Source organism: Glandiceps talaboti, chromosome 2 (genome assembly GCF_964340395.1).
Source record: "Glandiceps talaboti chromosome 2, keGlaTala1.1, whole genome shotgun sequence".
Lineage (NCBI taxonomy): Eukaryota > Metazoa > Hemichordata > Enteropneusta > Spengelidae > Glandiceps > Glandiceps talaboti.
The window spans coordinates 28012292-28156470 of NC_135550.1; the positions used below are offsets into that span (position 1 = coordinate 28012292).

Sequence of the window (144179 nt, forward strand, 5' to 3'; positions counted from 1 at the left end):
TGGTTTCAACAAAGTTGCACAAGTGAAGTTCGCAGTGACGCATTCAAGCATAAAGCAAGGTCGACGAATACAGTCTGACTTTCAATAACTTCCGAATAAAGACACCTGATTAAAAAAAAATTTGGCACATCAATCGAGGACGGTAAAAAAATTAATCACGTTTCCTTCATCTTGTTGGATGAAGGCCCCATGTAGTGTACTATTCAAGGGTGACAGGTACTATATAGGGGGTAGACGGTTACTTTCTATATGTACTCCAGATGTCATCCATTTCGATAATTCAGGTGCGGGAGTGTTTTGTTCCGACGGCTGGCTGATATCTTCGACTCCAGAGTCTTGCGATATTTGATCATTCTTGTCATTTTGTTTTTCTATCGGATAAAGAAAGAATGTTATATTAGGATTAACGTTGTTTCTAGTCTGACAAATATGCGTTTCTTCAACATCATTTAATTACACCGTACATTTTGAATGTTTCTTTTTTTTTAGGCACTTCGAATTATGGTTGATCTTGCATCGTCTGCCAAATGGAGATATTCAATCGGTGATCTATACAGTAGTAAATTGTCTGAACTTAGAAAGGTCGCCATGGGATTGGTCTTGGGAAGAACGGTATGACGATATTGGTCTTGGGAAGATCGGTATGACGATATTGGTCTTGGGAAGAACGGTATGACGATATTGGTCTTGGGAAGATCGCCATGGTGATATTGGTCTTGGGAAGATCGGTATGACGATATCAGTCTTAGAAAGATCGGTATGACGATATTGGTCTTGGAAAGATCGTCATGGCTATATTGGTCTTGGGAAGATCACCATTACGGTGTTGGACTAAGGGAGATTGCCATGAATATGTCGATCTTAGGAAGATCGCCACGACAATATAATATTGTATTGGTCTTGGGACGATCGCCATGACGATGCTGGTCATTAGGTAAATTGTTGTTTCTTACCATTTTCATATGGAACATCTTCTGTGGTTTGTGCGACTTGGTTCACTTTACATTTACTGGCTGGAAATCTTTTCAGACAAAGAAACGGGCACCTTTGTCGAAAGACAGGATATAATAGTTATATAAGATAATATGGGGATATTGGCATGCTCATATAAAAAATGTTACATTACGTATCATAAAAAACAACATATAATATATAAAGTATGCATATCAAATTAGCTAAAAATGGAAAAACACATATACTACTGTCATGAAGAATGGTAAAATAAGACTGATGTAAGAAGTAGAAACATAAATAGTGGTACTCAGGCTTGAGAAGAACCGCCGAGTACAAGTATCTCTTGCACATTCTTAGAGGAAACGGACTCACTTCACACAAAGAAAAAGTTCACACAACTATTGCTTGGTTTCATCATAGACCCTCCACCAACGTTGGTGGAGAGTCTATGTTTTCATTGATAAAGTCTGACGTTTATTCAGGTACTATATCAAATCTTATTTAAACTAAACTAAACTTTACATCATTCAATTCCTAGTCTTTGGTAATGATGTCATCTCCTATTCTAATACAATGACATCATAGTATTCTGTCTCTGATAACATATTGTAAACATTGGCTACGAAAGTATGCTACTCTGTGCTACGTTATATAAACGGAGTGTCAGCAGCCTAGTTTTCCATCAACAGTATCTCACATCAAGACACGTGACTATCAGATAATTAAAACAAAGTTCTTGACAGTTGGCAGTTGCCAACTATTTCGTGAGTCAGTACAATGTTTCAGGTATTACGCAGTAGCACTTTTACACTGGAACCACGGGGGGGGGGGCATGGTAAAAATGACGTAATTTTGTAGTGATTTGTGCTAACACATGGTAGCCATAATTCATGTATAAGCCAATAGTTACTGATTTTTGTTTAAACAAATAGAAAAAGATATCGTTATGGGGTAAATCATGCAAGTTGTATTGCGTTCGGTCAACAGGTCAACACAACGCGACGCCACGAAGACTTTTGACATGCTCTTAAATTAAAGTCAAGGAAATAAAAATGACGACCTACCGATTTGTGCGCCATATTACATACACAACAATAATAATAATACAGATGACAATTACTATAATCACTAAAACAACCACGATGATTATTATCACACTGATTCCATTACCTGAAATATGAAACACATTGACAAAAGCGACTTAGAAACGTGGTAGCGTAATTGTGATCTTTTACCAATTATATTAGATGTAAGTCACGACAATAAGCGGCTTGTGTAAAGACTTCAACATGTGACCATAGCAACAATGTAGATGCCATTATGTTAACACTCAGCTGTTAGCAACAAGCAAACCATGTTTTATTCTCAATCTAGAATATCGAATATACATCTAGTGTACATAGAAAAGGGGAACATTTGATGAATATTCCATTTTTTACTTTCAATGGGTACTTTGATTTTGCTCTCAAAATGTACCTGTAGTTCTATTTGTGATGTTTTGTGGTAACATATTGGCTGATAAGCAGCACCATTAGGCTGGCAATCCACATTGGCATGATAAATGTATGACAATTTCATAATGAAGTGTATAAATGTAGTAGTATGAACAAGGAAATCACCACTACAATACGTCATATTGGTAACTCTTTATTATTTGTGTAACAGGCTTACAAATAATTCAATAAATACCAGAATATGCATACACCCAAACATTTGAACTATGTCACTATACGGTACTATAGGAAACAGAGTTTTAAAAAATGTATTATATTTTATTATTTTATTTTAATTTTTTCACAACGAGAAAAGAACCAGTAGCAGTCAGGTAGTATGTCAAAACTTTCATGTAATAATGTGTCTATTGTGTTTCTATGCCAAGACTTATGTAAAACAGACAGTTGTTGAAGGTAAAATTGGTCATATTAAACTTCCACATCATGATCTTCAAAATTATTATAGAACTTTGAACTGCTACAAGACTACGAACAGAGATTAATTCCTTCTTTGTTCGCAGTAAACCTTTGCTTACCAATAATGGCTGGAGGTTCATCAAGATCAAATGTAGGAGGTGGGCCGTCGCACACGCATTGTGATATCTGCTTAAAATTAAGTCCATTCCCTGATAGGTAACACATTGATGAAGTCATGTTGTCCTTATTACTGTTGAAATGTCTAGAGGGAAAATAAAACAGAAACAAAATTATGGTCGTGTTCTGAATGTCAGTGTACGATTCGCATTGAATGAAAAATGATGTATTCTTCTTACAGTAGATAGACATCAGCTGATTTAGTGATGTTTTTGCTGACGAACGTCACATCTAAAATAATGCATACAGGTGTAACAATGAGGTAAAACAATCAAGATATACCAATGAGGTAAAACAATCAACATATACCAGTGAGGTAAAACAATCAAGATATACCAATAAGGTAAAACAATCAACATATACCAGTGAGGTAAAACAATCAAGATATACCAATGAGGTAAAACAATCAACATATACCAGTGAGGTAAAACAATCAAGATATACCAATGAGGTAAAACAATCATGATATACCAATGAGGTAAAACAATCAAGATATACCAATAAGGTAAAGCAACGAAGATATACCAACCAGGTAAAACAATCAACATAAGATAAGATAATAAGATGATTTGTAATGCGCCTCATCTCCGAAGAGCTCGAAGCGCTGTAAACCGTAATATTTTCGCTAAGGGACCGGACAGAATTTACGGCAGGGGGGGGCCTGGGGAGAAATTATCTCTGACTTGGTTTTTTTCCTGGCCCCCCCCCATCCACTGTGACCAAAATTTCGCAGCCCCCCCTTTCAAAAGTATAAAAATTTCATGCCCCCCCCCAAAAAAAAAGTGCACAATATCCTGCCCCCTACAATAACTAAAAAGAGTACAATTTGTTTTGTTACTGTAGCACAACTAATATTTCTTTTGGTACTACTATTATGTTACTATTTCAGCCCAAACAACTTAGTAGTTGTAGAGGAAGTTTTTTAGAAAACAAAACAAAATAAAACATTTTGACCATACATGTAATCATACACATGTGGTATAATCTTGTTTATTTCCCAACTAGACACCATAAGTAGTCATCACTTAATACCAAGGCATTTGATGTGGTGGTTTTAACTGTCATTCACTGATACATACACAGAAACACAGAAACACAGAAACACAGACACAGAGTAAACACACATTCACATGCGTGATTTGTGAAAAACTGTAGTGGGGACATTTGTGGGGAGTATCTAAGGACATCACATCACCTACATAGTGTATTCAAATATCTATTTATACTCATAACACAATAACTATCTAATGTCAGACATTTGTGATGTCATGAAGTGCTAGCAAACTAAGGATTTTATGCACACTGAGGTCTGACAAATATAGCTTTCACTTTCCTACACCAAATGCATTACCAATACACATGTAAATGTAAGACATTTGTGACTTCATGAAAGTGCAAAGAAATTCAGAATGTTGTGGAATACTTAGATGTAATCAATATGCTTTCAGTTCCAAAACCATACATATTTAAACCTATAGTGTCAGGCATTTGTGACTTCATGATGGGGACAGCAAATTCAGAATTGTATTCAATACACTGTACAGTGATCAGATGAGTATTACTCACAGTTTTCTAAACCATTCACATTAAGCTTGAAGTGCAGTGTCAATGATGAATAGCCTTTGCAATACAATCCCTTTATTCATAATCTTGAATTTATATAAAGGCAAGTTTCCATGATCCAGCCAGTCTACCTGATCTAGTTTGAACAATAAGGGAGCCATCCTGGTCTTTTTGATGGCTAGACTCATTTCATTTGATTCGCTGTCACTCTCATTGTCACTGTCACTAGTACTTGATGTATCGGTGTCACTATCACTACGAATTTCTTCTAAAACAATATCTCCTTCTTCACTGTCACACAGTTCCTCTTCACTTTCATCACCTGTGTTCTTTTCAATCACTGACTTCTGTTGCTCTCTTGAAGTTCTTCTTAACACATCACATGTAACAGCTTTCAACTTGTCATCCTTCCTACCATGTATGTTTAGTTGCTGATATTTCAAGTACTTGTCTAATTCAGTAACCTGAAGAGAGCTTAACTTTCCATGCACAACTAAGTCAAGCCAATTATAGTCCTGGTACGGCTTGATTTTCCAAAGTTAGTGCAAAGTCACTGATGAAAAAACACTTAACACCACGCAGACATCTAAATGCTTTACAATATTTAGTACAGATAGATGCATTTGATGATGCTGAGGAGGGAAATAGTTTAATTTCACTAGTTTTAGATACTATTAGAAAGAAAGACAAGTCTTGCCTCACATCTTCAGACTCTAGTGAGTCTGAGAGTGAAACTCAAGAATAGTGTCAAGGAAAGAAATAAAACACCTATCTAAATTAATCTGGCCAGACGTTTTTGTATTTACATTTTTCACCAAAAGGTCACTTTTTAATCACATAAATTACAGGTCCTATGCTAGTATATTACCATGTATATATATATATATATATATATATATATATATATATATATATATATATATATATATATATATATATATATATATATATATATATATATATATATATATATATATATATATATATTAATATATACATGTGTATCCTTGATGGTAATTACACACTGAACCTGTTTCCACAGTGCTAAAATGTATGTATTTATGTATGTATACATACGTATGTGTGTGTGTGTGTGTGTGTGTGTGTGTGTGTGAACAACTTGGAGTATATAAGAGTAATTCAGGGTGTATCAAATTAATCTTGAGTAGTGTTTTTATGCTTCACTAAATAGGTACATACAAACGTACACACTTTCATTTTAATACATAAATGAAAGTGTAGACATTCAATATTAAAGGCGATATCAAGTGCTATCTCGTGCAATGCTAAATTTTCTAACATATTATTTTTTTTCAATGACAAAATATTTCGCGGCCCCCCCTTTCAAACCATGAGAATTTTCATGGCCCCCCCTTCAAGCCTCCCATTTTTTTCATGGCCCCCCCAATTTCTCCCCAGCCCCCCCCCCCCTGCCGTAAATTCTGTCCGGTCCCTAAAGATAAAATTTTGCGAATTTCACGGAGGAGGGTAAACCGCGAAAAAAAGTCGTCGGCAATTATTGTTTCCCAAAGGTCGACATGACGTCGTTTCAATCGTTGGCTAATCAAATATACACAAACAGTGCACACACATACACACACAACATACACACGCAAATAAATGTTATTACTAACACGTGTTTATACTATTATGTACTGTATTTACTTCAAAATAAAACAGATAAAATACATAGTAAATCTATGTGAAAAAGGACCAGTCTCAAGTTAAAATTACACATTACAATATCGGTAACATTGCCGGCAGAAACTGTACATAGTGAACATAACATTACAAAGCACAATCATTCTACACTGCAGAAATGTCCTGGTCGGCTGTATATACTAGTAAATCAACATAATCAACATATACCAATGAGGTAAACAATCAAGATATATCAACTTGAGTCAAAATGTTTAAGGTTCCATATAATTACATAAGTTAAAAGGTCTGAGATTAGACAATTTACAGTCAGACTTGTGATTGTGAAGTAAACGTAAATTCGCCTCATTCAAGTTTTGATTCAGGAGCTCGGTAGGATTATTAAAATGGAGTTCAAACAAAATTGTGTCATTGATATTACACATGTATATGATACGAATTACCATGACAGGTTTTACACTAAGATCGGTGTTTTCCTCACAATATTGCTCGCAATACTGTTGATTGTGTTTCACTTATTATGGCGTCACCTGTAACATGATGTGACATCTAGTTATGTCCGCCTCGAATGTCCCCATGGTTACGACCATTAGTATAGGTTACATTATGATTTACACCCCCACCCGATTATTGCAGACCAATGCATATCACGGTGTTTCATCGGTACATACATATACATGTAGCCACATGACGTGGTTTGATTTTTAAACTGACCATAGAACACATATCACGACAAAAATATAGAGTAAAAATCTCATTTATCCGATTGTGTTAATACAAAGGAATATCAAGTCAATTATAAAACGTATACATGAAGAAAGATACCTGTGCTGGTTGAAGAGAATACAAAGTTTTTAACTTATTTTGTCCTCGGTCATTCTACTTTAACACAAATGTATGTTTCATGGAGATAATAGTAAGCAAGTCTGAACATAACTCACTGAACAACAATAAGGCTGCGATCAAAATTAAAGGGGAGGGGGGAAAGCACGAACAACACCTACAAAATTTAATGTAATATCTTGCTGTCAAAAAGTTCAGATGTGTCTAGATATAGTATCATTCAAAAGGTTTGTCGGTTTGTCGGTACCTGCAGCAGACCTATGTTTCATTTCGTTTTTTTTTATCTTTTATTCTGTCTATACTTGCGATTCAAACTCGAGAGATGTTTATTTTTCCTTAAAACCCACCTAGTACCTGTTTGTGTTGAAATCTGCAAATCTTACATATTTCGTGTCACATTACACCACCCAAATTTCAGCAGTATAATTAACTATTAAAAGTTGACAATCCCATTACTGAGATGGGAGAATTTTCAGGTTTTAATTTTGTCTTAGAAATCCGTCGTATTGTACTGCTTGGTTTGAGTCTAAGGACTAAGGTAGAAGACGGTGGATAAGCTTACAGACATAGATATCTAGTTTGGGATTCTCTGTTTTCTATTAGTAACGGTATTACTCACTGTATGAAAATAGACAATTTGTACTGAAAGTATTTAATATTCGGAAACACACTGAAGAAAGACCTTGTTTGGAACAGAAAAATGAAATTCCCTCCCCCTAAAATAGGGAGGGGAACATTCCCTTCCATACCCTCCCAATGACCTCCAGTGACAGGTTGTGCTTCAAGAAGCTATGTCATTGCTAGTTTTTCATTTAATTGATATTATTCTCATTTAACTTTAATAATTTTCTGGTAGTACTATGAAGAATTAGTATATCTTTTATCAATTTGAATATATCGATTTGCATGCTAATTTCCTTTAATTACGACGTTGTCACTTGAATATTTTGTTCAGGGGGCCTCGAAATCGTGGTACTTTAAATTGTTGGACAAGGGACAATTCTGAAATTTTGGGTAATCTTGGGGGAAAAATTTATTCCATATAATTTCTCCCCCCACCCCGTTGTCAATTCTGATCACACCCTAATTTGACTGTAAATCGATCGGCCTTCAAATGTTATTGTAAAGTACAGAGATTTAGTTCGTACGTACGTACGTACGTACATTGAATACTAAACTCTGATTGAGTCATACTCGTCCTATATATTAAAACGTCACAACTCTTGAATACTCGCAAATATTAAAGTTCTAGTTTACAACTCGCCATTTATAAGTATAATGAACAAGCCTTGTAGTTCATAAAGTTTATTTCCTATTCAGTCGGTATCACACAGACTCTCCTCCATGGTGGAGGGTCTATGGGTATCACAACCAAAAGGAATACAACTCCTCACTTTAAAGTTTAAAAATCGTTATACGTACACCCGTAGTTTGCTGTCGACCAAATTGAGTAAGCCAATTACGTTCTGTTTCATTTTACCGCTACAGCTATAATTTGTTGCTTGATTGTGTATGGTATAACTCATAGTGATACAGTTGTATTATCTGAGAAATCTTGTCTTCACTTAGAGTTTCCCCGCAATGCACTAACACTGAGAAAGTACGAGCATTTGTTTGCTTATTTCTCTGTGAACCAACATTACTACAGTAAACACAGATTTGATTTCCTCAAAAGTTTAATATGAACTAAGGTTTGACTTACTTGTAATGTGAAGTACGTATTAGTTGCTGTTGTGGTGATAGATAGATGAAATTCGCTATCAGATATCATTCCCGAGTGAAAAGAATTAGGCCCAGTAATCTGTGGTGGTTAAGTAGTAAACCTGACTTCGATAAGCGACAACTGCGATATCTTGAAGGAAATAGGGATATTTAAAAATTTTACTTCCGTGTCCTATTGTGTACATATACCTGTATTGATCACAGGTCACGATGCTATACATGAGTGTGTGGCATTGTTCTGTGTACACAAGCCAGGTGATACTTTCAGGCTGAGCTAATTTGTTGTTGTAACTATGAGGAACGACATAAATAGTAAACCTTTTAGCTAGGAAGCAGGTATGATGTGCAATAAATGCCAAAATTACTACATGCCTGGCTAGTACATTTGGCTATTAAGTATACAACATTCCATTTCAGGAGTTCAATTTGACAAATGGCAGCTAGGTCGCAGTCTTAACACTTGCATGTATTAATTTTGGCATTGATTGGACATCAATAATTAGGCTTAATTGTATAAATAAATTGTTCAAGTTACCTGAAATTGTCATAAAATTACAGGCCTGTTTATGGCACTCCATTACAACACAGGCTACTAGGAAAAATATTTAGCGTTGATGCCAACGTGGTATCGAATCATCTCTAGCTATGAAGATAGACTCAAATAATAGTTTGCATCAGCGGCAACTATGGCCTGGCTTGAGAGGAGTTCCTACCTTTGCTGGTTTTCAAAATGCATTACCCTAGTGTACAGTAATGCCTCTTTTTAAAGCAAATTTAAATTTACAAGTCTATTTTTCAGGTTTCGTAGGAAGCAGCGTTTCCCCTATGTAAGTCTGATCTTATACATATAATATCAGATTATATATACCATGGAGTGGGTTATACATTACTTCCATGTATATACATTATAAGCTACAGACTCGTCAGTCGATAGTGTTATTTTTAAATATAAGAAATCGTTATAATTATTGGGAAAGATTTACAAAGTTTCATTGAATTTAGATCGATCGTCAAAGGCAAATTGCTTTAGCATGAGCGCAAGACACACTAGAATCGCCGCCCTGTATTGCCTTCATGCGTCTTAGTCTAAAACTTCGCTTATACCTAAGTTATTATTTTAAAATAATTAGCACAAGCGACTGCCGACATTTTAACTATCTGGAATTGTTTCCGGATCCCCTAGTTGTTGGATCCGAGCACTCTGCAGAGACGTGCAGTGCAATCTGATTAGTGGTGGTAGTGGCTACATGTCTTTGTTTATTTACCTCTATTCCATCTCTTTGTGTTGTTTGTTTTGTTCCAGGTGACAGAATAAATGACAAGAAGTGATGGAAATAGAGGTAAATAAAGACATATATAGATTGTGTGTAATGCTACACTAAATTTGTGCCCAACTAGTCCTACAGGTAATAGTATTTAGTGATACAGTATATTCCAAAGGTCATTACTGTACATCACGAGGAGTCAATTCAGATATTAACATAAACTTATTTGATCTATTTTTTGATATCTGCTAGACGCATACAACCCTCGAGAAAATTAGTAACTCTTCGTCTTTACAAGTCATATCCTCTAGTCCTTCAATGAATACTGATGACATCTAAATTCAAGTTTCGTGAACCGACTGTATATTTGTAAAGACTCGCACTGAAGAAAGGTACTAACAACTGATACTTACTGAGCTTTCGGAACTAAATACAGGAACAATGAGACAACGTGAAATCCTTCGCTACAAAAAAAGCTATTCAGTACCGAAGAGACATTACTTTGAACGTTTTCTGATGTTGGTTTTATTAATAGAAAGAATATATTCTTTTTGGTGGAAGTTACTGCAAATGTCAAAATGTGCAATCTACTGGACAGTTACACATTGCGTAATGGTGTTGTCGCTGATATTTGCACCAGTTCTTATACCATACTTCATAGCATCACAGGTGTGGAAAATGTTCAAGTTTGCATGGCAAACTACATGTGCCTTTAGGTGAACGCTTGTCTAGCAATCTGGTATCTCTACAAGCACTTGACAGACGGAACTTTAATATGCATTTGATGTCCCAGAACCACTATTTGCCATCGGAGTATATGACAATATCCAGCTGTACCCAGTCACATGCAATACCAATCTGATTAAAATCCGATGTAGATGTCAGCTAATCATTCATTGTTATTTTACCTCGGTATTTTTGCTTTAACTGACCTTCGTGATACATGTTTTACGTTTTCGTCGATGACCGCTTCCTGACGAAAACGTCAACTGATGCAAAAATACAGAGATATAATAACAATGAACGATTAGCCGACATCTACATCGGATTTTAATCAGATTGATACAATACCAAAATCTTGAACTTGAACAACACTGTCGAATACAGTTTGAAGACACCAAGATATTCCATGCTATATGAGAATATAACATAAACTGCACCTTTAATAATGCCTATTACATGTAATGTTTAACATAATTCGCTATTAGATGTAGATAACAACAGTAATATACAGATATACTGGTTGAAGCTATTGTAAAATACTGTTGAAGTTTTTCTTGCAATTGGCTATTATTATCATCAATACCAGAGCGCCCTCATACGGAAAAAGTTCTTGCACGACATTCTAGTGGTTACTAATACTAATTTATAGTACTATATCACATCTTATTTTTTAATGTTAATCTGGTCAAAGTTTTTTGTTTTGTTTTTTGGAGGAGGGGGAATAAGAGACATTGGTTAGAAAATAAATCGTGAAAATACCGTCAGAAACGAATTCACAACCTCTCATTCCTTTTCATGTCTGGAAATGACAACAGTTATCAATTGTATGTAAATGTTCATACCTTTTTTAGTCAAGAGGCTGAAAAAGAATCACCCATTATATTTGGGTAAAGTCTCTACATCCTTACATGTCAAACAGACATTCTGTGTAAATTATTGCATCTATGGAATGTACAAATACAGTGGTTTTACATCCATATCAAAATTACCAGGTACATTACGAAGATAAACCAATCATTAGACTCAACTAATAGCAATAAGAGTTTTTATTTCTAGGATTCAAGGTGAAAATATTTTTTAAATACATAAACTAAAATATGAGTTTGGCAATGAAAAAATAAAGAGTATATTAGTGAATATCACCAAGGGAGTCAAGAGTTGCAGGTAAAAATGGCACGACTATTTATCTAAGCACAACGTATATATAAAAGACCTATCATTGTTTATTTCAAATATACAATGTCTTAAGATATAACTAAATGTAACTAACCAGATATATCACATTTCTCAAATAATAATCCAATTGGTGCATTGCCTGTCTTTACTTTGTCAATTGCATGGTGTTAAGAACAAGGTTTAAAATGAAACATAACACATGTCATGATGTCAGTGTTACTTCCTGTCTTGAGATTTCAAAGCAACTGTTACATTAATGTGACCAAGACAAATGAATAATGATATCATTTCAACTCAGACAAAGGGATTATATACATTGTTTCTAGTTATGTGGAAAAAAAGGGTTTTCAGATAAATTTCAAGATATGCTATCCCATAACTTAACCAAAACAGGATGACCAATGAATCGTTATTCCATGGTGAAAAGCTTCTTAGAGCTGTTACTGAAAAACGAAGGCAAGCATAATAAAGTTTTTATAGAGTATCTCTACCTATTGTTAGCGGTCACTATGACTACAAAGCTGCTTGTTTTCCATAGCATATATACTGTTGTCAGTGATGATGAGCTGCAAGTATTGGTGTCAAAGGTCAGACAAGACTCCACACCAAGGTGCTTTATAGTATTGTCGTCATGGATACACTAACACTTTGTGATGTCATCGACCATCAACAAACAAACACACAACATAAAAAACAAGCAACTCACAAGAAAAATTCAAGTTGAAGCAATGAAATGACAATTTAAATATCATACATACAAATTCTATAATATTTTGATATAATACAGCTCTTTTGTGACTTGTCTGCCATTATATTCTAAATGCAGAATATTAATAAATGTATCAAATATAAAAGAAATTGTGCTGAAAATATACTATACATTGATTTAAAATAGAATTACATGATTGAAAGTTGGGAAGCATTAAGACATGGTTTTTGTAGACAAATTGTGTTACTTTGAAATAGATGGTTAAGCAAAATGAAATTACATAAATCTACCCATCAATGGTAAATGTTTGTGAAGTAAATGTTTTCTATATATTTGGATGAATTGGATGACATATTGCAATGTTGAAATAAACCAAGCTTTGCTCTATGTCTAGATCTTTTTCCACGTCAAAATGCCATAAAATGTGAATGTAAAAGAATTTGATGCATTTTTATACTTCACAATACCTTATTTTGAAGATTAACATAGTTTGACTTGTATAATTTTGGTTTTATAATACTTTACTTATAAGTTTTTATACAGTAAATCTACTGAAGAGTTGGTATGAACTGTATGTCTACAAACACAACTTACTGGTAAAAACCAATTCTGATTTAAAGAAATCCATCCACAGTTATCTGACAAGAGCACTGCTCTATTATAAGACTTTAGGGTTAAACTGAAAATGATATGTATCTATTTTATGAGGAAATTCAAAGCACTATGTAAATTTAAAGATTCCTATATATGATTGTAATACTGGAACAAAAACTCTAAACAATCTACTGGTTGAATATTCCTGATTTTCATCTCCTTTGGCCATTCCACTTTAATTGTATTCTTTGGATTTTTCAATACCAGCTTTCAGGAATTCTAGGTAAACAGTTTCTAGAGGATCAGCAAAAGTTCTGAAATAAGAAATAAAAATAGAGATTTCATTTGCTTGCATGTCTCTCTTATTGAGTACATTATATTGAGTGTAAGCACATCTATAAAGTACTTCAGTTTTAGTGAATCTATCACAATTCTATTGATAAACACATCATTCACATGACATATTTTTAAAAAACATTTCATAATTGGTATCAGAAAACTCAGAAAGATGCATTTTCTTTTATTTCTTTGAATTTCATGTTCATATATATGGTACATGTATATACATACCTATAAGTGGAATCTTCATGAGTATTACCGAGTTAAAATTTGTCACAAAGAAATGCAAACAAGAAATGTGAAAAATTAGTACTTACGGCAAAACAGAGTCTGGGGGAGCTGAACTGGAATCTAACAATACGTTAGCGTTTTCATGATGTATGACACTGCCATTTGGTAGAGTTACCATCATTTCAACAGGAAAACTAAAATAGAAAATCACAAATCAGTAGATGACCATACTAAAGAAATCGGCTTATAAATCATTGTGTCAAAAAAACAATTCAAATGTGTAACTAGTGAAAGCAATTCTGTACGTTTTTCCCTACACAGAGTCTCTGTATGATTAGAAAATATACATGTCTACTTTCAGTTTATAGGAGATGATCAGACGATAGAACAATTGATGATTTCAATCTTTAACAGCATCCTATTTCCTTCATCATGCATACAAACTTGTCAGGACTGTAATGTATAGGGGTATTCTATGATAAATCTTCAAACGGCATAGTGTAATAGTTGATGCTTAGATTTCAAAATGCCTGTTTCACTATTCAAAATATTTTGCATTCAACACACATCACCACACTGTCAATATATATATATATATATATATATATATATATATATATATATATATATATATATATATATATATATATATATATATATATATATAGTATATGGAGGTAACTTTGATAAATTGTCTAGACACACAGTAGAAATGAATAATGGTATGTCTTGTGATACTTACTTATAACTATCAAGGATATTAGTAGCCATCTTGGCTGTAGTAGGATTACTCTCATTAGCTTTCAGGTCCTTCATTTCAGCTACAAGGGACCAGGAGCTAATGAAGTTTTCCTGGAGGAGTTTTACAACTGCCGGACTCTCGAGGGGACCCTCGCGCAGAGTCCGGCCTGAACCTACATGATAAATTGAAAGATGCATACAAAGTAATTTCAGTTCAAAACATTATTTTTTGGGGGGCTGAAATTACAAGAAAAGTTCTTTGAGGAAACATCTACGTCATGACTTGAAAGGTGCTAATAAATAAACAATCAACACAACATATACACATTAAATCCAGGAGTTTTAACTTCCTATTTTCATTTTGAGTTCCGTATTTATGGTTACTATTGAATATAGGCAAACATGCCATCACAACAATGTTGAAAGTTTGATTCTTGATGACCTTTGACCATTCACAGGCATGCAAATCAATACAGCCATGCACATTTTAAATTGATCTGTGTTATACTGGATAATGAGCTGAAAAGATCTACCTCAGCAGGACTGATCATCTAATGCTCCCCAAAGTAATATAAGGTGCACTAGTTTGTTTTCAACTTCTGCTGCTTTACAAGCTTCTATGTAGGATAGATAGGGGATCTGTAACATTGACAGAAACAATATCACTGATTAGAAACTGGTGTTTAAAGAGAAAAATATCTAATTCTGAAAGATTTAGATGAGTTGTACTAAATAGTAATTGAGAAATATACACTAGTTGTAATTAAATGAATTTCACTTTTTTAAAAACATGAAACATACATCTGGACTAATTACACATTATTCTACATTTCCCTTTCAATTGGTCACTTGAAGAAAATGGCCATGGATACTGTTACAAGAAGTTATTCCAGAAAGCAGAGACAATCGACAACTTACAATGGGGACAAAGAGTTAGAGTACTAGTATTCAATATATATTACACTGTACATTTCCTCTCTTCACATACATGACACATTCATCATTTCTGTATTACCCCTCAAAGTATACTAAAAGTGTCCAAACCCTTGGTCACAATTAACATACAGTTCTCACCTGTTTAAATGGATACATATGTTTCTCCAATCCTTGTACTGCTTCTTGGAAACTAATCTCTGAGTTCCATTTCATTGGCTTTTTATTCAGAGAGATTGGAGGTAATTCTATTGGCTCCATACTTTCAAGTATGTTGACTGTGTCACCAGACTCTGTTGTTATGGTTACAGGAATTGATGGCCCTGTTGCCTTGAGCTCCATCTGAGGTAGGAACCCGATATCAACCTCCATGTTTTCTGCCTCTGTTGGAGCATTTAACCACTCCATATCTGGTGACAATATGAAAATGAAAACACTTGTCTTTCAATATACCACAGGAAAATTAGAATTTTGCCCTAGGAAATACAATATGGTAACTCACACTGATTTATATAGGCTGGTTTTCCATTAAAGATAATGTCTGCTATACTTCTCAAAAGATATGATATAATTTTAAATCGTATGACAAAATATTTTCTATGAATATTTCAAATAATATTTCAAATACAAAATATTGACAAAAGTTAGTAAAAATAGCACCATGTACTGAATCACAACTGAATGTTCTTTAATTCATTCAGTTTGCACATGGTAATGTTGATTAGATCACACCCTCTTGAATAGTTCATCATCTAGACACCCCAAAGGACATCACAAACATGTAACAACTAATAAACCTATTAGCACAGTTTAAATTTATTGACGAAAAATCATATTTTTAACTAAATTCATACACCTGCTGTGGACACATTTTCATTTTTACATTGTAATGACTGCTGACATTACTACTGTTTTGACATTCAAATCTCTGATGATAATAAATACCACATGTCAGACAAAGGTACCCATAAAATGAAAGCAGGATGTATGCACTATTTTCTTTGGTGAAAATTACACTAAAAAGATTTTAGCAACAACAAATGTTTTAGAATGAAAAAGTAGATTTTTGATCAGGAATATAGATCTTAATATGGGACAATAATTTGAATTCAGTAAATACACAACTTTGAGTTGTAAAACAGACAGAAAGAAATATATACGAAGGTATTGCAACAGCAAAAACTACTTCTAAATGTAGGATGTATCAAAGTGATATCACACACATAATGATTAACAAATAACACCGGAAATATGACAGTGTAAACCATACAATGACTTGGACAACCCAGTAAGCACTAGGCTACTACTATCCAACAAGTTCTAATGTGACATTTTGCCACAGGGACCTATCTGGTGTCATGAATCATCAACAATTCCTATGTAACTGATATAGAGGTGGACAGATAACAGTGGGTAGAGTAAAAATTGTGAATCGTAAGCTGCAAATGTGAAAATGTATAATCAATTTATAAAGAAAATATTATCTTACAACTCCTTGCATATTAATAAGTTAGTTGTTTTCTTGGACTCAATTTGTAAATTTGTAAGGTGACATAAAGTCTTCTAAGCTCACACTGAATTCAAATAAATACTGAAACTGGCTAATGATTGGCTATATGACACCTAACTCCCATTACCTGAACGTTATGATGTCAAATCTTGCATCATCTGAAAGTTCTTAGCCTAAAGTTTGGTATTAGTACCCAGTATAAATTACTGGAAAATCATGTACATTTGGAAAGCATACACATTAGTCATGCATAACTGATAACTAATTGACACAAGATTTGACACATTCTCTCTTATATCATTGTAAACTAAGTTGTTAATCATGTTGAAAACAACAAAACAACCTTACTGTAGCTCATTAGACAATGATTCAAGGCTATGGAATGGTCAATGGGAGAAATGTGTTAAAACTAAGCATAACATATGATGAATTGTATATGGTCATGGGAGAAACAAAACTTTACAATAACTAACTCAAGATGATGTTTTCTACTGATTATAATATGACAGAAATAATGTCATAGAGGAACATCACTCATAAATAACCAGCATTTCACTGGAAATCTCCCTTTCAATTTACTGCATAATGCCCACTTTAACTAAAACAAGGTCTTTTTTAAATTGCATGTACCACTGTATGAGAGATGGCAAATCACATTTACATGTTGCAGTACTTACCAACATTTAAACTTTTATTTGTAGGAACAAACAGATGGAAAGATTTGATGTGGGAAGCATCTCGTCTGATGATTAATTCACCAGTAAACTGGGCTGGAGTAAACCAAAATGGATGTAGGGGTGGCTGATTCAATTGAAATTCAGCATGTATTCTACAAAACAAGCAAGAATAAAGTGTGAATTTTAGAATGAATAAATAAAACAATGTTTAATCAAACAATCCATAAATATATCATTATCACTGATAATAGTCCTACTGATGTACATGAATGTGAAAAGTGAAGTAATCTCACCAGGATAATTTTATTTATTATTAAACAGATTCTCTTATGCTGTCAAGCTGATACTCACCTAGACTGGCACAAGTTCCTTGTGAAATTTTTTTAAGTCTCATTATCTTTAATTGTTTTGAATTTGTTATTCATTTCTAACTTTGTAAAGGAAAATGTTCTCAACTTTAAGAACACCCCCACACACACTTTACTAGTAGTCTCCCAGGGCTATATGTGTTCATCAGACTGTTTTACAAGCAGTCACTCAGGTTATCATACCACAATAAAGAATACAATTATGATTTTAAAAAAATATTCATATATAATGAAAAAAGTCCCAAGACTTGAGCATGTCTATTAATACTCACCTAAACACTATACTGACATAGAATTCATTTTCAGCTCTTAAAACAGCACTACTGCCCTGTGGAGAAAACCTTGAATGTATAAATGGCCGTGGATGAAACATGTGAAGTAACTTGAAAATCAGCACTTCTTTACCAGATGCTCTTGGTGGAAAGTATCTGTTACTGGACAATGTACTGGAAAAGATATTCAAATTGGAAGAGATTATAGTATATGGTCGTCCAACAGAGAAGTCAGTGTCTGGTAAAAATGCAGCAAACTGGCCAGCACCAAATGTTCCTATATCTAGGTTAACGGTTTGCCAATCACGAAGACCATTGACAGTTGAATCTGGTTGCTGTGAATAAAGAAAGAAACAAAGTTTGTTTTATAAATTTTGAAAAAATCGGATTACAACTGTAGTTTGAAATATAAATAATAGGTATGCTCTTGGAAAAAAATATCTCGAAATACAGTTCTATGCTGACAAAATCCAAAGTAAGCAAGAGTGACAAAAAATGACAACTATACATGGTGAGTTGTGTTTTTTACCATTTAACAGATAAAAGGATTCATAAATTGACTTTCCATGAATTGTCCATGAATTTTTCAGTTACTAGTTTTAGCAAACAAACCTTGTAAATTTGTTATTTATAATTAGTACTGCATATTTTTTTTGCAAACTTGAAAGAAGAGATAAAAGAATTTACAAATACTAAATAACTTTGTAAACAATCACTCTATTGGACATGAAGCATTTACACTCATTGCTTAATATTTAAAACAATAACTTCCACTGTCCTTATCACAATTAATCTTATTCAGGAGAGACCACCTAGCCAGGTTTAACTTAAGAAATCTTGTGAATGTTTTCTACAGTACTCTATGGTATATATGTCTGTATGATTGCAAGGTACTTGTGTAATTTGTGTCATAAATGTGAAGTACTGAACAGTATATAGTGAACTGTCCATAGACAATATATATAATATTGAAATTGTGTTACATGTAGATACTTCAAATGCTTAGTGAACAGTATGATGAAATACACTTCCATGGACAAAGGAACTTGGATAGAAAATATACTTTGTAGTTTATTTCACATTACAGCAGTAATCTCATTCTTATAGATGTTAAAATTTTTCCTCATGAGAAATACTGTATTTCTTTATCAAATATTAACTGTGACTAATCTCAATATGGCTTTTTTTTCTTGAATCTTTTAACTTGATAATGCATAAATCATAAAACATGTACTGTGCCTGCTAGGCCATTTACATTCAATTTTAATAGAGTAAGGGTTGTCAAACTATATCACTACTTTTCTTTGGCATTGTAACCATCTTTTGGTATAATCCATTTTAATCTTCAAAAGCCTATGCTAGCTACAGCCTCAGAATATAAAAAATAAATGTTACTAATCATACACAAGCGATTATAAGAAAAACACCACCACTGCCTTTAGCTGTCATTTATTATATATATTATTATCCCTAGAGAATGAAGATATCACCATACTCTCAAGTTTTACATCTCACAAGATTTCAGAAATTAATATTTGAAGGATGCATATGGTATATGGCCTTGGAAGATTCTTTACAAAACTGGGGCTATTGTTTTAAAGATGCATGGTTCATATCTTACACTGTAGCTCCATCTGTCAATTTCAACAGACATTGTATCCTGCCTCAATGGTTGGAAAAGGGCTTGAACAAAGATGACTTCACCACTTGGGTCTATTTCTTCATCATATGTATAGCTCGAGTTCTAAATAGAAAGAGAATTATAAATTGCAATAATATTTTTACGTATGTGTTTCATTCAAAACAAAACAGCATATAATAGTCTTAGTGAATTGTTTATGATATATCATTCTGAAATAAAAGAGAACACGATTTTGACATGTAACCAGTTATAAAAACATCACTGATTTATGAACTGTCACAAAAAAACCCAACCCCCCCCCCCCCAAAAAAAAAAACATTCCTAGTTTGGGAAAATGACAGAAAGAGCGGATTGATTAAAGAAAAAAAAGTTTAAGTAGTGCAAATAAGTTCAATGTGTCTAAATGGAAGTTTCAGCAATAACGAGATTACTGAGTAAACAAAACCTGGCCTTATTTCCTTGTCAATCAGTGCCATGGTGTTCGCTGTTGTTTGCACGTACACCCTGATAAACTTATAAAGTATAATATTCTGGTCGACTATGGAATGGCCCCCGTCAGACTTTATACTTTTATGAACTCCACCAAAGTATTTTTATTTTCACAAAGAAAACATTTCGGCGTTGCCTTCTCTCTCGTTGGTGCACCGATAGACAGTGGAGAAGCTGTCTACGGTCACCCAAGATAGGAGCCTGTCAAAAAAAGACGAAGGACTTACTTCGGAACCAATAAGTCTGTCGACAAGTGGTTCAAACTCAGCCAAACTTAAGTAACCATCGCCATTTCTGTCGTAAGCATTAAACAATGCTACGCCTTCTTCTCCAATATCTCTCATCAACATCTCATCTCTCTCCACTGCTTCGTCTAGCATACGATGAATTAAACCATATCCCAAAACCGCAACAACTCCAGCTACCACTGACAACAACCAGTAACACGAAACTCGCTTCCAACTACGACGTGGCTGACCTGCCGATTTCTCCTCTTTCACCGATCTACCGTCAGCGGGGAGATCGGGGGGCGACTCCTTCTCAGTCTCCGTCATGGCTATGAATTCATTCTACAATGTCGCTTACATTTTTCAACAAGGAATTTGTGAAAAGGGTTACAGCAGGAAGTAAAGTTTACTTGTCACGATTGACCTTGGTTTGACCCTTCTGGTTCGTGAATACTTATTCTGATTGGCTCGAAATAATCAATTCTACTTTGCACATGCGCGTTTACATCATTGGTCAAGGTACCAGCAGCTGATGGAAAGATGTTCGGCCAAAGATGTTTAGGGTACTAACTACAGAAACGATGCTGAAGATTTGAATTATGAGTGTACGCGCTCTTTGGATTATCAAGTTACCAGTGGGTGGTGTTGCTGGAAATGTGATATTTGCCAGGTATTTCTAAGACATAGTCAATTGCCCTGGCTGACCATAGCTGTATAGTCGAGTCCTTCCGGCAGACTGATTACGGGACAATGTTCCTAACTAAACACCAGAATGAGAATTAAAGAATGAAAAAGGAGAGGGGCATGGTCAGAATCGAGCCCCGACTTACTCCGTCTGCAAGCAGGACTATGTTGACCACAGTAATTTGTGGGTTGCTTACAAATATGAACCTTTGTACAAAAAATCCATTGGGGTACCCAATTCACACACACACAGTTCACTTTGTTTTTGACATGGATGTACTAGCCTCACTAATAGTCACAGGGGCACGTATTAAAAATATCATACGAATCTTGCTGCTACAAATGTATCAATCTCTATATTACGTAGAAATATTTTCCTTACAGGTAGGAATATATAGTCAAAAGGTTGTTATATTTTGTATGTAGGCCAAAACAACAATCTAAGAAATATTACACGCCCCTATGCTAATAGTACATCAATGACCTCAACTTGAATGAATATCATTCGTGTTATTTGGTAAACGTATTTGTTGTCACAGTTTAAAATTCTGACCAAGGGATAATGTAAGTCTTGATGTACTTTTTATGCTATACCAATTATTGTCATCTCTAGAATGATTTTGTTCACCCGTTGTACATTCATTCACTCACTATTAATATGCAACCCTTTATTGATGTATTATTGATGATTATATATCTAGTTCTGATTCATCTGTGTAACACGATAGTTTTGACGTATGCGTGGTTTATCTCATTGTTTATGTATACCAAAACGTGGTGTGTCACTGGCTATCAGATTACTAGGGCTAAAAATCACAACAGCTTGTCTAATTACAGTTTCAATAGATGTGTTAAGGAAATAGCCATATGTGTGAATCCGTAAACGGTATATTTAAGTTGTAAGTTGACATAATAAACCAATCAATTTTATTGTGTGGAGAAAATCATTGGTAGTCTCACATGTATGAAATAACTCAGCTGCTCTTCTTTTCTTCATGTAATGTCCATTTGTTCAAAATAATTTATCTGCAGAGTATTAGTTATACAGTTTCATATTTTACCATTATATGGTGCATATTTCAGTCATACTGCATGTATTTCGAGGTTCACCCGAATCACTAGTCTTTAGATCAAAACTGTACATGTGAATAAATTATTCTAGTCACATAATCAATTCATAACTCAATCAATCAATAATCTTCCTATGAAGAGAGTAAAACATTTAAAATGTTAAATTGACAGAGGAGTGCATTGAATTTACAATTGCCTATGATTTGCCCAACAAATCCCATATCTCTGACATATCTCTGCGTGACTTTCCGTTTTGTATCTCTATTTAATGATTAATGTCATTCCTTTATGTTCATCATCATCATCAACAAGTATGTAAGAGAGAAATCAAAACCCAAATCATACTTTACATCAATTCTTTGTTTCTTTTTAAATACCAAAAAACGATAATCAAATTAAAGTACACAGGCTACAATACAGCATCTAGTTAGCAACTTTGTTGTCAGGTGAATCTTCAAAGGGTATCCATTTTAAGAGACAATACATATATCAATTGTATAATGGGTATCTCTTCCATGTTTGGTTTATCAGGACCTTTCCAACTGTCGAGAAGAGAGCTAAAAATTTGACAACTTCTGACAATCATGTAGCTGTACCTGAAGGCAAAGAATTCTATGATGCCATTGCAACAGAGCTAGGCCTCAACATTAAAAGCACAAAAGTATGTATCAGTGTGACTATATTAGTATGTAATCTCCTTTATCATTTATTCAAGGGATCCCATTATCAATGGATCGGTAGATTTATGTGGAGGATACGCAATTCTTATTTCTTAAAGAATTATGAAAGGAAGGAGCTAGTTATTCCACTGTGTCTTGTCTTAACAATGCAAGTATTCCAAAATGTAATTACATGTACCAAACTTTGACCCAAATACCATAAAATGAATATGTGTAATTCATCAGACATATTTTGGTGATTTAACCTGATTCAATTTTGCTTCAGTTTGTGAAATCCAGAGATACATGTCAGAAGATTCTAACTCAGCAGAAACCAGTGTATGAAGTGACAACAGATAAGGGTAAATTATGGCCTGTTGTTATTATAGAACAGGTACGGTAATCTCTCAACAACTATGTCAAACTTTGCACCATTTACAACTGTGTAAGGGGTGGAAAGTGAATTCATAATTGTGGTGTAATATGTCATAGAATTTTTGCTTTTCAATTCACCTATCATGCTGAATTTCTTTACATAACAGCAAGATTTTGACTAAATATCATTGATTTTGAAATGGCTTCGTACTTAAGAAAACAATGTGAAACAACATAGACCAAGTTTGTGTTGGTAACTCAATACATTACAAAAATCTAAAATATGTATAAGAAGTTTGTTTTACCGACAGGCACTTGGCATGTGTTGTTTCACATTGATTTCTCAAGTAGGAAGCCTTGATAAAATTGTTTTATAAATTAAAAATCCAAAATAAATACCCAATCCTCATCCATACTGCCACTTTAAATATACAGATACCAACATGTGTATACCCACTGCTATATCACCATGCAATTGTCAAAGACTAGATTCACCATGAGCTGGTATTGATGATATATCTAATTAAATCAGAGTTGCATTTTTAAAAATTGTGTGCATAAAGGTTCTGTTTGCAACTGAGTACTTATGATATATCAATCTATTATAAAACTGGCTCGGCTAATTTGAAATGAGAGTACCAATTTATTGATGTAGATGTCAATGTATTAATTACTATTAACGTCGGTGGAGAATGGTTATCGATCATTGTCATAGAGGCAAAATTATGTTGAATTGCATGATTTTATCATACTGGTGTGCATTTACATAATGTGTATAATAATCAACTCCATGGAATCAGGTGAAAGTACTAACAGGGAGTTTGACTACTCTGAATTTATGGCAGATTGAGAGTAAAAGTGTGTACAAAGAAGTATAGACATTCTTAGCCACAATTTATGTTTTTTGGCACGATATTATTGTAGCTGTAAGTGACAAGAATATCTCAATCTTTCTGCACTGTTGCTAAAACCAGTGCACTGTATTTCAAAGGAATTTTGTAATGGTAAATGTACAACCTCGATTCCTACATGTGTCACTTTTCTTTCCTCATTTATAACAAATTCAACCTCAATAGTTGGAAGAACAGTTAGATTACTTTGAAACTAAACAATAAACTACTCAGTGATAGTAGTATCACACCACATAGCAATACAGCTGTTATTTTTAGATAATAGTCAGAGAAAGAACATACAGCTTAATTATCTAACTCTGACTGTATTTTTCAGTTTGGACTCCTATTTTGTTGTCTTCCACTGGTTGAAGCTGGATCTGATAAACGACCAGCACTTGTTACATTGTAAGTTTGACATATATGGAAATAATGTTTTCCATACTTGTTGTCATGTCCGTAATTTCTCCACATCATTGTAACATTGATAGAATGTAGTTAGCCTCATTCAATTCCATGACAACATTATGGTACATGATCCCATAAATACTACAGTACCTATACTAAAATTCAAAAGTTTATGCTGTTACTAGTGGTTAAGAACCAAAAAGCGTCATAAAGGTAGACAAAAGACCATATATAACTTTTATAAGATGTATTGTTTAGAAAGAGGTGAAAAAGTATTGTATTATTTTCAAAATATTTACTGAATGCTGTTTGTGACTACAACATAATACTGTAAATCAGTATGTATTGTGACCTAATGTTCACTTCTTGTATTTCAACCATTTTTATTGTGACCCAATGTTCACTTCTTGTATTTCCACCATTTTTATTGTGACCTAATGTTCACTTCTTGTATTTCCACCATTTTTATTGTGACCTAATGTTCACTTCTTGTATTTCCACCATTTTTATTGTGACCTAATGTTCACTTCTTGTATTTCCACCATTTTCATTGTGACCTAATGTTCACTTCTTGTATTTCCACCATTTTTACAGACCAGGAGTGACAATGGGCATTTCACTATTACAACATGTAGCTGAATTTGTTGGACCACAACCACATGATGTTGACCAGGTAAAACTTACTCTCCTATTTTGAAGAAAAATAAGCACCCATTTGATATATATTTTCATTTTGTAAATAATTTCAGTGTATTGGACCAGGTATATTTATTTTTGAAGTTGTTCTAGTTGTAAACTTTATACTGACCACACCTAGTTTGCCCTACATCAGCTTTCTACCCACCCAAATTTGAACAGTTAGTGGTGTTTTTAATTAATTGACCTCACCCTGTATTGTGTTACTAAACAGGTTTATTTTACCTGTCAGTATATCTACAAATAGACCTGTCACTGGGATGTCATGGTTTACCTACTACACATCTTTATAGGGTATATAACCCTATTGTATGATAGCCTTTGACTGTGCTGCTTTCAGATGTGTGTAAATATTTGACATGGATGCCCCTTGCAATCTGTTTTGTCTGCCACTAGCAGCTCAATTTAATGCCCAACCTGACATTCACTTTATATGGTTTACTTTCGAAATGAAACACATGTTTATCATTTAGTATTATATTTCATCAACAGAAGTACAAATGTATATTGTGTTATTTGATAACTTTACACTGGCTGTATTTTTCATACATATTATTTTCCAGAATTCACCACAACTACAGAAGCTGTATAACTATTTGTGTTATGCTGTGCCATTTGGCACTCCAATAGATCTGAATATTTCCACAGTGAAAGCTTGTGTACAAAGTAAACCCTTGCAGTCAGTTCCACCAGAAAAGGTAAGCAGTGGTAAATGCTTTCATTGTTATTCAATTGACCCTGTTTGTCGAAATTGGTACAAGTAGTAAAAACAATTTACCACATGTAAATCATGATATGTGTTCTGTGTAGTACTTTCATCAAAGACTTGTATTTAATAAGTAGTCAATTACATATTCTCTTATCATAATCCACTATAGATTACATATTAAGGAAAATTATATAAAATTATCTAAAAATCTTGAAAAATACCATATTCACCATATTCAGTATAAAGAAATATGACTATAGATAAAATTAGTCTCATTTTTGTTTTCCTTTAATTTGATATGTAAGCTATTGAAAACTACAGATATAACTGGTGCTGAAAGTGTTTTCAGATGTCATCACCATGGAATCCATTTGTTTCCTTAGCAACCAGCATGGAAGCCTGTTTTAATGAAGGGAGGTAAATCTCAAGTCCAGTTTGCTATCACAGAGCATATCCGTGCAGTGTTGTATGATAGTCATACAGTCAGTGATGTGTGGGATGTTTATGGCACAGTTAGTTGTAAGGTGAGAGGAATATCATTTGTTAGTTTATGCTATAGTTACCATGTTAGTATGAAGTCAGAATTAAACAAAACAAGGAGATTATGCACAATTATATATGTTTTTATATTAGACAGGGATTCATTCATTTTCATTATTGGATGATAATTGAAATGAATAAATAAGGCAAATATTGGATTAGATCATGTTGATAGACAGCACTTCATTAAAGTTGTGGGAAGGAGTGTTAAATTTGTAAGTCATAGAATAATATGATACAAATGTGACAGATTTAAGATATTTTTGTTGTTTGATGTTTTTTTCCATTGTAGGCAGACTTGGAAGGTATTCCAGATGTAACAGTCAATTTATCTGTAGCTCCAAACCATCCTCCATTAGATAATCTGGTAGTTCACCCATGTGTACGTACTGCTGATACACAGCAAGTTACTGGTAAGTTCATCTGTGTGTATATACTACTGATACACAGCAATTACTGGTAAGTTCATCTGTTTGTACATACTGCTGATACACAGCAATTACTGGTAAGTTCATCTGTGTGTACATACTATTGATACACAGCAAGTTACTGGTAAGTTCATCTGTGTGTACACACTGCTGATACACAGCAATTACTGGTAAGTTCATCTGTGTGTACATACTGCTGATACACAGCAAGTTACTGGTAAGTTCATCTGTGTGTACACACTGCTGATGCACAGCAAGTTACTGGTAAGTTCATCTGTGTATACATACTGCTGTTACACAGCAAGTTACTGGTAAGTTCACCATTATGACTGAATTGATGAATGATGTTTGATAGGTATACAAATTATTACTGAAAAATATGATAAATATCATCATGAGTGTGAATTATCTTGAAGATTTTTAGTCAACTTAAACACAGAATGATTGACTTTCACTGACATTGATAGTTAGCCATGTGGTACTACATGTATCATATTACTAATACTTTGCCATAGTTGTTTGTCATGATAGGCATGAAGTGAAGTGATATGTAGGTGGCAATCATCAAGTTGTAATAAAATTGGTAATTCTAAAAGCACAGTACTTCAAAGTTCTTGTAATGTGTACCAAAGCATATACATAATATGAATAGTAAAATAGTATGAAACTTACATGTAAAGGGTAGATGATAAACATGGGAACTTGCATTCATAGATGTGAAATGTACAAACTTAAAAGTACCTAGCAAACTGACAGATTCTTTTTTGCCTCATGCAAGCCAAGCACAACACATATAGTTTTAAAATATTATCGTAACAATTATGTGTGCAAAAAGTACACAAACCTGTCAAAGGCATTTTCTTCATCCAAGGCTTTCTATTTCACAGGAAGTGTTCCAGTACAGGGCAGTACACCGGGGCCAAGGAGATTGAGGTTTACTCCGCCATTGGAAAACTTTACTCTGTGTCACTATTCATCGTCTCATATACCACAATTACCTATTAGAGGGTTCTTTCAAATGAAAGGAGACCAAAAATCTGTCAAGTTACTAGTACAACTAAAATTACAAGAAAATATCAAGAATTCATTTGATTACTGTGAATTACAAGTACCATTTTACAACAGGTAATTTGATATCTTGATAACATAATTAATGCATGCCAGAGATATATTATAATACACCTAGAGTTGTATGGCTATGTAATGCTTTGAAAAAGTTGCAGCTATTCTCCGTTTTATGTTCAAATATGAGATATGGCAGGTTCAGAAATATTGTTCCATGTTTCCTTTCACATAAGCCTTCATTTGGTTGAAAAACTACAAGGTGTATTGGTAGAAATTTTACATTTGGTACAAGTCCGTTATCTGAGTGACAAGCTTTCTTGAGATCAGGTATACTCGGAGGGTAAACTGAAATTATAGGTACCTTTTCTAAGAACTTTAATGTGCATGTTTTATGAGATTTGTCTCCTGTAGGTGCAATTTACTACTACAACAATAAATATCTACTACTCTAATGATTAAGTCATCTGCCATATAGTGTCTGACATTCTAATCCTTAAATAAATAAGTGCAGCATTGAAAACAATATATTACTCTTGTTGAACTGAATGACTATTGATGATTGCTGTACAGAAGTACAACTAGTATATATAGTAGTAGTATGATATAACATATTGTACAAATCTGTTTGACTGAAAATTATTTAATAATACCAAGTTCATCTAGCAAACAATTTTCAATAAAATTGGTGTTTTCCAGAGGACACATTGTAAATATTGATACAGCAACAACAACAGGCAATGTGATTGTTGGACCAGATCAGCGTCGCATTGCCTGGAATATTGGACAGAAATTTCCAAGTAGAAGTCTGGAAGTGGAACTGAATGGTATTGTATACTTCAAAGACTACAATCCACCAGAAAAAAGCGAGAATACTGACGATCCATTCTGTGTAGGATTAAATGCATATGCCCAGGTAATAACATTTTATTGTCTATATTATTTATAACACTAATAATTTATTGGGCAGATGAGATTACATGGGATACTATCTGTTTGTTGTTAACAGTGTTTCCTTTAAGGTGTTTTTGACTCTTAGCAGTGAAGGAAATTAATGTTTTGTTATATGAAAGGCTAGCATTACAATTAATTACTTATGTGTTGTTGGAGGGAGATGAATATTAGAAGGTATTTTTAATGTTGTTTAGAAGCACTTGGGTTTCCCAAATAAGATAGAGTTTACTGTTCCTATCTATTGATTTATCTCAAGCTGTAAATATTCTTTTGTTTGTATGTAAATATTGCCTGAACTTCCAAAAGTCCAGAATTGTATTCGGTAAATTAAAGGGAAGCGATACCCTGTGAATTTACTATGTCTATTACAAACTGTGATGTTAAAGGGAAGCGATACCTTGTGAATTTACTATGTCTATTACAAACTATGATGTTAAAGGGAAGGGATACCTTGTTAATTCACTATGTCTTTTACAAACTGTGATGTTAAAGGGAAGGGATACCTTGTGAATTTACTATGTCTAATACAAACTGTGATGTTAAAGGGAAGCGATACCTTGTAATTCATTATGTCTATTACAAACTGTGATGTTAAAGGGAAGCGATACCTTGTGAATTCACTATGTCTATTACAAACTGTGATGTTAAAGGGAAGCGATACCTTGTAATTCACTATGTCTATTACAAACTGTGATGTTAAAGGGAAGCGATACCTTGTGAAATCACTATGTCTATTACAAACTGTGATGTTAAAGGGAAGCAATACCTTGTGAATTCACTATGTCTATTACAAACTGTGATGTTAAAGGGAAGCGATACCTTGTGAATTCACTATGTCTATTACAAACTGTGATGTTAAAGGGAAGCAATACCTTGTTAATTCACTATGTCTTTTACAAACTGTGATATTAAAGGGAAGCAATACCTTGTGAATTCACTATGTCTTTTACAAACTGTGATGTTAAAGGGAAGCAATACCTTGTGAATTCACTATGTCTATTACAAACTGTGATGTTAAAGGGAAGGGATACCTTGTTAATTCACTATGTCTTTTACAAACTGTGATGTTAAAGGGAAGGGATACCTTGTTAATTCACTATGTCTTTTACAAACTGTGATATTAAAGGGAAGCAATACCTTGTGAATTCACTATGTCTAATACAAACTGTGATGTTAAAGGGAAGCGATACCTTGTTAATTCACTATGTCTATTACAAACTGTGATGTTAAAGGGAAGCAATACCTTGTGAAATCACTATGTCTATTACAAACTGTGATGTTAAAGGGAAGCGATACCTTGTGAATTTACTATGTCTAATACAAACTGTGATGTTAAAGGGAAGCGATACCTTGTAATTCACTATGTCTATTACAAACTGTGATGTTAAAGGGAAGCGATACCTTGTGAATTCACTATGTCTATTACAAACTGTGATGTTAAAGGGAAGTTCTTACTAAAATAACAAAGTGTAATTATTTGTCCATTTTGTTGTAATCATACTGATACTCTAATCATTTCAGCTGTTCTTCAAGATTTCTGACTACACTTTAAGTGGTTGCTTTGTGGACCAGAAATCAGTCCAAGTTTATCCTAGTACAAAAACTAAGCTTACAGCAGGTATGTCATCATATATCAAATCCCTGACTGCATACATTTTGCTATGTAGACATGTTATAAAAGACTTCAGAATAATAATCAATAATAGTTGGTGACAACTTCTTTTTTGTACCGATAGTATTAGCTATTAAAGTGTGTTAGTTATTAATTCAAAAATTGCTTTTGCTCAGAATTTTATACCCTTTGTGTAGTATACATGTAACATGAAATATATGTTTTCATCCCAATATGTCAGAATTCAAGTTTTATCAATTTCTTATTTCAAATAAAAAAAATGCCATCACTATTTTATTTTGAATATATGTAAATGATTGATATTAAAAAAGTTACTATTTTTGATAAGTTAAATGGCCCCCTGGCACACACTCAATTAAATTTTAAATTCTTGGTACCTGCAGTAACATTTTACCTCGTGTTAGAATTGCTCTCTTGTAAGTAATATATGAATATACATATTGCTACCAATACATTACATATTTGATACTTTTTCTGTTCTCTGTTTTTTCCACAGTGAGAGAACTCATTGCAGCTGATTACAAAATCTGGAATATCCATGGTGATTCACAGGTGGCATTTCCTCCACCAAAGTCCATGTTGTCATAGAACAATCGTTGAGATAGATTATTGCAAAGCAAAACAGAAACTACATGTATTTCCCTAGAAACCAATGTGGGAAAAAATCACAATGAAAGCAAGAATTCATTTGATTCATCAACAACTGTTATTACATCCAAATTTGATTTCCTAACCTAAGTTGAAAATGTTATTATACATCAAGATTATTACAAAAACAGTTATTGATAAGATTCCAATCATGAGACAATTGCCCACAAGATGATATAACCAGCATATTTTGAAATTGTTGACTATGCTAACCCAAATACTTGGATATCTGGTTTGAAAACATTGTTGGCCAGTATGTTGTGTCAGATAGCCAAGTGTCTGGGGTATGACCATGCATGAAGAAGAGACTGTTGCCTGCTGGAGTCATGTTAACCACTAAGTGCCCATTTTGTGTCTTTTTATGGCCTTGCGCACTTGTGAAGGCAAGGCCACTGTGGGAGATACATATGGAAGTTGACGAAAAACAATGACAAACACTGAAGTTACTTTTAATAATGTCATGTATTCAAAAGCTACTATATTCTAAAGTTGAAATTTGGTTATTAAATACTAAAAAACCTTGAATTTGGAAATGTATGAACATTTTTGCAGCAATGTTACTTGACACATTTTCATTGATGCATTCTTTGACTACTTGTATAAGTTGTTTCACATGTGAACAGTTGTGTAATAACAGTGTATCAAATAAAAAGGAAGAAAAATTGAATTCGTGAAACCGTTGTCAATTTCATTAATGCTAGAAGATGTTGAGTATTCAAATTTCATCTTTTTGTAAAGTTGAGTGCAATGTAGTGTATAAAATATGAAATGGTGACAAATGGTATGGATTGTCTTTCTGTCAATAACAGAGTATAAAGACAAGCCTTCATTTGGTACTTTCTGTTTTCTTTATTATGAGTGAAATAAAGAAAGAAATATAATAAGACCCTGAAGAATACCAAAATTGACAGATGAAGTGATAAGTGATATTTGCTCTGCCGCCTCCCCCCCCCCCCTCCATTGGTATGGGTAATAGACAACTTTATATAATTTTCTGTAAAAAGGAATAGTGAGGATAAAATGTTGGATAATTTCTCATAATATTTAGCTTTTTACTAAAGGATATCAATATCGGTTTCCAGTTGTTAGCTGACTTTGGGTCTCTATATAGAGACAAGGGTACAGGGCATTGTGTTTACTTTGATTCTGGGAATAAAGCATCTCTCTCTGTTATGGCATGTCTGTTGACATTATAATTAGAAAGTACGCCCTCTATCGAGTCTACAAGCCAGAAGGCAACAACTACCGTGAATGAGGGGGAGGAAAACTCCTATCTGGGATTCTTGTAGAACAGCATTTACTTGTAAGGAAACATTAATAGAGACAGTCAATTCTTGGCATCCAATTCAGAGAAAAATCTTACATTTTCTTGTAATTTTGAATCATTTTTCCGCGAAGATGTTAGAATTTGCCATACATATACTCGTATTGGTACTATATGAACACCCCCAATGGTGAATGGACGAACCGTCAAGCCATTACATACGCGCAGGAACTTTGCGCAGTTCAGCGGTCAATTTGAAATCTCCTATTTTGATTTCCGACGAATTCGAGCAGAAGTATCTGATCTTTGGTTTGCATAGATGCAATGATGTATTCGAAAAGCAAAGCACTGCCGACATTACAGACAGTCACCACACGATCCAGACGGCTTCCTTCGGATAGTTCGAACACTAAGACATCGACCATAAAATCTGGTTCACATCTTCCGATTTCAAACCCACAAAAACGACAACATGGATCCTTATCAAGTTCAAGCTCCACTACTAGCACTGCCAGGAAAATCGTCAAGCACGGGGTCAAGGCACAAGTCGAACCTCTGCCGGAAAAGATTTTACAAGACCAATGTAACAATGATTCTAGCTCGAAGGCAGCGAGTAATCCAAGGCCAAAATTCGAAAAGAAAATCGACACCACATTCAGAGGAAAACTCCAGAGAGGATCGAAAGAGAGCGTTATACAGTTCAAACATAAGGGTGCAGTAGCAACCATGAAGCAAAGGTAAGCTTATGCATTTTCATGAAAGTGATAGCACTTTTGTAGACTGAAAGATGCGCCGTTGCGTTGTTTGTGCTTTAATATGTAACCACAATCATTGGAGTATCACATGCCCAGTGGGCCCCACAATCATCAAGAAATCGTCCGTACCCCCTGAAACAGTCACAGTTATTAGTCTTGCCTTTTTAGTGGTCTGAGTCTTGCCGAAGGGCTCTCCGGCCGTCCGTGCGTCCATCCATCCGTCAGTCATATATCATTTCTCAGACATGTAATATCCAATTTCTTTCAAACCCGGCACAAAGGTGACATGTCATGATATGGAACATATGCACGTCATTTTGTTTGGCGATATAATATGCACATACGACCAACATGACTGCTATAAAAAACAAACAAACAAATAATCAAACAAACAAACAATAAAAACCCAAAAGATAAATATTTACAATTGTAACTCAAAAACTATCATTCAACTGCCCCCCCCCCCCCCCATTCTCAGGTATAAATAGCTAGCCATGCATATCACAGACACTTTGTTGTATTTAATTGTTGCCAATTTATTTTCAATGTGTCCACGGGTAATTTGGGAGAAGAAAAATGTATACAAGTATACTATTACTGTTTGTGCTCATATCATGTTTTACTAATTGGCGACCATATTTAGTGTAACAAATCAAAGTATTTCTGCATAACTCAAAAACTTCAATACATAAAGCGTCCATTCAAGTGTCTAACCCCATATAATTGCATAAAGGTTCTTGTAAGAAAGTCACCCTTGACCTCGACCCTCTGGGTCAATTATCAAAATCAAGCTATTTCTTGCCTATTGCAGACAGTCTAGCATTTATGTGAGGCCAATCAAGTCTACAGGTAGGCTACAGTGGGAGTGTAATTGGTAACAGAGTGTCCGGCTCTTGTTTATGTTTAGAGAGACAGACAGACAGTGAATAATTTATGACAAGCTGTTTCAAGAACAAGCATATTTTTAAAAGCAATTTGTTTACAGATTAACTCCTATGGAAATGAAAGCAGAACTTGAAATATTGAAAGAAAAGCTGACACAAAGGGGAGAGGAACTTGTACAGGTGAAGGTATGTGTGTTTGTATTCCATATGTCAAACGTAATGTGTTATGATTATGAGACATTTCAAGACATATTAGAATTAATGTCATTTGTTTTCTTCCAAATCAAACATTATTAATTTTCTGTTGAATGACACAGCTCCCATCAATATAATTTATATAAACAACTATTCATCTGAATTCATACATAGTACACATATGTAATCTTGTTTGTTATTCTCTATTCTAAAGATGACAATTGTAACTTTGTAGTATAATTATGGTTAAGTTACTCAAGCATAATTAAGGTTTGTTTTTGTATAAAAAGTGTAACACTATCGACAACCCCATGATGCTTGAGTGCAAATGTGACATACTTTGGGGTATTTGCATGAGTGTCCAAGGTGTCTCTGAGGCTGGCCTTACTTTCATGAATGTGAAAGAACAGCAGAAAACAAATACAGCTAAACACACAGTGTCTGTCACAGGACTGTACATAACATATACATTTAATGATCAAAGCTGATCATTTGGCATGTTGAGTTTGTTGTTTTACTTGCTAGATAAGAGCACTTTTACAGCTGAAGTCATCATTTGCATACACATAAATGTTTTAGTATTGCACAGCCAGTAAATACCACCAGTATGTGCATGCACTGGTGCAAATAATCACTGGTACATCTGTAATAATATGACGAAACTCCATGATGCCCAAGTGCAAGTGTGGCATTCTTGGGTATTTGCATGAGTGCTTCTTGTGTTCTCTGCAGCTAAAAGTGCATCAGAAAACACCACAAGTATGAGTTGAAATACCCATGATTACCCACACTGGCACTCAATCGTCATGGGGTTCTGTCATTATACATGTACATGTTGATCCAAAACAATAATATGTTCTTCAACAATCTGTATACCGTGTGATCACGATCATGTACTTATTTGTACACATTTGGATACAGGTATGAAATAATGTTTTTGGTATTGCACTGCAGTGCAAATACCACCAGTATGCACTATCACTGGTTTGATTAAGTAATAACTGTTACATATGTAATAATAAAGGTACCTTTACAATGTAATATGCAGCAAATCCCCTCCTTAGTGATCTAAATCTTTCTCTTTAGGCTGCACACCATCAGGAAATCGTGGAAATAAAGACCAAGATGGATGTGTTACAAAAGGAATCAAGTATGTACAAAAAAATAATTTTGATCAACTTTACAGTTAGTAATTCTTGTACATACCCCATACATACATACACAACAGAAATATCATTTTCATATCGGTTGAACTGTTTGTAATTCATTCTTGTCTGTGCAGAAATACATCATTTTCATGGTCAGCTAGTTTTATCATAAAATTAAAAGAATGACATAAAAATGTAAATACTGTAAATGGAATTATTGACAATAACATGATATTATACATGCAGATAACAAGTTTGAATTTCCACATATATAGTTTTCGTAATTTTTTGTGTGCAAAGTCTGATGAAAACAATGCATTTCCATCTATTTTAGTTTCTGTCCAAGACGAATTGGATGGAAAAAGAAGAACAGAAGACACAATGGATAGACAAATGTAATTAATATTCATTTTTAAGTTATACATTGTTTGCAATGTTTTAAAAATTAAACAGTTACAGTCATTTAACTCCCCATAAAGTAAGTCATTATAGTTTCCCAAATATCATCCATGTCAGCCTGTAAAATACACCTTGCTGTAGTGGCCACACTCAATTCACCATCACATGCAGGCTAATAATATGTGGCAGCCATTACAGCATACCTTAGTCTACCTGGTAGACCCTTGGTTGGGCAATTCTGCTAACTTTAAAACTTCAACCCATTATCTTTGATTTGAAAGTATGTTGACATATTTTTGTTTTATCTTCCAGCAATATGTACCGAATAAAACTGAAGTCCCTGCACTTTGATCCAGGTACTGTTTTGAAAAATATGTACAGCAAGTGTACTGTATACAAAACTCTTTATGTAGAAATTAGTCAGTTAATAATTCAATCTATACATGAATAATTCAAAACTGGATTGTTCAAAAATCTACTGTGAATACTTGCAGACACTACAGTAGAATATTAAGAATATTAAATTGAATTTTTACATGTGGGTGTTTACGGTAGGATAAACAAACATATATATAATTTTATGTTGATCACAATTGTAGATACCTTAGAAGTAATGTACTCAAAGGAAGAAGAAGAGGAACTTGAGAGAAAGAAACTAGCTGCTCAGGTACAAAATAATATTGGTTTTCTGTTATTATCGATTTATCATGCATCAAAAGATAGCATATGATTGCAATGTGTTTGAAAGTGAATATTATCTGTAATGATCTGTAGAATAGTGCTCTAATCAGCAGTTGTAAGACATACTTTCACATGGTTTTATAAATGTTGTCCACTTTATAAAACAAAATATAGTACCAATAGTAATAACCATGAAATGATTGGGTTTTACTTTTATCAGTCATGAAGGAAGTGTTTCTCTTGGAAATGGTAGCGTTGTATTAACAGTGTATGTATTTGCATTATGGGATACATTTGTATTTGCATGATATAATAGTGTATTGTTCAGCTAGAATGATATTGTTCTCAATGATCCTCACATTCATCATGCTCTGGATGTCCAGAGTTGACTTTGATAAATAAACAATGGCCATCTAGTAGTAGTTTTCTTTGCAAATGCCAATCATAACTGCCACTATGCTACTTGTCAGCAGAGTTATTGGATATTGGTCAGAAAACTTTGTGTTGTGTGCAGTCAGTTTAACAACGACATTCTACTGCTTACTGAATTATAATTTAAAACCTTTTCTCTTTTTATGTCATAGGAGCACTGTAAATCTAATATAAATTTACTCAAAAAATTGCATCATGACTTGGAAACAGATGAAGAAAATAATGTGAGTGAAAATTTTCATGTTATTTTCTCTTGATGACAAATACTACAGGATGTCTTTATTAAATGCTTCCATAATGACAGCTTCTGAACATATCACTGTCTAAAATTTACCTTACTCATATTTGATGAATCTTTTAATCAATGAAAATGAATATCTATTGTGCCAGATGCAAAATTTAAAATATAATTTCTGTTCAATGGTGCTGAAAGTGTCAGATGATCATTCCAAAATTGATTCAGTTGTTATTAATTACAATGGTTGTCCTGAAGGAAAACAGTCTTGTTGGAAGGTTCAGTTGGCATCCATAATATATTATCAATTGTTGTGAACCCCAAAAATCTTTGCATTTTGAATATTTCAAACAAATTACAGTTTTTCTTGGTCATCTTCCATTACAGGATATAGTGAAATGGTGTCAAGATGTCCTGAATAGTTAACTCTTTGACAAAGCTGCTAAAGTTCAGAGTATAAAGCCATAAACCTGCAGATATATTGAATAACCCCTTATATATATTTTTTCTTTTTATTACTTATTCATTAGTTAAAGTGTATATAAATAATGATGATCTGTGATCCATAGTTATGATCTTGTGTTCTTTTCTGTACAATAATGCAAGAAGTCAATGTTGACAGGCTGGTAATAAAACAATCAATGGTATCATCTTACATGTGTGTGTTTCAGCTTACATTGTATAATAGAATCAAGTAGATGTATGTGACAAGTTTAACATGATATGTCCGCTTCCTTTTTATTTCCTTGCATCTTAAGTTAGATAATTAAATTGCTCTATTTCATTGAAATAGTCATTTAAATCTTATGTTAATCATTTATTTGATACGTGTGTTTGTTCAGTGTGTGTGCAATCTGCTGTCAAAGATGGCAAACACTGAAGGGAAGGACCAGTATTGTTGCCATTTATTTTTGAAGTAACAACTCTATTTAAAAGCTGACTACGAGTATACAAAAAGAGAGATGCCATTCAAGTTGGAAGGGGGGGGGGGGGCGACAAGAGGCAAAAGTATCACCAAGACAGAAGGCTTTGGTGGAAATATTAACAATATACAATACAATATTGAGCATTTATATGTCTGATGCAATTGTATTTTTATGTACAACAAGTAGGAGTTACATGTCTGAGTTTTTATTAAAAACAATTATAAACAGTAACTTTGGTCACCACAGCCCACTAATTTCTTAAAAATTGAACTGATTTTATTGATAAATTGTGTTTACAATTACTTGCTTTGGAACCAAACTAAGCCCTTTAGTGAAATATAAATCAAAAGCCAACACGTTATGGTAATGCACAAATTGGTGATATAAAATCTGTACATAACTTTCTCATGGCAATAACATATTGAAAAATATAATGACATTTAATTACTCCTGGACAATACAATAGTCCTCAATATTCACCCCTATGCCAGTTTACGGTCACATCAATAAAAATCCTGTACTCATGCTGCAGTGGAAACATATTAAGTCAGGCAATGCCATTTTTCTCAGGCTCTGGTGGAATATTTACACGAACAAACATACATTTGGGTCATAGGAACAAAGGTCACATTATTAGTGCCGCATATAAATATGAGGTCACTGCCAGTATATGGTCACTACGTCGGGAAACCGGTCACTCACTGTAGCACGTGTTTTGATTCTTGCAAAGTTAATTTTTTTTATCAGTTTGTCAACCATGCATAATATTGTGTCCAAATTTATACTTTACAACTGTAATGTTAGGAAAACATCATTGAAAACTGGTGTAGGGTGCATTTGTCTTTATATGTTCAGCTGAGGAAAATGTGAGTGACCACAAAAAATGACAAACCCCTTTGGTCATGAGTATTTTCCAGAAAAGTATTGGGGATAGTATAAGTGTGTAAGTGTAATTTATGAAAAATCAGGAAGAGAAATGGCAACCAGGAATTGACTCATATTTTGAGCAGCACAGAATGCATGACACAGACATATTGTCTTGATGTAGAATGACTAAGGTGTAAATTCCATGTTTTGATCAAACGTATTGAGCTTGCTTTGTGACTAGTATACCAGCATGTACGTCCACTACCAGTATAGGATGCAGTCTAAAAATAGCACACAATACTTCCTGTCTACATTTAGCTTTGGGTGTCAAGCAAATGTGTCAAGCAGAGTTCATCACAGAATGTAATTAAAAATCTTTTGAAATCACTAAATGGCTCAAAGTAGTACCAATCAATGTCAGAAGCATAAACATGAACTTTAAGAACTACCATACATATACTGCTAAGTGTAAAACTATTCTCAAACTTCCTGAAAAATAATGTTTTCAGTGGTGTATGATATGGCAGTATGGGATATGATTTTTAACAAGTAATACCGTAACATGAAAAAAGTAAATTGTAACAGTCAGTTACAAAAGCATGTATTTTGAACTCTTCCAAAGATTTATTCCTTCAAACCAACCATAGTGACACTCATATCCCATAGTTTTTGTGCCGTTTCATCATCTTGAGCCTGTGGTGAAGCATCTTTTATTGCACAATCACTGCAAAGGAAAATGTAAAACAGATCAACACTTTGATAATGATGTGATACTGTGTTCTACCTGTAAGACAATTCAGAGAAAACCATCAAATAAAACAAGATGAACACTCACATCTCTACCCGGACCATTAGATAATTTATTTTTTTATGAGACTAATGGATTTGAAAAAAATATTTTGACTGAGGTCAAGGTTAAATGTAAGATAATAACATACAAGACTTCAAGTTTAATTTTTTAGGCAAAAAAAAGAATTGTTTCTGGTCAGGACATTTTGTCTAAAGGGATGTGACATTGTGATTTAAATTTTAAAAAAAAATTTTCTTTATTCTCAATAAACCTGTCACTCAATCTACTATTTATGGCAGTTACTGTTCTTTTTATTTAGTACTTTAGAGCAAGTGTGTATGTGTGGCAGATGTCATTTGCTTGCTCATGATTGGCTTGCCGTTGTCTTCACAGAAGAAGGGAGGGTTATTTTTGTGTTTCCCCTGGATCTACAGACTGCACTGGCTGGACAAACATGAAAAAAAGAGACGACACAAGGGTATTTAAGTGATGCACACGCTGACCACACAGAATTCTTTTTTTTCCCCTTAAGTGTCGATACCTTTTTCGCTCCACAGCTACTGTACAAATGGTGCATTATCAGTTTTGACTGTGCCTAGAAAAGGGTGTGTATGCGCATGCATTAAAATATTAGAACTTGTCCTCAAGAGATATTTTAACTGCCAGTAGCCCAACATTTTCTGTTGAAATGATTCTAAATAGGGCCATCTTGGTGTGGCAGAGTAATAGCCTTACCTAAAATACAGTCCACTGGTATTGGCTAGATCCTTGTCGACAGCTAGGCATATTGTGGTCTGAGCTCCTTGTTCAGGGGTTTTACTAACAACTCCTTGGATTGCAGTAACTGTTGTTTTTTTCCAAGCAGGCATTGAAAGAATGAAATAACGGAGCAATTCTGTGTGTATAACACCAGGATGTAATGAATTGGCTGTCACACCAGTACCTATTGGATGAACAACATATAATGTAATGGTTGTCACACTAATATGAATTGTTGATTGGCAGATATGAATCATTCTCCCATCAACATTTCTGTATAAGAGTAAAGGAAGTTTAGAGATGTCAGCTACTTGCATGTTGTCATTGTTATTTTCATAAAACATTTTAGAATTGCCGAGATCTGTTGCTGGGACAATGCATATTTTGGGTTTTGTCAATCAAACAATTATGTTAATTCAATTTCAATTCCCTGCTTTACAAGTAACATTAAAAATTGACTGAGTTTCCAATGTAATGAAGATGGTGTGTTTCATAGATACTATTAGAATACCAGCACACAAGCATACATTATATAATTGATGCAAGAGACAATGTATGGTGAGCACAGTGGACATGGAGTTCAATAATGTCAGATAAGGACCACACCATATCATACCATCTAATCGTTTGCTGAGTTCCAGAGTGAACAAAACATTTGCTAGTTTACTCTGGCTGTAAGCTTCCCAAGGTTCATAGTGTTTTTGTGAATTAATGTCATCAAATTTGATTTCACCATCCTCATGAAGCTTTGATGACACATTTATGATGCGAGATGGAGCTGATTTCTTCAGCAAATCCAGCAACAAATTGGTTAAGAGAAAGTGGCCAAGGTGGTTTACTCCAAACTGCATTTCAAAGCCATCATCAGTGGTCCAATGTGGACAAGCCATTATACCTATATGGGAAAATGAAACAAAACAATAGTAAAGATTAAATCATTACAAGGAACAATTGATAATTTCTACATTGAATGTGTGCTGTTGATTAAGAGTGCTAAATCCATGATCTATTTACATAAAATATATGTTGTATTACTTTATTTTGAATTCAAATTTTCAATGTTCATTGATTTGATGCTAATTCTGCTCTACTTTCATACCAACTCGTGTACACTGTCTTTAGGCTTTTCTCACTCCTTATTTGAATAAATATTTTAAAAAACACAGAGTGTAAGCTGAATAATTAAATCATTGCATGAGCTATTTCATTAGTGTCTTTTTTACAAATTAATTCATAATTACCTGCATTGTTTATGAGAATTTCAAGATGGTCTTCCTTATCATTGATGATTTTGGCAAACTTTCTGACTGACATAAGATTTGCCAAGTCAAGCTGTTTAACAACAACTTGCTCATTTCCAGTTTCCTTAATAATTTCACTTGCTGCTCTCTCTCCTTTTAAGATATCTCTACAAGCAAGAATAACTCTGGCACCTGTAAATAATTATGTTGATTTTGAAAAAATGATGACTGGTTTAGTGTAGTAATAATTAAACTAGAAATATTTGATACCAAAGAATTGAATAGATCAAACATTGGATAAACATGACTGTTTTGTTGCTTTTGTTGCAGCATACAATTCACAGAATAAATAAAATCAACTATATGGATGTGTGTCATGGGCCACTGATTGAAATGTCTTATAAACAACCGCTTGTTATACGCACATCCATATGTAGGAAATAACTTTCTTGTTATTAATGTTGCTTATGATGTCGTAGCTGATAGATTGGCATGAACATTACATCTACAGACTAAGCTGTTTTCTGAAATTACTGAATACTCCCAATACCACCTCATGTGGAGTTTGCCAAAATGTCTTCTCCCTCCCAGATAAAAGTGACTGGTCCCATATATTTGTACAGCTTACCTCTTCTGGCTAGATCTCTGGCTGTTTCTTTACCAATACCAGTGTTGGCTCCTGTAATGATGACTGTTTTACCAGTAAGTTTAGCTTCACTTGTACACACACCTCCTCCAATCCACCTCCTCAACAAGATGCAACCAACTCCTTTAAAAAACAACACAACTTTTAATCAACAATGATATTAAAGATAAAATTTCATCCCTGCCCTTAAAGCTGCTTTAGCTGTAACTGCATTGAGTATTATTTTTTTCGATCAGACAACCAACAATTTATTTACTGAAAATAGTTACAAATGAAAACAAAATGAAAAATACAAGGCTTACAACTGAAGTTCATAACAAAAGTATACAAACAACTTTCATCTGGTGCATGGAGCTACTGGAGTGTACAACACATAGCAGACTGTTTCTTAAAAATTATAACTGCAAGAGCTAGATAATTGTATTCCATTATCGTTTTTACGACTTTTTCCTTTATGTGAGATAGTGGAAAAAGTGGAAGTACTTAAAACAAATTAATAATATTAATATAATTTATGTCATATTTGTGCTACTTATAGTCCTGCTTGCATACGGAGGAATTCGGGACTCGATTCTGACAATTGTCCCTCCCCCTCCGTCCTGCGAAGAGCCAGCGGTGTTTAGAGTCAAGTCAGTAATACAGACTCGTGCACCGTCATGTAAGCAGGACTATGCTACTTAATACATAAAAATAACATGTGACACTCATCATATATTTCATTATTATTGCATCTGTGACAAATTCTTGGTTTAATTTTTTCTTCCTATTTCTAGAATTTCTATCCCCAGACTATGATCACTTAGCCTAAATTGTGACAAATTTCTACATAGTGTACACTCTAATACATTACTTCAAATAGTCCTCAAACTTAAAATTAAATTTATCCTTGAACGCGATTTACTACCACTTCCCATCTTTCCTTGTACTAGTTCTAGCGTAAATTCATTCTCCAATCAATGAGACAATGTCAGTCTTATTATCTTTAACTGATGATAAACTTATATACCGGTAAATTGCGATCTTTACACTTACCCAACAATAGCGGAACAACAATATGCAATTTCATGACGCCAAAGTACACTTTAGAAGGTCTTACTGGGCCCAAAGTTCAATGCGCGCATACATGTTTTTGCATGGATGTATTTATTTACTATTTTAGGGTTACAATGGGTATGGTGGTGGCGCTGTATTCGTCAGTCAAGCTGATTCTCACATTGGAATTTCAAATGGCATACCTGCTGTCAGCAAGGTTCCAACGATAACAGAATGTCTCTTGACAAAATCAACGATATCTTGAACGTCCACTCGAGATGATGAAGCCATAGTACTGGCAACTTGGTGACCCTTGACCTTTCAATGACATGTGCGTACAACTTGGTACAGCAGTTTTCGATCCTTCTCAAAATGTGAAGACTTCACTTTTGGTGAAAACTTCACTTTTGTTATCTAACCTTTGCAGGCACCGCTTGTCAGGAAAACCGAGCGTGAACAGGCAACTCTAATTCGCGAACTTATTAAAATTGGAGTGCCTAGGGAGTCTTCTCCAGCTGTTATTAGTGTTAACCAGGAAGTGGTCCTCTTCAGCATCACCATCATGTCCTCTGATGAAGAAGATTACATGTCCGATGCTTTCCTTCTCGGCTGGTAAGTCAAAATTTCAAAAGGAGGTATTGGAAGTTTACTTTGATCAGTGATGTTCGTAATGTAAGATGATAAAAATGGTGTTGGTTATGCTGATATTATAATTATTAGTTATTCATGTGTTACTAGCATTTCTTACATTTGTAAGAATTGTGCAGACTTAGATGCCGGCATTTTGACAAAGGCATATAGAACTGTGAAATTCCATGATCAAAAAAGTATACGTAGAAGGTGATTATTTTCAGTAACAACAATTAGATAGTGCAATACATTTGTATGTGATGTGTGCATCATTATTATTATCCTCTTGTCTTTGTATTCAATTTGAACAGTTTACTCTTGACATTGTGAAGAGAGACTGTTAGTGTTATGAATGAAAGTTGAGGTAGTTGAAGGTACAGAAAACTGATACATGTATGGTTCACAACTTTATCCTTCAATTTTTACAGTGAAACAGTACGTCCAGGTTTGGTCCCAGATAGAATAGCTAAACAATATAAAAAAGAGGAAGAACACAGATTAAAGAATTTGAAAAGTAAAACAAAGCCATTACAAGAACAGGAAAAAGAGCATCGAGATGAAGGCTTGAACAAGGAATTATCTAGTAGTAACAAAGGTTTTGCCCTTCTACAAAAGATGGGTTATAAGAAAGGAATGGGACTTGGTAAAGCAGGTAAAACTATATATTGACTTATATAGTTAAAAATTCCATATTAATTGAGAATTGTTCTTCCATATGGCATTCAATCAAAGGCATAACTACAAATGAAGAAATCTCAACACAAAGTGAAACTCTCACCATAACTCATAACTTGATTCAAACTAGATATGATAATGTAGGAGGTTTGACTTATTCAAATGCATAGATGTATGGTATTCCTGCACTACTGTCACTGTTTTAGTCAGATGTCATCTCTTTCAATTATGTCACTTTCACTTTTCAGAATCGGGAAGATCTGAACCAGTACCCGTTGAAATCAAAACAGGTATTTCTTGTCAAATTGTTTCTTAGGAATAAGGAGTTGTTTCTTTCTCATTCATGTCATCTTTAAACATTTTTGTGACAGTACTAAACAGGGATGTAGCTAATTGTAAGAGTAGTAGGCAAAATTGAAAAAGGTAGGCAGTAATATGTATAAGGGAAATCTATGAATCTGCAGAAGAATAACAATGTTAGCTAGTTGTTGCAACAATGAATTTTTCAACATAAATTCCTCAAAAAGTAGCTGCAAAAAATTGTGGAGTAACCAGTTATTGCTTATTGTCGGCTACCAGTCCTTCTCTATATCCCTGCTAAAAGTAAAAAGTGACTCAACTGTTTGCATAATTTGCAGTTTACCAAATATGATGTCAAAACTTGTGACCATAAGACCAATGGAATTTATGAAAATTATGCTAGGTTTGCAGAATTTTGTTGCGTTCTAACTCTGAGGTCAGTTTCTACATTTGTTTTGAAGTTAAATCGAAGTGGTCAACATTAAAGGACATTGAAGTCAGGCATATTTATGCATTTGCCTTTAGTACACTTGTATTGATTACTTCTATCAATTTACGTATGATTTTGATACTCTTTGACTTTGTATTTGTCAAGATAAAGAGATGAAGGTATTTGTGATATCATCACAACAGCTTTTCCCAAAATCCTAGGGAGGAAATTCCCAAAATGGCTGAAAACATGGGGCTTCTTTACAGAATGTCAAAGTTGAGTTAGTTACCAAGGTAATAGCTGTAATCTATTCAAGTGTACTAAAGGCAGAAATAAGCCTGACTGGACTTATCCCGTAAACTAATTATGAAGGATGATTTAGAGTTGTAAAAATTAGTTTACAGTGAACCACACGCGGGGACTCAAAGAGACTAAATTAAGTGATGTATGAAAAGGTAATATGACAAACCAAACTGAAGCATAGATTACAGTTAGGACAACCTATCAATTACATGTTTGTCTTACCTGTGTTCTTGACCAGAGGATGTAGAGATGTGCAATGTACTTATAAACTTGCAAGTAAATGACTAATAGATTGTAAATATCTTCTTTTTTTTTCTGTTGACTAGAAATCAAATTCACTTGCCTTATTAATGATGAATGACTATTTTACAGGTAGAGGTGGTCTTGGAAGAGATACAGCATTGAAAAGACAACAGGAATTCTTAGCAAAACATAGAGAAGATTATCAGAGGAAAAGGATTAAACAAGAAGAAGAAGACAGGGGTGATTTCAGACAGAGGATGAGAAACAAGTTTGCTGAGAGGGAAACTGAGAGCGATTTGCATAAAAGTCGGAAAGCATGTGAACAGTTAGACAAGACTAAGGTTAGGTATAGTTAGTTAAAATCTGAAATGTGTATAAATGCAAAAATAAATCTGTTATCTGTCTTTGAAATCCAATATTCAGGGGTGGGATAGAGACGGGAGTCAAATTTTTTAATAATGAAATCATAAAAACAAAGACCAGAAATTATCCCTTAAAACCCCACAAGTCACAAACCAGTTTCTCACAACTTTCCAAAATGGTGGCATCCATCGAAGGGAAGTGTTGTTACTTTTCTTCTAATAAACAGCATTCAGTTTGAGATTTTGATTATATCTTAAACGTGTCCTATCCAGTGTCAAAATACATGGAGAGTATCAATAACAAAAATCATTACTAGTTTCAAACCTGTTTTGAAGAAAAACTAAATAGAAATTGTAGAACCATACTGGAGCGTACATGGTCATTAATGTGCATAGTACATGTAGTACTAGGAGAATGCACTTTGTGACAGTTTCCATATTTGACCAATATCTCAAATGAAAATGAAATATCACCAAGGGCATTCCTACTTGTAGTACTGCTACTATGTATACATGTACACTCCAGGACAGTACATGTTGGGCTTACATTATTTTTTTAGAATTCATCTTTCTTCAAAATAAGTTTGAACTTTGCAATGATTTTTGTTGTGGACTCTCTCCATGTATTTTGACATTGGACAGGACATGTTTAAGACATCAAATCTAAAACTGAATGCCATTTTCAAAAGAAAACTAACACTCACTAGCAAAGGACCTCCCCTTCGCTTGCGCCCCCATATGGTGAATCAGAGAAAACTGGTGTGTGACTTACAGGTGTTTAGGAGATGATTCCTGGTTTTAGTATCTGATTTCATTGTTTCAGTATTTGACTGCCATCTCTATCCTACCCCTGATATTGGTGGCAGGAATGAAGCATTGTTGTACCTCATAAGAGATCGTTTGTACTTTCATTACTTCTTTAGGGAGTAGAAGAGCCCATTGAAATTTGGTATTGGCCAATCTATAAGACTGCACAGGACAGTGATGAGGATGACGAAAGTAGTGATGATGATGATGATGATGATGATGATAATGATGACGATGACGATGACGAAAAGGATAAGGAAGAAGTGGAAGAACCCGGAAGTGATTTGACAGTGAGGATAAGTTTTGAAATAATTATCTATTAATCCGAAGCACTTTAACCAGTACATTCCTGATAATAGATAAATGCAACCTGGAAATATCCCACTATCTTTGAAATAAAGTTTTTTAATGCACAATATTAATTTCAATTATCAGTACTTAGTATTGTTCTGTTTGCACACTATAAAAAGCTGACACTGTAAATCAATTGTCTAGAATCATAGTTTCAATTGTGGACTTTCTGATGACAGTGCTAGTATTAATCTTGATATTTTCATCATAGCCAAGTGTCTTCACACTACTGTATTCACCATGAACCTGATCTCGGCCATGTCATGAAGACAGCAATTGTAATGTTCAGGGTATCAAGTTCTCAATGTCGATGTGATTGATTTATTGGGAACATAAGTAGTACTGTACACTTGTCACAATATCATATTCAGTGTCACAAGAAGAATAACAGCCTTTTGAATTTCCATCATATCTCATGGCTAAGAATAAAAAGATTAGATAAAATTATCATGAGGCAATTCTAGTTATTTAGATACATGTTCTTCACATAAAATTGTCTACTTTTCTTTACTGTTTCCAAAGGCTGCAGAAAAGTTAGAAGAGTTAACAGCCTACTTAAGGAAGAATTATTTCTATTGTATATGGTGTGGTACAGCATATGATGGTAAGGTTAATTTTTTTCTTGTTATACTTTCACTTTTTCAGTAAATGCGTTAGTTTATGGATGAACATATTCTTGGTTAATAATGCAATGTAAAGAAAACAATATACTCAATGGTATGGAATGTGAATGTTGATTTTTGTTGTTAAAAAATGAATAAAACAGGAACGTACTCAGAAGTAAACTTGCATCATATAAATAATGAAGAAAACTCTGACTCATGACTTCTGGATTTATAAATTCTATTTACCTCAACCATGTTTAGTATCACTATGAATGTAACTCGTTTATTAAATCATTATTTTCTACTTCTTGCAGATGAAGGTGACTTGCATGATAATTGTCCAGGTGATGACGCAGAAGTCCATAGGTAGTACAAGTGATGTTTGGAATACATGGTAGAATTGTACGCTTTAGATTTAATGTTGTTATTCTCTGTTACAGTTTTGACATATTTCCCGTTCATACAAGAATGGAACTGGTATTATATGAACTTTTTTATTGTATTTATTAAACAGAAATTTTGAGGAAAAAAACACAAGGTTTCATGTTTTGATTATCATGGTATAGTAGAGTGGCTATGCATTCCTCTGTGATTCTAAAAGTTGGGAGTATAAAGGTGAAAGAAAAAGGTGAAAGAAAAAGGTGAAAGAAAAATGTGTAAAAAGAATGTTACAAGGTTTGGTTGTAATAGATTCTTCATACTGACTAGTGAATGGTGATGGGGTTAACTTTGATTTACTCAATAGCCAAAGAAAAAAATGTTACAAGGTATGGTTGTAATAAATTCTTCTTACTGACTGGTGAATGGCGATGAGGTTAACTTTGATTTACTCAATAGCCAAAGAAAAGAATGTTCAGTAACAAATATCTAATTATTACATAGATGAGCCATGCAAAGAAACAACAGTTCAAAAGATACATGCAAGACACAATTCTCCTTTGAAATATTTATTTAATAGACCATCAAAATAAATAAGTAACTCTTCCTTGAATGGTAATTTGGGTAAGCACTAATCTACATGGTAATTTTGACTCAAGATCATGAGGTATGCTACAATGATTTGCCTTGGTTTACCTAGAATGTAAACCATCAAGTCTGATGAATGAATTTACACTAGAATAACAATAACACCATTTCAAATTCCTGGATACACCAGTCCCATCAAATAAAAGTCATCACTGTTATTCACTACACACAGGTTCAGAACAATTCCTATTGATTATAATTATCACGTTGATATGGGTTTGTTGTCCATATTTTCAGGTAATGTTGACACAGTTGCATTCACTTTTTCTAGTTTCATGTATCCAAAGCTTTCTTTGATTTTCTTTTGAGCTTGTCTTTTCTTTGCTCTATCATATCTACAATACAACCTGTGAATATAAAACAAGAACATTCTCATCACTTGTTCAGTATTTAGATTGGCACTTGTCCCCCCAAGGCCTTTTTCTAAATTCATTATGTCTCTGGGATAACACAATAATACTAGGCAGTTGGCTATCTCACTAAGGACATATGAAAGCACACACATTTACTAAAATAATTCAATCAATGTCAATGAAATAAAATGAAAGTTGTATGAACTTGCATTAGTATTTTCATTATGCAAATTTTGCATATTTCTTGCAAAAAATAGGGAATGGATATATACATGTAGAGATTTAATAGAAGAAACTGGTGGTTTCTGACAGTTATGTTTATGTACAATTAAGAATATATTCTTTCCAAGAAATTATCTGCGGTACGACTAAATTATTAAGAATCTGTTAGCTAACATGTATGAATTGGAATTTAAGTGACATCATGAAAGTTAAGTTCAAAATTCATGTCGATCACAACTGTGTAAAAATACAATACTTTTCTCATACCACTTTTAGTGAACCCTTACCATGATCCTAGTGTGAAAGCTGTAAATGAAATCATTCCAACATCAGCTGATCTCTTGACCCTACCTATAATAAAATAGAAAATAAATGATCAAATGTTCTGTAAACATCTGCAGAATACTTCCAGCATACAAAGACAACTTTTAATACTTTCTGGTAAATATAGTACTATTAAAAAGTCCTGTATGAAGTATTGAAAGTGACAAACTGATGAAAAGTACTGCCTTAGATTTTGGCAGTCAGTTGCCAAAGCGGAAGGAAATTATACATATGCTCATGAATCATGGAAAATTTAAGCAGAATATACTCATTCTCAGATGAGTATGTACTCTATTTCAGGATGGCAATTGGTTACACTGTGAGTACTTCAGATGAGTATGTACTATTTCAGGATGGCAATGGGGTTCACACTGTGAAAACCTTCCCACGAGTATGTACTCTATTTCAGGCAATGGGTTTCACTGTGAAAACCTTCAGATGAGTATGTACTCTATTTCATGTTGCAATGGGGTTCAATGAAAACCTTCATGCTTCATATCAATGGTTTATACATGCTGATACGATTGGTGTGACACTCTTCTGATGTTGAAGTTAAAAGTATATTTCTACTGTTACTAGTCTTTATTGGTGTAATAAATCTGGTACATGTAATTAAATGGAATAAAGTATACTAGAACTGAAGACTTAGACATGAAGTGCTGCAACCCTAAAAGATGTCATTTGTTATCTGCAATACTGTGCATATTCTTAAAAAAAAAACATACTTGTAAACATGAAGTGTGCAAATCCTCCAATCAAACCACCTCCAATCCCAGATAAGAATGCTGTTCTTGAACATGGTACCTTGAAAATAAAAAATCTCTGAAAAAGAAGGTATGAACAAAATGTTGAATAGCGATACATCATATTCATAGTGAACAACAAATCTAGCTGAATTACAAAGTTCATAACACACAAGCAGTAAATAACACTGAGTTTTCAATCTGCCTTTGTCAATGATCCTCAGCTGAATGAACTCATTAGACCTAGGATAAACGTCAAACTTCTCATACACCTAATATAATTGTATTGAAGTCGACACAAGCCCAACATGAAAAACAACGCGGAACAGACATCGAATCTAAATCTCGAATTTAATACAAAACGAACAGCTTAGAGGGTCTAGTTGTGTATGACACGCTTAAGGGGTAAAATCATATAACAAGATTTTTGTTGTTACACAAAATCAAGGACGACAGACATTTCACTGCCATGTGCTCTAGATCTTTTAGCATTTAAAACATAGATGAAGTTATTTTCAACACGAAAATGATACACAAGCTGAACGTCGGTGCATTGAATTGTGGTTATTTTGTATAAGATTAAACACAGCAAAATTTGACGCTTTATTGAGCATCTCACTTGTGTCTTTTTTTTCGACAGGCTCAACTTTAATTGCCTGTCCAATTTAATATTAGTTGCTGCAACTAGCTGCAATACACATTGAATTTGTCATGTACCTAATCTAATAATTAGATTCGGCACATGAGAAGTTCAACGTTTATCCCACGCCTCAGTTACAGCTGATCACTAGGTGGTGGTATAGTCTGCTGATTAAAGATGTTCAAGGTAGTCTCAGTTACCCAGACTCTTGCTGTTGTGGCTCCATCTGCCTACGAGACCTCCCCAAGCGAGTCTGGGGAAACCTGATTTCAACTACCCTGTGCCAAAAGTCACTGTATTTCCTCCAAGTCATAAAGATTGGGCTTATGAGGCCTGTTCATTGTAAGTAAGATGTATCAGTCACTTGTGATAAGTGATAATTCCTGTGTCAAAGGTGTATGTACCTACATAGTTCAGCCTACAATGTTGGATGTGAGGAATTCCCCCGGATATTCCCCAGCATCCACTGGTCTAGGAGCTAGGCACACTTCATGACAAAAAGATTTACACTGTACTAAATTATAAGAAGTCCAAAGCTTATATTCTGCAAATACTGCCTAATACCAAACATTTTATTTATGCAAATACATCATAAATACATGTATAATGTATTCATAGCCACAGGTACTCGAATCAATATGTAGAAAAAAAATGTATTGTATATAAATAAGACTTATTTACAAACATATTTTTTTTAAAAAATCATACACATTGATTCGAGTGCCTGTGTTCATAGCCATAGCCTAGTCCCACAGGCATTTGTTTCCCGAGTTATGGCTCAGAATGTTTCTATCAGAATACAATAAAATTACGATAATATCGTTAATATTGACGTATTAAACCAACACTATATGAAAGGGGTAAAATTACAAATGTTTCTGTGATCGCGCAGTTTCACTAAATGCGAAGGAAGACACATACGTCAATATTAACGATATTATCGTAATTTTATTGTATTCTGATAGAAACATTCTGAGCCATAACTCGGGAAACAAATGCCTGTGCCTAGTCCATATACCCTCCACCCTCGTCTTTAACAAAACCTAGAATAAGTTCTCCACATCATGCATCAGCACAGAATGATGACAATCTATACAAATTTCGAATCTCATCTCAAAGCAACCAGGGGCACATTGATATAGACGGACGTCAGACAAACAGCCAGGTGTGCCATTTATAGCTCTAGCGGATAACAGTTACGATAATAATCAAGTGCGCCCGCTATATTCAAACACATGACATAACATTCATTACGTACGTACACATTTGTTCATCACTTTGATTTTTACGTAAAGCGTCATGGATGGAAAATAATGCCATACCTCCTTTGTCCCTCCATCTATTTCTTCCTCCGACATGTTTGTTCTTTGGTGATTTTTCCCTATGGACGCTATAAGTATGAATATGTGTACAGCATTCACATGTTAAATACTTCGCTGCATGCTGCAGATGTGTGATCTTACCAAATTAATACAAGGTCAGAGAGTCTGGCCGTATCACACAGCTTTATTTAACCGCGAGTGTAGAAATAGTTTTGGTAACTACAGTTTTACAAAATATGGAACATTTTAACATTTCTCCAAGTATTAATTAATCGACAGAATAATATAGAATATCTAGAGATGTGTTACAGATATTTTACAATGTACGTTGTATTTTTTTGTGTGGTAAGTGCGTAATGATTTCTTATTCTCTAACCCAGTGCTCGGTCTCTGGCGGAACTTTCTCCGGGGTCATACAAAAGGCAGACGACGCTACACGTTCGCTATCAACTAAGTATCTACCGAATTTCAACTTTGAGACTGCAAATATGGTGAGAATCGTGTTATTCCTTCATAATATGAAAATGTCACATCTTACGGTTATGTTCACACATTCTGCACTCATACTGTCGTGCAAAAATGAAACACCGTGGCAGTTACTACATTATGGTTACGTGCAACTGATTCGAATAGGAATAGTTCTGTCTCTGTCACATCATGCGGTTCGTTCATAGTCTACCGGCATTTTACAGGGACATGCTTTTGTGCAAGCGTGTGGGCTTGTACATGTTCAATGTAGTCTCATGTGGTGACATGCGTGTTTAGCAAGGATGGACGACCGAAATCACCTTATAATTACATAAAAGTCGAAAGTAAAATGAAATAATAGTGGTACTGATATGTGGTGGTACGTGGTATCCATGCAGCCAGCGGTCAAAGAACTTTACAACCTTTGACCTTGGATTAATTTGGTACACAATGACTGTAGTAGTACGAAGTGGGAATGAAACGTCCCAAGAAACTATTTGACATTGCTATTGACATTGTATTCTTGATTTACTTTTGAATGATACCTGTGTATACTATCATGATAGTCCCTGTGTCCAGTTACACAAGAACAAAGAACCCTCTTAGTCTTAGTCTTATATTGACCCTCTCATATCCAGAGAATTAGAATGCCATCATCCCTAACACCACCTGATTTCTGATTTCTGATACCACTTATATATTCATAAACAAAGTAATGAATTTTTTAGTCCACTTTCACTGACAAATTTATATAAGTTCATGTACAATACGAACATGTATGGACACAGTCATATTATATAACATGTCTATTGATTAGCATGATTTGATGTTAAATGCCTGTTAGTGAATAAGAACATGCCATTTGAGAAATGAAAATAACCAAGTTACAAACCAGAAGTTTTGTTTTTGTGACAGAATTTTATTTTATCCATGCTAGATGGTCAAAATAGAACAAGACAGTAAACTTATTGTCCCGCACACTGTAATAATGTATGTGTAGCACATATGGCTTGTCAGTCAATGTGTTGACCAAGAAATCAAATGTTCCAACTCAAACAGCATCAGAATTGATGGATTTTATGACCTTCAGACTGAGACTAGTAATACTTTGCAATAACCAAATATAAGCGATTCCAGAGTTGCCCCAGTCATGATTGTTTAGTGTGACTATATCTTTCAAGCCTTCTAACATAGGATACCAAAGAACTCGTAATATCTGAAGTAGGATGCATACATGTAAACAGGGCTTATGATTTGCAGTTTGCTATAATTCAATGAATTCTGAAAACATGAGACATATTTCTTATCATACTTGGTGAATAGGAGCTTATATGATTTTGATGATTATTTTTCCACCCAGGCTGAGCCTCTGCGTGTATGTGTCACTGGTGCTGCAGGACAGATTGCTTACTCACTGTTGTATTCCATAGGGAAAGGTGATGTATTTGGTCCAAATCAGGTAGGTACTGCCACTTTTTCTTCAGTGAATTATGTATATTCTTAAGCTTGGAAAGGTGAAATTTAAAAGATTAGCTTTGTTTTCTATCATAGATGTCAAATTATAAATTGATTGGAACCAGGTTAAAAGTATTTTGAACCGAAGTTAATTTACCTGCTTACTGTCTTTCACAAAACACTGATCTCATGTCCTTGGAAGGCTTCTACTGCAAATAGTTCTTGTGTTGTAAAATTGTTTCTACAAAATTCTGTGCCATCAACCAATAGGTGATTAAAGGGAGTGCCACTCCAGGAAATGAAGTCATATTCATAGACTATGGGTTTTGGAGAATCATTTCATGATGTTCCATTGCCTACAATTACTTGATTTCAGAAAATCACCAAGTTGATTTTGTGCCTTTATAGGTGTCTTTGCTGTGGGCTATTGCAACTTTGATGCATTATTTCTGCTGACTCTCATGATGCAATAGCCCATAGCAAAGATATCCTATAAAGGCACAAGATCATTGTTAACTTGATGCTTCTCTGAAATTGTAAGTAAATGTAGGTGATGTAACATCATAAAATGACTTTCCAGAACCCAGAGTTTATGAAAATGTGTCTTTCCAGGAGAGTTTTCCTTTAATTTTTGTGATGATTCACATGTCAAGCCACAATAAATTTCAAAGTGCAGTTTGAAGAAGTAGCTTGTTAATTTCACAACAAAATTGGGAATCATTTTCTCTGAATATTTTTTACTTAGTAGTAGATTATTTTTGGTGTTTCTCTACACATCATAGTAACCTTTATTATATGATTGTTTTGCATTCTATTACTACACAGCCCATGATTCTGACTCTGTTGGATATTCCACCAATGCTTTCCGTGTTGGAAGGTGTGGTTATGGAGATGTTGGACAGTGCTTTACCTCTGGTACAGGAAACCATTGCAACAGCAGAACCTGACGTAGCATTTAAAGACCTCGATGTTGCTATTTTGGTTGGTGCAATGCCACGAAGGGAAGGTATGGAAAGGAAGGATCTGTTGAAAGCTAATGCGAAAATCTTTGATGTACAGGGCAAAGCTCTGGATAAAGTAGCAAAGAAGAATGTCAAGGTAATGCTATTATGAATCATTAATATGCTGTTTTGAATGAAATCATTAACATGTATGATGTGATATACAGTGTTTTTGCTAAGGTCTGGAACATGGTAACAGACGAAGGAAATCTGGTAAAATTTGCATAGTTTTCAACCATGTACATTGTACTGTAATTTTGGTTGGAAAATCTGGTAAAATGCCTGGGGAACTCAGATAAATTTTACCTGCTTACTGCCCTCAACAAAAACGCTCTATATAACATTTTATTATTTCCATCTTCAATACAAAATAATATGGAGGGTGATGACTGACAAACATTTCCCATATTTTTTATTTATGGTATGTAAATTAAATACTTTGATTACTTATTAACAGGTTCTTGTGGTTGGTAACCCAGCTAATACAAATGCAATGATCACTCAGAAATGTGCACCATCCATTCCCAAGGAAAACTTTACTGCAATGACAAGACTTGATCAGAACAGAGCCCAGTCTCAGGTAAGTGTATAATAATATCAGTTTTGTTTTCAGGTTATTGTTCTGAGATTCTGAATAACAAACTAATCATGAGACAGATGGGACCATAGACTTAAAGAATGCAGAATACTTATTGCTACATGATCATACTGTTTAAGTCCTGCACTTCACTTGTTGTTATGATAATTTTCTGAGTAGTTGTCTTTTATATTGTTGAGTTTGATACCAGTGCATCAAGCAAACCTATTGGGAGCTTTGGTTAAACCAATTTTCCTATCAATGTAAAGTTTTTTTATTTTTGATAACTGAAATATATGGTATTGTAACTAAGTTATGTTTGTACCACTGTGCTGGGTTTCCCTATAAATAACCCCATTTTGCCCAATTCACACACCTATGATTTTGTAATCCATTTGTATGCCTTGGGACTTCAGGGGAGGGTACACTCTGTGCTAGCTACTAGTACTACCAGACAAACAGCACAGGGCCCCATATGTACATCAACATTGACTAAGGCACAATGATGGTTCATATCTTGCTAAGGATTCTGGTCAGTTAGAAATAGGTGAAATGGTTACCGAGTGAATCAAACCAAAATTGGAGCTACTGCCTGTAAGTATTTGACAATCATCACTTCACTCTATATTCATGTGTCTTTTTGTCTTCAGATTGCTGCACGCTTAAATGTGCCATGTGATAACGTTAAAAACGTAATCATCTGGGGTAATCATTCATCCACTCAGTTCCCTGATGTTCGTCATGGTTGTGTTGTGTCTAAAGGCAAGAGTACACCAATCTATGAAGCTGTCAAAGATGATGCTTGGTTGAAGGGGGATTTCATTACAGTATGCAAATTGTTATTTTTTATTATCTGCATACTCTCCCAAAATTAGAGGGATCAATGATTTCACTGATATATCTAAGATCTTCCATAAATGCTAATAGTATGATTTCACATGTTCAATTCTAATGACCAGTTTTTCAATAATATGAAAGCATTTTTTGAGGTGGGTTGAAATTTTAATACTGGTACTATTCCATTTCTACAAGTGTTCATCTTCCTACAACAAATTATGTGATGTCAATAACTGGTTCAGTGTGTGAAAGTTGAATATATAAAGAAGGGTATTTGAGATGGATTTAGATTGATACCAGTAAAATGCAGGTACAGAGTCACTGAAATCACTAATCTGATAAAATACAATGCAAAACTGGTAAATCTAATATTTTTTTGCCCCTCCCCCCTCCTCGGGGGGGGGGGGGGGGGGGGAGGTTACTACTACAGTGGGCTCCATCCATCCATGTGTTCATCCGTCCGTAGTATGTCATTTCTCAGACCTGCAAAATCCGGTTTCTTTCAAACCTGACATAAAGGTGACATCATATGGAACATGTGCATGTCAATTTGCTTTTTTGATATCGGCAAATTTGGCCGCAGGTGGTCATATTTGTAGATAAAAGTCAATATTTACTGCATAACTGAAAAACTGTAATATGCAGACACTCCATTCAAGTGTCTACCCCCATATTATCAGTTGCAAGCTATCTTTTGAGACCGTGACCTGTGATCTTCATCAAAATCAAGCCAACATTTCTGCCTATCACAGACACGTTGTAGTATTTCCATATTGCCTATTTCTTTTAAATCATGTTTACAAGTTATAGTGAAGAAAATTATTTTTGGTGCTCATGTCACTTTTACTGAATAGCAGCTATATTTGTTGTTTAAAAATCATTATTTTCTGCATAACTCAAAAAATGCAATACATAGAGACTCCATTCAAGTGTCTACCCCCATATAATCACATGCAAGCATATGTGTGACCATTGACCTTTACCTTGACCTACAGAGTAGAGCATCAAAATACATAGTGCTTTGTAGCAATGATGTGTGGCTATTGCCTTTCAGATCATGTATAATATAGATAATGCAGAACCACATAAACATACACATTCATTATTTTTGGTGCTCATTACTTTTTTACTGAATGGCAGCCATATTTACAGTGAACAATCATGATTTACCACATAACTCAAAAACATTAATACAGAGACTACATTCAAGTGTTTACCCCCATATTGCTTTCTTTTGAAACATTGACCTTTGGCCTTGACTCTGATCTTCATGTTCAGTTATTGAAATTCGGCAATTTCCTGCATTATCAGACACTTTGTAGAATATATTTGTAGTATTTATTTGTTGCCCAGCTTCTTTTAAATCATGTCTCCATTCATTCACATAGAAGTAGAGTATTTCAAGGGAGCTGTATCTTCAATGAAGACTTGTTTTTTTCAATCTACAGACTGTACAGAAACGAGGTGCAGCTGTCATTGCTGCTCGTAAATTGTCCAGCGCCATGTCTGCAGCAAAGGGCATTGTTGACCACGTGAAAGACTGGTGGGAAGGAACAAAGGAGGTATGATGTGATAATGTCAAATTGTGAAATCTCCACTGTCTATGATTTAAAGGGGGAAAAACTATTAGAATGGTGCTTACACAATTAACTAGGTGAAGTCTTTATGTCAGCCAAACTGTCCATTGAATTCTGTGTGAGTGGTAAAGTATAGTCTCATAAAGCAAGATACATATTTAATCACTTAATTCTTCAACTGTAATACCACATGTATTCAAATCATCATATTTTTACTAAGGTTTGAAAGGCCTTGTAATTGAGATGAGGAATTTGGTAAAGTTTTTACAGAGTTCTGTATCATATACCATAACTTGATGGGAAACTGGTAAAATTCCTGAGGAACTCTCATAGATTTTACCAACTTACTGCTTTATACAATAACATGGAATGTATTTTAAAATGTAGTTTTGGGTGTTTGGCACATCTAATTAATTTTGTTGTCCTCTGTGGTATCACATCGATGGACCCATTCAAATTTCTACTCAGGCAGAAATGATTGCAATTTGCAACTTTTATTGTGCAGTACAAACCAATGCTTGTTGTTTTTATTGTCTTGTAGACTAACAGACTTGTCATTTGTAGGGACGTTAAAATCTTGGCTGTTTTTGTTACTATTGTTTTAAATTTGAATCTCTGAGATGTTGAACTATCTATCAATGTTACTGTTTGTACTTTCAATGTTCTTCCAACATTTTCACTATAAGGAGTTTCATTGCTGCAAGAAGAAGAATTGATGGTTGTGCTAAAACTATTAAATTTTACAGTGATGAATTGTCATGAGATAACTAAGAAGTTTCTCAATTTCTCTCCTAGGGTGAATATGTGTCCATGGGTGTCATGTCTGATGGTAGCTATGGTGTCCCTGAAGGAATAATTTACAGCTTCCCATGCTGTATTGCAAAGGACCATTCATACAAAATTGTGCAAGGTCTCGAGATCGACACCTTTTCTCGTGAGAAGATGGATCTGACAGCCAAGGAGCTTATGGAAGAAAAAGATATGGCTGTAACCTTTCTGAGTTCTGAGGCAAATCTGTAATTTGTCACATCTGAATATAGGTTGACAGACCAATATTTTGTATAAACAAAATATAATGTTATTAGTTCTGGTAGTCATTGTTACTGACAATGTGTGATTGCTCCTGCTGCTTGATTTATGTATATGTAAACTATTGTAACACCCCTGAACTAGTAAAAATTGATTGTATGAATATTGGAAAAATGAATCATAGAAGGTTTTTCACTGTAAAAATGACTACCATTTCATCATTAGGCACATACTAGGTTTTTGTATGGATTGTTATGTGAATGTGTATCAGTTATAGCTTTGGAAGCAACAGCAAGATAATAAGACATAGCAGCAACATCTGAAATATAAAAGTTAACTCAAATTTCTCTTGTGAATTATGTGTATACTTAGTAGCATGGTTCTTATTCTTGCCTTTGTCAAACAACCGATAAGTAACTATTAAAAGTATTTACCAGTACCATGTTATCCAAAATTGCACAGGCATTCAAGTTTCATGATGAGTGGTGAAGGTTTGTACTGATAGCATTATGATACATACAGATTGTCAGTTTACCATGACAAGTATAACAGGGTCAATCATTTTGCTGCTACTTGGGACATTTTGTTGTGGTAAGCAGAGGCTGTATACTCTAAAACACCATAGAAATGTGTGGGCAATAAATTCATAAAGGCTAAATCATGTTGTTTGCTACTGTGTATCTTTCTTATTTGTCTGGTGATGAATCGTTATGGGGATGCTATTAAAGTACATCAATCGAACCTTGCTGGTGAAAAATAATTCATTATTCAGTCAGAATTGTTTGAAGCTGCACTCACTTTAACTGATGTGTTTCTTTTTCAATCAGACAATCCAAAAATTAGTCTGAAAGATTCGTCATTGTTCTGCTTGTGTAATCACTCGCTATATTCATTGAAAATTGTTATAATGAGACAGTGTACTTGTTCATTAGAAATCATTTTTTGTCCTTAAGTAGTACAGAAACAGGTTATAACTGTGATCACGTTTGGCTGCTGATTTCAGGGTGTGGACCCAAAAAGTTTAATTGGATTTATTGTACCTGGTTATGTGTACATCTGCACAAATAAATTTACCTACAGGTGATTCAGTACTGTTCAGGGTGTACCATATAATATGTGTAAGATGTCAATATATCTAACAGAACCATTTCAAAAGCCATGTCAGGTGCAGCTATAGAAGAGGGAGTCAATCAAAAGTTGTCAAATATGGGCAAATTAGGAGATATGTCAGCTCCACTTCAGCCAATTCAGACCAATGATTGAAGTGGCCATATGGATGAGGATTGGATATCTATTATTGATTTTTAAAACAATTTCATCATGGTATCCTACTTGAAAAATCAATGTGAAACAACAGAGACCAAATCTGTGTTTGTAACTCAATACATTGCAAATTACTAATAAATGTGTAAAGTGGTTGTTGTTGTACACAAACTTTTTACACAATATTTGACTTTTTGCAATATATTGAGTTGCAAATACAGATTGGGTCTATGTTGTTTCACATTAATTTGTCGAGAAGGAAACCTTGATAAAATTGTTTTATAAATTAGAAATCCAAACTAAATACCCCAATCCTCATCCATATGGCCACTCTAAAATTAATCATGGAGACATTGTCAATATTAGCCTGTATGTATCAAAACACTACCTGAAGGAGATGCAGAATGGTTGTGAAAATTACAAATGTAAAATGGAAATCGGTATTCTTTCTAATGGGTGATTTATGATAATGTGGTGTCCTTCAAACAAATCTTTGGTGGTAACTGTAAAACCCAAGTCATTATCAATTATGCAAGTATATGGACACAAATGGTCACAGATTTTTATCAGATATAATAGTAATACAATGGTCACAGATTTTTATTTTAGCAAGGTACAGCAAATAGATTGGATAAAATGGAGCCGAGACAGCCTGAAAGGTTCAGCCGTTGGGTCCGCTTATGTAATCAAACTCGCAGCATTATATAAGTGGAAGAAATGCCTGGATCTCTCAGGCTAAATGGGACAACATCGAATAACATTTTATAGAAACGTGCAGGCTATGTATACACGCACTGTAAAGTGATACAAAGACACCACATGCGCACAACATGTATTTCTGCAGACGTCGCGAGAAGCAAGAGCAGTGCACGTCATACCACGTAGCCGTATGGGGGCGCTGTTTAAATTAGTTCAAGGTGACCTTATCGCACGTTTTCTTTCCTTGCGACGTGTTCTTTTGAAGTGTGGAATTTGGCGAACAGTGAGCTTGTTATAAGTGACATTTCTTCAATTGTCTTTTGTCGGGGGATTAAGTTACCAAGGCCTAATTTTATTTGACTGATACTGACTAGACGTTTGTTGCGTGACCCGAAGAAGTTTCAAGATGGCGGACGCAGAGCAGACTAAAGCCGAAGTAAGTATAATATAGCAGACAAATGCATATCATGAACACGAGTGTAATATCCGTCTGTCAATGTGTATGGGCAGTGACAATCTGAGAGCAAGTCCAAATTTCGCGCCCTTTTAACATGTCCAAGATTATGAAGATATAAATCAAATCTGAGTGGTAATCTTGATAAGTTTCATAATCAACATTCTACGTCAATATTTAAAAGTCCACCCAGAACAAATACCTATCGGGTGATCCATAAACGAGCTTATATATACGTGCTATCGACAGATAGTGATCAATTGTTACATTCAGGCGTTGATAGCAGGTTTCGCCACAAGGCCGTACATTCGGTTGTATGCAGTCTTGGCTGCAAAGAATTTACCAGTAAAGGCCGAGTCAAGAGTGTGTATATACTATAGTCAACATATCTACAGTACAGGAAAGAAGTACATAATTTTCACACGAAACCCATGTCAATGGAAAAACTTATCTTCTGGACCCCATTCATGGTGTGTTATCAGTTTATTATTTTTAGTTTGTGTGTGTGTGTGTGTTTTGGCTATTTGATGCTAATATTCCATTCTGGCAAAAGTGTGCTGTTTTCTCTCGGAAGTACTAGTATCTGCTCCTCCAGCTTGACTGACTGTCAACACACTGTGGTAGGGCATATTCAAATTAAAAACAATATAGTGACAAGTTGACTATTTGCTTTAAAATAAGAAAATTGTCCAAATCAAACTAAGAAATCATTGAGTCCAGGGTTGTGATATCCACAGGCACTCAAATCAATGTGTAGAAAAAAAAATGTATTGTATGTAAATAAGACGTCTTATTTACATACATATTTTTTTTTTTTAAATCATACACATTGATTTGAGTGCCTGTGGTGATATCAGTGCCATTTTGATGTCTGTGGTCATCTACATTTGTGTATATAATATTAGCTATAGTTTATCTTTGCCTGGTGACGTGACTTGACCTCTGTGCTCCATAATTTCCCTACAAAGGCAATAGTCTAATCATGATTTATGAAGAGTAAGGTTGTCTTCTGACAGTCATGTATTCATGTTATGATAAATGTTGACACATTGAAAGCCTATTGTTAAAGAAAGCTGATTCAAACTCTGACAAGACTGCTTCTGAAATATGTAGTTTTCAGAGAAAATAATAAAGAAAAGAAATTCTAGTCCTGTATGCAGACAGTGTATGAGATGCGATACTATGTCTCTCAACATCACCCTGTTAAAACCAGTGTAAGGCCAAAAGAAAAGAATTGTTTCTAGTCAGCGTGCATCACTTAAATTCCCTTGCGCCAGTCTTTTTTTTTCGTGTTTGTCAAGCCCATGCAGTCTGCAGGGTGCACGTCCAACTCGGCCCATTTCCAACTCGGCCTGCCAACTCGGCCCACTCTCTGTCAACTCGGCCCACTCTCTGCCAACTTGACTATAGATATTTAGTCCGCTATTCGTCAATTCGTAAATAGTCAAGATGTACAACTCGACGTGATTGTAACTTCAAAACCGAAACACTTTGAAATAAATGATTGCGTTTATTACTAACGTATCGCCCACTTCGACACGACATGCACTCTAAAATGGGTTGATCTTTTTTTATTAATCGTTGGGAAGACGACTGTTGAAATTAAAGTATTTCGTGAAACTTGGCCTGTCCATGGAAGTACAAGGCGCTTTTGCTTCCATGGTTTGTTGGAACTATTAAAACTTAGCAACGATCTACATGCGTAGGCTGTTATAGCATTGTCACCAATGTGTGTCCGTATAAAACTTTGAAGCTTCTTTATAGTTCATCTAATTTGTTGTAAGCAAACAATAATAATTTATTCCCCAATCAAATTAAACGAAAGTGACACGTGACAGTAGAAAACATATAAATAATCACCGCAAGGTGTTGGCTCTGCCATATCTGCCGCATGAACATATAGCGGAGATGTTCACTCGTCAATTTCGTGTGTGGGCCAAGTTGGCATGTAAATGGGCTGAGTTGGCATGTGAATGAGCCGAGTTGGCAATCACGCGGGCCGAGTTGGCAATGGGCCGAGTTGGTCCTACCCCGTCTGCAGATCCGTGGGGAAACACAAAAATAACCCTCCCTACTTCAGTGAAGACAACTGCAGAGCAAATCATGAAGCAAAATGAAATGAGAACGGCCCCACATGCACAGCCTATTTTGAGAGCACTTGTGCTTGTGCACCAATTACAAAAGAATTACATACCCAGCAATCAAATATTAGCAATCGCTTGAATATGAACTCATTTTACATCTCTGTCATGATAGCAATTGCTGCTAAGATCACAAAAAGTGACGGAATCGGTACTTTTCCAGTTCGAACTTCAAACGTCCCACCACACAAATGCTGCTATATTTCATCGTGACATCCTATATGGCATCGTTCGTAAGGAGGAAGCCCTGAAATTATTGTTGAATTCGTGATTTTTAGGTTTTTGGTCATCCAAACTAGGACTTTTGTAGGTCACAGCAAAGTAAAATTACTAAATAGTCCATCTATTGCTAATATTTGACCACCAGGCATGTTAATTCTTTAGTTACCAGCATTTCTGGGAAGCCCAGGTTTCTTGCAAGACGGAAAAGGGGGGATCAGTTGTCAGAATTGAGTCCCAAATTACTTCATTTGGAAGCAGGACTAAAGAAATTCAAGTTTATCCAAAGCTATGTTTACATCAATGATAATTTAAATTGTAAAAAAATGAAAAACATTAACAAAATTATGTACATGTGTCCTGTAAATAAGATGGCATGTACTGTACTAGCTTTGAGTCAAGTTATTGGGGATTTTTGACAATGAAAATCCCCTACTTGACCTTTGGCTAGCACTGAACTGTCATTACTGTCTCACAGTCCTCTGAGCTTTACATCACCAAAAGGGTTGTTTTGTATATATCGATATCTACTGCATAATTGTATGCAAATATCCTTGTACTGTGCGCCCTCATCAACCACATAGGACTAACTATTTGTTGACTACAAAGCCTTGGGGCGTTGCGATAACACTGAGCATCGCAGTTACAAATCAATGAATGGTTAGCCCTGTGTGGTCGATGAGGACGCACAGTACAGAGGTCACATTAACGCGTTATTCGTGTGTATTTGATGCCATATTTGACACTTGGGATGCATTTTTTTGGATGTATGCTTCACTTGGGACGCGTCATAAATGGAAAAAATGGGGCTTGCTGTTAGTAAATGTGCAGTTGTCATCTTTGCTTCGAAGTTGTAGAACAAGACATCATGCATTTAGGCAGTTCTGATTGTAACTACCTTCATGTTCTAAATCTCTATGTGCAGTGTGACCTGTGAAATTTGAATATGACCCATTGTATGCAAAACGTTTCAACAGTTTCATGTGCCTCATGACCATTTCACTGTACAACATTTTACCCACAACTCTCTCTGATTTGTAGTGTTGGACATCATCTCCTTGAAGTCAGACAAATCTCACCAGTGTATAGGGTTTTGTAAAAACATTTTTTCCATTTGGCAAGCGTAGAATTGCCACTGATGAATTTCTGAATACCCATTTTCATCGGTTATGGTATCAGTGATTTATTGTAGAAGGAGTAGCAATTTTAGGAATTTGTCAGCAGATTTTCTTGAAAGATATGCAGAATATTTGCGACGGAACTAAGGAAAATATATGCACCTGTTATGACTTTGCCAAAGATATAGATTTATTTGAATAGGTATGACAAAAGAAATTTACATATTAAAATTCATCATACACACTGACTACCCAAGTTATTGACACTTTGACAGTGAAAATTGTTTTATTCACAGCACATGCTTAATTTAGTTGTTAGTTCATTTTTGTACAAAATTTAGAACTTTATTTTTGATTCCTAAGCGTACTTTTGCTACATATTAATTAAACTTAATTTCTATGCTTAAAATGTTGAAAAGTATGGATTATTGAAAAAGTTATAAAATAAGGAACCTCCAAGCATACCAGTCAGAGAGAGTTGTGGGTAAGATATTGTACAGTGCATTTCCTGACATGGAGAGCACATTTTGAGTAGTTTAGAAACTACGTGATATTATCATTACTTTTCCACGCGATTGGTTACTTATTGACAGACATGATAGTGTGCAAGCAAATTTGGAAAATACGTCATGGGATTTTGATGCTACTTTTGGAGGGAATGCGTCCCAGGGACAAATCAGAAAAAAACTACCGAGACCTCTGCAGTTCAAGGATATTTGCATACAGTTATGCATTGGATATAGGTACATACAAAGCAACCCTTTTAGTGATGTGAAGCTCCGAGGACTGTGTGAAAGTCTAGTATATTGTCAATCGGTTCTTCAGTCTTCAAGATGTTCTAGTCAATCGAGAATTGTGCATGGAATGCCAATCCAGGACATGTACATCACCAGCAACTTGCATATAGGAAATTGTATGAAATAGGAAGCACTGAAAATAGTTATTTATGCAAATACCTATTAATGTTCAATGAATGTCTTCCGAAATCTAATCAGTTCTAGCCATTACCTTAAAGAAGGTTTGTATCATATTTTGTTTTAATTGAGCCAGCTAATTTGAAGGAAACAGTGAGACACAGACAGACAGACAGACAGACATTACTGTACTATAGCACTCCCTTATTTCCCATATATAGAAGGTAAAAAGGGAAAGAAGAAGAAAGTAAGCTTTCGTACTGATTGCTACCTGAAAAAAAGACAGTCAAAAAGGATCAAGAATATGTCAGTGAACTTGTTTGGATACATAAAAGTAAAAGCTGAAAAGTTGCAGGTCACAGGTCAGGCCCACACTGTTGATAAGCCAAGTTATGAAAGACAAATATTCAACAATTAACATATGACATATGCTACTGTTAGTACATTTTCGTAATAATAAGATACTAGTACTACAGTTAAATATCCTCTAAAGCCAACATTGAATTTGAATAAACAAAAGTTTTCAAACTTTCTTAATAAGTGCGTAGAGGGCGTTGTTTTATTTTCATCCAATGTACTTGCTTGAATCAGTGCATTAGTTGTTGTTATTCACATGCCTTTCTGATATAAACAAAATATAACCTACACACAGTATGTTTTCCCATTTTGATCTTCAGTCAAACTGGTGACCTTATCTAATCAGAATGAACTGCCATACATCATGTTGGTTGTCAAGTAAAAGAGTGGCTTGACAAATACAAATAATTGGCCACAAATGTAATAATGATCAGATCATTACAATTGCTGAAAACAAAGTAAGACATAAATTACTCTTTGTCTGAAACGTGTAGTTTATACACTATTATAACTTGAGGTAAGATGTTGATGTTGACTCCGTACAGAATTTGTACATCTATATACTGGTAGTAGCAGTACTATTCTAAATGTTTGATATGGTATTTGTTGTCACCATACTTGGAAAGGAATGAAAATCAGAGTAGTAAAGAAAAGCTGACTTACTTGTAAGAAAAATCAGAAAAATAATTTCAATGTGTATCCTTACTTTGTCCACATCAGAGCTGTTATATTGACAAGACAGTTGCTACTTACCTGTATATACATTATGCTGGGATGTATACAACCTTTCAAACATACAGCAGCAGTAGAGAAGAGGTACATGTGTTGTAAACAGTATAATAGAATGGTAAAAAGGAGTCCCAACTGTTATCTATTTAATGATTGCTTTTGAAACATTGTTGCTGAGTAGATTTGTCTATGTAGTACTACTGTATCAGTTCAGCTGTATTGTCCTTAAGTCAGGTATCTGTTTAGCAGCTGTTGTGCAGCCACCATCAGTCTGCTGATATCATATCCAACAATGATTTATGGGAGTATTTTGAGATGGTCATTTGTAGGAGGAGAGTCCTGAAGAGTAACTTGAGTCTTGAACTTACAGCAGTGTGTGGTCTGGTATTGTATGCACACTGTGAAGGTTTGTAACTTTTATATTGGTTGTTGAAAACAATGATTGAATATTACAAGAAGCAGTGATTTCCTTAAAACTGTTGTATCAGCTTGTCCAAATGATGCTATTACTAGAAAATATTCATGTACCTTACATTAGCCGCCTATGCCACATCATCATTGGACATGAGTGATAACAATCTGGTACAGCAACAGATATGTTATGCAGGATCAAACACCTACCAATAATTTTATACCATAGAAGGAAACACCCAACGTACATGAGCATTCTTGAATCTGTTTCCATGGTGACATATTTAAATCATTGTCCATTTTTGCTGCTTGTTTGCTTTGTTAGATTTTGCCAACTTTTACACACTGTACAACAAAGATGACGCACAGCTGATACCATACCACATAGTGAAGGGATTAAAACTAGTTGTCAGATGTGAACAGATTAAAAGCATTGTGATAGGTTCACAATATGTTTTTTTATGTTGGTCATTGAAGTCTTGCCATCATTGTGGTGTGTGATTCTGTCAATTCTGTCAGAGTTGCCACAACTGTCAACATTTCACACTCGGTGTTGTGACTACATAGTCCAAGATGAGTTCTTCGTACTTGGTAGACATTATTACTCAACAGGTATGTTTGAAATTACTCGCAGTGTGTATGTATCTGTTCATTTTGTAGTGTTTGGCTAATGATATCAATGTATTCAACTCCATGCAGGAAATATGCTGTGATTTCAGATTTGTACCAGTCATGTTTCGGTCATAAAGCTGGTGTCAGTCTTCAGTTCCCAGATTTGATTTTTGTTATCATTCATGATTATGAAATGAATTATTAGATAGCTTAGATTAAATAGAAAAAGAAACAAAATATCATAAAATATAATTTGTAGATGTGATAAACAACAAACCTTCAATAGATGATATGGTCAAAGGGGACATCAGTTCACTGTTGTAGTAAATTACATTCATGTGTCATCTATGAAATAAAGAATGATAGAAGTCAAGGAAGGCATTAGGTCATGTGACAGTCACATGACACTGGAAGCTTCCTTCCTGTTACATATTAGGTACATATTTGCACAGGCATTTATAGAATTATAGATTTGAAGTGGTCACCCAGTCCATATTTGATCCGAATCTATCCGAATTAAACTGATCGAGATTACTTTATACACTTTCCGTCCATACATGTACTAAAACAATTAAAAGATGGATTCGATTCAAATTACATTAGCGTACGTGTCCACTTATGTACCAGCTTTGATTTAATGACTTATTATCAAAGTAATTCACTCGTGTATGCACCTGTCCACACCAGGCCTAACTGACCATGATCTGATTTGAACTACTTTGATCCAGATCAAAACCACCACCCAGAGTAGGCTTTGATCCGATGAACAGTGTAAGGCCAAAAGAAAAGAATTGTTTCTAGTCAGCGTGCATCACTTACATGTTGCGACAGTAATTTTACAGGTAGTTTGTGTCAATCTTAGTAAACAAGATCAGATATATATTCAACCTTTAGCTGCTTTTGATCACCTGCAGCTAGATATCAGTTTCTTGAGTATAGTATATAGCAATAAAATCTTAGAACCTCAGCTTCATTCATCAGACTGTTAAATTATCACAATATCACACTGAAAGCAGATAATCTGTCAGACTATAATATGAATGGTAGCATCCTAGGTTATACTAATTCAGTTGAAGACTTGGCAGTTAACATTTCTTCCACTTTATCATGGAGATCATATCAAGAGAATCGTTGAAATTCTGTTAGGTACACATTAGGTTACAATGTTCCCCTAAATGTGAGTAACTCCCAGAACATTCAGATTGTGGAAGGCGTACAGAGAAGTGTCATTCTACATTATTATCCCAACCTAAATTACACAGAAAAGTTTTTTTCAACTCAATTTGTTGCCCCCCACATAGAAGGGAAATGGCAGACTTGACATTTCTGTACAGATGCATTCTTGGTCATTTTTACGTTGATTGTAGTAACGATTTCAATAGTGTTGACCTTAATACATGTAGTAATACATGCACAAGATTTTCTAGTGATCATCACAAAACCATCCACAATTTTGCCAAACAGTCTTTAAGTTGTTAACTCACTTCTGTTTTACGTGTAACTGAATGAATTACTTTAAAACCAGCTATATCTTGACATTTGGTTGGCATGTGGTCAATCTTTTAAGCTCTTATCAATTTATTTTGGATACTTTTATATGGTTTTCATTTTGTCATTGCAGAAATTGTAAGATAATAGAAGTATGTGTCTGGTTTGATTTTTGTATACTGTAATTGTCTGCATTTTTACTTATTTTTCTTGTGTAACTTTTTAATTATTGATAATTAATGTTTTGATGTTGATAGGACACTAGTAGAGGTGCATTCCACCTGTTTGTCCATGCCATTCTTTGGCAGTGATTTGAATTATTTGTATTTTTATCATTTGTCACTTAATACTCTCTGGTTTTCTAAAGATATTCTAAAACTGTAACCTGTGTATAGCCAGTGATGAAACTTTTAAGTAAAAATAAAAATAAATAAAAATATGATCTGAATTAGGATTATCAGACCACAAACAAGAGACTTCTCAGCATTTCATTTGCAAAGCAGAGCCTACAGCATTTAGAGATCCTGTTCATGCAAGTTGAGAGGCATCCTTATGTAACACAAAGCACTTCACTCACTTTGAAAAGGCCCTCTGAGTTGTGTCATTTTGAAATACTACTATCCAAAAAGGGTAGTAAAGAAGGGTATTTGTTGAATCTTATTAAACCAACAATATGTGTACTGCACTTTTTTCATAAAATGTTACATTTTACATGTAAACTGTCTAATATACATGCTGATATGTGTACCTGTATGTGTGTGATCATTCCAATTTCCATACACTACACTGTGCACTGTCCTGTTATGGACAGTAGGACAATTTACTAGTAAAAAGGGTTCATCTGTTCAATCTTACTGATACATATTCATGAGTCAACAATTGATGTCTGGATGGCTCATGCATAATCAGAAATATTTACATATGACCTGACTAATTTGAATACAAAGTCCTGTGTACTATGTATCAGTGTAGTATAGTACATGCTGTAGGCCATTCATTCAGTGGATGTGACTGATCTCTGGTTTCACTATACACACATACACTGTTTAATAGGCATGAGTATTAATATGTGGACTAAAGTCGATGCCTTTTCTTTTGTACAGGCTGATGCCACAATGAGGTCAAACAAGAGTGTCATGGAATTTCAGGCCTTGGCCAAACGGGATGCCGAGAGGGCTATGAGAGCAGAGTTAGGGAAACTCCAAGAAACAGCTACACCTCAAAACCAAGAGGTAAGTACAGTTATGAATTGTTATACCTGTTTGATACTGGTTGATAATAGAGCCATCAGTTAAAAAATTATTCACTGTAAACAAGACACAACAAAAACACAGGTACTGTAAAAGGGGTGTGTCTTAAAGGAAGGAAATTACAGAGTGATCATGACCTTTCTATTGAGAAGGACTGCAGTAGTCTCAGATATAGTACTAATTATTAGGATGACACTTTCATTGAATTTAGGATGCTGACATCATGGATTTATCATACCAAGTGATACTTCCATGCCTGAAATGTAGCTTGATGAGAGAGTAAGAACTGACACTTGTTGATTTAGCTACTACTACAAGTACTGGTCAAGTCACACAAGTGACTGGCTTGCAATATAATAAATCATAGTACTTGTAAGTTTGAAAAACTTAACAATGCAATAATACAATTGGATTGAGAACAAACCATCCAATCTAAAAGTCTAAATCTAGTGAAGTGAAATCACCAACTTAATCCAACGTTTTCTTTTCCAGTGATCATGCCACCATATTGAGTTTGAATGAAACCACTAAAGCATTGTTACAGTGTTTACACTGCTATTACTAGAAGAATACACTCAATGTCTTACTACATGTTGCATGTAATCAGCTTTATAGTGGAATGCCTATTGACTGGTATCCATTGTTCATTACTTTCTTGAGACACTTCAGACATGCCAATACAATGTATTGATAGTATGCATCTAATATGTGCAACACCAGAGTAGAGATGATTATTATGTTTTTATCCTGTTACTGTTAGTAGTACCAGCAGAAATCATACATGTATATGTACCATGACTAGGAGGAAAGACATTAACATAGAGTTAAGCCTATCATGTGCTACATGTACAAAAGCACTTGTAGTTATTTTCAATATTTATTTCCGCCAATCATTCAACAATTTCGGAGCTCAAGTTTAGCGTGAACTAACCTAGTTTTGTAGCAGGCATAGAGTAAAATTAAAACATACGATACATGGCCATTATTTGAATTTCCTACATGAGTCTATGATATATATATATATGTACCAGTAATAGTTTTCTATTTTATTCATTACTGTGGTCTTACTATTGAATACAGAATGACTTGTCATTAATTACAAATAATAAATAGAGTGACAAGTGCCTACATCATGGTTAGTACCAAAAATGGACAATTGCAATTTGAATTTGATATTTTAATAACTTTGCAAGAACAAAATTTGCAAAAAAAAAATGTGCAAGTCTTTCTCAGTCACTATCAATGTCATATTGATAAAAGGGACCAATATCTACAACTTAAAAAATGATTTCTTTCTACATTTTGAAATAATTAGTGAATTTTTAAATTGTGATCATCAGTTTTATGACTTTTCTGTTTATACTTTTAAATGATTAGTGAATGTGAAAATTTGATTATCAAAGACAATATACTTTATAGTGTTTTATAGTGATAATTATGTCAAGGTCAGTAATAAAGCAAATGTTGACTGTGTACTTTGTGGTAATATACTGGTATGTCATTACTAGTAGAACAGCCAGCCATATCCTGCCATAAGGTGTCTATTAAAAATGACAATAGTAGTGTACATACTGTTTCTGTTTATATTAATTGGAAAGTATACTAGAGTTAGGTGTATCCTATATGAAAAGACTGCTGTTTTTGATGATGATGATGATGATGATGATGATGTGTGTGTGTGTGTGTGTGTGTGTGTGTGTGTGTGTGTGTGTGTGTGTGTGTGTGTGTGTGTGTGTGTGTGTGTGTGTGTGTGTGTGTGTGTGTGTGAAGGATAGTTGTCCTAAAAGAAGAAGAAGGGATGGATGGGTGGTTGGTTTGATGGGATGTGTGTGTCTCTGTGTGTCTCTGTCTGCATTTTGCCAGAGAAAAGTATAAACAGGATCTCGTCCATTAATACAATGAACTGCTAATAGAACTGATTATAATGTATCAATTACTGATACGACCCATAGAACAAGTAAACAAAGTTAAAGTATTGAATATATGATTAAAGTAAATTATATCAAAAGTGTCAAGGATCTAATAAAATTTAGAAACAAATGTCAAATAAATATTACTACTAGTACTAGTCAGGTTTCATTCATCTCTTGTTTTGCTGTTAGTACATAAATATGAGATCACGCCCATAATAAATGGAAATCGATCACTATACTGTTCTAACATTGAACATTACAGACACAAAACACAGCTTCAAACAGGTTCCCCTACCAGGGTATACTCCCCTTCATTCAGTAATATGGTCTCCTCTAGACATTTCTAATCTACCCCACTGCAGGTTAGGATAGTCAAACATCCCTACAACCCAGATTCCTTTCAACTGTATATAAGATTCATCCTAATTATAGGTTGTTTTCTTTCCAGGAAGTAAAGAAGAATTTTGAAGGGTTTGACAGCTTGTTTTGTCGATTTCTCCAAGAGAAAGGTCCATCACTAGAGTGGGAAAACATTAGACCTCTACCATCTGGTGCTGTGAGTATGCATTATGTCTTTCAATACTAGACTGAAGAGTTGTATAATGTTATTGTTTAAATCTCACCCCATTTACTGTTATATGACTGCTATAACAGTAGCTAAGCATTTAAATGAAATGCTAAATGTAGCATCAAGATTTTTCTAGGAGTGTAAATACGTGTATAATTTGAAACCATAGATAACTCTAGCCAAGAGGCTTGGCTGTCTAAACCAGCATACTGTCTTTTCATGTCAAACTGTAAAGTCAAGTCTCTGGGCTAATGTAGGGTAACTGTAACAAATGCTTGGTTCATTAAGTCTCTTGTTCCAGTTTTAGTTTATACATGTCTTTCTATGTGCACTTGGAGATACCAAGTAACACCCTGCTTTGACAGGTATTAATTCTTGTACTCCTGACACCAATACCACCATAACATCTAGCTTCCTTCAGGAAGGTGAAAATTGACAAAAGGTAATAGCTTGCACAGTGCACAGAATATAGAAATGATACCTACATGTACGACCACAGTCCCTCAATGAGATGGGAACTGTGCTACCTCCAAAGTTACACAAAATGCTGATAACAGGAACTTGAGGAAGTGACTTCATCAGCTGCCTAAGAGACCATTTCTGGATTATCTTGCCACAGATACATCACACAAAATCCTATGCGAGCTACTTGAGCACATATCAAGTAGGTGATAGGGATCAAGCTCAGGCTATAAATGTTTAGCTGCACATTATTCTGTATGTCCATCGATGCTCTATTACTAGTAAATGGTCAGACTTACATTAAATGACAGTCGGAATGATTGGTGTTGCAGGATAGAACTTTTCATCACAAATGTGATGATGGATAAAACACTAGTAAAATGGACTATTACCAAATGAAAGACATATTGTGCCCATTCTCTTCATTATATGCAATTAGGGCCAGTGTTGGAAGTGAAAATGAAAGTCCCAGTTTGAGGTTTGAGCTACCCTTATAAGTTATATACATCCATAAAGTTACCAGTTGTGTTGAAGCATAGACATTGTCTATGGTTGAAGATATATATTCAAGCCAGACACTTAATTTTATACATGAGCAAAGTGGCACAATTTGACACATTCATCATAACCATTTAGACATTGTCTTTTAAGATTAACCCCAACTTGCTTGAGAGACAATGGCACAGTCCTGTAGTATAATTATGAAGAGGATTAGTGCATGATGTAACACCTATGAATGGATTGTGGCTGTAAGTGTACTCCAGGACAAATTACCTGCCTGATATTTACTTTGCAAAACAAGAATTAAATTACACCAGTCAAGAGTATTTTTGAATGATTGCAATCTGGATCCTGGGATTCTATGAGTCTCTTCATAACAAAATTGGGACAGACTAGGTCATCTTTGCATGTAATACCTGTAGAATTCCTAAATGTTCTAAATATGTATACAGAGTGCACTGTATAACCCTGGAGCTTACTGCAAGATTTATGTTTTGAATAATGAAAATACCTACAACAGTACTATGATTATGAACATTCTTGTTACATAAGGCTGATCTCCCTCGGAAACATAGCATTAAAAAACACCACAATATTCTACCATCTTAGTATGGAAACCTGTACCTGTAATGCAATACTACATGAGCTGTGAACAGTCAAGTGTCTTTTTTAGCACTGGAAAATTAGTTTACAAAAATGAACCAAGATTCATGGAAAAAGGCAATTGGATTATAAATTTAAATATTTAAACAATAATGTACGCCCTCCCAACCCATAATGGACGAAAGCAAACTTTGAACGACATAATGGGCGAGGCGACAGCCGAGCCCATTATGGAGTGCAAAGTTTGCTTGAGTGTATTTTATAGTTTTGCCAATTCCAGTGAATTTGTAGACCGAGAAACGCAAAACAACGTATAATATACACAGCGCTGAACATCGTCTGTCATGTTCGGCCTGGAAGCTGAATACTAATCATAGTGACACACGTACGTACACGTACACACACATATACACTTCCCTGTACACTTCAATGAACTGCTGTGAACACAAATTTGTTTCATGAATGCGTTGTATTTTTAAACAGTGGAAATGACAATCATAAGTAACAAGTTCAACATACATTTCGAAAAAATACCTAGTCGTATGAAGAAACAACAAATAAGCTTGTATTGTTATGCTCGTTCCGGGGCCGCAATGCCCAATAACGGAGTACATTATCAGTAATAATGTACAGTGATGACGTCACAAAATTCACTGGAATTGGTAATGCTATAATATAATACACAACAATATTGAAAAATACTAAAATGTAATGCACAGGGTGAGTTGAGTCATGAGAAGCTGAGAAATAAATAGAACCACCCTAAAGTGCATGTAGGCAAACCTCCAAATCAGGATATTTGAAATGGTTGCAATGAATATATACATGTGAATAATTGACAGACTTTGAAAGTGTTACTATGTTACAATTTATTATTGGTGAGTGCTTGGGGATTACAGTTGGTCACATCTGCCTTTATGATTTGTGTGGACATCATTTGCAACTGTTGTCAAACAAGAAAGTGGTCTCATCACCTACGTCATGTCACCGGATGTATTAACATTATTTATGCTGTGACAGGTTTGACTTGTCAAAAATATTCAAACAACAATAACACAGATGTAGTCATTTATTTCGGTATGGCACTGTGGCATACAACCAACAGATTTATGAAATAAGCCCTGGCTAATTTGTAAAGAAGTTAAAATGATTTCCTTTATAAATGAATTAATTCTGATATGTTTCAAATTTCAGTAGATGTCTACCATAGCATATAGTGGAATGGCTCTTTATTTTGAATCCATGTAGACCTAATATAACTTGGTTAAATACTAACTACAATAGTTGTATATTATTAGGAAATGATGTCTGATGGCAAACCTTCATACATACACATAATAGTAATGATGAATAATTTGAATTCTACAGTTGTGCTTGTAGTTGTCATTTTGTGTCGATAGGCTCAGCAGCAGTAAAGCTGTATTTTTGAGTTTATATTTTTAGTGACCAATACTATAGAACATTGTTCTATGTTATGGTTAATAAAAATACCTAACATTATTAATGTCTACAGAATAAGTGGTCACAGAAGTATTTATCATTTGTGCTTGTACTCAAGGAATGATACTGCAACCTGTGCCACAGATACACAGTGTATATATATATATAGTACATGAATCCAGCTTTTCTGCACACGACAGTACTACTGTATTACAGCTACTAGACTGCTATTTGATGAATCATACCTCTGCTACCACAGGTCATAGCATATGAAGAGCTGCAGCAGCATGATTCTGATTATATCCGTGAAATGTTGGATAAACTGGTAGTCATAAAACTAAATGGTGGTCTGGGGACAAGTATGGGTTGTAAAGGTCCTAAGAGTGTTATAAGTGTACGCAGTGATCTTACCTTTCTAGATCTTACTGTTCAACAGATTGAGGTAAGTATTGGCATTTTTTTGCTGATTCTCATTTTCACAAAACTGTCATCAAATGTCAAAATATGCAGGTTATGTCAATTTTCAGATGAAATGGGAAACTCTTTGTGTGATTGAATATATTATTTAAATTTTGTAAATTTGGCTGGTATGGGAGTATTTCTGTATAAAGGTGGAAATTGTAATATGTTTATTTTAAAAATTACACTGCATTTACAGGGCAAAGTTTTCAAATAATGAATGCTAATATGGTTTCTAATGCATTTTCATGTGTTTACACAATAGGCCATCAAGCATTTTTTGACCTACCAAAGACGAAAGTTTGAAAATGATGCTGTTGTACATGTGCAAACAAAAACAACATTGTTTAAACGTGTAACGCCGTCAAACTGGGGGTCATTCTTTAGGTCTAATTTTTTTTTTTTTTAATTGTTGCATTTTTGGTTGTTTATCTGGCTTTCTTTTTGAATCTTTCCATTTTCGCTTGTTTACACAGACTCCATTTTCAAAAAGTTCCTCTTTCAGTAGCATTTACAAATTGCGTTTTCATGTGCATGTTTGTCACATCCATGCAGACAGTAGGTACAAATGCAACAAAATAGTTGCGTTTTCACCTTTGAAACTTGGATCAAGTAAATGGGGCCTTAGAATGTTGAATTCATTGTTTTTACAGCATTTAAACAAAGAGTATGGCTGTGATGTTCCACTGGTGTTAATGAACTCATTTAACACAGATGAAGACACAAAAAAAATCCTCCGAAAATATGGTTCTGTAGAAGTAAATATATTTACCTTCAACCAAAGCAGGTACGTCTCAAAGATTTGAATAAAATATTTGATAATCAACCTCCAATTAATACATTTCCTATAACCAAATATATAACCAAGTGGCATCTCATATGGTATCATATCTTATCTTTGAAATCTAGCTATTGAATTGAATTTTAACTGAACCGAGTTGAATTGCATTGCATTGAAATTTATTACACCAGAAAGTGAAAACAAAATATACAATCTTTGAGAGCAGCAGAACAAACATTTTGGTGAGGGCCATGGAAATAATACCCTAGGAATAATCAGAGTCCATGGTCCAGACATACATGTAAATTAAGACAAATTTGGGATACAAGCTATGACAACAAAAATACATATAGTGTAGATAATTAGATGGATATATGTTGGTGGCAACATTCTATAAATGTTTAGATATACATTTATACTAGTTTTCTACACCTTTGTCATCATATAAATATCTTCCTTCAATAGTAGTATTGTTACTTCTACTTGTCAACCATTGGCTGCAAATCCTCTATTTTTTTATATTATAAGTTGATATTATAGATTGATTGATGTTATTCTCTCCAAATATGATGTTTGTTACATGTTGTTAAAGTTAAAATAGGAGTGAAAGGATAAAAATATTCAATTGATTCCAAATGTTGAAAGAGTTTGTTGCTACTTGTACATTTATGAATACAATAGGCAACAATACATGCATTAGTGGACTGGCAAGAATTCCTGTAATTACCAAGGTATGCTAATATTGCCCAGGGAAACATAGTTATTAGATACATACAAATCCTATTAATTCATAATTTCATTATGTGCTTATTTTACAGGTATCCAAGAATGAATAAAGAGTCTTTACTTCCCATTGCTAAAACTGTCAATAATAACGACCTTGAAGCGTAAGTAAACTACCATACATATTGTGGATGTTAATTAGTTTTATTTTTGATATGATACTCAAATTTGGTCAATATGCAATGATTATTTATCAAATATTAGAGACTACAATATTATGTTATTATTCATCTTGATCTGTATACATGTGTGTGATTGGGCCAGGAAAGATGAAGAAAGATGCCATGGTCATGCCATGGAAAGTACTACTGGTACCTGACTACTGTCAGTGACATCTTCTATATACAGAGTACATTGTACGTGTCATTTGAGTGTGTTAGTATAACAAATGTAGAAGGTTTGAGTATACGATGTTTCCTTGGTTAGATGACATGATAGGATGAGAAGGTGTGTTTTTATTAGACTCAAACAATTATTGCAGACAATTCATGCCAGTGTTAGACTTAACAATTGTTGTTTGACATACTATAAATATTTAAAACATTGAATACCCACATATTATACAGAACAAATGAATTCGATACAACATCTGTTTTTGAAATTACACACCTTGTGATCACTTTCAGTAGATTTATTCTGAACAATACCAATCCTAATTTAAATGACCTTTCAGCATGCCTACTTTGTGTGGTTTTCTTGTAACATATCTTTTACCTGTGAAACTACAACAATTTCCATTGTAAGCTTTTGCATTTATATTTGGTAATTAGAGTTATTATTATTATTATTATTATTATTATTACATATGAATTTATTGTATTTGTAGGTGGTATCCTCCTGGTCATGGTGACATTTATGAAGCGTTCCACAATTCAGGATTGTTAGATGCATTTCTTCGACAAGGCAAAGAATATGTGTTTATCTCCAACATAGACAACCTTGGTGCTACAGTTGATCTTGGTATCCTTACATTATGCAAGTAGTAATACAAAATAAAATGTCAAAGGTTGGAATGATGAATAACAGTTTTGAATGCAAGTAATGACGTAAGTAAAGATATTTGAAATGTTTGCCATTTCCAAGTTGTGTGTTGCACCAAATCACTGCAGACTTCCATATTAATGTCATGATCATGCAAGATGATAAAATATATCTTGCTGTACATAGTAGTTGGGACATTGGAGGGAAATATCATGAATTGGAGAGAGATATTTGGAATGGATACAAAACTTTAAAGGCTTTGCCCCTATGAAAGGCATTCACTTCACATCTGGTACATAGGTACCGTAAGCAGTAGCAGTAATGGATCAGCACACAAAGTCCTTAAAACACAGAATGGTGCTTGAAGTATTTTGTCCTCTTATAAATGTCATAAATCAAAGTTATTCATGTACCAAATACATGTACTTAACAATGAACTTTTCATTTAAGAGTAAAATATTTCTAATTAATGTATCCACTCCACTCAAAATGTTTCCCCCTCTAATTCATAATGTCTCCCTTCAATTCATGTCTCCCCTCCAAACCATGATGTACTCCTATAAATCACAATGTCTCCCTCTAAATACTATGTTTCCCCTCTAAATCAAAATTGTTCCTACACACATTGTCAAGATTGAAAAAATCTGAGATATTTAACAATCATACATGATGTATCCTTAATTGCCAGATTAATTGTACCAAACTGTATGGAATTTGAAGCTTGCATATTTATGATATTGTCTAATTACAGAAAAATGATTAATTATGCAAATCAATCATTAAGCTACATCAACAAGGTTTATAGGAGATTGTTATCAATGTGTGCACCAAATTATTTCAAGTTTGAAGTTTGCCTAATTATGACTAATCATAAATTATACAAATTAGCAATTACAATTAAAACCTACATCAACAACAAACCATATCAAACGTGTGCTTTGTTATTATCAATGCAGGTACCAAATTACATGAAATTTGAAGCTTGCATTCATATGTTTACCAAAGCCTATTCAGTTCTTACAACTAGCATAAGGAAGATGTGTAGCAAAGTTCATTACAATTGATGCGGTAGTTTTTGAAATATTATGTTCACAGTCAGACAGATGGATAGACAAACAGACAGACAACAGCATAACATAACCTTCCCTTACGGAAAGTAAAAATGATGAAATATCTACTACAAGTGATTTCCTTTCAGTCACTATGGAATTTAATTTGTCAGAATATTCAGTACAAAAATTGTTTACCCCCAAATGAAAGATATATATTTTGTTTTATTTAGCTGTTCAAACTCCTCACATGCATTGTCACATTTACTTTTTATTTGTTTTTAATATCTTTTTTTTTTTTGTCATTTGATAAATTGGGGTTAAAAATAAAAATCATGGGAAATTTTCAAAAGGAAAGACATGGTCTTTCAAAAATGTAAATATTATCATAGTGCATGTGTTTATTGAATATCAATCAAAATTGAAATGGGGAGAGATTGTCATCATGAGATGTAGTTTATTCAACTTTTTTGAGTTTTAAATTTAATTTCTGATATATTGAAACATACTTTATTCAAATGTGAAAAAAAACCATATGGAGTCAGCCCACTCATCAGTATTAACTATGTATTGTTGTATTGTTATTACCAACCAGTAAAATATGGTCTATTGTGAGTGTTGACGTACTTCATTCAGAGTGGGTAAAGTCGTATGAATTTTATGTGATGAAATGTGTGGCAGGTCATTTAACAGAAATAACCTCAACATGCTGTGCCCACATGAATCTACACCTTATGGATATGAATTATTACAAATGATATGAAACGTAATGAGTAGAATTTGAAATCTGTGTAGAAAGGGTACTTCAGTTCATCATATTACTTCCATTGTTAGTTATTGCCTTGATATTCATATATAGTTTGTCACCTTGGAAGAAGTTCATTTCAGTCTAGATTTAAAACGTTTCATAATTTCTGTATTTTTTTGAGTAAAAATATTGTAGTTATAAGGTCAAATGGCTTTGATTTATCATGATAATGTAGTGAAGTGTTTTCAAGAGTTGGTTTTCCTCAACTATGTTGTTCAGATATTTTAAATTTCCTAGTCAATCCCATTGGCCCTGGATGTGAGTTTATGATGGAAGTCACTGACAAAACCAGAGCTGATGTAAAGGTGGGTAACTGGTAAAGGTGAAGGGTAAATGCAAAATGAAACAGAATCTATGCTGCTAGTCATGACATTTGTCCCACGTTGATAAAACCCTACCAGATGTTACCAAAGTACGTTGTGATAATGAACTTGTGAATTGCTTTGTTTTACAAAGTCAAAGTGACTAGAGGATTTAGCGCTAATACATCATTGGTGTGAATATGAGTCCATCCATTGTGTGTTATTGATGAATTCATCCATAATACTAGTCTTAGTGTAGTTATCCAGACTCTTCACCCCCAGCAGAGTCTGGGCGTAACATCAATGCTTGTTATATTACAAGATGGTTGCACAGAGAGACTGACCCACAACATGACCTCTGGAGTAAAATCACATGGTAGCAACTCTTGCTAAGAGTATTTTGATTTATATATAATATAATTGATGACAATTTAGAATAAATTTCGTCCAATGATTGACTGTCATAGATCTCGACAGCAGCCATGTTGCTCCTTACAATAGGTGGCAATGTAATGCATCAGACTCTCCCTAAGCGGGTGTTGACCTCAATGATGAGAGTCTGAGACTAGCATAATACATGTACCAGTATAAAAATCATATGAGTTATTACATTTATGTATGGTAATTTAAAAAAATATTATTTCTATAGCAGGGTGTGTGTGGAGTAACTCAAGTGACTCAATTGAAATTAAATAATGTTACCATGAAATAAAAGTCTGGATTCCTTAAAAACCTGCAAATAAATGGTGAGAAATAGTCTCAAAAATACAAAAATTACAGCCAGAAAAGGAACACTATTTTTAGCCTGAGTAATGACTTGCCATACATAGGTTATACATTATATCACCTTTCCTACTCAATTCATCTCTTTTTTTCTTACACCAGGGTGGAACTCTCATTCAGTACGATAACAAACTTAGACTCCTAGAGATTGCACAGGTTCCTAAAGATAATGTAAGTCTGAAGATTTCTCATATTGACTTTTTGTTCACTGTTGTCAGTAATCAAGAACAGAAAGCAAAGTGATCTTCGTTATAAAGAAGAACAAGAAAACAACCCAGTGTGATACTTATTGGTATTACCAAGTCAACAGAAACAGAAACAAACTTACAAACTTAAAATAGTGAGACACTTGATCCATAGTAGCCTGTAGTGCCTGTCTGAGCCAAAAATGACAAGTCTGATCAACACGCACACGCAAGTGCACACGCACATGCACACACACACACATGCACACACACACACATGCACATGCACGTGCACACACACACATACATACACAACTCAATGAATTGATTTTTAACTTGGATTTCTTTTATTTCAAAGGTTGATGAATTCAAGTCTGTAACCAAATTCAAGTAAGTTTATGACCACTGATCATTACATTACATGAAATTTTACATCTGCATAAATTGATTGACAAATGTATTACCAGGTAACAATGTGATTTGGAAATGACAAATTGCCACAGTGAGGGATGGTATAGTCAGAAGGAAAAGTGGCAAAAATGAATAACACTAGCCAATGTATATAATGTTGTGCACCTTCAAGTTTAAATCCAAATCTGCCCAAATTCAATACAGTCTCGCATAAATCAGTAGACCACGTGATACTATGCGATATTTTGATAGGAAAGTTTGCTATCCTACTTACAGAATCATAAATGTAATAGATGATTTGCAATATCGGCACTTGAACTCTCATGTGAACTTGAAGCCAACTCAGATCAAATATCGTTGACATGTAAACACATACCATCTTGTGTTGTCGACCGACACTATATACATGTGTTTGGCATGATGCAGGTAATTTTCCAGGTCACAGTAGACACAACACTATTGCAACAAACGTTAGTGTTGTGTCTTTTTACGTTGATTGCGACAGGGGTACATGCATGTTATGAATCAAAATAAAAACAATCGACTCTCAGTATCATGCTGGAAAGCAAAACATACAATAAGACGACGCATTGTTTTCCATGAAAAATTACAATCATACTGAAGATATTTTATGATGTGAAGCTAGCTTGCCTTCTTAGTTAAAACATCATTTTCAAAGCATTTTGTATGCTTTCCGTTGTACAGTTTCACTTTGATCATGGCCACACTTGTACCGCTGTGGGGTCGGTGGTAACTCTGCTGCGGTAAATTGATCGGGGAACACGTTAACAGCTTGTGTGTTCAGTTTGGCATGGGTGATGAATGCATAGACCCTCATGTAAACGTTGGAAATGTTACGACTATTGAATAAAGTATGCACTTTTCTGACAAAAATCCCAGTGGGTAGGATGAAAATCCCAGAGTGTAACTTACTGTAGAGTCATAGAAAAGAATTTGCCCTATCGTCAGAATTTGTCATACAGTGTGTAACAAATTCCATATTTCTGCATTTTTAAATCAAATATGTTCATTATATATTCATAATTTTGACCGTCCCAAACAAGCAAGTTTTACAAGGCAATAACTCAGCTAAATCTCACTCGATTTTCAAGCTGTTTCCGCATAAATTGTCGGCTTCCGGTTGAAAATAATGCTATTGGACCTTTGACCCTTAGCGATGATGCGGTGCTGTTTAAACAACAAAACACCGATAGTACCCGAAGAGGGACTTCGGTAGCTTTCGGTGTAACGTTGAAAGTGCTAGGGACCCTTATAGCGTACCCTAGGCAAGGATCGAGCTGTTAATCCCCAGATTAACACCTCAAACAATAGCCATTACCAATCTGTCTTCTCACTTGTCTGTGATATCAGCTGTGTGATACCAAGAGACTTGTATATTCAGTAGAATGAAATCATTGAGTTACTGCAAGACAGTGGGTCTTTGCATGACATTAAAAGGCCCAATTCATATTAGGATTAAAATCTAGGTGTGAAAATGGGTTGTTTAGCAGAGCTGTAGAAAAACTTAGTTCAGCCTTTTAAGTTCTCAAAAAACATCCCTCTAGAGTATGCGTAATGTCTGACTTTGAATTTTTTGTAACCTCCTTGCAAATGGGCCGGAGGCCTGGAAATGCAATAAAACTATGATCTGATCTTGTAATGTCTGTACCATCCTCACTGAACAGTCAATTTCCACATGACATCTGTGTTTTTACCGACATTTGTGCTAAACATCCCTCCAAAGCATCACCTGTTTTCTTTTGGTATAAATTTGTGTGAAGTATGATCTGTTGTAGACTGGTTTTTACTTTTTCATTTTTCAGAGTCTTCAACACCAATAATCTATGGATCAACTTGGCAGCCATCAAAAGAAATGTTCAACAGAAGAAGTTAGATATGGAAATTATTGTTAACAACAAGGTGGGTGCACTGACAATGATTTATCATTGCCTTTAATAATAGGATTGATAGAAAATGACTAATAGATTATTTATCGAATATTTAATGGTACCTAAGGAGCAATTACAAATACGTCGAAGTACAGGTCGCAGTGACATTGTGCGACCGAGTGCAGACAGGTAGTATGAGTGGTCGTACGACCGTGTCGCAGATATCATTTTTGAGTTTGTACGAGTCGCACATCCAAGTCACAGATACCCCTGATAGACATGATTAAATAAATGATTTATCAGTGAATGTCTTCAAATTACACACTGTCAGAACTTAAAGGGGCACAGTTGAAAATAGTTACTGAGATAGACAGACACTTTGTGTGATAGTGCTGCTTTGTACATTGAGGTAGCAATATTAAGATCATATCTATTGGCTAAGTTTGACCAAATTGAAATGTTGGAACATCTCAATACTAGCCTAGACATGTTGAACAAACTAACCAAATAATTTTTCTGCTTGTTTTTGCATTTGCTATCATATTGTTAAAATTTCAAAAAGTACAGCCAGTGGTCCACACAACAAGGCATGATTATCATGTTATCAAGAGGGCATTCAGAATTGACAACAGGGCCTTATACTCATTGTTCATCATCAAGATTTACATGACTCTGAAATGATGATATCATATGTGATCAAGTCCCAATTGATGTACATATTAGGAACAAGTTAGTCACTTTAGGGCATAGATACAGCTCCCCCCCCACACACACACACACACAAACACACACACACACACACACACACACACACACACACACACTCACACACTTTATTAATGCATTTTCAATGCATATGAATCTGAATGTCACTTATGTCATATTATATATATAGTAAAAGTACAAAATACCAATCTTTCATTACCTTTCTTACAGACACTGGACAATGGAATTAATGTGATTCAACTTGAAACAGCTGTTGGTGCTGCCATAAAGAATTTTGAAGGTGCTCACGGTATGTACCACTTATACTTTATAAAGTAATTGTACACAGACAAACTAGATGAATCCTTTGTTGAAACTCATACTTTCAAAGTTCTTAATATGATGGGAGAGCTACTTTATGCAGTGACACTTGTGTATCCAAAACCATTGTGATATTCAAGCAGGAAACAGGGTGGAAATAATGAAATAGAAAGTTAATTATACAGAATAAGTCAATGGTATGTTTGTACATACAGTAGGCTATAGGGGTTCAGAAATGAAAATTTTGTCCCAAATATTATCTTGCTATTGCTATTTTCAATGTTTGTATTTTCATTTGTAGGCATTAATGTTCCAAGAAGCCGTTTCTTGCCAGTGAAAAAGACATCAGACTTGCTACTTGTCATGTCTAACTTGTACGCTATGAAGGCTGGATCGTTAACTATGAACCCACATAGACAGTTCCGTACAACACCCTTGGTCAAATTAGGTACTCATTTTGACAAGGTAAATAAAAGGTTTTTGACTTTCTAGTATCAAATTCAGGTGATAAGAATTCTCTTTTCTCATGTCGTACTCATAGATACAGTGTAGACATTTGACTTTGCCCCTAGTATATGCATGTATATGTGTGTGTGTGTGTGTGTGTGTGTGTGTGTGTGTGTGTGTGTGTGTGTGTGTGTGTGTGTGTGTGTGTGGTTGTGTCTTCCTGCCTGTCTGATAAGAGAGATGATTGTGAAAGTTCATGCACATGTTATAGTACATTGTGACCTACCTAGTAATAAAGGCCTCTAACTTTCCTGTGGTTCATGTTGTCCTTCACTTATTTTTTTTTTTTGCATTAACAGGTCCAAGTGTTTCTCAGAAGGTTTGGTAGTATTCCCAACATGTTAGAATTGGATCATCTTACAGTGTCAGGAGATGTGACATTTGGTAAAGGAGTTGTTCTCAAAGTAAGTGTACACTTTTATTGTGTTGGACTCCTAGCCATTTCCTCCCTGGTTTGAGTGTAAAAATATACAATTGATCATGATTGCATAGAATTGATTGTGAATTGTTCATAGTTGAAAGTGGTAGAGCATGCAGGATTTTCATGATGTGCTCAGTGCCAACATCATTGTACAGTGGTGTATATACAAAATTATGTGTCTATGTGTACAGTGTGTGTGTGTGTGTGTGTGTGTGTGTGTGTGTGTGTGTGCGTGTGTGCGTGTGTGTGCGTGCGTGCATGTGCATGTGTACAAGTATCCATGTACATGTGTACATCACCATCATATTGTCATCAGCCTTTGAATAATATCTTTATGAATAGCTGCACTTTCACATGATTCTGATTAATCTCTGCAATTTATGGAAAAATGTAAATTACATCTGAAACCTTTGAGGAGATAAAATCAATGACCCGATCAGCCATAAACTGTTGACATTTTCTATCAATAACATAGTAACAAGTAAACCGTCCATCATATCAAGTCCAGTAGATAGAGTCTGTTTGTGAAATGTGGTCTACTAAATGCTTAGCAGTTGACCACAAAAACTCTTTGAAAATGACTAAATAATTCCCTGAAAACCAGTCAACTTTGAGTGTGTGCATGAACCCTGTGTACTAATTGTTTGGCCTGACTCATCAGATGTCTATATGCATTCTTGATTTCAGGGGACAGTAATCATCATAGCTAATCATGGTGACAGAATTGACATACCTCCTGGTGCTGTACTGGAAAACAAGATTGTATCTGGTAACCTGAGAATTCTGGATCATTAACATATGGTTCTCATCTATTAATCAAGAAACTTTACCAGGAATACAGCTTTAATACCAGCCTTACTTCAGAATATAACATACCCTCTCAATCATAAAAGCTACAAAATATAAACAAATTGCTGGTGTTTTCATCCCAAACCTTAAACTTTGATGACAAATCCACTGTCCATGGACAAATTGCATCTTACAACTGTATTTTGTTTGAAGGATTTTTTGTGAAACTATATAGTGTTACTGTTGTTTGACATGAAATAACAACAGTCATACATCAAGAACACATGGAGAGTTTACCATCTGATTTACAGATAGAAATATGGCCAAATTATTGCTGTGTGTGGAAGATGTGTGCTACATCCACAAATGTGTTGAAAGTCTTTTGCTGTGTAATGAGAGCACATATGATATAGATTGAAGCATTAATATTGCAAAATGTGCGATATTTACCAGACACTGTGACTGATGTACAAATGTAGGTTGTTAGAATTTGAAACTTATGAAATAAGATTTACAACCATGTGTCAATTGTAATGAAATTTTATTCTATCAGAAGAAATATAATAGTAGTTATATGAATACATAAGTTAATTGCATATGAGTGTAAAATTGGCAAATTCAGATAATAACCTGTTCTACTGGGATTACTAGACTCACAGTCTATTAATTTACCATTTCCTTTTATCTTAATGTACTGAAATTGTCAAGAAACATACTCCTTTTCCCTTTTTAATGCTGTTCACTTATTTTTACTGGTTGGAGGAAAATATTGGAGTTATAGCATCAATGTCTGCAGCGATCACAAATAGCGCCCCCTAGAGTCATGCTTTAATTTCACATTCACCATGAGTTAAACATAGCAGCATTTTAATTAAGTTCCTCTGAGTGTATAAATTGCAATTAATAGAATGACTTTTATAAATGTAAACTTACATCTCTGCTAAGCAAAACATACTTTCTATTATTGCAGTGAACATTTTATGATTCAACACAAAAATAACAAATGTGTTTACCAGGCTTATTTCGTATCATAACACGCAAAAAGTTTTAATGATGAAGTTATGTAACATGATATGTGGCTATGTGATAATGAACTTGGCAGGTGGAGTCATGATGATCAAGTGGCCAGCTTAGAGTCTGCCAGATGCTGGTCTGAGCCTTGCCACTGCCATTTGTTTCTGAATGGCTAAAGCCAGGTTTGAATTATGATCATTGTGTCCCTATCAACCCAGCTGTATAAATGGTTGGATAGAGGTTATTATGTGAATGTGTTAATCATATGCACTTACAGAGGCTGCAGTGGATTGTATGCTCCTCGGGGAGTTGAGGACATTTAAAGGGCCATTGTGCTGTTATAAGTCTGTACCATGGATAATAATTTTTTATATCCTTATGTTAGGAATTATTACTAAGTACAACAAACGTTTCACTCTGAAAGACTAATGTCAGGTATTCTGGAGATTTTTGTATGGTCAGTATATACATAGCAAAGTTTAGAGGAGGTAGCCTGTAGTCTTTGATAACAGTGAGGCTATCACAGATTTATACAAATACTGGGTTGAATGGGTGTCAGTTGTAACTAATGCCACCATTATCATGAACTTGCCATTAGAAGCAGCTTGTCAATAGCAGCTGTCTTCTGCCTTTTTACATTGCTATTCATACCTAATACTTGATACCTTTGCCTTTACTGTACATGTTGTGAATCTAACATGAGAATTCTAAATAAAGTTAGCTGTGCATTTATCTTAAATCTGCATCTCTTAGAGCTACTTTATATCATGTATGTGTGTGTGTATTGTGTCTGCGTTTGATAGTTATGAGTGTTATCCCTGCATGATGTGTTCTTCAGAGTGTTTATATTCATATTTACATCTAAGTGCAACATGTCACTCCAACCTCACCAACCTGCCCTGTGTGAAAGGGGTTGACTAATGTGTGAGAGCACCCCATCATGGCATACCCTACAGATTAATCTACTAAGCTGCATCATGTCACTCCAACCTCACCAACCTGCCCTGTGTGAAAGGGGTTGACTAATGTGTGAGAGCACCCTTTCATGGCATACCCTACAGACTAATCTACTATTAAGGTGCATCATGTCACTCCAACCTCACCAACCTGCCCTGTGTGAAAGGGTTTGACTAATGTGTGAGAGCACCCCACCATGGCATACCCTACAGACAAATCTACTAAGCTGCATCCTGTCACTCCAACCTCACCAACCTGCCCTGTGTGAAAGGGTTTGACTAATGTGTGAGAGCACCCCATCATGGAATACCCTACAGACAAATCTAAATCCAAAGTGCATAATGAAATATATTGACAAAATGTAGGTGTACTATGACAAAGTAAGAAGCTCTACCTGTTGTGAAATTTCACATTTGAAAGTGGACTTCATGTTAAATCTTTCAAACTACATTTTACTATAGCTTTCTGTGAAAGAAATGCTGAAGTATAGTTCCCCTGTGCTACATGAGATGTGAAAGAGTTGAAGCAAATGGAGGCTAGGTAAACACAATGGCGACATTCATCCTCTTTAACCAACAAACATTCAAAACTTCACTTTCATAGATTTACAACTGATGAACAAAATTGGAAAGTTGATGATGCCCACATATGTTGATTGATTGATTTAATGAGTAAAAAACTAAATTACATACGTTGGATTGTTCTATTGTATGAAATATAGAGATATGATTCACTAGGATTTATTACAGATACGGATTATCCAGGGTTTTCATCATAGATGAATATTTATGTGTATTGAATTCAATCAGCGTTCATGAACATTTCAATGGAGTGTTTTTTTGAGCAATAAACTTGATAAAGTAATACTTTGTCTTCCATTATTTATTAGCTTCCGAGTGGGTACAGCCGAAATGGAGGCATTAGGAAATGACTCACTCACTCTCCATATGCAGCACCTCCTTGGGGTCATTTCTTCCCTCCACTTTCAACCAAACCTGGCATACATGTCAAACACTGTAGAGTACGTGTGCTTATTTGTGATCTTGACTTTTATGGCTGGCAAAAGGGTGGCCATATTTGAGGTAAAAATGCATATTTTCCCTATACCCCAGAAAGTTAGTTCATACAGACACCATTTAAATGTCTATCTCAACATTATCAATGGTGAGCTTTCTAACAAGACCTTGATTTCAACCATAATGCAAGAATTTGAATGCACAGAGATTCTATTAAAGTGTCTACACCCTTACTTTCAAAGGTAAGCTTTCTTTTTATACCTTCATGTTTGACCTTAGCCACCACGTCTGTACCATATTTATAGAAGTTGTCAAGTCAAACACAAAACTTACCTTGACCTTCATTGTTAAATCAAATAGCAAATGGCTCAATCACTTTTTATACCTAGGGACATTCATTAAGTGTGTACAGCCTCATTGTTAGAGGTAAACTTTCTATTCAGACACTGTTGACCTTGGCCTTCATCTTCAAGGTAAAATTGAAATTTGTACATTTACCTTTGTAGTTTTGTTGATGGGGTTATCATTCAATTGTCTACACCAATATTATCAGATGTAAACTTTTCAATAAGATACTAACACAACACATCTCCCATCAATTTCTTCATTCTATGAGTGGTAAAAATTGTTCACTACTGTAATTGTTGATCATTGTGGTAGAATTGATTTACCAGTCAATGGGATATACCTGATAACAAATTACCCCAAAACCTGCAAAAAGCAGAAAATTACCCAGATCAACTTGGCATGAACACATCTGAATAAACTTTGCCAAAGCCACATGCATATCAAATATCAAAGCGATCTGACCACTTGTTTCAGAGAAGTCGAAAAGCCTTTTTGACCGAAACTACCCCAACAATTTGTTTAAAATAGAAAACAAGCTTTCAGTCAAAGATAGTGAAATTTTGAAGTTGTTTTTTATGTGGTTTCCTTTTGCCACTATACATTGCCTGATAAAAGACAAACAAACTGCATTGCTAACAATTCATTACCATGAAATTGGAATACCAGAACAAAATTCATCAATACATTATACAATTTAATACATATTTGTGCACATGAGGCTATTAATCAAAATCAATGGTCACATAACATAAGGCACAATGCGAGACTATATTTACAGTGACAGAACTCTGACATTTACATTGACAGACTTCAAGACGACTCTCCTACATACAACCCAGCGCATGGCTAATCTATGATTTGTCAAACTCAAGATCAATCCAGATAAATCTATGAATTTATCCATTAATTTACTAGTACAATCTAGGAGTTTACCTAACACAAGATCAATGTCGTTATCATTGTGGTATTAAAGTCAAAGGTGTTGCGATAGGAAAAGTAAGAACTCTTCTATATAATGTGATATTGATTGTGAACTTGACAATACACTGTCACTAAGATTGTATTTCATGTTGAGTACCAGGTCCAATAAGTGAGAGTTGTCAAACTGTATGACAAGGCAGCTTATCATGATATCCAAGAAAAAGTAAAAGACTGCATTTACCTGATTGCAGCAAAAGATTCTACAATATCATTTCAATTGTACACTGCCAGACATATGACATCAACATCAATGTCTGGCCATAGCAAATGTGGTGATCAGTCAATTTGTAGTCACAAGTTTCTCTGACAAATGACTACATATAAAGAACTATATAAAGAACTATATATTACAAATATGCCAAGAACTTATTGGCACTTGTTCTGAAGTACATACTTGGATACACATTGTATATCAATAGCAATCCACATTTGAATCTGGTGCCAAGTTCACATATACAAATGCATTACAGTCTGGACATTGGTCTGTGCATGTTTAAGTACACTTGGTCAACATTTTGTTGAAATCCTACGTCAGTCTAGATATTCATAGAATTTGATGGAGTATTTTTGAGTTTGAATCTTTGAATACAATGTGACAGACATTATTATGTATAAGGCTTTGAGAGAAGTGTAAATTCATGTAAATTTTCAGAAAGAATAACAATAATATTGTCAATTTATCATAAGTGGATTGTGACTTGTCCAAATGACAAATTTTTGATGCAAAGAAATATACGTAATGTTCTTTGATGAAAAACCTGTTCACAACAAAGCAATCAAATACGAAAATTAAAGGGGATACAGTACTAAAACTGAATAATCAAAATTAAAAATTGCCTTGAAATTTTGAGTCACTTAACTTTATCAGCGAAAATTAAATTTTTGGAAAAATTTCGTTAATTTTCAGTTGTCAACTATGAGATGATTTTTAGCATGATGTGCTGTGATCACATTTTAGATGCATACGGACAGAAAACGAGCCAATAAAACCTGCAATAGTTGACAGTATGTTGGCACTAAATTTCTAAACACAAAGTTACATGTTCAATGATATAGTTGAATATCATTGCATGGACAGATTTTATGTTGCAAGTCTTCAGCGGTGTAGAATTTAATAAATTGAATGATGTACGTGACACATACTTAGCTACAAAACATGCAAGTGCCAAGTGAAGTGGGTCAGTTGTTGATTGTGCAGTGACTTTAGAACATTGTACATGGAGCGTTCTAAAAATAACACTGCATTCATTGTTAAGTAGACAGATTCTTAAAGAAAGACATGACATAGTACATCATTTGATGTAGTTCAACTCTGACCGTATGCATATGAGATCGAATGTCCAGACTGTAAAATGTATATGTTTATGTCTTTATGCTGAGTCATCAATGAATGCGAAGTTAGCATCGTATTCACATTTATATTAATGATCACAATGTGACATGATCAAATGTAATGACAAATTCACACTTTCATCTCCATATTCAAATTGATTCAGATAGTAAGCGAGCATTGTTTGACAAAATCCTGAAATCCTGAAACAGTTCAAAATTACAGAACTGCAAGTACTTTCAACAGACTGCAATATGCTGCACTTTTCACATATGTTTGTATAGCTCAAGAATACTTTAAACTGAGGGATGAAAGTGCAAAGCCATCATCATATCATATCCATATCCACATTGATGCTTCAAGGTGACTATTGAATATGGTATAGCTAAAATGATGTTGGTTTGGTGTTTAACTCATGGGACATTATGTTTTTGATACAGTACAAAGATAGACATATATCAACTCTAACAATAACAATGACAGAGACAAAACAAACCCAATCACATTAAACACCGAAAAGCATTGGTATTCTTTCAAAGTGCAGTACAAACAGGCTTCTAATGAAAACATTACACATGGACTTCATGATTTTAATGGCTGCAAATTCAGTGCAATCGTTTATTTTCTAACATATCAACATTTCAACTTGACTATTAAATTCTACATCCCCACTGTACACGGCACCTATGTAATTGTTTCTTTTGCATTAGAAGTTATCTGATGGTGTGTATTAAATGTCATGTCACATGAGTGAAACACCAAGCCTAAATAATTTCAGCTGTAACTTCATGTCCTGTTTCCTATATTGTGTATATGCATGTTTACATGTGAAAGCTCTCCTCAAAGACCCCAAGTATCAGCCGCAGTAGTTGAGTCTGACTACATGTAGTTTCACTTCATCTTGTTCTTAGTTCATGAAGTGTTGCAGTTGACTTTCAGATAGTTTAAGACACAAATTGTCAATCATACATGCAATTTTCAAAAAGTAAACATGCTGTCATAGGAAATCTGATGTTATCACCCCACAGGTCTTTGGAAATTTGTAATGTCATTGTGTTAGCTTTTAACAATGATAGAATTGTTAGCTGGTGGAGTTCATACATTCATACATGTACCAAGTGACTGTGATAATCATACAGATTGAGATACACAGTCAGCTGTTTACTTGACTGCACACAAGAATGGCATCATTAGCTGTGGAAGTGATGTACATGGTTCCCATCTTTTATCGTCCATCTTGAATTTGTACCATGCTGCAAGGTATTCATCAAAACTGGCTTCACATGTTGCATACAGAGTACTTGTAGCTGATGAAAACACAGAAATCATCTCATTTCCTCCTGGGCAGTCAGTGAAGAAGATAGGCAGAGAGTCAGCCAATTCTACTTCGTGTGAAAAAGATGACCAATTGTCTAGTAATTCATTATAGACATCAGGATCACGGCATTCATAGTCTGATACCAAAATGTCTCCATCAGGCATCAAGAAGCATACATTCATGCTATGTCTGGCCAGTTGCATGTCAGCTTTTAGTGTCCACATTTCATTTGTTGTATTGAAGCATTCCATTTCTGCTGTGCTATCTCCACATGGGACTTTTCCACCAATGATATAGATATTTACATCTTTGCACACAGTGGAAAAATACAGCCTCTGGATCTTCATTGTGGCAAGAACTTTCCACTTGTTATACTGGGTGTTATAGCACAGGGCAGATGTACTGATTCTCTCCTCTTGAGATCGTAGAGCACTCACAAACATATACAATTTCACTCCACATTTGACAAGCTGAACCCAGGTGTCTTGACTAGGGTAAGTGCTGCGGATGACATGGTTGGCCTTGCTGACTGATGCACACTGAGACCATGTATTCGATTCAATGTTGTACTTGTACAGATCAAGATTTTCATTGTCACTCTTGAAACATACAGCATAAAGGTATCCATTGCAAAATGCCAGCCCTCTTAATGCACTCGCATTCAGTGATGCTAATGAAAACCAATTATTCAGACGTGGCACAAAGCATTTTGTGAGTAACCAGTCTGGAGTCTCATCCCCTTCTGTTCCAGTTACACCAACAGCAAAGATGACTTCATCAAGATTACCATATCTTGGTCTTGTGCGAGGACTCTGGTGTTCACCATGTTTATCTGGAAGAAGCTGGTAGCTCATGGCTTCTTGAATCAGCTCCAGACACCACTCTGAGTGACGCACCATTGGGTTCTTTTGAACATCACCAATGAGATCTGGAGCTGGCATGAGAGGCAATCTGATATATGACATCAATTCATCAAGGTACTCCTTTCGCTCATCTTCACAGTGATTGACCCATTTCATGAGAGCTTTGAACACTTCAATTTCTTCTACTTCAACCAAATCACTCTTTATCATCACTATCACCACTTCTTTGGGGAAATTCACAAACTCATTGCTTTCTACTATGCACGAGAAATGTTTGCTTAGAAAGGATTCTGCTTCTTTGCGGAGTTGGTCTAAATTGTACGTGTCTGCATTTCTGTATGCGCTGAGAACGTTGTCAACACACAAGGTCTGCGTCCAGTATTGGGCACAATATTCACGAACTTTCTGAAGTAAGAACAGATCTGAAGCAGCTATTATACCCTCAGCATTACTGTCAGATATGGTTATTTTGTCGGTGTACACGTAATTTAGAAGACTCTCAACGGCTTGTGAACTCAGTGACATCAACTTCACTTCTTTCTGTCTGCTCTCGATAAAGCGACTGCCTTCAAACATACTTTTGAAGTACGGACTGCAGGCTGACAAGACATTTCTATGGACGGGAAACTTTCGGTTTTCCACAATCAGAACAACATCGCAAAGTTGCCCCGTTACCCGCTGTAAATGAAGCTCTTGTAGTAAATCATTGGCGTGGTCACCATTACTTGAGAATTCGATGGCACTTTCGTCGGTTTTAGCTCTCCGGCGTCGACCTCCACCGCGACGAGCTTTGCTCGACCTTTCCGCCATTTTAACACTTCTCTGCAATGTGAATATGTCCGTTTTACGACTGTATGATAATTAAAGAAAAACATGTTGTAAACGTTGGCTGTGGTAAAATTAACATGACCTTTCTTTGTTTTTAGTCAAATCTTTACCTCTGAAAAGAGTAACGACAAGTAAACACAGGAAGAAATTCTTAAAACATAAAATAATTTCATGTCGCAAAAAAAACTTTACCACTTTACGTCATCAATGGCCGAAGCGCAGCAAAAAGTAAACATTGTATTATTATAACGTAAATGCATGTTCTCTAGTTATGTTATCTCAATTGTTTATATTGTCATCTCGTGGCGACACATTAGTTGACAAAGACTGTATCCTTTGATCGATGTTATTGATATCTCTATACGTGTCGTATGCCCTTGGACTTGTCACTGCCCCTCTATCACGCACACTTCACAGAATCCTTGGGGTGGGGTGTTAAATGACAGTGTTTATGCTGCTACTCTTGTTGGGTTGAAGCATGGATCTATTATTGAGATCAATAACAGATCCATGGTTGAGGCACAGACAAGTGACAAGCTTACTTGTCTGGTTGAAGTCAGAGTAGCCTATACAAAATGGACATGTACACTGGCACTTATTGGCACAAGTTAATTAAGAAGTGGCTCAGTTTATTGTTGTATTGGTATGACTTCCTTTGTACCCTCTCATCAGCTTAAAAATGGAGGGTGTATTTACGAATTAGAGTGGAATTGGTAAAGATAAATATAAAGGGAGATTCAGGTCAGGGGTTACCACAGGAATTTCACAAGTATTTCCCTGATGAGCTTGCAACCCTTAGATTAATGGTGATAATAGCACCATAGAAGTGGTTTGATACATCCATACTAATACTCATTGTCTTTGACTACTATATCTCAACTCGGACCAATATACAAGCCTTAAATTGTATATTTTGGTCCCAAATCTAATATAGAGATGGAAACTGGGTTGAAATTCAAAGCCCAGTGAAAACATCTACTGTAATATTATGCTACAGAATAGAGGGATGTTTAGAATCCAATTAGGATTACTAGTCCCATGAATTGAACTGAATTGAATTGAACTGAACTGTAAACAGGACAGTATCATGGATGAATTCATGAGCATGGATTCCAAGATAATGAAAACAGTGATGAAATATGGACATGAAACAATAATAATAATGTTGGGTTCTTATATAGCGCTTTCCCACTACGTGCTCAAAGCGCTTTACAATTATTACCCCTGGCTCGGATCAGAACAGCACAACGGCCCTTTAGTCTTCCTCAACTCCCCGGGGAGCATACAATCCATTGCAGCCATTTAAGCGCATAGGATTAAAGCCTTCACATTGCAACCTACATCCTACCAGGTCCCCAGTTATACAGCTGGGTTAACTGAGGCACAGTCGTGGTTCAAATCTTGCCCAAGGACTTTAGCCACTCAGAAACAAACAGCAGGCAGCGACGGGGCTCGAACCTGCAACCTGTAGATTCCAAGCCGGTCACGCTAACCATTCACCCATCATGACAACACCTGGGCATTTGAATTACTAGTATTACAGTCTCAGTAGAACTGTGCTGCACTCAGATCACATATATACATGTATGGAGATGCTGGAATTTCTTGATGAAACAATGTGATTTTGTGATTATTGAAAGTAACTGTAGCAGGACATATAGCTAGATAGAACAGAACAGAAAGAAGTCAAGTCTGTTGAATAGATATTTCTTGACTTGAATCATAAATGACAGATAGATGTGATGGAGTAAAAGGAGCAGCTGATACATTCTTAGAGAAGTTACAGCAACATAAAGGTGAACAGGCACCTCCTGTACTGGTAAGTAAGAATTGTGAAAGATGTAATGTTTCTATAAGAACAAAGCCATGTGAAGTGACATTGAATAGAAAAATGCTAGTTCAGGAAGATACTATTTGCTAAATTCTAAATGAGTTGTATGAGTCGATAATCATGCAAATCAGCATAGGTTCTGTATGATACTATTTCAATAGTTTAGACTGTCAAAAGTCACTTTTGATTGTACTGTTTTTGGTTAAATCTACTGATAAAGAATTAATAAATGAGTCTAATTTTTTTTAGATATATTTATATATTTCCATGGAATTTTTAGTGCTAAAGCATTTTTTAAGTAAAAGAGAGTGTATATAAGCACTTCATGTGCTAGGACTCAAATGCTTTGTCTTTCAACACTCCTTTCACTTATAAGAAAATCACATTAAAATTTTAATGCTATTTATGATGACACTAGTACATGTATATCGTATGAAACTTTGACAATAACCATTGTATTGTACCTTATCATTCCAACCCAGGAAGTTGATGGCTCATTCTTTGTCCATATAAAGTGCAATGATCTCTACTTTGTGTGTATTGTCAAACCAGATGTATCACCATTTACAGTTCTGGAATTTCTTCTGAGGTAAGTCTTTTTAAGGTCAAAACTTACAGCTGCCATTACTATTGTTATTATTGGAGTAGGTGTTACACATATGTCAAAATCCAATGTCATTTCTCAGCCATGGACAGGCTGTTTTTCTTTGAATATGCCACATGGTGCAAAGATGAAGTACCTAATTACTATTATTATATGCCTCCTTATATTCAAACATCACCTGCTCCATTATTCTGAGTCTCAGTCATGATGACATGGCATCTGTATATTTTGGTACTGCATATCAAAATTTTGTATTAGTAATTTCCATGTTTTACTCAAATTTGCTGTCCATATCTGAGACAATGCATGCATAATTTATCAATCAGAGATATTCCTCATTCCAAAATTAGAAAAAGAGTAATAATGACATAGAAAAAATATGAATAAAGTTTGGTTTCTTGTACAAAAATTTGAATGTGACAGTGAAAGATTTGTTTATTCATGTTGGACCTCAGTGTAGATTTGTTTAGTCTTTTCTAGCCATCACATTTACAGAAGCCAAACACCAAAAGAAACTATTTTGACTCCTGTGAGTAGAAATCTCATTACTATTAAAATAGATGCACTTGTTGTTTTATCGTTTACCATTTTTAGGGTCAGTAATCTATGTAAAGATTATTGTGGTGTTCTCAATGAAGAGGCCATTCGGCTCAACTTTGCATTGGTCTATGAACTTCTTGATGAAGTTATGGTAAGTACTTCCTGGAATAAAGTAGATTAGAATTCAAATATATTACCTTAAGTTGTAATTTCTGCTTCAAAGTTTTTTTAAATACAGCCTCAGCCCAGGGTTTCAAATGTATTTTATAATGAGAACTGAAGTCAGTTTGGAGTATCATTTGGAAATATCAATATTCTCTTGAGTTCTTTTTTAAAAACTATATAATATATACAGATGTACAGTGTCTGTACACATTGAAAAAATAGAATTTTATCGATTCTCACTACAGATGACTAAACAATTTTTTTTAATGTTTTGTAGGATTTTGGTTGTCCTCAGAACACATCTACAGAAGCTCTCAAAGCATACATCCAGAATGATCCTGTTCTAGTTAAACCAGACAGACAAGCTGGTAGCGTTTCATCAGGACTGGTAAGAAAGCAAAATATCAGTCAAAGTCTAATTAAATATCTGTATGTTCCTGGTGTATTATATTGTCAAAACCTGTAATATTCTTAAATTCGTAATATGTTGTAACATAATTGGACCATGCCTGTTTATATATATTATATAAACCCTTGCCCTAATGACAAGCCGATTTTAAACAAGTTTATCATCTGTTTATAGGCCCATTCTCAGGGAATGAGGTAAAATGATGATACAAAATGTTTGACCATCTTTTACCAAAAGATAATGACCTTCCTTTGAAGTTTTAGACAGGCAGCCCATGGTCACAACAGAACAGTCATTTTTCTATGGCTATTTTCAGAAGATTCGTAGAAATCACTTTAACAATGGACCAGAGAAGACATTCCTTTCTTAAGGGTTTGTACATACCCATACTGTAAATTGTGCTCAAATTTTAGATTTGACTGGGTTGTAAATCTTGACTTGAATGTGATTTTGTAATTTTGTGTTCCTTTTTCCAGTTTGGTGCTGATCATCGCATTGCACCAAGTACTGCAGCCAACAAACCAATATCAGCATCTAGGCAAGAACAGGTATGTATAATATATCATACCTGTAGAGTCACTTTGAGGGGGGTGAAATATAAATGGACATACCTCAATGTCATACCTGTAGAGTTACATTCAGAGAGTGAAACGTGAGTTAGCTATTTATTATTATGCAACATATTGTTTTCATTATTATCATAACATGCCATTACTAGTTAGATGCTATGAGTTTATGGATATCAGTTGTTCTGCTCACAAGCCCTATTAAAGTCGGCCCCTTTCACTTTACAACAACAACAACAACAACAACAACAACAACAACAACAACAACAACAACAATGAATGAATGTAACCATTTCCATTTGTCTTTTGTAGTTGACACGTAAAAATGAAATATTTGTTGACGTTATTGAGAGACTAACAGTGCTAATTGCAGCCAATGTAAGTAATATTGATTGTTCCTGTCATTTACACTCTGCTCAGTATGTTTTTTTTGTGATTATGATGGGAAATGATTCAGAGTTATTTCTCAGTCTATAAATCCTTATGTCATCCATATTCAGTTTTGTAAGATCTGTGTATACAGTGTTATTGATGTGTGTGTTTAAGGTGTAATTTTTACTATTGATAATAACGATATTAACCTTAGATTGTGTCATAAGATGGTTGCGTGATACACACAACAAGGGATGGAATGCAGTATTGTATAAATGAGATGACAGAACTACATATCAATTGAGAATACTGTATTTTACCAAAAGTAATAGTACATAAAATGAAACAGAACTTGCAACAATAAAGCCACTGATACACTCGTCAGATTTATACAAAACAACAAAAATAAAGCTTGTATACGTAACTATGGTGATGACAGGCCCTACTCCTAATTATCTAATGAATTTATAGTCCATGTGGTAGCAAATAGTCATAGACGCGAAATTTGGAGTTCAAGATGTTTTCAAACAATATATTGTGTATCAGTTGTCCACGAGATAAGAGCTCACCCATTTAATCAATACCACATAATCCAATTAACCATTGGAAAATTAAGTGTCCCATCGTTGTAGGTTGAGTTCCTATTATGTGTTGAAAGCAATACCAGTCCAGGCAGTACACAGTAGCCAGCAAGCCAACATCAACAAGTAGTAGCATCTAAATTCACCCTTCAGGCCGTGATGTTATAAGAAGCACATGTCCACTGGTTTTGAGAGTATTTATAGGTGTCTGCGTAATGATGATTGGATGTACACAAACCCAAGCAGAATTTTAGCTGTTGACATGTAAATTAATTTAAGTACACTGTCATCACCAAAAGGTCCCTGACCTATACCTGTCATCACCATTGATCAAAAGGTCACTCGTACAGTAAACTTAGAATCTATTTATTCAAAATCACAACCTCTTGACACATTGTCATTGACTCAAAGAGGAACTTTGCCATCATCTAGGTGTTATGTACTTATAAATACATTGACAACTTCAATCATTGTGATGGTATATTCACTGTATATACTGTTGTTGTGTCTATCCTGTATACAGGGGAATGTTGTACGCAGTGAAATTGATGGTAGTATGCAAATGAAAAGTTTTCTAGTTGGATCACCAAGTAAGTGTATTTTGACAAATGACATCTGACCTGATGATGGTCTGTTAAAAGGAAAGTTAGTCAGAACTTTTGGAAACACTTTGAATTGATTTTTGTTGACATCATCCAGTTTTCATTCGTGTTGTTGGACAAATGAACTCTTTATTATGATACTAAAACTACATAGACATGGAATAAGGTAACTATTATAGTCCATTATTATGATCTAATTATTATCATTACAGCCTGTAAATAAACGAATCAATCTGAATCCTTTAGGGTGATTTTAGTCAATGCTAGAATTGATAGAAGTTTACTTATATGAAATAACTTAATCCCATTTTACACCAAGTTCAATCATTTTCACCTCACATTTTAGACTAAACAGTTAGTCTTTCATGAAAGTAGTCAAGTTTATGTCATCTATGCATACAAACTACTGACAATTCTTTTCTCTATTGTGGATAGAAATAAAACTAGGTTTAAATGAAGAGGTCTCAATTGGTAAAAGTAGTCATGTTGGCTATGGTACCCAAGTCAGACTAGACTCCATTAATTTTCACCAGAGTGTCAATCTAGAGGAGTTTGATAACAGTAAAATCATCACTGTTCATCCACCTGAAGGAGAGGTATGTTTTCCTGCATTCGTGTTGTTTGTAAGGAAAAGTATGTTTCCCAGAGATTACTAGTTTCATTTCGTTTGTAAGGAGAGGTATGTGTCCCAGAGATTACTGTATCCATTTCATTGGTAAGGAGAGGTATGTTTCCCAGAGATTACTGTTTCCCAGAGATTACTGTTTCCTAGAGATTACTGTATCCATTTCGTTTGTAAGGAGAGATATGTTTCCCAGAGATTACTGTTTCCCAGAGATTATTGTATCCACTTCAGTTGTAAGGAGAGGTATGATTTCCAGAGATTACTAATTTAATTTTGTTGGTAAGGAGAGGTATGTTTCCCAGAGATTACTGCTTTCATTTTGTTGTTTGTCACATCTTAAATGCTAGCATATGAGATATGTGAGCCAATTATTACATACCTTGATATACACATGTAGTCTTGCAATAATTCTTTCACTGAGATAGGAACATCTTGGGTCAAAAAAAGTAGTAACTCATCAAAAATTATGATGTTACAAGATACTCTAATATTTTGACATTGGAAATCATGATTTTAAAAATCAATATTTATTTCTCACCATGTAAATGTTTACCTGACACGTATTAAAAGTATAACAGAATAAATATGGAGATTTTCATCTGTGAATCAGGATATTATCTACTGTCCTTCACACCAGGCAGATTGCCACCTGATTCTTTATGTGCTAACACACATACTGGAGCAGTAATATATATGGCATGAGATAGACAGTCTATCGACGTAACAACTTGCCTGTAAAATATCACAATCAATACAGTTCTTCTTCAGAATTTGTATAAACTTGTGATGAACAAGGGCAGAAGATGACTTTACTTTGAAGTGTATATTTTTATCTCAATCCATGCTTTATATCAACTAGTTGTACACATTTTTATGACAATTCAGTCAAAATAATCAACCATTCACTGTTTTTCCAGTTCACAGTACTTAAATACCATATATCTGGAGATTTACCAAGCCCACTGCCATTCCAAGTTTTCACATTTGTTGAAGAAATTCAAGAAAAAGGGTAAATTTTCTCCATTATTTGAGTACAAACATTGTTGTTTTAATGATCATGTTTCAGTTAGTGTCAAATTAGTGATTTAAGAGGGCAGAGCAGAAGAAACATTTCAAGCAACGCCTAGTTTGTACTGGTACATGTAGTTCAAACTAACTATAGTATATACAATACCAATAGAATGTGTAATCAAAAGTAATTTTGTAAAATAACATTTCTTGCATACTTTGCTTCTACATACAGTGCCAATTTGATATATGCTATATTCTTTTGAATGCAAATATAAGGCCTTTTTTTTGAATTAATAAAATAAGTTTGTTTATTAAATTTTTCTAAAAGCCGTATGGTGTGACTACTTTTGTTTTTATAATTTTAGACAACTGATAGTGCAATTAAAAATCCAGTGTGACATTCCAGTGAAGGATTATGCTGTCAATATTGTAGTAAGACTACCTGTACCCAAATCTACAACTGAGTAAGTAAACTAGTCATCTTGTGTAGGTGTACAGGTGTTCAATGTAACGGCTGTCACAATTTATTCATTGCATTGAACCTTATTGTTTATGTGATACAAAAGCAAAGATAAGTGTTAGTTTTGTCTTGTGCAAAATTTGTGTACAGGAAATATTTGTGTATTAGAAAATATGTGGGTTACTATACTAGCTTTTCCTTGGCTGTACTTCTAACCCCCACCCTAGCATACTGAATACTTCATGACTGATGACTTGCAATGAACATTTGTGCTTAGAAACTGTAATTATATTTAACAATGGTTTATACAAGTGTGAGAAAATGTCAGAATTTACATCTGAAAGTATCATTATTTTGAATTGATTTACAGTGTAATTACTAGTATCAGTGGACCTGGTGAGACAGCAGAATATAAACAGAGTGATAAAATTGTGTATTGGAAAATTAAAAAAATTCAAGGTAGTTCTGAAGTTGGGACTAAATTTATGGTAAGTCTAATTTCATGTTGTGTTCTCTGATATGATAGTACAAACCATAAAGATGTCAAACATAAGTTTCCCAGTTGAAAAAATAATTGTTGGTATACATCAGAAGTAACAAGAAGTAGAGTAACAAGAAAATAATGAATGAACTGGTTCACTTGAAGTTACCCAGTACATGTACAGCTGTGATGAGCACATATCTAGCGCCCTCTGTAGGTGACTATAGAAGATTGATGTCACACGTTTACAGACACAACATTTCAGATTGAACATATCTTGATTAAGAGCAAAGTTTGCATTAGACAGGGTCAAATTAAATTTGGATTATTTGAAAATATACCAAATCTGAATACTCAACAAGAGTTTGGAGAGATGACAGAGTGTAATACAAATAAAAGTCAAATTATACCTCTCATTCACCAGTAATAATACTGCAGACTTTGTGTTTGTCTTTTGCAGGTCACAGTTGGTAGCTGTGGAAGGCAGAGCAGAATGGAGTTAGGACCAATCAGTGTAGATTTTGAAATACCTATGTATGTACTGTCACACCTACAGTTACGTTTCCTGAGAGTTTTTGATAGAGACCATTCCTATGTTCCATTACGATGGGTTAGATATGTCACACATTCTGATTCATATGTGGCAAGACTTTGAAAAACACAGTTGGTTTTCTTAAAATGCACAGAAGAACTCAAGAGCAAGCAAGCTCAATTGTTTTTTTCCATTATTTCTTTGGTCAGTGAACTGTGTTAGGTCGGTTGTATGCATGTAATTTTTTAGACCGATATAAAACCTAATAGGTTCTCATATCACACTTGTTAAGATAATACAGGAGTCAAAAACATCAAATTTTCGATAACTTCTCCCATAATCTGATAAGTATTGACAGCATTCACATTTATAAAAGTAACATGTCTGTGATGTAATAACTGCTCAACATTCCATGTTTGATGTTAGATGTCAAATATGCTGATATATACTGCACCATGATGTATAGAAATTGACCAGAATAGGATAATAAAAAGATATTATGTATGTGCTTTCAGGAAGATGATTGAAAACAACTAAGTTTATATATTATGTTGTGTCACAACACTTATTAAGGTGCAATCTAAATTGTTTTATCGCTGATGTTTATATTTCCTTTTAAAGGAAAGTTACTATTTGTCTGTAATAATTTCAGTATGGACACATTTTTTTCAAATAAAATTATATGTGTTAATGTCAACGTCTAATATTGTCATGTGAACATTCATCTAAAGGAGCCCCTCCAACTATTTACCTGGATCTAGTTCAGATATGCTGAAAGGTATATATGTAACTGACATTTGGTTGAAATTTATAAAAAGCATCAAAGCAAAAACATGGCATCCCATGCTGTAACCTTAGTTTGTACAAGATGGATGAAAGGTTCGTTTTGAAATATGTCATCAGCACATCCCCATCCTGCCATATTCTTCTCATCAGCATACACCTCCACCATGCCATCTAGCCATCAGTATACACCCCCACCATGCCATCTACATACACCCCCACCATGCCATCTAGCCATCAGCATACACCCCATCTTCTACTCATCAACACCTTGCCATCTTCTATTCATCAGCAGACCCTCCCCAACCCACCTTCTTCTACTCATCAGCACCTCCATCTTCTATCTGCTACTCATCTGCATACAACCCCAGTCTGCCATCTTTCACTACACACTACAGTCTGCCATCTTTTACTAAACACTACAGTCTGCCATATTCTATTCATCAGCAGATGCCTCCCCATCCCACCATATTATACTCATCAGCACCTCCATCTTCTACTTCTATTCATAGCATACACCTCACCCTGCCATCTTCTACTCATAGCATACACCACACCCTGCCATCTTGTACTCATAGCATACATCCCACTCTCATCTTCTACTCATCAGCTTACACACTTGCTATCTGCCATTGACTATCTTCTGATCAGCATAAATTACCAGAATTTTGTAATTACCCAAAACAATTAACAAACTATATATTGTTTGAGTAATCCTAACCCTGAAAGTCTTGTTTATTTTTCATTTTTTTTCCAAACAAATAGACCATGTTTGATCAGATTATATCTAAGGTAAAGGCTTGAAGGAGAAAAAGAATATGTCTGACAAACACTTGAATTAAGTCTTCACATCTTGTGATTACTGAGCTATTGTGCCCCAATTTTGTTCAAAAATATTGCCACCATTCAGTAAAATAATTCATACAATATTCTTTATCACTTTTGCTGATTATTGTTGGAAATCAAGTACACCTAAATATTTCAAGGTGTCTGTCATATGCAAGAAATAGTTTGATTTTGACTTTGACGGCTGAGGTTTGTAATGATACACATAGAAAGATTGTATCTGATAATATATGGTATAGAGACACTTGGATTATACAGTCTGTATGTCTTATGGTTCCTAAGTTTTTTGTAGCAATGGACAAAAATGTAAAATAAGTCATGTATAAAATGGATGATGTTCCAAATTCTGCATCACCTTTGGAGTTGATTTCAAGTTCAAGCACTTATACTTGTTTGAGCGTCCTCCGTTTGTTCCAGATATTAGAAAAATATTCAATAAATAGTGGTAATATGATAATTTTGATTTTACATGCAGATAAGTCATTTAATTTTCTGGTATGAATTTAAGAAAAATGAGAATCACACACAATACTCTGACAGAATTTCAAGAAATTTATTGAGTTATGATACCATGTACATTGTTCCTATGTACATGCAGCTCCCTTGTCAAAAGTAAGACTACAGAAAAAAAATTTGTCAATCACAAAACTTATGCAAATCTACAGAAAATGAATATTAATCTCTTTTGTAATATGAGATACAAAATACTACAATAACTGTAAAGTTGATTTGAACATATCCTATGATTAGAAGTGATTTGTATTAATCAATGTGACAGTGTTCTGGACACAAACTACATCTAAACAGGGCAACATGCAAAATTGTAAAAAGCTGGGTTCTTCTAGTAGCAATTGAAGGTTCCGCCTGCTGCACTAGTTTTTTTTTGTCAAATACACTGAATGGAAATTTACATATGAAACTGCACATGGAATACTGTAAGAATTGAAACAGTGAAATTCTTCTCACTCCATACAATCATTTCTCAGTCTCCCCAATTAAATATTCAAATTATGTACATGAATAAGTTACTGGATACTATCTTTTTTATTTTACAATAAAAGACTATAGTTCTAGTTCTTAAGTTACCTATATACACACAGTCTTGTTATTTCAAATTTTCCCATCCCGTCCTTGTGAAAAGAAAAGCCTACATCTGGTTTTAATCTTTGAAAAAACAGAGTTAATTTGTTCAAAGAATTTGTCTGTAACTATGTACCATAGTGATGTTTTGTTTACATGCAAGAAAAAAACAAAAACAAAATCAAGACAATATTTGTGTTTTTTAAAAAAAACAAGCATGACCTCTGAACTCCAAGTTACTGATGGAGGACTTCCTGAGAATTGTATTCCAGCAATTTTGACAACAAAATATGAGACATGTAGCTCTCTTTTACAACAAAGTCTAAGTGATGACTTGTATTGGTTCATAACTTTTGATAATCAGAAGAGAATTAGATGTACATTGTATCTTGACAAGATTATTCCAATTTCCAAATGAAATCTTAATTTTACTGAAGGGAAAGAAGAGTTTCACAGAAAAAAGAGAAATCTGAATGACAATGAATGATTTTGGTATGTAAACTATATCATCTGAGTGTGTATTCTAGATATACATATGGCAGTGCCCTTGATACATGGAAGTATTTTGACATACAAGTTACAAGTCTCTTTTTCATTGGCATTATATACTATTTGAAAATAAATAGTAATAAGTGACATTTGATAGTTAATGCTGTGGCATAGATGTGTGATAGCTATGTACATTTTTGGACACATCTTTTTCAATTTTTGTACTCCCCCCATAAATGAAAAAAACAAGAAGAGAGAAATACTTGAAGGGATTGTCATCACATTATCTTGCATCCTGAACACACACCCTACTAAGAATTCATGAACTCAGTCTTCAATTCACAGCTCCTTGTCAGTTCCTCTTCCCGTTAACTCCTTTCACATAATTTGTCTGTCTGTTTGCTGGTTGGGATATGATGAGTTGTCACCATGCACTTCAGACATCAGTACCATCCTTGGAAAACTGAAAATTCCCCCGTACCATGTTTTTTGCAATGATATTTAGGCTTTCAAGTATCAGGAATATGTTGAGAAAATTTATCTAAAAATACTTCTTGATTAACTGCATTTTCAATATTATTCAACATTAGAAGGCAGCTCTTTATTAAGCAATATCTCTTGATTCGAATAGACTTAAATCTTATTTTAACTTTTTTTTGGTTAAGTTTTACTAACATTTACTATTTTCATTAAGCATTTACATATTTTCTGCCTTTATTTACTTGAAATTATGCTGACGATAAAAACTCTTTCATATTTATATTATAACAAATTGTTCACACATCTGTACTACATTTTGCTATATAAAATTGAATTTGTAAGTGCTTCCACAAAACACACACACAAAATAGTTTCCACTAGACTAGGCTCATCAATGTTGAAAATAAACATTGAAGTCTGAAGTCTTATCAAACTCATGATAATTGAACCACACAATTGTTTTTTTTTTAAATAGTAAATGAATTGACAATATGTTTTTCCAAGAAGCAAATGATACTCTATTACATTTTCCATTGCTTTTTAAGTGATTCCTTACAGTTGACAATTAGTTGTTGCTGCTAGTAAGTAGCAGGTGATTTCTTTAAAGACTAATAAAAACTTTTCTGTACATTCCTATTATTAAAGAAAGCACCAAGATGAAAGTGGTCTACAGCAAACTTCAAGTAACCAGGAGATATAGAATAAGGAAAGTATCACACTTGGCAGGTCTTGAAAAGAGAACAAAATAAACCACTGTTGTTGTGAAACTGTCTACTATCACATCCTGCATAATGTGTTGATATAATGAACAGTACAGGATTAAGTCTTCTTATCTACTTAGTAATTACGAGGTGGCCTCTTGTTACCCTGTGATAAATTGATGCCCTCTACCTCTAGAGGGCGCCAAACCACACCGACCTTACCTAGTCTATATAAATACACATAAGAAATTTACAATAATTCAAGTACTGATGCTTGAAAGTATTTCTTTTTCGATTATTTTGGTTAGCAATGAGTTCAAAATTTGTAAATTATGTGATCCAATCTAGTTGAACACTGAGCGAACTTGAAGTCATATTATCTACATTTGATTTTACACATTTGGTGAAAGTGAATTTCTAAACACTGCATGTATTTAGTTTGCTCTCTGTTTCTTTCTGTATGGACAATATCCTTAATTATCACAGCCCAATACTTATGTGTGTCCAAGAAACTGTATACAGAGTATAAAAGGGAAATGTCCCTACCTGGATCAGGTACATGCCATGCTTTGAAATTACTTGATACTTTATTGAAAAATCCTAGATTGTGAGCATTGGTGGAGATTAATCTTGCTGGGAATTTACTTTCCACTCCACAAGTTTAAGAAACTGTGACAAGACAGAAAACATGAACCCCCTGCTATGAAATAAAGACATTCCAACTGTATCTCCAAGCCTGTTATTCAGGGAGGAAGGTACGTGTGGACTACTATGTAGCATTCAAAAGGGGATTGGATTCATGACTAGCCTGTATTCTCTGAACCTCCGAATACATATCTTGATCTGCTACTCAAACAATTGTATGCAGAGGACCACAATGGAAATACGTTTTATAAACTTCTGTGTTTCCCAATTCATTATAGTATTATTTTCAGTTTTATGTTTTCCATCATTGTTCTTCCTATATGTACTGAATATCAAGTGAATTAGCAGACATCAGTTACTGTGTTGTCTTTTCAACACAAATGTTAATTTCAGGACAATGATGCTGATGTTCCTCATAGATTTCCTCTGTTATGTTGATGAAAAGTTATAACTGAGTGATAGAAACAAAATTTGTCTAATTCTACCTGAAACTGGTAACACCCTTAATTTGATGTAAAATCACTTTTGAATCACCAATAATGCTTCTATAAACAATATAATTCATAGGTTTTTATATAGAATTGGGTAAATATTTCTACAATATCATCAATTTGTTTTTGCTAAAATCATCGTTATGCATTTTACTGGCTGAATGCTACAAGACATTCATACATCTATACAATATTAATATCTGTGTTGGTACTTAGCAGTTGACAAGATATTAACCTTATTGCTGAAAATTATTAATTTTGCGAATAATTCTTTATTATCAAATTTATCAACTAAAAATTCAATTCTTGTCAATCTTTACCTTGAATGAATACCATATTTTTGAGCATTAGGGCTTGACTCACTGAGATGATTGTTTTTGGACACAACAACAGCTATACCACAATGTGTGCACTCAAGTGCAGAGTCAGACAGACAGCAAGTCAGCCTGATGGACACACATCACTCTGTCACAGTATACAGTGTCTATTACTTACAGGACAATTAATCTGTTACCATATTTATAGAATTTGTTGAGAATTGTAGTACCATTAAACAAATTGTTGATTGTTATGCTCCCTTAATTTGATAAATGTCTTTCAAAAATTTAATTTCTCGTACGACATTAACTAAAGTGGAACTCTTTCACTTTCATAGTGTATTTAAGCACAAGCACAGCACCTGACCAGGTAAGGACCAGACCCAGTGGTTTCACATATTGGATCACTGCAGACAGCATTAATCAAAATTCCTTTGCATCACCTGAAATTAACTTCAGCATGCACACTTTAACTGAAAGTTTGCATTTGGATCAAACGCATTCTAAAATATATCACTAAAACATACATGTAGATGTATTATCATTCTACATTGTTAATGAAAAACACACCACAAGAAAGGAAATTTAAGTTCAATAGTGCTTATGCACTGAAATAAAAGTTAATACTGAAAGATCAACATACAGTAATAATGACAATGGTTGGGGATCTTGGGCAAAGACTGAACCCCGCTGTGGCTACTTAGCCCATTTATACACATGATTAAAATTATACATTATTTATAGTCCAAGTTTTTGATGAGTCTCAAAATAGATCAGGCAATTACTACTGTACAGTACTGATGAAGGCAGAATGAAACCCCATCTCCAGATGAAAATATTTCACCAGGGACTGTTTACAAATCATGTCTACAAAATACCATGGTGTGAATATATTATTTTGTACTTGACCTTCTAATAGTGGTTATCATTCTGGCTGTGTTCAGTCTTTATTTATCACTATGATGGCAGTATACATACTCCATAAAAATAATGTAAACAAAATGGCTGACTTTGGTGTGTGGAAAGTATACGAGAATGCAAAACTCTAGTAAAACAGACAATGGTTTCAAATAAGTTCAATGTATATATAATATGAGCTTATCCATGTAACATATTGTTTGAATTTTCATTTGTCAAAGTTCTGTATTATTTATGATAGGTCAATAACAAATAAGTGTATCTTGATAGCAGTCAAATGTTACATGAATATTTACAGAGAAATAAACTCTGCTTCCCCAAGTAGTATTCTGATATGATCACTGGTTACATATTCCAAATTTATTGCAAGCTGTGGCTACAATATGACATATCCACTTACAGTATATTATTAAATGATGCCATCAATATATTTTGAAACTTTTTGAAATATCTGTTACTATAGTGTCTTGTGATCTTGAATACTTGCCACATACATGGGAATTAGGCAACATTCTCCATCTTGAATTATCAAGTGTTTTTAACCATATGTACTTTAATTGGCAGCTACTTTCATGAATCAATAACTCCTTTTTGTATTTGTAGTATGCTGCCACCTGGCTAATATTGGCAGCAGTTAATGTCATATTGCCCAATAGAGTGGTGTAGCTTGCACCCATCTGGCTAAAAGTGGTGGCAATTGACACCACATACTGCCCAATAGAGTGATGTACTAGCATGCACCTATCTGGCTAATAGTGGTGACAGTTGACACCCCATACTGCCCAATAGATTGGTGTACTAGCATGCACCTATCTGGCTAATAGTGGTGACAGTTGACACCCCACCCCATACTGCTCAATAGAGTGATGTAGCATGCACTTACCTGGTAAATATACATATACATGAACAAATTTGATTCTAGAGTTTGCCAAATTAGAGATTATGTTATCACAAACCCCTTGATAAGTTAAGCTGAAATCACTGAACCATGTCAATAAAGCTGTATTTTGTTCAGTTTATACAATGCTCATACTAAATTCTTTGGTGCATAATGACTTTAAGATTGCCTGTCTGCAAGCCTCATAGTAAATGTAAAACATACAGTGTGATATTAGAAGTAACTTGATGTGGAAGGTGTCCAAGACAGACTTTTTAACTTTAGTTTGTAAGTTGTCTGGATATTGTAAAAGTGATTCAATTTTAAATTGGAACAAAGTATTTGAAAGTTGGGAACTTTGGACACTGTCAGCATTTTTTGTTCATTGACTCATGATTGAAATAAGAATAATTTGAGAGGAAGTACTCAATGTTTTAAATGTGATCAAAATTAAAATTCAAACCAATATATCAAATATTTACTTCATAGCACACAAGTAGCAAGATTTCTAATGCTTTTCACACATACCTGTATGCTACATCCCACCTTGGATTAACTAGGCAGACATTGTATAAACTACAACACACTGAAAATGAATCTATTTGAAATATTCAAAGTTTTTATGTTTTTACATATTTGTTTATTTATTTTTTTAATTCAATTTTTCACCATTATGATGAGACATATGACTGAAAAGTCTGTGTAAGTCCACTACAATGAAGTAAAACTACAATTTTGGAGACATGTCTAAAACTTAAAATGTGAATTCTGTGGCATTAAAACAGTAACAAACTAGGTCCCAAATCTCTTGTACCAGAATTGTATGATGACTATACAAACATTGGACATCACATTCCACCAATACTTGGAAGTTTTCTTAACATGAATCTCGCCTGTCAAGTTAAGCAGAAAAATGACTTTGTTAGTGAAACATCTCAGTATTTGCAGATTTCATAAAGATTATAAATTCAGTTCAACGACCTGTCAGGATGTAAATAAATTAAAGCAAAAGAACCTTGGAAGTTTGAAGTTTTTTTCACAACAGAAACACACTAAAAGACTGAGCAATTTATTCAAAATTTGAACTACTATAATTGCAAATTGTAAGAAGTTGAAACTGTTTGAATTAAAATGAAATTGACCTTGCATCCTTAACAATTATTGCTAACATGCAACTTCTATTTGCAGAAGACTTTAATAGTCCCTATGTGATTTGGGTAAAATTCAGTCTACAAACTTACATCATGTACCTGTGTCAGGAAACTCAAACTAAATAATGATTGACACTAACATTAAAGGCATGACTGCCTGTGCCTGGCACCCTATTTTGCATATGACTGACTGTATGTTTGGAGGTGGAGAACTTGTGATGATTCACTGGCAAGTATTGATGATGACGAATTGCTTTGAACAATTCCTGACAACCACCACAAGTAATATTTGCAAATTAGCTATGCAATTCACGAATATAAGCTTTTGATCAAATATTGCATCTCTTAGACTTAATTTGCATATCAAGGATGGTATTGTCAATTCTCCTTCCACTGGGTAGATACCACTAGGCCCCGAGGCATACCCTAATCCAATACCAAAACTAATCAGCCAAGTAGTTCTTGAGGTAAGTCCACTGACCAAAAATAACATTTATAATAATTTGCATATCAGCAATCCACTCACTTTCCCTTGAACAATGCAACAACTAGACACCAGAAGTAGCATCCAAATCAAATAGCAGTCCATTTTGTTTAGCTATAAGTTGTTTATACACATCTGCACAGACCCACACAGATATAAACTGACAAAAAGACACTTTATTTTTTTTATTCCTGTTTTCTATATATTTGGCCTAATAAAAAAAATTGTGTGGTTGTGATTACGCTCAATAGAATAGAATAGGTGGGGTAGGTAGATTTTTTATTTTATTTTATTAATTTTTTTCCTGTGTGAGTGTCTAGTTCAGGTTTTCCATTGTTTTCCAAATGGTCTCTGTGTTGTTTACTTCTTCCTATCAGATGTACAGCCATTACATTTATTTCTTGTGAGACTTCACAGTTTTTGTAATTTCATTATTTTTCTCTCGAATACATAAACAAGTGACCTATCGGTCAGAATAGCTATGCTGTTTTTTTCAGAAGTGTCTAGAAGTGGTTCTGCTGCTCAGCTCTTCCACCATGAAGTTTTGTTTTAGTAAAGTAACAAAGTGGTTAGTGGTTTCATATGATGACTCACACACACTATAGAACACATTTCACACTGAAAGTTGGTAAAATATTGTACTTTTATATTATAGTCACCATTTTACAAAAATTCTATTTTTACAAATAATTTTGCACATTAATAACCCAATCAATTTTTCTTGAACAAACTTATATCTGTTCATCCCAAGACACCTACACAACAAATATCGACTCAATTAGCTCAGTAGTTTTGGAGAAGAGAAGATTTTAAAGCATTTTTACCAACAATTCTATTTTTAGACCTAATTTGCATAGCAATGACCCAATCAACCTGTCTTGAACAAACTTACATCTGCTCATCAAATGAGGCCTACACAACAAATTTCAACTCAATTGGCCCTGTAGATTTGGAGAAGATTTATGAAGCATTGTTACCAAAATTTCTATTTTTAGAGCTAATTTGCATATTAATGACCCTGTCAATTTGTCTTGAACAAACTTATATCTGCTCATCCCTAGACACCCACACAACAAATTTCAACTCAATTGGCTCTGTAGTTTTGGAGAAGAAGATTTTTGAAACATTTTTACCAAACATTTCTATTTTAGACCTAATTTGCATATTTATGACCCGGCCAAATTCTCTTGAATGAAATCAGATCTTGGTATTTCAAGACACTTTGACACTAAATTTCAGCTCAATAGGCCCATTAGTTTTGGAGAAGGAGATTGAAATACAAAATATCAACATATCCCTAAAGCTCCGCTGACTATATTTGACAGCGGAGCTAAAAAAAAGTTTAGGGTCAGCAGTGAAAAGCTGGGTGGGGTTGGGTAACTAGAACCAAAAAATTATTTTTTTAGGCCTAATGAGTTTTGAATTTTAATACTACTTTTTCTAAAATCTCTGATAATAATTTCTTTTATCAGTCTCAGTTCAATGAACTCCAAGAAATGGCATTTGCATATCTCCTAGTTCTGTACATCAACATCTGCGCTGCATGTCTCTTCATGTGTTGTATACATAGCAAATTATTCACATGCATTGCTGGCTAAAGCAATTAATTGGCAATTAGGCATGCAATGTGGGCTACAAAGAATAAGAACAGATATAGCACATTGTGGGCATCAATTAGCATTTCTAAACTTGTACTCCTACCCATCACTCTCTATCACGCATCCACACTACTATAATAATAAGATCAGAGATGTGATGCTTTTGACTTTATCACACATTCTCTCATTTTAGCATATAGTCATTAGGAGCAATGTCAAGATACTACAGTAACTTTGGTTGATAAGTCTATATCAAACAGTAACTTATCCTGCTCAATTGCCAATATATGAACACTTGGCTTAAAAAAATATAATACCAGGTACATATTGCAGGGAAAGAATGTGCCGAAATAGGAAGACATTTCTTAGATATCTGCCACACTTGAAAATTATGTACTTCTTAAGTTTTCTGAGAAAAAATAGCACTTTAAATGATGCTTTTGTCAAATGGAACCAAATTTGGATCGGTGTCATTTGTCACTCAAATGCATTTTTTGTCGTCATGAATATCTGATGAAATAAAAAAAATTATGTCATACATAAAAAATTAAGACATAAATGTCACTAAGGTAATAAAGTGTAGCTCAATTCTAATCATGTCTAATGTACTGTACTGCACTGTACAGAAATTAATAAAGTTGCACACTGTTTCAGCAAGAAATTATGTATTTATTTACATATCTAATTACAGTTTGAATGTTAAATGACTACTCTGATCGACATGCCGGGGTTATCAATCAAATCTATGTTCTAGTAAAGTTAAAACTGTCTCTGTTGTTGGCAAAGTATATTAATACACTGCAGTTATTCATTACTGTATCTCTTTTCCAAATAAGCCATCTGCAAATTTTCATGCAAATGACAAATGAATGAATGTTAAAGGCTAAGATAAGGCTGTTTGTTGGTAGTGGATGGATGACTACCTTTATTACATGTAATAGATGTCAATGGATAAATTTACTACCTTTTTCTGTGATAGTGCCTTATAATATAATTAATATACTACACGACTCTATTAGGACAAATTGTGGCATCAGCAGTCTTTTAGGCCCTAGATGGCACCAGAAAGTGAAACCTTGACAATAACTGGGCACATTAAACCATATTTGTGTGTTATATATAAGTTTCAATGAAATGTAAAAAAGACCACAATTTTGATATACACTTTAGAGTGAGTGGGAAAGTAATTGCCAATTAAGATTAATTAGGGGACCACCTTGACATGTCAAAATGGTCACCTCTGCTGCATTAAGGTGAGATATCGAGATGACCGTCATAAAGAATGCCCAGGTAATTATTATGTGACAAAACAAGTATAGTGCAATAGCACACTAACAACACAAAGTTGTGTTATTTTTAATTCTTAGCTTGATTAGGATATTACACTTGAGTAGTCAAGTTAATTGACAGGCCAGCAGTGGCACTAGAATAAGTCTTACTATAGGATGGCTTCTAAGAAATGGTACACAATTTAGTTTCATCTCGTTGTGAAACAAAGTTATCAATATGCAAATGACTTTTGGGGATATCTCATTAAATTTAATAGGATTTAATTGACTTTGCAAGTAATGTTTACATATATGTATTCATATGGTATGTTGTAATGTTGTACAGACATGTACAGATGACATTTGATCTAAACTCTTTCCTTCAGTCAGAAACAAACTTTCAATGCAATAGTTCACAATACCCTTCTTTTATATGTAATAATGGATTGTTGGTATTATATATTTCATGAGAATCAATGCATGTCTTGCTTTGAATCTATGGAGAAAATCTCTTTACATAGACATTACCATCATGGTGGAGTAGTAAGTGCTAATAATGACATAATATGCAAATGACATCATTGTTATGCACTCAATTAAATCAATACTTCAACTAATTTTAAACTTAATAATGTATTTTAATTCAAACTTAATGTAGCAAAAGAGTTTTGAATAAAAATTTCAATCATTTTTATGGGCACTTACACTCACTCTAGACAGCGCATGACGACAAAGCACACAGGAATAAACATACACACAGAGTATACATATAGCTACTACCATGGGAATGACATGTTTGCCAATCTTGTATGGCAACAGATTATACAACATGTTCAACTATATACACCGGGGATACTTACTGAGTACAACTCTTTTTAACAATCTAGCCAAATTTGAATCTTAGTAGTTTTGGTAAAAAACTAATCTTCTTATACTGTAGAATAGTGAATAAACAAATTCTTGACAAAATATATTTCCTCCATTTTATTGTAGCATTCATATTAATCAAATTATCAATAATATTGGATTAGCTAACAGCCTATACATTAATTTTTACATAACACTACAAGAGCCTACATAAAGCTAATTAAACAAGTTTAGTATCAGTGAAATCACGACATAAACACATAATATTTATTTGAAAGTTATCTGTGGTAACTGTCTGGACATCTTACAGCAATATTGATGACAAGTCACCAGCTTTATACACTAGTTTGTATACCTGTATTTTTAATGGAAACAAATATCATTATATGATGTCGTTTCTGAAAAAAAAGAATGATTTTCAGTTAACACCATTAAGTTTCCTTAAAGAGGAAGTTTTAGTTATCTGTGTATTCATTTATTTTAGTAGTGTTGCATCTACAGTTTATTTAGTTTTAATAGTATGATGCGGTGGCAGTGTCAACAAACAAAGGAAAAAGACAACTATGTACCAGGCTTTAACTCTGGCTGAATGTTTCCATCTTGTTTGCCAGGCTTGGTAGTTTGGGAATGAGAGATTTGGTCTGGAGAACAAACAGCACGTACAGCACATGTTGAAAGAAAGAATAAAAAAGACAACGAGGGAGAATGTTAGTGTCCACCAAACAGATGCATCACACATAGGACAACATTAAGCAACATAGAACATAGATGATCAACAATAGATGCAAGGACTAGATAAAGAAAAGACACCTAACTACTCATCACAGATATAGAGAGAACAACTACATAGAACAGTATATCAGAATGTGTAACACTACAACTAACAGTCACAGCTGCAGACATTGGATTCTTGTCTTAAAACACTGCATTTTAATAGTCATGCCTACTCAACATGCAACACTTTATACAAAACACTAAACTTACAATAATATGTGTTACATGTGTCATGCAAGCTATGAATTTATCCATTATTATTTGAAATTGTGGGAAATATGAACTTAGTAGCTATGAATCAAATATTAATAAATGTAATTGAAATGCAAATAATTTTTTTGTTCATGGCAGTAACTGAAGGTTACAGGTCAAAGTGCAAAAGTGATGATGAAAGGGGATGGAAGAGAAAAAAGAAATAAAAGCTTCTAGTACATATCTTTGAGTGCATATTGGAGAAACAGAATAGTACCTTTCTCAACAGAATCTACGAAAAAAGCAAGGACAGAAAAGGAAACAATGTCACTAATCTTACACTGCTAGGAGAGCTTTCTACAGTTAGAACGAAAAAACTCAAGTTCAAATTAAATCTTATAAAGTTTAGGTTAGTCAAATATGGTCAGCCACATAACTGGGCATACTATATATAAATGCAGCTTAGTTTATGTTGTGATGTTATCATACAAACTTGCAGATTAGATTACATTAGTACGATTGTTACTACAATATTTGTTCACTTTCTGACAACTTTGAACTAATCTAGCATGATCAGAAAGTCTTACTACAATATAAATTCAAACTATGCACTACATACTTCACACACGTACACTCATATACATACTTCCTATACACACATGCATACACAAATATTCACTACTTTTACTCTTTAAAAGGTATAATAAACAGCATTGAACATACGCATGCATTTGGATTGTTATACACTTTTAACCAGCTCACCACTTAGCTATAGGTATTTAGCATAGTGTCTACCAGCAGCCCTGCAACAAAGCCATGCTTTCCCTATAACTACATTTTCAAATCTACTGAAATAAACAGCTGCTTAACAAAATCTCTTCATCTTGTATAGTCACAGAAAAAAAGAGTCTTTCCTCCAGAGAGAACATCTGGTTATTAAATGTCTAATTTGATATTAAAACACGCACCAATCTAATGACATATCATATGCTGTTGTCAATGGATTACATGTTATATACAACACGATATACTGAATAAATGATATAACCATAATAATCTATCTTGGGATGGTTGCAACAGTGCTTGACGTACATACTTTCTTCAATCTCTTCCTCTATAGATGGTTAGAGGAAAAAATGAGGGCTAGAGAAGCTACCACTTTTAAGATTCATAAACTTTAAGTTTAAATTAATTCCAAGTTTCAATCCTGTGTCATTATGATGACCACCAAATAAAACGTAATAGTGAGAACTAATTTTGGATATCTGTTTGTTTTCATCACGGTTTGAAAAAGATGATCAGCCTGGAGGAACATTACTGATACTATTCACCAAGATTTGAAATTTTGTCAATTCATCATCGTCATGTATCTGTGCATGTGCACTTAATTGGCATTGTTTCCTATCATTTCGTCTACAAACATTTTTACTTCTTGTTGTGAACTTTGACATATACTTTACAGTTGACAGACTGTTTCAACACCTAATTAGAAATTCAAAGCACCTCTCTACTAATAAAGACAGACATATCCATTTAGGTAATCATGCTTAATTGACGGACAGACTCTACCTAGCATACAACATTAACTTTAAAAAAAGGGATTTCTAGAGAGTGGAATGCAAAGAATGTCTGACATCAGCATTGCAATATCATCTTCATGGATTTAAACCCAACCACTTAGTCTGACCTTAGATTACCTACAAGTATGTATGCAGACATCCTTGCCATTACAAGTAGACTGATCAACATTAAAAATGCAGGTTGTAAAAAAGAAAGCCAGACTTTGAAGAACATATGCATGATCTATACAATAAAATATTTAAATTGTAGTGATTTGCAGTGTACCAATTAATGATGCATGGGAACAGCACCAATGTACAGTGGATGTAGTGTGGATTAGTACTTGGATGAACCTTTTAATTGCCTTTTAATATTGGTAAAGGATCACACTACGATTTGAATGCATAACTGATAGGCTAACTGTAGAATGTCAGCCACCCACACAGAAGATCCACACAAATTACATACACTCCTCCCACACACTCTAACTTTAATATGATATTCTGAATTACATCCAGTGCATTTCTCTGGATATAATAGCAAGGTCATACTCTGACATATATACATGCAGATAATCAGAAGCCAGCTTAGCGTTTTCTATTTTTCCAAAATTTGAAAAACCTGCAAGCTGTGACGCCATACATACCTTCTTCTTAGGGTTTAGTAGTTCTTTGTATTGGTCAGATCTTAAGTAGCGGTAATAACTATCACTCTTCATTAACTGAAAGATATGTTCCATTGCAGGATCGAATGTATACCTCCCTGGATCTTGCATATTTTCTTTTATGCTCTCAAGAACTTTGCAATCAATGTTAATGGGGCTGTGGGCTCCTGGCGAAAGATATTCACTACAATAGAAAATATAAAACATGCATTTTTAATGGACTATATGAGAAAGTTGTGAGAATTCACAATGCATAAATTATGTGATGACACGACAATTGTATAAGTAGCATGACTTTGCGATAATCTGAAGGTTAACGCACATCTCTTTATGTTTGGCGGACACTATTTTATCACTTCACATTTCCAAGAATTGTCACTATTAGTCCAGATACGATGAATTTTGGTCAAGGCATACATTCTGTGACTTGATTTTCTTGCATACACAAATATAAGTAACAGGTGATACATGGTCTCTGTCATTTTTGTTGATCTATACTATATGTTGACTTAAAAGATTTAAAATCAGAACAATCATAGTACATATCTTTCATTGAATATTGTCTCCTTAATATAGAGACATCTCTATCAGACACTGAAGGAATCTCCATGGTATTATTTGAGTTTAAGTCTTTTGACACTAATCTTATTTATTATTCATATTCACATACCTATGACATAATTTGTTTCACACTTTTCCAAATACCCCAAAAATAACATTTAATTTTGTGACAATTGCTATTAAAGGCAGTCAGTTTCTTTTTTCCAAAATCTCAATTTACACACGTATATTTTATCAGGCCTGAAGCAGTACTAAATCTGATGTTCCATTGTGCTAGGAATTGAAAAATTATACATCAGGACTTGATTTTTCATTTCTTTTTTTTTTAACTATGCATAACATTACATAGTTTGGGCAAAACATGTGAAATGTATACTGTTAGAGGTCTTTCTTTCATGCCAGTCTTGTCATATGAATTTCTAACAGTACAAACACTGTAATACTATATTTTAAAAGTCCAATACATGATACATATGCTCAGAACACTGCATCATGAAATTGGACCAAATCACACCAATTCTCATAGAACTATAAAACTGGTTACCAAATCAATACAGAGTATACTATAAAGTACTATTAAGCACATATAAGGCACTTATTAAGGGACACAAGTTGAGTTTAGTAAGTATTTGGGCATAGTTTTTGCGCCATATTTAAAAGGAACTTACAATATTGTACTAACTTTAATACTGAAGCATACTTAATCATCACTTACAATTCACTGAACTAAAACCTGGTATTTAGATATAACTAATAAATGATGCAATGACGTAATTTCTCATATGTATCAAAAAATGTTCAGGTAATCTCTACTATGCAATCAACTGTTCTAACAATGCCAGAAGTCAATTGTAATGTTAAAGAAGACATGCATTGATGTTAACATTACACTGGAATGTAGTTTTATTATTTTAAGTCTTGTCACTTGAGTATAAAAGCTTATAAACTCAGCTAGTGCTACTTTGTGCTTGGTTATACATTGCATCTGATTTGCACTAAACCAGCGACCAGCAATGATAAAAGATTACTGCACATCCCTCAGTGTAAACTGAAATTGTATAGTGAATGCACATTTTCAGGGGCCGCCCTGCAGTTATGGAACAGTCTACCAGTTAGAACTTTGTCACCCTTCCACTCTTGATAAATTTAGGAAAAAACATTATAAAGACAGGGGCATTTTAGACAACCCTACTTGGTTACTTGTTCTGCACCTTTGAACACTTGTAAAGGAGTCAGACTAACTGTTTTTGACTGACTGGCTGATTGATTGATAATTGGCATACAAATGTTTGCGTCATTAATATTGGCAGCACACAGCATAGATTATATGATATTGTGACACTAAAAACACATGATGGAAGGAATAATCAAAATCTAGTTTTCACTCACTCATATATCTCTTGCACTTTATCTGGCACCTGACTAAGGGAAGTGCTTCGAAGTTCTCCACCAGCTACCCAAAATCTGAAGAAAGAAAATTTCATAACATTAAAGTCTTGTTTCAATCTAGAAATATAGTTTTCAAAATTTAAAAAAAACCCTTGTTTTAGAATTCAATGAACACTTCTTAAAAAGGCCTGCTAAGGTGTGAAACTAGTCAAAGATTCCATCTGTTTTAATTTGTTTTAATTTATACCTCTGATTGCAAAAAATAATGAATGTATTATGCTCCTCAGTTTCGACCAGTGACTCACCCAGTAATAATTTCCAGTATGTACAGATATGATAATTTAAGATAGTGGCTTAATCCAAGGAAGCACTATAGTAGCATCTTGTAAGACAACAGTTAACGGAAAGTATCATACATAAATCTTTGTCATCACAAATCAGGGTCAAGAGTACACATATTAAAACTGTTGTATTTTTCAATTCTTTTCTTGTACCAAGACATCTACAAATGATCTAATTGCTGCATGGCATACTAACATTGCTGCATTTGTTGTGTCACTACTAGTAATCTAACCTAGGAGCAATATGGTGAAATACATTATCGTTAATGATCCCCATCATGTCCTGATTACCATCAAATAGAAAAACAAGATGATTAACTCTTCAATTAAAATCATTCAAAATGTAGGCTTATCAATCTTTTCTTCACCATACAAAGAAAACAACCATTTCAAAGTAAACAAAGCAGGAGAGATCTCAACCAAATCAGTGGATAACTGAGTAATTATTTATCAGCAGTAAGACAATAACTGGAAGAGCAGTCTACAATATTTATTTAATAGTTTGATTTAAAATATCAATAAACAGACGATGGATTTGATTAATGGCAATCCTTGGTTTCTATGAAGTTTATTTTGTCAGTAGTATATTGCTTTATCTTTTTTTTTTTTTTTACGTTTTGAGAGGGGGGGGGGGGGGCATTTAAATTACTGGGCATTTGTAGTTATTTTATAACAATGTGTAAAATTACCTGAGATTCTCATCACTGAATTCCTTGGCTAAAAATTTGCCAAACTGTTCTCTACCAAGACCATCCATCAAGAGTTCATCCAGAGAGAATCCCCACCTTTTTACTCTCCAGATAGGAACATCCCTCAAACTCCTAGTATGCATGAAAATATACAAACAAACAAACTCTTAGTCTTTGTTTCTTTGATGTTTATTCACCAAGTCTTCTAGTCATATGATGAAATCTATCATGCATGTTCAATTATTGATGACACACGTCACTGCATATTATCATGAACATACATTTTATCTTATGTGAGCCACAATATTATCTTTCTGAAAGATATTTATCTTTTTCACAAGTTTCATATACAGTTGAAACATTCTCACAAGCCTGAGTACATATTTCTGCTGAAGCAACGAAATAAGTGACGGTGCCATAAAGAGGCCAGTGGTTTACAACGTTGAGTTGAAACAAATAACTATCAAATCATAAATACCAACATTTTCTTCTTAAAAGGGATCAAAAATATATTGATATATGATATGGATATATGATATATATCTATATAATGATATGATAATATAAGATATATATGATATGATATGATATGAGATATGATGATACAATATGATATGATATGATATGATGATGATATATGATATGTGAAATATGACATATGATGTGATATGAGGTATGATATGATATATGATATGGTATGGTATAGTATGGTATGGTATGGTATGGTATGGCATGGTATGGTATGGCATGGTATGGTATGACATGACATGACATATGATAGGAGCTCGTACGCGTCTGTCCTGGTGACATTCTAAAGTTTGTTATCCCATCTATGCAATAAGATAACAAGGCCAATCAAATAATACATATGATAATGAAACTGTGTACCTAAGGTCTCTTAACTTTGTTGGTACTTAAAAAATGAAGCAACTGCCAATCATTACAGAGGATCTAATTGTGTTAGGGTCTCCTCAAAACATTCAGATGCAATCATCATAAAATATTTCTACAATTTAACTCAATTCAAAATGGCTTCTGAGCTGTGAGTTTGCTGAGCTTTGGAAATATTCTAGAAAACTGAAAAGGTGGTGGCTATTTCAATTTCATTTAGCAAAATTTATCAGTGATTGAAAGTTATTATATCAAAGTCACCAAAAAGTAGTGTAACATTGTTCATAAACTTACATTGTTTTTGATAAGTCCCATAGAGTGGTATCATCTGATATCCATGGATTGGACGGCTCTGGAGCCGTTATAATAGCATCATACTCTGCATACTGTTGACATGATGTTATTAACCTACAAATCAAATACATCCAAGTCATCAAGTTACATATTTGCCATCAAAATAATGACAAGCATCTTTGCTGAAAATTACAATTCTCAATCATTTATATCTGTTGGGACTAAAAATTAACATGATTGATACTGACTTGGATTTTGGAACAAATATGATAAACAATCAATTCCTTCTCCCAAAAATAACTGTTGGGAATCATTATATTTAAAACTTTAAAAATGTAAACCTCTCAGATCTTTGTCAGCAGACTCTTTCTACAAACTACAGTATCACAAAACCTCCAGAAGTTTGACCATATCAAAATACCATCATTTCTTTTGAAGTTGAATATTACAATCACAACCATGATCTCATGTGAAGCAAAAAAAAAAATGTAAATAGAGTCGTCCTGCTTCACATTAAGTTTCTTTCATCATTATCACTGTAACCTCTAAAATGACTGATATTGTCATATGGACTTTAACAGATACTATTCCTATAGCAATATCTGTACTTGTATTCTGAGGATATGTGGAAAGTACTTACATAACAAAGAGGCACTCTATATGAGATAAAAATATTGAATGTTTGACATGACTACAAAGTATTCTACTCACAGATCAGCAATTTTTGATAGTTTATATTTCCTTCTGTCCAGTCTTCTCTTATAACTTTCAATCTGGAAGAAACATAAAAAATGATTAAATTTAATTTTTACATTCTATTTCAATGTCTTCCTTTGTTTTACAAATTTGCAAAGCTTCTTGTCTACGGTTCACTTGGCCTGAAAACCATATAATTTGTACGAGAGAAATTGTTCCACGTTTCCACTTATATATTCAGAATTTATCTTTTTGTAATTTTGAGAGATTATGAAAGTCACAACAACTTACAGTTGTAAAATTGGTAAAAGTTATAGTGCCCCCTTTTAATATAACCCATAATCCTTAGTAAGGATAATACACATGTAGACGTTGCACCATTCAGTATAATACAATGAATTTTACAAACCTACATACTGTTCATAAATACTTTCAATAAAGCTGTGATACATTAGAGAACTAGAAGGGCAAATAAACAGTAAAGTCCATATAAATCCATCTTGAAGAGTGATTCTAGATACATGTAGTATACCTGTGACTGTAGTTCCTCTATTGGTGTGCGTAGATCTGATTCTGACACGCTTGGACTTATTCTTCCTCCAGGTACATTATATGCCATTTGCTTTTTAGGAAAGAAAACATATTCTTTTAGGTTATGGAATCATGGCAGCCTCTCCAAGGTTTGTCATCTATTGTCAATATCTACAGTATAGTACATGTATTTATTACATTGTATACATTTTCATAAGGTATACAGCCATAGACCCATGCAGCATGTATCAGTATTGAGATCTGAAATCTCTTTTCTGTCTTTGACTTTGTTTCTAAGAACTAAGTGACAAAGTTGAAAGTACAGCAAAAATCAATGAACTAATTACACCCTGGAGTAGAATGTCACTTGAATGTCTTCCAGGCTTGCCATCTTATCTTGTGAAAAGATTACCAGGGGAGAAATTACAATTTCAGCAGAGCTGCACCAGCTTGCTGCTTAGACAAGGCTATACTCATTTAGGGCCCCTGGAGTATAGTTTATGAAGGATATGCACATTGTAAAGTATGTAATGTTCTAGGATGATACCTGGATACCTGGACATTGAAGGGAATACCAAAGACTATGGATGAAATCTTTAATGTTCAAAAACTGGTAATGTGTCATTATAAGTTATAATTGTAAACAAAAAAATACCAACTTGAAGTACACAACTCACATGACTGAACAATGTGTGGGTACAAATATTCCCCTACAAACACCAAGTACAACACAACATTTGGTGTAATAGCATACTTTATAAAACAAGCTGTATTCATGTCTGGATTAATTCCTTATATGTACCTAAATCTTTAATATGATCATTTGAATATAAGTAAAACAATGATTCAGAATGGAGACCCAAAAAGACTTACAATTTTCTGCCAGATATCTAAAATTGATCATGGTACAATTTGAAAGATAAGCTAATATTACTTAGAATAGTGATCATGACCAATGCTGTTCCATCCTAGTAGGTGTGTGCTACAGCTAGATGTCTTTGTTAATGTCATGATTTGCTAGATAATAACTTCACAGAACAAGATAGAGCTGACACCTAAATGTATGGATTTGTCTAGATACAACAATTTGCTTCAGGGTGTTCTTGTATCACTTAAGACATTGAAAGAAATTTTGAAAAGCTGCAAGATTATGTGATACTTCAACATGATGGATTGGAAACAACCTAGATACATACGACTTTCAAATTGCTAAAGGCTACTTAATTTTTAATATTCATAATACTGATAATATCATATCCAAAAAGTGGACCCTGGCTGAGATTTCCTGGTCAACTATAAATGATAAATATATCAACACACACTATTGGAAAATGAAAACAAAAGTAAATTTTGAATTTTTGAAGCAATATATATGATACACTTTTTGAAATTTTCATTGCAATTTTTTGTTTTGTCAATTGAGTTTATTTTTTTATGAATTTCAACATTACTAAGCTGACATATAAATTTATGAAATCACTTCTACTTCATATGAAAAATAGATGAATTTCTTGAATCCAACAAATGATGTATACTCTTACTATTACTTTGGACAATTGAGCAGAGATCAATAGAAACAGGCAGGTGAGCTCTATTTCTTTTGATTGAATCACATTCAACTTTTAGATAACTATTCTACATTTTATTTCATTGCTGAATTGAATTCAGGTCAATAGCTCAGTCATTTGAATCTAACTATTCATCTTTATGAAAGAATTCTGATGATTCACATTGATTTCTGTTGTAATATTTTCTATTCTCATAATTGCTCTCAAAAAATGAGAAAATAATAAGCCACTTCCAGTGCCAGAGTAACACTGGGGTAAAGGAGAGCCAGAGTGACACTGGGGTAAGGGAGAGCAACAGTGAGAATGAAAGAGAACAAGGGTAAGTGCAAGAGAGTCTTTTGACAGTAACTTCTACTTACTTTCTTTGTTTTCAGTGGTTTATTAAGTCGACAGGCTTTCTTAATGTCCATTTCTGTTGTGTTGACACACCCTGGTACTGGTCTATGTACATCCCAAAATGCTCTCTCTTGACTGTCTAATACTTTCCTCTCCATCTTGTCCCTCTTCTTATCAACTCTAGTAGAGTAAATATTCCATGATCACTTATTAAGTCTATCATTTTATGGAGACCAGCATTTTAACTTTATGTCGATTCATATGACAGTGTGATGCTATAGGAAAGAAGGCATCCAGAGTGCAGTGAGGTAATACTTCACATTCCATGTACTTGCCATAGCATAGCTTGTCATAGTCTGGGATATTGATTTTATTATTCAGAAATATCAATTTAAATTTAACAATTTGCTTTTTTGTTATTGTTTCAAAGATACACTTTTAAGTCTAATAAATCCAATATAAGATCATTGTTTTCCTTCTTATCTGCATGTCACACAAAGACAGGTGTAAATAAATGTCAGTTTGTGGAACAATCATACAGTTCACATACCCTGAATGTGACTTTTGTGGACCAGCAATCCTAAATTCGCATACCTTTTCAAGCCCAACAGTTAAATACAACCCACCTTCACAAAATCCATATTCAGGCCATAGGGATTAGTACAATACAGTCATATAATTTCAGAGTTGCATCCTACTCACCTAGGGTATCAGAATTACCTCCACCCACATAGTCAAATTAAGCAACAAAGACTTATTTGACATACCGTATACATATATAACTTTACACACACCCACCATATGGTCACCTTAGGCCTGTCACATGATGTATATAGCTTTTCAATGCAATGATAATTATGAAAACGACTACCGTACAAGTTAAAGTAACCTTTGTCATTTACAAATGGGTTCAAGTGAAAAGCTTAATGTCATGACATCTTGTGACAGTTGATCTGCAGACTATAAAATATACTTACTTGGCCTGAGCTTCTGCTTGCATAAAGATGAATTCCCATTTCCTTGAAAACATTCTTTGAAGTCTTGCAAGATTTTCCTGCATTTAAAAAATAAATGGGGTGATTTTACTAAGGCGGAAATGTACAAGGTTATCACATAAAAACTTCAATAGTCATATAGCAGTACCTGAAATAAGACTCAAAACATGTTTTGAAAACCAAAAATTGACAGGAAAGACATGTTGTAATTAATAATGATGGGACAAAGTGAACAGTACATTGTACATCATTGGTAAAAAAAAACACTGCAATTACATGGGAGAAGATAAATAAAGTGTGTATGTGAATAACTGAAAAATCATTCTAAATAAACATTTTACATTCAGAAAGGAAAGTGGTACTGTTACAAACAATATACACCATGGGTGTAGTGAGAAAGAGCACTACAAAAACCACAACACTTTGTCTACAACATAGACATAAAAAAAACATATCATGCATTCCTAAACTATTGGTTGAATATGTAATTATGAAAGTTGTAGATTTAATTTAATACAATATAGTCACCAATCTGATTTTTACTCCATTATAATCTGGCAAACTTTTATATCAAACTATCATAGAAAAATATTAAATCAGATGTGAAGTACATATGGGGTAATAATTTGGTAAAAACACTCTTGCCTTCCATCTTTATATTGTAAACAGACCTATGGAAACTACCTCTTTATATAACACCACTATGACAGGCATTTCTTTTGAGTTTTTAATTTTTTTCACTGAACTATCATATTTTAGACTCAAAAGGCAAAAGTGATCATGGAGCACAGTATCTTGGTTTGAATAATTTCTTATTCATGAATATCCCATTATACATGGGACAAATCTATGAAGAAATTTTTGAGTTACAATTCGTGACAAAATATCACTGTTTACAGCCATAATGTATGCTATTACCTTGCTATTAATATTTTCTTTTAGACCTTATATTGATAAATAAAAAATACCAAATAAATATACTCAGCAGATTTGGGCCGAAGTACATTTTCCACCCAAACTGCGCATCATAGATTACATCAAGACATCTTTCCTTGGCCCAGCAGCTTAGCCTAAGCTTCTTGATTAAATATCCCAGTGTCTTTTTAGTGAGTTTTTTTTAAAACAAAAGTTGTATATAAAAATGTACCCATGGTATGATTACTTTGTTTTGTTTTGAAAGGTGTCCTAACTACATGATATTATTGTGACTAGAGATAGCATAGACATTATTCTGTTTCATAACTGATTCAATTTTAATATCTTAATATTTTCCCTATCAAGACCTCTTTATTATTTAGTTATACAACGACTAACACATGTATGTACAATTGATGTACAATTATTACAGTATGGTATTTCATACATCTTAGTAAAAAATATATAACAAATGGGTATAGGCCATATGAGAAGGAAAACAACAATTTGCCAGATTCTTGATGAATTTACAAAGAACTGACTGATAATCCTAAATTTTTTTTTAAATATGATTTTTTTCAGACATAACATTATCTCAATCCAGTAAGAGTACATAGTAGGAGGTTTGGCTAGAACTGAAATAAATCACTGCTTAAATTTTTAAGTCCAATTTCATATAAAAATTCAATTTGAGCAATTTTACACTCTACTCAAAGAACCCTTTTATTCCATTGGTTGTACAGCTTTTATAAAAAATTGAATACATGTTTATAGGAGTGTTAAGTTTTGTTATCAACTATTAATTAGTGCTGTTCCAAAACATTGTCTCTTTTTTATGTTGTGTAGATACTTTGCTTAATTGAATTTCCCATTTCAGATAAATAAAGTTATTGAATGGATGAATAAACTTAGTGCAAGTCACAAGGCACGTGTTAATAATAATATTGGTCATGTGTGAGACTGCAAAATTGTTATTTATGCCATTATGGCAATATAAGCTTCCTTTTGCCATCACTTACTTTAACTGGGAACCTCAAGAGCTTTAAATTAATACATGTTCATCATGCAAGTGAACTACAAGTTAAAGTAAGCTAATTCAGCAATGCTTTCAGACCATTGTAACTACAGCAAGTGCTCTGCTTTGCATGTTTGCATAAAAGCACAAACAATGTGGATGCCAATGAAATGAGACATTATGTTATGTGCACACAAAGAGTGACTTACTGCTTCATAATCTGCAAGTTCCAATCTGGATTTATTTTGCATAGTTCTTTTACAAAGATAGACAGCTGTTGTCATGGTGATAGAAGAAAATGACAATGATATAGAGACAAGTAAGAAGTACTGTTAGTTTTCAACCACAATTTGTGGCTGTACAAATTATATCAAAGAAAAAGATAAATCAAAGACATGATATAGAATACACAGTGGAAATAAGAGACATAGATATAGGCCAAACATGCAAAAATAGTTTCAATTTCATGAATATGTGTAAATACTGAAAACTTTTTTCAAATTTCATTGAATAATATATTCAAATTTCAATAATATGTACAAAGTAAATAAAAGGTAATATTCCTGATTATTCCTGAATGCCCTTCTTTTAAAAGTACATGTAATGTTTGTCTTATGCAAGGTTCTATTGGCACTGGGTCAAAATGTCAGTTCTCAAATATGATCGATGAATGAATTAATAGGTTTGCATTGGACAGTTGTGTATGTGCAAAATACTCAGGGGCTAACTGCCATGTAAGAAACTTTAGATATGGGGTTGTTGGTAGTTTCAGCCACATAAAAGGCAAAGTGTCAATGTATACTTCCTATCAGTCCCTATACATAGCAGAGCATGATGTATAATATATTTTGGCAGTATAATATGGTTGTGTAGTATCAAAATTACAAGACTGTTCAAAATGTGATCATTGAAGATATTATCACATTGTGCCCATGGTAGCAGGAAATTGACTGTTTGGACCAATTACTCGGAACATTGGTGTTAAAAATATACTAGTAATACTATATGTATTCAGGTACATGATACTCAAATCAATATCTTCATTCCTCCTAATATTGGAAGTATTCATTGATAAAAAAAAAAACACATGCCACAAAGTCTGTTTGATAAATCTTAAAATAGACAAGAAGAAAGAAAAGTCATGTAAGAAAGCACTGATGCGGTCAATCTTGGGTAAATTTCTGAATAATGTATTGTATCATACTGCTAGAGGAAAGAAAATATGAAATAGTCACTCACAACAGCATGGATTAGACTTACCATAGTCTGTGTTTTCTGGTTCCCAATGATTTGAAGGCCAGAAATAAGGTGTCTGAAATCTATAGAACGTATTGTCATCTTTCAATGTTAGGACATGGTCAGTTATTGGAAAAAAATACCCATGTGCTGAGACTAGTGATCCTAGATGGAGTGCTTCAGCTGTAGAAAATGAAACAAACAAACAATCAAAGCATCACTGAATGACATAAATTTAAACAGTATACTTTGACAGACGCATATCACATATTTATAGCTAACTATACCAACTACCTCTCTATGACTTTGTTATGTTCCCAATCAATAATTTTTCATTCAAGTATAATTTATTGATTTTAATTTGACTAGCATGTTATCTTGCAAGGAATTTCATTTCAATAGTTCTCATAATTTCAAAAAAAAATTACATCCTTGTCTGACCTCTTGCTGCATATTTGGAATAACCCATAATTTAACATATTACTTTTGATGAATCTATTTGAATACACGTTGAGAATGCAACAAGCACTTTACAAAAGGGTGAAAGACCTCTGGAGTTGAAGCAATGAAATGACTGACTGACGTCACACAATAAAATATCTCCTGTAGGTCTGGAAATGGAGAATGCCATTGATACCTTCGCTGACAATTTACCATTAATTACCAGGCAGAAATTTGTACAAACTATAAATAACATTGTTGAAATTCAATATCCACACATTCATCATTCCCTTAAACAGTAATTCCAACAAACCTTATCGTTAATCAACAAACTGTATATTTAGCAGCTTTTTCCTATTTATATTGAATGTTGGTTATTTCTAAACACAGCCTCAAAATAGTACAGTCAATTTTAATGGAGATTTTTCATTATGGTGAGATCTCATTATACCAATTACTCAAAGAAATAATTGTGAACTGTGTAATGACTATGTAGGGATGTAGAAATGGATAGACCATTACTTAGAAGTGTATGAAAGTCCCCTGTATCAATCTATCTGTATGATTTCACATTGTCTAATGGTCTGGACAGGGATGTACAAATGGATAGACCATTACTTGGAAGTGTGTGAAACCCCCCTGTATCAATTTCTCAGTAAGATTTCACATGGTTGAACGGTCTGGACAGGGTTGTAGAAAATGGTAGGAAATTATTTGGAAGATGTTACATGATCTAATGGTCTGGACAGGGATATAGAAAAGGGCAGATAATTAACGGTCTGGACAGCGATGTAGAAAAGGGTAGATCACTGACGGTCTTGACAGGGATGTAGAAAAGGGTAGATCACTGACGGTCTTGACAGGGATGTAGAAAAGGGCAGATCATTAATGGTCTGGACAGGGATGTAGAAAAAGGTAGATCATTAACGGTCTGGACAGGGATGTAGAAAAAGGTAGATCATTAACGGTCTGGACAGGGATGTAGAAAAGGGTAGATCTTTGATGGTCTGGACAGGGATGTAGAAAAGGGCAGATCATTAATGGTCTGGACAGGGATGTAGAAAAGGGTAGATCTTTGATGATCTGGGCAGGGATGTAGAAAAGGGCAGATCATTAACGGTCTGGACAGGGATGTAGAAAAGGGCAGATCATTAATGGTCCGTTATTTTTAACTTTTCATAAATATTTTATACTTTACTGTTTAATGCAGATAACACAACTTGGAGATATTGTAGCTGTTCTAACCCTCCCAACATCAATTGCTGAGGGTCAGTGAAGACAAGTGTGGAACCAATTGCAAACAAGGCAATGACATCTCTCCCACATACATACATAAACACTCACTCTAAAGTACTAAACAAAAAGAACATATGTGTTTACTGTATGGTTACTTACTTTGTTCAATGTCTAAATTCTTTATAAACCACTGCACTAAATCTGCACCTGTAAGACAACAGATATACACACATAGTTAGTACTATGTGCATATTACAACATTTATATTGCACATTATATACATAGACAGACAGAATTACACTACACCATGCCTCTAGCACTACTGAACTTTATACTTCAGTTATTAAAAGAATGAATGCATATCGTCCTGAAAAAGCTCACTTTAGTGTGAAACTTAAATACAAGCCATTTCTGTATATTCAATTACTACAGATGAATAAATCCATCACAACTTTTTTTTGTCATGAATGTTAAGCTATTAACCTCCTCCACTGCGTCACAGTGCAGACAGTAGACAAATGGTTTCAGAGTTCAGCTTATGTATATAGAAAAGGGTGAATGGCATTAATATACAATGCTCTTGTGCAAAATGTTTAATCACAGTACTGTCATTCAAAGCTACTTCACATATATTAATATACTCTCTCTTTTTAATTAGAAACAGTACAAATGACAGAATTCATCAAATGAAAATTATTAAGTTTTATGTAAATTTTCCAGATTAGTGGTCAATTACCTAGAGTTGGTCTCAAACAGATCAATGCTGCATTTATAAGGGTAATTTTGTCTCTTATCGCCAGAAAGTAGCTTGTACAAATGTTGTATATAGTAGTGTGTAAATGGAGCTGGTTTGATAAACAATGGTGTAATCACACTACAGTTGGCACCAAATCACTTAATACTTAAGATTTATGGCTAATTGTTATCATAAGTTACAATATAATGTATGTACTGCCTTCTGCAACAATTCTAAATTACATAAATATGATGGCAGTGGGTGGAGGGGGGGGGAGTCAGTTCAGCAAAGTTATAATCACAATCAATATAAGTGTCATCTTCTATTCCAACATGCCGTATATAGTGGGTTAGGGTGAAAAACATTGTAATATACGTAGTAGAATAAATAAGAATAATGGTTCCCCTCAAAAAACTAATTAGCCACATAAGTTATCATCAAATTCATGTACCTATATGTATGACTGACTAACTGTAAGTAAGAATATGTAAATTTCATTTCATTTTCATTTTTAATGGAAACATCCTAAACTTTGTAGATTTCTAAGGTATGGAAAGCAACTTTATATAATATATAATATATAACACTCCAAATACAGTACAGTTTCTACAGCATCCTCAATCATAGTTAGATACTGACATCCAGATATAATATATACATCACTCAATATGGGAATTTTTAAAAGCTAACAGACTATGTCATTCAATATATTCAATATATATTTATATACTACAGTGTATATTATGTTAACTAGTATTTCAGTACAAACAAAGTCTAATGAGCTTTTCATATACATGCACTTCCACAAAAATAGTGCCATGTACATGTATCCCTAGTCTTGTCCCTTTATGGAATCATTACGATTTACACCTCCACTCACAGTATAGTCAAAGTCGTTTCTTTAGAAGTCCTGAGATGCATGAGATACAATTGGAAATTCATCAACAGCCATCCACACAGTCATTAACATCATGTCTTTCTTTATAATAATCAAACACAAAATTCTAACCAATAACAAAGTCCCTCATATTAAAGTTTGTGTTTATTGGGGCAACAGATACATTTGTCCAAGTATATGGTATATTTGTCAGCTCAGGGTATTACTTATACGCTGTTTACATCACTATAACAGTTGGGGTTCACTGATTGGATGAACAACATTTAGTGCTGATTGAAGGACTTTGACCAGACGCGGATTAGAGATCTTTAGAGACCACGTTGGCATCCAGAATAGTGTATCCCAAATATATATATATACATGTACATTGTATTGCTAACTTATACCTATAACATGGCGGCATAACCAAGTGATAATTGAAGTGATAAAAGTGATAAGTAACAATTTGATTCACACATTATCTGTCAAATAATAATATATTTTATTTTTATTGTGATAAATGTCACATATTATCCTCAACTGCTCAACAGTGCAGGATCTATAAAGTACACAGAAGAGGGAGCTACATTTATGAGATCAAGTCAAACAATCTGTTAACAACTATTTGCAAATTATTAGTATGTTATGTTTCCTACTTTTCATTGTTCAAACACTGCAATATCCATTTACAACATAGAGACTCTTGGTACATGTGAATCCCTAAAAATAGATTTTTGAATTGTTACAATGCCGTCAAAGGTATAGTTTGACCACATGATGTCCATTTCACATTACACACTTTATGATAAAGTTTAATGAGCCTTGAAACACACAGCAAGCTATCAATATTTCTTGCCAACTTTAACCAAATTAAAGGTAAATATACATTATTTTCTCTTCACTTAATTGCTTGTGCGAGATAGACAGTAAATGATTTTTTTTTCAAAATGGGAATCTGGTACACTTTTTAAAATTTGTTTCATCACTTTATCAATCGTAATCCATGATTTTGATTAACAAAATTCTCAATTGGATTTTGAAGCCCTAGCAGTGTATTACACAAATTTCCTGATATTAGAATTCAACCTAAATTTTATAAATTTGTATACAAAGTATCTATTAGTAATATCCCTTGCTATACACATTGTCAAGTACATTTATATATATACCACTACAAATCCCTGAGGAAAATCTCTATCAAAAATCGCATCAATCAATCAGTTTTTGAGTGAAAGTTATTTTTTTATCAAAGTATTCAACAGTTTTCCATACAATGGAATCTATGGTCTTCCCTCACTTTGTCTCTTGACACCTACCATACATCCTTACCAAATACAAGATCTATCAAGTTGAAGTAATTCGACCAAAAGTTGTTGTTTTACATATTGTTTAAATACAGAAACACCATCGAGCATCGCAATGTAATGTAATACCAATCAGATCAACAGTTTAGCTTCATGTATTTTGAACGCAAAGATTATTTATCGACCCAATTTCTACAGCCTATATCAAGGATCCAATCACTTGGCCTAGACTATATTTCAGACACATTCAAAGTAACATCCCCATGGAGTACCATGGCAAACAGCCATGTGTTTTTTAAAACTCATTTACACTTCAAAACAAACGGAAAGTGAGACACATTTTACCTAAAAGTACTATACTGAATCTTCAATTAGTTCAAGTGTTACAAATAAGATTATCATAATGGTATTGTACCTATATTGACTATATTCTATTTATGAACAAAATTAACTCAGAATTGCACATGATGAAATTATAATCATATCATGTCTTGATACCACAAGGAGCATTATTTAACCCAATTTGCCAACTTTGAAGTTTTTTTGAAGATTTAAATCTTCCTACCGAAAATATCTTTTTAAAGCTAATTTGTATGTTTTTGGTCAGCTGAACCAAAGGAACATATCCCACACACATTTACAAACAAATTTTCCTAGTACTTCCAAATTTGTGATTTTTGAAAACTTAATTTCCATGTCATGTCAGCTTGTATTTAACCATTTACCATGTGGACATTAATAGGAAGATCCCCTTTACACATCACTCCAATCTGCCAACTACTTTTCAAGCCTAAGATTCTTGACTGAAAACGACATTTTTAAAGACCAAATTTGTATATCATCACATGAGTGTATGAACAATGCTTCATCTACACATCTTCAGAACCATCCCCACTGCATTTCTGACCAGTCTGCCTTGTACCAACATACACATTCAATTTGTATATAAACAATGGGATCATTAATCTTGGAAAAGTCTTGATCTATAGGCCTCCCAAAGAACATTCACATCAAATTATACACTACAGTCAATAGTTTTTTTTTGTTTAAGTTTTTTACCCAAAATACAAAATGTAGCATTTTCTGACATCGTTGGTGATGAATCAAGTAGCATTCAAACTAGTCTCGCTGCCAGATTCATGACTACCGTCCCTAAGCTTAGTATGCCAAGCGGCACAGCTGCAGGAAGAGAGGGACTAGTCCCTTTCTTCTCACAGCTAAGCTGCTCGGCATACATAACAATATTAGGGACGATAGTCACGGGTCTGGCAGCAAGACTACATCCCAACCTAATACAGCAGCAACAATGCTGCCCAGCTGTTTTAATTTGACTTTAAAGTCATAATCACACAGGCAGAGACACACAGTCACATTTTCACACAATCAGACAGACATTTCACAATGCCTATAGCACTTCAGTTCAGTTATATAGTGCTAAAGAACAGGTAACCTTTGACGTTACTGTTCAACCTTCTTCCTGATTAAGAAGGGTATTACAGTGGAATCTGTGCTACATATATATTACTGCCATCATACAACAGGGTAGTGTATTACTGCTACTAAGGCTGAATTCAACATCTCATCTGCATTATGTTCATGGCCAGAAACACGTACAGGTCTGATGAAAACATACATAATTCACAATTCAGACTTATACATGTCTCAGAACAACATATAGGTTGAGTTCGAGTGTTCCCTTGAGAATAGCACAGAGTGCAGTTACCTCCTGAAGATGTTATTTTGCATGATAATACTGAATACTAATTTCAAATTAACACATTGTCAAGTTTTGACATCCAGTGTTTTTCACATTTGATACAATAATTATATTACAGGCTAACAGTACATATAAATAAATATCTACCAGTAGTTACTACAATAATGATGTTTAGTATTGAGACTTTGCATTTTAGTAAAAATTCTATTGAAGTTATTGTTGTTAACGTGCTTATAGCATTCTAATAAGACTAAGTTCTCTGAATAACTAATATATCCAACCCCGACATGATACAAAGCAAAGCCATATGGCTAGGAAGAAACTTTCCAATGTTTGATCAACAATTCCATGTCCTGCATTTTAAATTTTATGAAAAAATACACCTTGGAGTTAGAAGTACCGCGGGGTATTCCAGAGTCAAAGACGTGCACTCATCAGAGAAACTGCTAGTCTTTATCTATAGACTTGAAATGAATACACTTGTATACAGAAACATAAAAATACAAACCATATACATTGTATACATGTACATTTGAAATTGATTACACCTAGAGCTGTTAACATTTAAAATCTTTACGCTATCACAATTTTGATTCTACAAGCTGTACTCATATTTTGGTCAGTATGACCTGCCTACCAATATGGTACAAATAGGAGCACCGTATACATATACAGAAACATGCACCAATGATGTCATCTGTCTGTCTGTCTGTCTATCTGTCTTTCTCTGTCTGTCTGTCTGTCTGTCTGTCTGTCTGTCTGTCTGTCTGTCTGTCTCTGTCTCTGTCTCTGTCTCTCGCTCTCTCTCTCTCTCTCTCTGTCTCTCTGTCTCTCTCTCTGTCTCTCTGTCTCTCTCTCTCTCTCTGTCTCTCTCTCTCTCTCTCTCTGTCTCTCTGTCTGTCTGTCTGTCTGTCTCTCTCTCTCTCTCTCTCTCTCTCTCTCTCTCTCTCTCTCTCTCTCTCTCTCTCTCTCTCTCTCTCTCTCTCTCTCTCTCTCTCTCTCTCTCTCTCTCTCTCTCTCTCTCTCTCTCTCTCTCTCTCAAATTTAGATCCCTTTATTGTCCTGATTTGCATGCAGTCTTTGGAGAGCTGTTCATCTTATTCTAGCATTCCTTTTACAGTGTTCACAATTCCATCAATAAATTCTATCTTGCTTTCACTGCTATAGATCTTATCACAGGAAAGTACTTTGCAGCTTTAGGCCATTTCTATAGGTGGGAATTTACTTATTGACAAAATGTGACAATCTCATGAGAAATTCCTTTACTTGAGAGAGGCTACATGAGCTAGGATCTCTTTGGAGTAGTGGCTTCATGCTTGTCAAGTCTATTATTTTATTAGGGACAATATTCACTGCAAAGAAAGCTGAGAAAAGGAGTATATCTTAAAGTTGTAGGAAAACAAACATCAACATCTACATACAGAACATGTTTAATAGTTGTCAAAGTCTGTCATCAAATATTGAGCATCAACCAGGTACATACTGAAACAATGTATACCCAAGTAGCAAAGTGATGTTTACAAAAATCATATTACCTGCATGACTACAAGAACAGGAATGAAAAAAAGTTGACAAACTCTCCTGAAATGGCACTTTTTATATGAAGTTATAATTTCATAATTTCAAGCATTTTTGATACACACATCAGAGTACCCCTTGCCTTTGTCAATTAAAACTATTTTTGGGTTTGAAAAAACACCCCAAGCCACTAAAATCTATATGCATATTAAACTAAGTGAGAATGCTAGAAATTTTAACTACATACATAGTTTTCAAAATCTTTATTACATTATTTTGTCTTAAAATTCTATATTTAGACTTAATACTCAATGGAATTAAGTGTGAAAAAAACCATATAACTTTAAATACACACTAAAATATGACTTTGGCATTATCTAAATTAGGTTTTTCTTCTTTGTGTTTTATTTGTCTATATTTTACTGAAAGCTTGGACAAACATTCCCAAATTATTCCATGAATACTAGCTATTATACCTAAATTCATTTGAAGTCCTCAAATGAGGAGGACAGGGAAAGAGAGATAATACTTGAGCTTGAAAGATAATCAAATAAAATACCATTTGAAGTTCTCATGCTCCACGAATTAAATAATTAATATCTGAGTGTTAAATATTTGCCAGGGATTGTTTCATCTTCAATGCAACACCAACAGAGCTGCCTGGCCTGTCAATTTGAAGAGTCCCTGATTTTATGTCAATGTCTTAAGAAATTCGACTGAAGAGCTATCAATTGATGTTTTCAATAGCTTCTTCAATTCCTATATCTCATTCCATCAGTCACTGCTGCAAGGGATGCATTAATCTAAATTGCATTCGCATCGTAGCCATGGAATACAAGACATCATTTGTATGCAGCCAACCATTGATATAGCTGAATAACTATACCTATGCATCAAGCAGGTTCATACTTTGAAGTAAAATAAGTTTCAAAGATACACAACCAAAATACTGATCAGTTTACCAGAGAAAACTATATGGAAACAATGCACACTTTCTGATAAGTCTGTTCATGACTGAATCATATATTCCTGTGAGAAAAGGTTGCAAGAATGAGTACTCATCTTCAGGGAAAGGATTTCGTGAGAACATTCATTGACACAAAATTGCTTAGGTTTGAATTTCAATGTGTATTCATTGAAATGTCCACCAAAATCTAAACTTGCCTCTAATGATTTTGTAAGTTGTAAAACATCAAAATAAGACTTGTACTGGTGTCAAACTCCTACTAGTAAAAGCTAGTACACAAGGAAAGCTTTATCTTAGATAACCACACCATTTAGTTTATTTTTACAGGATCATCCCAGCATGTCTAAGACTGTTTAGACAGACTGGGGTCAGGTAAATGTGCTGATCTGCCCTGCTTTCTGTCTTTTTGTTTATTTTTACAGGAACATCTCAGCATGTCATATCTACTGATTAAACAGAGACTGCATTCAAGTAAATATGCTCAGTCTGGTTTGTCCTACTTTCTGAGTAAAAGAAAATCCATGTACCACCTCAGCCAGACAGAAACATGTCACCTTAGCATGACATAAGGTGACGTCCTTAAATAAACTCTATCTCTGTGATTGCTCTTCACAAACTTGGAACAAGCTTTTCCTATTAGGCTTTGATCTTATCATGTTGTAACAGTGGTAGCAATGACAGTCTTTATCAGTTATACAATTCAATAGGATTTGTTTTTTATTTTTCTTTGCATTTCTTGTACTTTATTTCCAGTATCAAAATATGGTACATGGGAGTGTTATAACTAGCTATTATATATCATTTAATTATTACAATTATTCATTAATATTAATATCAGATAAGCATTTTATGAATGTTGTGGTTGTTATGGCGATTATCTTTGTTGCTAGGGATATTAAAAAAGACTGTGATGTTGTCTGTGACATCAATTATTAATTGTTTTTTTGTTCAGTCATGCAGTCACTGCGTTTGTGTCGTTAAGGTTGATAGGACTCACATTATGATTTCAGAGTCATTCCTGGCTATTAGTCCACTGCTGTTTCTTCATGCTCTTTTATGGCACCGTCCAAGACACACAGACAAGAATTTTTGTTATTTTTCAATGAATCACACAAGAAGCATGAGCTTTCTTGCAAGAATGGTCCAAGTCATGATATATTCATTTCATTTCCTACCTTGATTCTAGTATTAACCGAGTCAGACATGAATGTATTTAACTGTTATGGGTATAGTTATCATAAAAACGTTTTGGGCCCATAATATGCAAACATTATATATCATTAGATAATTATTATACCTTTCACAATGTCTTTCAGCATTGTAACTCTATGACAACTATCAGACCCAATACGCTCAGCACTTCATTTTGACTTAATAAGACACTTTTGTCAGAACTTGTATATTGAGGATAAGATCACCCATATTGCAAAAGTCACATTAATTCATTTTGTTTTATAGCAACATAAATGTAAAAGTACATGTAAATGAACATTTGTTTTAATACCATCTCTATTAATCTTGCTTGCTCTAAGTTTTTTGGAGGACACAAAATTAAAATCACCCTTCATTCAAGCAATATTTTAAATTTCACCAATTGACATGTACATAACATGATCTCGATCTGCTAATACACTACTTCCACTCCAATGAATTTTGCAATTTCGGATTATTGTAGAAAATCTTCTCTACAGATTACTTCAGCTGTACATGCTACCATATATTATCTTATCAACAGCATATATCAAGAAAGTACATGTACATTGTAATCCCCTTTTTTTTCTATAAAACATTACTGATGTTTTCCATTTGTTTCATTTTCCTCTAGTTTGTTGAATTTTAACTCTTATCAATAAAGAAGGAGTCAAAGAACTTTCAAGGTACATTAAGTAATTACTGAGTATAATACACCTTACAAATGGTGATATATTAATGAAACCCAAAACTACAGGCCTTGGTATGAACTGAACTTTATGTAT

At 34.2% G+C, this 144179-nt stretch overlaps 11 protein-coding genes and 2 long non-coding RNA genes across 17 annotated transcripts in view; 7 read left to right on the top strand and 6 right to left on the bottom strand.

Annotated features, from left to right (window-relative positions):
• Window positions 1-219: 219 nt before the first annotated feature.
• Window positions 220-8946, bottom strand: LOC144446315 (uncharacterized). The gene is made up of 5 exons (XM_078136066.1): window positions 8809-8946; window positions 2984-3114; window positions 2019-2124; window positions 954-1045; window positions 220-371 (listed from the first exon to the last, which is right to left on the bottom strand). The coding sequence occupies exons 2-5, from the start codon at window positions 3099-3101 to the stop codon at window positions 220-222; spliced, it is 468 nt and encodes a 155-aa protein (XP_077992192.1). The 5' UTR covers window positions 3102-3114; window positions 8809-8946.
• A 2927-nt stretch (window positions 8947-11873) lies between these two features.
• Window positions 11874-21133, bottom strand: LOC144449769 (selenoprotein N-like). Its single transcript, XM_078140347.1, has 9 exons — window positions 20725-21133; window positions 19988-20110; window positions 18367-18701; window positions 17727-17878; window positions 15681-15949; window positions 15140-15245; window positions 14608-14779; window positions 13952-14059; window positions 11874-13609 (listed from the first exon to the last, which is right to left on the bottom strand). The coding sequence occupies exons 1-9, from the start codon at window positions 21049-21051 to the stop codon at window positions 13531-13533; spliced, it is 1671 nt and encodes a 556-aa protein (XP_077996473.1). The 5' UTR covers window positions 21052-21133; the 3' UTR covers window positions 11874-13530.
• A 115-nt stretch (window positions 21134-21248) lies between these two features.
• LOC144453326 (AP-5 complex subunit mu-1-like) lies at window positions 21249-32128 on the top strand. Its single transcript, XM_078144588.1, has 12 exons — window positions 21249-21394; window positions 23011-23140; window positions 23425-23532; window positions 24741-24811; window positions 25406-25484; window positions 26071-26205; window positions 26600-26740; window positions 27049-27169; window positions 28072-28309; window positions 28946-29162; window positions 30722-30818; window positions 31330-32128. The coding sequence occupies exons 1-12, from the start codon at window positions 21324-21326 to the stop codon at window positions 31419-31421; spliced, it is 1500 nt and encodes a 499-aa protein (XP_078000714.1). The 5' UTR covers window positions 21249-21323; the 3' UTR covers window positions 31422-32128.
• Window positions 32129-33414: 1286 nt separating this feature from the next.
• LOC144452233 (uncharacterized) lies at window positions 33415-35701 on the top strand. The gene is made up of 3 exons (XR_013482339.1): window positions 33415-33482; window positions 34486-34570; window positions 35666-35701. It is a non-coding gene; the product is annotated as an uncharacterized LOC144452233 (long non-coding RNA).
• Window positions 35702-36067: 366 nt separating this feature from the next.
• Window positions 36068-37938, top strand: LOC144447635 (uncharacterized). The gene is made up of 5 exons (XR_013482041.1): window positions 36068-36122; window positions 36439-36482; window positions 36726-36793; window positions 37392-37463; window positions 37862-37938. It is a non-coding gene; the product is annotated as an uncharacterized LOC144447635 (long non-coding RNA).
• Window positions 37939-38683: 745 nt separating this feature from the next.
• Window positions 38684-43793, bottom strand: LOC144452222 (retinol dehydrogenase 13-like). Its single transcript, XM_078143277.1, has 6 exons — window positions 43736-43793; window positions 42686-42826; window positions 42058-42249; window positions 41433-41711; window positions 40793-41000; window positions 38684-39991 (listed from the first exon to the last, which is right to left on the bottom strand). Exons 1-6 carry the CDS (start codon window positions 43767-43769, stop codon window positions 39892-39894), a joined length of 954 nt encoding a protein of 317 aa, XP_077999403.1. The 5' UTR covers window positions 43770-43793; the 3' UTR covers window positions 38684-39891.
• A 472-nt stretch (window positions 43794-44265) lies between these two features.
• Window positions 44266-48955, top strand: LOC144453321 (G patch domain-containing protein 11-like). The gene is made up of 7 exons (XM_078144580.1): window positions 44266-44347; window positions 44794-45017; window positions 45289-45330; window positions 46446-46657; window positions 47602-47775; window positions 48359-48440; window positions 48756-48955. The coding sequence occupies exons 1-7, from the start codon at window positions 44298-44300 to the stop codon at window positions 48809-48811; spliced, it is 840 nt and encodes a 279-aa protein (XP_078000706.1). The 5' UTR covers window positions 44266-44297; the 3' UTR covers window positions 48812-48955.
• Window positions 48683-68543, bottom strand: LOC144453322 (cytochrome c oxidase assembly protein COX20, mitochondrial-like). 2 transcript variants are annotated; one of them, XM_078144583.1, is made up of 5 exons: window positions 68438-68543; window positions 67934-67965; window positions 51092-51188; window positions 50330-50393; window positions 48683-49814 (listed from the first exon to the last, which is right to left on the bottom strand). In XM_078144583.1, exons 2-5 carry the CDS (start codon window positions 67943-67945, stop codon window positions 49670-49672), a joined length of 318 nt encoding a protein of 105 aa, XP_078000709.1. In that variant the 5' UTR covers window positions 67946-67965; window positions 68438-68543; the 3' UTR covers window positions 48683-49669. The 2 variants fall into 2 exon arrangements, with proteins under 2 accessions (XP_078000709.1, XP_078000708.1); XM_078144582.1 differs by lacking the exons at window positions 67934-67965; window positions 68438-68543 and adding an exon at window positions 53072-53226.
• Window positions 53452-60721, top strand: LOC144453320 (malate dehydrogenase, cytoplasmic-like). Its single transcript, XM_078144579.1, has 7 exons — window positions 53452-53562; window positions 54900-54998; window positions 55820-56092; window positions 56453-56575; window positions 57223-57399; window positions 58858-58971; window positions 59782-60721. Exons 1-7 carry the CDS (start codon window positions 53560-53562, stop codon window positions 60004-60006), a joined length of 1014 nt encoding a protein of 337 aa, XP_078000705.1. The 5' UTR covers window positions 53452-53559; the 3' UTR covers window positions 60007-60721.
• Window positions 62211-91138, top strand: LOC144453318 (UTP--glucose-1-phosphate uridylyltransferase-like). 2 transcript variants are annotated; one of them, XM_078144578.1, is made up of 15 exons: window positions 62211-62413; window positions 71524-71652; window positions 74032-74139; window positions 77417-77599; window positions 78270-78403; window positions 79216-79284; window positions 80007-80140; window positions 82238-82323; window positions 83206-83274; window positions 83647-83678; window positions 85523-85619; window positions 86525-86603; window positions 86916-87079; window positions 87421-87525; window positions 88230-91138. In XM_078144578.1, the coding sequence occupies exons 1-15, from the start codon at window positions 62384-62386 to the stop codon at window positions 88335-88337; spliced, it is 1527 nt and encodes a 508-aa protein (XP_078000704.1). In that variant the 5' UTR covers window positions 62211-62383; the 3' UTR covers window positions 88338-91138. The 2 variants fall into 2 exon arrangements, with proteins under 2 accessions (XP_078000704.1, XP_078000703.1); XM_078144577.1 differs by lacking the exon at window positions 62211-62413 and adding an exon at window positions 68805-68932.
• Window positions 91139-93540: 2402 nt separating this feature from the next.
• Window positions 93541-96968, bottom strand: LOC144446327 (kelch-like protein 24). The gene has a single exon (XM_078136077.1). It carries the CDS (start codon window positions 96966-96968, stop codon window positions 95139-95141), a length of 1830 nt encoding a protein of 609 aa, XP_077992203.1. The 3' UTR covers window positions 93541-95138.
• A 232-nt stretch (window positions 96969-97200) lies between these two features.
• Window positions 97201-106040, top strand: LOC144446338 (AP-4 complex subunit mu-1-like). The gene is made up of 13 exons (XM_078136088.1): window positions 97201-97315; window positions 98720-98805; window positions 99300-99406; window positions 100016-100112; window positions 100404-100514; window positions 101012-101083; window positions 101414-101479; window positions 102578-102644; window positions 103092-103252; window positions 104199-104290; window positions 104658-104756; window positions 105123-105240; window positions 105694-106040. The coding sequence occupies exons 1-13, from the start codon at window positions 97258-97260 to the stop codon at window positions 105886-105888; spliced, it is 1329 nt and encodes a 442-aa protein (XP_077992214.1). The 5' UTR covers window positions 97201-97257; the 3' UTR covers window positions 105889-106040.
• Window positions 106041-114077: 8037 nt separating this feature from the next.
• The window catches only part of LOC144453780 (regulator of G-protein signaling 7-like), a 115573-nt gene continuing 85471 nt past the window's right edge, over window positions 114078-144179 (bottom strand). The window contains exons 3-16 of one of the 3 annotated variants that reach the window (XM_078145134.1): window positions 135244-135291; window positions 133432-133590; window positions 132381-132445; window positions 130224-130300; window positions 129270-129426; window positions 127344-127433; window positions 126827-126888; window positions 126116-126229; window positions 124931-125062; window positions 123901-123975; window positions 121933-122134; window positions 120004-120018; window positions 119330-119401; window positions 114078-114285 (exon numbers count right to left, since the gene is read on the bottom strand). In XM_078145134.1, the coding sequence (XP_078001260.1) occupies window positions 119336-119401; window positions 120004-120018; window positions 121933-122134; window positions 123901-123975; window positions 124931-125062; window positions 126116-126229; window positions 126827-126888; window positions 127344-127433; window positions 129270-129426; window positions 130224-130300; window positions 132381-132445; window positions 133432-133590; window positions 135244-135291 (1262 nt within the window). In that variant the 3' untranslated portion in view covers window positions 114078-114285; window positions 119330-119335. The remainder of the gene's footprint in view (window positions 114286-119329; window positions 119402-120003; window positions 120019-121932; window positions 122135-123900; window positions 123976-124930; window positions 125063-126115; window positions 126230-126826; window positions 126889-127343; window positions 127434-129269; window positions 129427-130223; window positions 130301-132380; window positions 132446-133431; window positions 133591-135243; window positions 135292-144179) is intronic. The other 2 variants (XM_078145135.1, XM_078145136.1) reach the window with 2 other exon arrangements.

What these genes read in the sequence shown, in the direction of transcription:
- LOC144446315 (XM_078136066.1), bottom strand. Translation starts at nt 3,101, where the DNA reads ATGACTTCATCAATGTGTTACCTATCAGGGAATGGACTTAATTTTAAG. An exon ending in TGAACCTCCAGCCATTATTG is followed by an intron (nt 2,125 to 2,983) that starts GTAAGCAAAGGT and finishes TTCATATTTCAG; the next exon opens with GTAATGGAATCAGTGTGATA. An exon ending in GTAATATGGCGCACAAATCG is followed by an intron (nt 1,046 to 2,018) that starts GTAGGTCGTCAT and finishes CTTTCGACAAAG; the next exon opens with GTGCCCGTTTCTTTGTCTGA.
- LOC144453326 (XM_078144588.1), top strand. Translation starts at nt 21,324, where the DNA reads ATGAGTGTACGCGCTCTTTGGATTATCAAGTTACCAGTGGGTGGTGTT. An exon ending in GGAAATGTGATATTTGCCAG is followed by an intron (nt 21,395 to 23,010) that starts GTATTTCTAAGA and finishes TTGGTTTATCAG; the next exon opens with GACCTTTCCAACTGTCGAGA. An exon ending in AGTCAGTTCCACCAGAAAAG is followed by an intron (nt 26,206 to 26,599) that starts GTAAGCAGTGGT and finishes TTGTTTCCTTAG; the next exon opens with CAACCAGCATGGAAGCCTGT.
- LOC144452222 (XM_078143277.1), bottom strand. Translation starts at nt 43,769, where the DNA reads ATGAAATTGCATATTGTTGTTCCGCTATTGTTGG. An exon ending in AATTCTCATAAACAATGCAG is followed by an intron (nt 41,712 to 42,057) that starts GTAATTATGAAT and finishes TTTCCCATATAG; the next exon opens with GTATAATGGCTTGTCCACAT. An exon ending in ACCAGTGGACTGTATTTTAG is followed by an intron (nt 39,992 to 40,792) that starts GTAAGGCTATTA and finishes TTTCCTTTGCAG; the next exon opens with TGATTGTGCAATAAAAGATG.
- LOC144453321 (XM_078144580.1), top strand. Translation starts at nt 44,298, where the DNA reads ATGTCCTCTGATGAAGAAGATTACATGTCCGATGCTTTCCTTCTCGGC. An exon ending in ACCCGTTGAAATCAAAACAG is followed by an intron (nt 45,331 to 46,445) that starts GTATTTCTTGTC and finishes ACTATTTTACAG; the next exon opens with GTAGAGGTGGTCTTGGAAGA. An exon ending in GTGTGGTACAGCATATGATG is followed by an intron (nt 48,441 to 48,755) that starts GTAAGGTTAATT and finishes TACTTCTTGCAG; the next exon opens with ATGAAGGTGACTTGCATGAT.
- LOC144453322 (XM_078144582.1), bottom strand. Translation starts at nt 53,107, where the DNA reads ATGTCGGAGGAAGAAATAGATGGAGGGACAAAGGAG. An exon ending in TGCACACTTCATGTTTACAA is followed by an intron (nt 50,394 to 51,091) that starts GTATGTTTTTTT and finishes ATTTTATTATAG; the next exon opens with GTAGGGTCAAGAGATCAGCT. An exon ending in GCTTTCACACTAGGATCATG is followed by an intron (nt 49,815 to 50,329) that starts GTAAGGGTTCAC and finishes TTATATTCACAG; the next exon opens with GTTGTATTGTAGATATGATA.
- LOC144453320 (XM_078144579.1), top strand. An exon ending in TGAAGGGGGATTTCATTACA is followed by an intron (nt 57,400 to 58,857) that starts GTATGCAAATTG and finishes TTCAATCTACAG; the next exon opens with ACTGTACAGAAACGAGGTGC. An exon ending in GGTGGGAAGGAACAAAGGAG is followed by an intron (nt 58,972 to 59,781) that starts GTATGATGTGAT and finishes TTTCTCTCCTAG; the next exon opens with GGTGAATATGTGTCCATGGG.
- LOC144453318 (XM_078144577.1), top strand. Translation starts at nt 68,894, where the DNA reads ATGAGTTCTTCGTACTTGGTAGACATTATTACTCAACAG. An exon ending in TAGACATTATTACTCAACAG is followed by an intron (nt 68,933 to 71,523) that starts GTATGTTTGAAA and finishes TCTTTTGTACAG; the next exon opens with GCTGATGCCACAATGAGGTC. An exon ending in CACAGGTTCCTAAAGATAAT is followed by an intron (nt 83,275 to 83,646) that starts GTAAGTCTGAAG and finishes TTTATTTCAAAG; the next exon opens with GTTGATGAATTCAAGTCTGT.
- LOC144446327 (XM_078136077.1), bottom strand. Translation starts at nt 96,968, where the DNA reads ATGGCGGAAAGGTCGAGCAAAGCTCGTCGCGGTGGAGGTCGACGCCGG.
- LOC144446338 (XM_078136088.1), top strand. Translation starts at nt 97,258, where the DNA reads ATGTTATCTCAATTGTTTATATTGTCATCTCGTGGCGACACATTAGTT. An exon ending in CACATTAGTTGACAAAGACT is followed by an intron (nt 97,316 to 98,719) that starts GTATCCTTTGAT and finishes CATAAATGACAG; the next exon opens with ATAGATGTGATGGAGTAAAA. An exon ending in GTTCTGGAATTTCTTCTGAG is followed by an intron (nt 99,407 to 100,015) that starts GTAAGTCTTTTT and finishes TACCATTTTTAG; the next exon opens with GGTCAGTAATCTATGTAAAG.